This window comes from Balaenoptera borealis (assembly GCF_965194805.1).
Source record: "Balaenoptera borealis genome assembly, chromosome: 19".
NCBI lineage: Eukaryota > Metazoa > Chordata > Mammalia > Artiodactyla > Balaenopteridae > Balaenoptera > Balaenoptera borealis.
In genome coordinates, this window is record NC_138878.1 from 57,420,072 (window position 1) to 57,530,379 (window position 110,308).

Sequence of the window (110,308 nt, forward strand, 5' to 3'; positions counted from 1 at the left end):
CACAGGCTGTCGCAGTCCCCGCAGGCTCCATCTGTGGTAGTCAGGGAGTCCTTCACAGAGGAGGTGATCCAAGGATGAGCAAAAGTTTGCTAAGAAGAAGAAACACGCAACGTTGTGGGAGCCCACAGGCAGTGGTCAAGGCTTCTGCCTGGCCAGAAGTTCAGGTGCAAAGTGGGGAGTGGTCAGCAGCAGATCGTGAAGGGCCTGGAGTGCAATTTGGACTATAAATGAAGGGCAGTGGGAGCCACAGAAGGGCTTTGAGCAGGGGAGGGACAGGATCAGCTCAGGCACTGAAAGAGCCTAGTGGGAAACTGGGGAACGGACTGAAAAGGGCAAGACTAGAGCCCTGGAAGCAAAAGAGGAGGCTGGGGACAGGGAAGACAAGCCCTGAGCTGGGGCAGAGGCCATGAAGGTAAGGAGTAGAAGTAGGGGCGGAGCAGATCCCAGAGCCATAACTGAGGCTGGATAAATGGGACTTATTGAGGGTGGAGCAGAGGTTACAGGAAGGCAGGGGGATGAAGGGGACACTCAGGTCTGGACGGGGGAGCAGGTGGACAGTGAGACTCTTTACTGGGAGGAGACTCAGGCATGTGAGAGGTGGGTGAGGTACTGAGGGTTGTTTTGCACACAGATCAAAAGGTCTTTATGAACACAAACAGGCTCAGGGACATAGAGAACAGACTTACGGTTGCCAAGGGGGAAGAGATTGGGGTGGGATGGAGTGGGAGGTTGGGGTTAGCAGATGTAAGCTATTCTATATGGAATGGATAAACAAGGTCCGACTATATAGCACAGAGAACTATATTCAGTATCCTATGATAAACCGTAATGGAAAAGAATACTAAAAAGAACATATATATATATATATATATATATATATATATATATATATATATATATATATACTGAATCACTTTGCTGTACAGCAGAAATTAACACATTGTAAATCAACTATACTTCAATTAAAAAAAAAAGTCTTCATGAGACAATCCAGGGGTACATCAAGGAGGCAGGAGGAGTCAGAAGAGGGAGGTTCCCTCCTCTGAAACCTTTCCTGACCCACTAAACCCAAAAAAGACTCTCTTGGACTCCCCTGCCTCTGCCCACCCCTGCATATCAATATGTGGGTCTGTCCTCCCATCTGACCTGGCCTCCTTGAGGACACAGCCCAGGCCTGATTCATCTTGGTTACCACCATCGCCCAGCACGAGGCTTAGCACATTGGAAGCCTCAGGAAATGTTTAAGTAATGGGTGGCTGAGTGTGTGAATGAGCGGGTGCCAGTGAGTGGCTATATGAGGAAATCAGTGAGTGAGGTACTTAATGAGGGCAGGAAGGACTGAACGCATGGGTGAGCAGGACGGGTAGGGGCAGACGAGAATCAAGTTTAGGGTGGGAGGAAGGGAATGGATGGATGAATCTCTTAGATTGTGCACCCAGCTCCCCGCTCCGCCTCAAGCCTCACCAAGGCTCACCGTTTCCCGTCCGAGCTATGTCCAGAACCCCAATACTGGGTGTGCTGTGAAGGGCTTACCAGGACAGCCTCGCAGAACCTGTCCACTTAAGAGCCGCTCCAGCGTCTAAGAAGCAGACCCCAACACCAACCGGCAAAGGCCCGGCCTCCTGACACCCTGGCAGGACAGGCGGGGAGACTGGGTCTATCGCTGTCAGACTCGAGCTGTGGGCCCCGCCTACCAGGGAACTCGCCCTGCTCTGAGTGGCCCAGGGAGTTAGGAGGCGGAGTATCTATTGGCTGGAAGATAGTGACTGACGTCGTGGGTAGCTTATCACAGCTCGGCTGCCGCGGAGTGCTCGCGTGTCAGACACGCCTCTAGAAAGACAGAAATGGGAGATAGCTGAGGGCGTGGTCGACTGCAGAAGGACCAGGAACGAGGTTTCCGGCTGCACGAAGCTGGAAAGTTCGACGGACTGATCCTGTCCTGAGGGAGGATGAGAGTCCGGATTCCTTGGTCCTGAGGGGGGAGGGACTGAGGAGCCTAGACTTCTGAGTCTGATTGAGGAAGAGGCTGAGCGTCCGGATTCCTGGATCTTGAGGGAGGGAGGAGCTGGGAACCTGAAGGGTCACGCTCTAGGGACAGGGATTCCTGGATCCCAAGAGTCACTGGCCTGACCAAGGAAGACAGATTTGGGGTTCGGGGCTTTATGTGGCTCTGTATTGTACTGGAGCCAGGCCTTGTCCCCAGGCCAGAGTTCTGGGTCCTGAGGTGGGGCTTGGAGTAGAGATGAAGAGGAAAAGGCTTAGGGGAAGCTCTGGCCTCGATAATGCCCTTTCCTCATCCCTGAAAGGGAACCCAGGGGCGGGTGCTGTGTGCAAAAGGAACCCAGAGCAGGAGGAGACTTGAGACTCATGTGGAAACAAAGAGAAAAACATACCAACTGAGAGATTAAAATACTGAAAACAATAAAAATAATAGGGGCTTCCCCAGTGGCACAGTGGTTAAGAATCCGCCTGCCAATGCAGGGGACATGGGTTCGAGCCCTGGTCTGGGAAGATCCCACATGCCTCGGAGCAACTAAGCCCGTGCGCCACAACTACTGAGCCCGCGTGCCTAGAGCCCGTGCTCTGCAACAAGAGAAGCCATCGCAATGAGAAGCCCGGGCACCGCAACAAAGAGTAGCCCCTGCTCACCACAACTAGAGAAAGTCCACATGCAGCAATGAAGACCCAACGCAGCCAAAAGTAAATAAATAAAATAAATTAATTAAAATATATATATATAAAAAATAATAACACTCACTTGTATGGGATTTACTGTGGCCCAGGTTCTGTGCTAAGCATTTTACTTAACTATCTCATGTCTTCCTCCTACCAGCTCTAAGAGATTGGATTATTATTATTATTAATACCATTTTACAAGTGAGAAAATTGAGGCCCAGTGAGAGAGAATCAAGATACAGATGTAAAGAGACAGGAGAGACACAACACACAGATGGAGATAAACAGATAAAGACAGACAGGCCCAGAGAGAGAAGAGAAGGTACACAGCAAAAAAAGAAGGACTGAGAGCTGGGACTCCCAGGGGGTGGGGGTGGGGGCTTGAGGTCTGGGACTCCTGGGGCCTGGGGGAGGAAGGACCAGGGATGGGGACTCCCAGGTATGTCCTCCTCGACCGCAAGATACCAGGCTTGTTCAACCCTTCTCACTGTGGGTGCTGGGCCTGACTGAGGTCGAAAATAGTGATTAGGAGGGTACAGGTGGGTCATTATCCTATTAGGAGATGATAAGAAAATGATTCACAGGGGTGCCCCTGGCCTGGGAGGATCCTTTCCCCCATGGCCTATGTTCTTTGATCTGGACAGATCAGCCTCAGGGAGGCTGGTCCCTCTCTGTCCCTCCCCATTGCTGCATCCCCATCACTCAGAACTGTCACTGAGGCCCACTGTGGACGCAGGTGGGCCACCCTGGGGCAGCAAAAGCTTTCTTGGTGGGTCTTCATCCCTCTAGGTCTCTCTACCTTGAACCAATGCCTGCCAGAGGTCCTGGCACATTGCAGGGGCTCAGCAAATGCTTATGGAATGGACGGACGAACATCCACATCTCTCTGTGTGGCTCTTCCTCTGTCCCCATCCGCCATCTCTCTCTGTTTTCCCATCATGTTCTTTCTCATCCTCGCCCAGGCCTGACCTGTCTCCTCCCACCTTCCCTTTCACCCTGGTGTCTCTCCTGAAGCCACTGGGCCCACCATCCCCATTAGGGAGAAACAGCAGCTCATTTTGAAATGAGCTTGTCCTACGGGGCATGTAAAGGAGTGGCTGAGAGATGAGTTCTCAAGACCCCAAATACAGGCACATCCCTGGCACCTCAGAGTCAGAAGTGTAAGATCACAGCAAACATGTGTCCTCACAACACCCGCTTGGTGTGATCTTGCATTTACACCCACACAAGCAGAGAATCCACACACGGCATGTGCAATTACCTACAAACACACACATAGGCACACAATCGTGGAATCGCTCGCACTGACAACACAAAGAAATATCCCATTCCTCATGCAAAACAGACACCCCAGTTATGCAGTTATATGCCCAGCCATAGACAGGCCATTCATCTAATCCCTACTAGGTCCATGAGCAAAGACCTAGTTTTATTCACTATTGTATCTCCAGCAACTAGAGCACCGTCGTCATCCCCATAAACACAAAAATGTTTCCCATGGGCCAGGTGCAATTCTTTACATGGATTAACTCGTTTAATCCTCTCAGCAACTCTATTCCCAGCAACCCATCTTGTAGATGGAAAAATTGAGGTCCACGGAAGTTTAGTGGTTTGCCCAGGGTTTCACAGCCATTCAGAGGCCATCAAGATTTGAACTAAGGTTTTCTGGCTCTGGAGTCCAGCATACAAAGCTACCACTCAAAAAATAATTCCTGCCTTAATCTAGTCAGAATTAGGGAACTTTCACAACTGAGACCGCACCCAAACACAGATGCACAGTAAGGAGAATCACAGGAGGGCAATACAGACACGCAAATAGAAAAGACCTCCTCACATGTCATACCCCAGAATGCGGGAACACGCAAAGAGAGACACATTGTGACAAACCCCACACAGATGCACAGCACCCGGAGAAGCACACACCACACAAAAGAGATACAACACACCCAAACCCAGACACGGTGACGCATCCAGAGCTCCGAGTCCCTCCTGTTCCGCTCCCAGCCCCGCTGGGCTGGCCCTGGAGGATGCAGCAGGCTTACAATGGGAAGGGGGCCACCTCACTTGCCTGCTCAGCCAGACCGGTTCCGCCAGTGCCATAGATGGCACCACCCGCCTTGTGAAACCCACGTTGGGCAACTGTACCCTGAACTGGCCTGGACACCTGAATTCTGGGGAGAAAGAGGCTGGGAGCCTGGACTCCTGGGTTCTGAGGGAGTAGGGGCTGGGTACCTCATTCATGGATTCTAGGGGAGGAGAGGAGTGGGAGTGGGACCTGGAGTCTGAGGAGGGATTCCTGGGTTCTGGGAAAAGACCCAGGGACGTGGATTCCCCTCTTTGAAGGTAAGTTTCCAGATTTAGCAAATAAAAATACTGGACACCAAGTTAAATTGGAATTTCAGATAAACAGCAAATACTTTTTAAGTATAAGTATGCTCCATCCAATACTTGGGACATACTTATACTAAAAAAGTATTTGTTGTTTATCTGAAATTCTAATTGAACTGGACATCCTGCATTTTATCTGGCAACCCTATTTGAGGGGAATGCAGGCCAGAAGCCTGGAGACGCTGCCATGCTCACTCCTCAGCCCCCAGCTCTCCTCTTCCTGCCACTGCCCTCCTCCTCACCCCCAAGCAGGCCACCTCACAGCTTTCCCAGTCCTGATTTCCTCACGTACATGAGTTTCTGTATCTATCTAATTGGGGCCCTCAGGCTGTGTCAGAGTTGGGAGAGGAAACTTGAGGACAACTCAGGTTGTCATCTTGGGAGCCCTAGGGTCTGACCCTGAGTCACCTGCAGCCCATGGTCTGGACAGCTGGGGGATGGGGCTCTGTGGCTGCCTCCATAGGGCAAGCCTCAGGATGGGGAGAGATGCTGAGATAGGACGCAGAGACTTCAGGATAAGGACACTGAGACACAGAGCTTGGGAAGAGAGACTCAGAGATGAGGAGACAGAGAACCAGGAGAAATTTGGAAACAGATCTGCAGAGATGAGGAAAGAAGGAAAGGAGAGATTCAGAGCCAGAGAGACAAAGATGCGGAGACGGGGGAGGGGGAGGGGTGGGGGACAGGGACCCTAGAACAGAAGGGGGCAGAAGATGTTTCCCAGACATGCAGGCTCCCGGACCAAGTGATGGACACTGACAGACAAGACGCTGAGTGCTGCCCTTACGTCTGGGGACAAGGACAGCAAGCCATCTGGGTGGTGTCAGGAAATCAAGGATTGCGGGGGGAAAGCTGGGATCCCAGACCAGCAGGGTGATCCACCTCATCATCCCATACTCATACCCAGTGTGGTGACAGCACCACCTTCTCTGCAGCCGACACCCCAATTTTCTGGTGCCTCCTACATTTTTGGAATGACACCCGTGGTGGGAACCCCACCCAGCTCTAATTCTGCTTCATTCACTGAGTCACCTCCAACCCCGCCAGACCTGTTGAGGGGAGACTTTGGTGACTCAGGCCTCCAGGCCCCCAGCTCTTTCATCTCCCAGGAAGCCAGCAGTCTGGGTATTCCAAGACCCCTACCCCACGCAGGGATGAAGCCTAGCTTAACCCCAAGAGTCTGGACGCCCAGCCCCCTCCTCCCTCAGACCCAGGCGTCCGGGGCCCCAGTCCTCTGCTCTGTTAGGACTGAAGTGTCCTAGACCACATCCACCTCCCTCAGGAACCAGAAGTTTCTCAGTCCCCAGCCTCCTCCCTTCCCAATTTGGAGTTGGATGAGGTGGGTTTATTTACTTTGGTTCCAGCTTGGGTCACCCCCAAAACACACTGCCCCCCATGTGCCCGGTGGCCCTGAATGGGGGCACAAAGCCCCTTCTCCCCGGGAAGTCGGGGCCTCACTAAGGATGGTGGGAGGGGGCCCAATGGGATCCCACTCTGCACTCTCCTGCACCACCGGCCTTTCTCCTCTCCCTGTTTCCCTTCCCTCTAAGCCTTGGTGTGGCCAGTGGCTGGCGCCTCCAGTCACCTGACCCTCCACCTTTCTATCTTTGTGTCTTTTTTCTGAACCTCTTCTCCCCCTTGTTATTTCTCCCCAGATCTTTGTGCCTCTCTGTCTCGGCATCTCTTTCTCTCTCTCTCCATGTCTTCTCATCTCATCTCTCTCCATCTCTCTGAATCTCCTTGTCTCTCTCTCCCCTCTGGGCCTCTCCTTCTGTCTCTGTCTCCCATTCCCTCCCTATCTCTCTTGTCTCTCCCTCTCTTTTGGTGTCTGTACAGCTGTGCCCCTTGCACCTCCCCTCAGCCTTCTCTCTCCATCTCTCGGTCTCTCTGCCCACTTCCCTTTAGACCTCTACTCCCAGCTCCTCATCCTTGGACCCCTTCCCCCACGATTTCCTTGGTCCTCTGAGGCCAGGCAGGAGGCAGGAGAGGGGGATGAGGGATGGAGAAGGAGGAAGGGGAAGTCCCAGTGTGGGGAAGAGGGTCAGACAGACCGGCTTGGCTCCCTGGGCATCTCTGTCAGAGCCCCACCCAGGGCCACGTGGCCCGCCCAGATATAAGCAACTCAGTTCCCAGTTGTCACCCACACCTCTGTCTCCATCATCGCCGTAGCAGTCCTGCAGGTAGGAGCATCTGCCCACAGCCTTCTGCACAAAGGTTGGTGCCTCTGCTCTGTTCTCCCCCCACCCAACTCCACTCACATCTCTCTGTCCCCTTACAAGTCTCTGTTTACCTCTCTGGACATCCCTGTCTTTCTCAATACCCCCTGTGAGTTGAAGTTGGAAGTTCTGGGGGCCAGTACCCCCTCTACTAACCCTCTTGGCTGGGCCATCAGATGTGAGGCATTTCTCTTCAGCTCTCTGAGCCTCAGTGTGCTGTCTGTGAAATGGGCTTGCAGAAAAAGAGTACTGGGCAGGTGTGACTGTTACTGGTGGCATCTCTATAGGCACCTACCTCTGATCTCTTTCTCCCCTTGTCTCTGACTCTGCCTGTCTCTGTCTCTTGGTCTTTCTCTCCAGCTCTGCCTCTGGTATGAGGAGGCTTCTCTGGGGTCTGTGGGCAGCTGCACAGAGATGGGCGAGTTTCTCGCCCCCAACCCCATACAACCCTATCCCACGTCTCTCCTAGCCGGCAAGCTGATTTGGCCTCTTTCTCCCCAGCTTCCTTACCCCTGAGAACCCAGCCCCCAGTGCCCCTGCCCCTTGCCCTGACCTCCCCCAGTATCCAGCATCCCTTGGACAGATTCTGACGCTGTCACCACTGCCACCTCTACTGTCCCCAACGGCCACCTCCTCAGGGCCAGCAAGATGCAATTTGAGATGCACGACAACGTGAAAGGCAAAGGTGGGATTGCTGGATGGAACCACAAACCTTCCAGCCCCCGGAACATGGCCACTTCCTTCCCCTGGGCGCCCTGGCTTCGAAGACAGACAGCGCCTACTTGCACCCCAGAAGCCCCGACATGCAGGGACCCAGCTCCCCAGGCCCAGGCGTGGAGGAAGCGGCGGCACGTCTCCGCCACGCCCACATGTGGCACCAACCTTCCCTAGACTTGCAGGCTCCCCGCCCACCCCACCCCCAGCTGAACCAGTTGTGCAGGAGGCACCAACAACAGGGACAGACTGGGGTGTCGATGCCCAGATGTGGCATAAAGAACGGGGGAGGCACAGTGGTGTCCCCTCAGTGGGCGGCCTGGTGGCCTCGCCCGGACTGCATAGGTGCAAGGGCCCAGGAGGTGCTGCGAAGCTGCCCGCTGACCCCCGTCTCCCCCCTCCGCAGCCATGTCCTACCCAGTGACCAGCCAGCCCCAGGGTGCCAGCAGCTGCTACCAGACCCAGCCCTGTGACTGGAACACCACTCTCATGGACTGCTGCAATGACATGCCCATCTGTGAGTGCCCGCCGCTCCCTCCCCAGGCCCGGGGAAAGAGCGGGAGGGGAGCGAAGGTCACCCCCAGCCCCTTCCTCGCCCTACTAACCCCACTCCCCGTTTCCTTCCTTGGGCCCTGAATTCCCAGTCTCTAACCCTCATGCCTTCCTGGGACGCCCGACACTCCCTAGGATCCCGGCCTCACACCTTCCAACTTCCACTGGGACCCTCAACGTCCCCCTTGCACCCTCACTTGTCTTCCTTAGGGCCCCAACTCCCCCTTCAAACCCTATTTCCCCATCTTGAAACCCCACTCTTCGGACCCCTAATTCCCTCTGGGACCCTCACTTCCACCAACACTCAGCTGCCTCTGGGCCCCTCAACCGCGCGCCGCGGACCCCGCCTCGCCCCTCCCCGAGGCGGAGCCGGCCGGTGGCACCCTGTGGGCCCCGCCCTTAGAGCCCCGCGTCCCCTCCAGGTCTGTGCGGCACTTTCGTCCCTCTGTGCCTCGCCTGCCGCATCGCCGACGACTTCGGCGAGTGCTGCGGCACTCCCTGCCTTCCCGGAAGCCTGAACTCCCTGCGCACCGGCATGCGCGAGCGCTACCACATCCAGGTGCGCGCCGGCCCCGGGACCCGCAGGAGCCGAGGGCTGGGGACGGGCCTCCTGGGATGCAAGTTAGGGCTGCTAACCTCTTTCTCCCACCCTCCAGGGCTCTATCGGGAAAGACTGGGCGGCCCTCACCTTTTGTTTGCCCTGCGCCCTCTGTCAGATGGCGCGGGAACTGAAGATCCGAGAGTGAAGACGTTCCCCTCACCCTTCTCCTTTTCCACCCGTCACGCCTGCCCTCCTCCGCCTTCTCTTGGGAGGTCCTAACCCTCCGCCCTATCCCGCCACCAGAAATGCACCCACAATAAAAAAAAAACCTAAAAACCAATTCCGCCTACATCCTTTTTGTCCTAGGGAAGGAATCTGGGTGGAGAAGGAGGTTTGGTGAGGGAGGCGGGGACACAGGGAACATGCCTAGGTGTGGAAGGAGTTCCAGAGTCGAGTCAGATGCTTGACCCGGATCTGCTCCGTACGACATTGGCAAGTCTCTTCCCTCACTAAGCCGGGGAGTCCTCACTAACAAAGTAAAACCACCAACTCCCTAGCTGCCTACCTGAAGCTCCGCGCAGAGCCTGAAAATAAGCAAAACCAGAAAGGCTGTCTGGGGACTGTCCAGGTAATAACCATTCAAAGAAAAAATTAGGAGAGTCCCCCTGATCATTCAATACCTATGGACTCTTGGCCTGCACACAATCCTAACAGATGTGGAGGCTCTCTGTCTTCAAAGCACACAACTGTCAGGTTTAAAACTCTCTAGAGCTGAAAGGCAGACTCAAAGATCATACAATGCAATCCACCCCCTTTACTGAAAAGCAACTAGCAGATTAGAAAATGTTTGGGTCTCAAAGTTGGACAGACCTGGGATTCAATCTTGACTCTTGCCACTTACCAGCTGTGTTCTCTTAGTAAATTAATAAACCTTTCTGAGTCTGTTTCTCCCTCTGAGGATAATCCCTAATATGTCATATGGCTACAGTGAGAGCAAGAGATGGAACAGATGGAAAGGCCAGAGTCAATTTAACAAACTGTTGTTAATATTATTAGATTATGTAATAATTTATAACTATTCTAATATTAATATATTATTTGTATTATTTGCTATTCTTCTGTGTGTATTCAACCATCGAGTGACATTCTTCACTTGGAATGTCTAATAAGCATCTTAAGTTTAACGTGTCTAAGACCTGACCCCTGATTCCCCACCGCCCCCAAGTCTGCTCTTCCCACAGTCTTCCTCATCTCAGGAAATGGCAATCCCCATCTCTTCTGTTGCCCACTTTCTCTCTCACCCAGTGTCCAAACTGTCAACAAATTCTGTTGGTTCTACTTTCAGAACAGATCCAGAATCTCCCTCCACCCCATTCTACTGAGCCTCCTTGTTCCAACCACTCTCCTCTTTGGCCTAAACAAATGCAGTGCCTCCTCACTGGGCTTCCTGCCCTAACTCCACCCTTTTAGTCTCTTCCACACGGAGAAGCCCTGTGGCCATCTGAAATAGATCACATGCCTCCTGTGCTCAGAACCCTCTGACGGCTCCTCCTGCACGTCGTAAAAGCCAGAGTCCTCACGGTGGCTCAAGGACCTGCAAAATCTGCCTCTTATTCCCTCTGTGACCTTACCTCCTCTTTATTCTCTCTACTCCACGAGTCTCTTTGTTGTTTCCCTTAAGATGTTAGGCACACTCCCACGTCAGGATCCTTGCACTGGCTGTTCCCTCAACTCGGAATTCTCTTTCCTCAGATGTCCCTATGGCTCACTCTTTCACTTCTGCTCACATGTCATCTTAAGAGTGAGGCCCGCCCAGGACTTCCCTGGTGGCACAGTGGTTAAGAATCTGCCTGCCAATACAGGGGACATGGGTTCGATCCCTGGTCCTGGAAGATCCCACATGCTGCGGAGCAACTAAGCCTGTGCTCCACAACTACTGAGCCTGCACTCTAGAGCCCGCGAGCCACAACTACTGAGCCGATGTGCTGCAACTACTGAAAACCATGCTCCTAGAGCCAGGGCTCCGCAACAAGAGAAGCCACTGCAATGAGAAGCCCCTGCACCGCAACGAAGAGTACCCCCAGCTTGCTGCAACTAGAGAAAGCCTGCACGCACTGACAAAGACCCAACGCAGCCAAAAATAAATTTTGAAAAAAAGAGTGAGGCCCCCGCTTCCACCTTACATTAAATAGCAAGTACCTACCTCCCCATCCCCCTCCTTCACCGCCTTGTTTTTCCAGTCATTTTTCAACATACCGAATCTTTTATTATTTGGCTCCCCACTGGCTTGTCAGCTCCATGAGAGCAGGGACCTTGTTGACGGCTATATGTCCAGAACAGTGTGGAGCCCAATAGAGGTGGAGACAATGTGTGATCACAGGTGGGAGACGTTGGCTTAGAAAAGGCAAGAGATTTTAGAGGTAATACATGGGGGCAATGGAAAGTCAGACAGGCTTGTGTCGGAATCTGGACTCGTCTACTAATCTGCCCTGAGCTTTAGGCAAGGGACTTAACTTCCGAATCTGCAGAATGGGGGAACATGCCCATACCTCCCAGCTGTGATGTTGGGAAGATTAAAAGACTCATGCCAAGCACCCAGCACAGTGCTGGAGTTCTGTAGGCCCTTGGTAAAATTTCTCCCCTTTTCCTGAAGTCCCTAGGGCATCAGTGGCCACACATGGGCTAGAATCCAGGTCCCTAGCATCCCGTGTCCAGGCTTTCTCTCACTTCACCACAAGCCCCTTGCATTTGGGTGTGCGGGTACCAGGGAGAGGCAACCGCTGAGGGGCTGACATGGAAAAGGAGGAACACGTGCTGTGGGGCACTGGTACAGGGGCATCTGCATAGCAGTGACAGGAGCTGGAGTGAAGGTGGCTCTGTGCCCCAGAGCAAAAGTCCAGTCATTGCAAACGCTCTGCTCAGCAAGGCAAAGCCACAGGGTGACTGCTAATAAGAGACCTTACCAAAGGGTCCAAACACAACATGGAGGAGTCTTTTTTTTTTTTCCTAAGCATTTAGCAGGACCTGGTAGAGGGCCAGCACTTTTGTTTATTTTATTTATTTTTGGCTGTGTTGGGTCTTCGTTGCTGTGTGCGGGCTTTCTCTAGTTGCAGCGAGCGGGGGCTACTCCTCGTTGCGGTGAGCGGGCTTCTCATTGCGGTGGCTTCTCTTGTCGTGGAACACGGGCTCTAGGCACGCAGGCTTCAGTAGTTGTGGCTCACGGGCTCTAGAGCACAGGCTCAGTAGTTGTGGCGCCCGGGCTTAGTTGCTCCGTGGCATGTGGGATCCTCCCGGACCGGGGCTCGAACCCGTGTCCCCTGCATTGGCAGGTGGGTTCTTAACCACTGCGCCACCAGAGAAGCCCCCATGGAGGAGTCTTGAAGAACCACCTTAACTCTTTTCTGGTTATGCGGGATGACCCCACTGGCCTCAGGACTCCCTGAGGCAGCATGTCCCACTGCTAGTTAGCTCCCCAGTTGGGAAATTCTGCCTTGTCCGGAGCAGAAATTGGTCATTTGGAACACCTACTCCTAGTGTCCACTCTGTGCTGAGACAGCTAGGTCAACTTATGCTAAATAAAGCAGTCCTTCCTTGGGAGGTGGAAGAGCCTGGTGGTCAGGAACGTGGATGTGAGAGTCAGGTCTGGGTTCAAATGGCAGCTGTCACTCAACAGCTAAATAATGTCTATCAACTTCTGTCTTCTCATCTGCAAGATGGGGATTACATGGTACCTACCTCATAGAGTTGATTGTTGGAAAGATCATGAAAACATCAAGCGAGCCATCTGGCATTAGTATTCAGTAAAATGTAAGCTCACAGTCACGTCTTGGAGGTTAGGTACGACTATCAGCTCATAAAGGCAAAACGTGTGTGGGCAGAGTAATCCCTGAAAATTCCTTAAATTGCTCATAAAGTCTGAAAATACTATGATATTCACAGGCCACACTGGAGACCCACGGGCCCCCTAAATCCAACACATCATCATGGCCTTGGCTCAGTATCAGATGAAGCAGCCGGTCTGTACCTAGGGGCTGGGTTGTAAGTACACTGTGGAATGCTCCCAGCAAGACTCCCACACTGAGCGAGGCCCACTGACGGGATGGAGATCTCCCACTCCCACCTTCCCTCACAACAGGCCTCTTGCTTGGCCGGGGGACTGGCGGATAAAGGTTCCCAGGATGCTTTTGGTTTGGGCTGAGAATCTACTTGAATTAGAGAAGAATCACCATGCTAGGGCCTCATCTCAGTCTTTGCGCTGCCTGAATTCTCTTACGTCAGGGGCCAGAATAAAACCCAAACCTGGGACCAAGGCAGTCTGTTTTCCTTCCTGAGACGAGCAGGGGTCTCCTTGTGACAGGGATCTGGGCAAGGGTCAAAGGCCTCACTGTCCTCATGTCCCCTCAGTTCATCCCTCCTGGGGAACAGGAGCTTCTGTAGTGGCACCACCCCCGCCAGGAGAGACAGTGAAGAGCCAGGCTCAGGCCACGTGGCTTGGAGGGGGCACCAAGATAAGGACATTTATCTGATTTAACCAGCTCTCAGGTGCTGGGTCAGAGAGCCAAGACGGCCCACCTGCTGCATACAGACAGCACTTGGACACTGGATCTTCCCCACACTATTTGTTGCTTTAATTGCTCCCCCTCTTTCAGACGGCCTCTGATGGCACACATGGTCTCAGACGGAGAGGAAGACACAGGGCCCAGCTCCCCAGGGTCCAAAAAAACAGCTGAGGGATGGAGTCTTGGGAAAGGAGGAGTCCCAAGTTCAAGATGGTTAGGATGGGGTGGGGGGCAGAGGCGGTCCTCAAGGGGCAGAAGGGCTCAGAAGTCCAAGGTGGTGGCTGGGGTGAGGGTAGGCCCTGGGGAAAGGCCAGATGCTGCTTCAAGGCAGCGTTGTCTGGGAAGAGAGCTGTATGTCGAAAACTCTGCCATTTCTATTCCCAACCCTGGTGTCCCCCACCCAACCCTGCCTTTCCTGGGGCGGCATCTCAGGCAGGGGCTTTGTCTCCTTATGCCCCCTCTGAGCACAGTGACCCTGGTCCTGGGGTCAGGTAACACCGCCTGAGCCTCGTCCCCCCAGCCTAGTGGTGGCGGCAGCAGCACCCTGCTCTGGCTCGCCCCTGGGCTGCCTCACTGTCCCATCTCTTCTCGGCAGCGTCCCTCACCAGTACGGCCAATCCCCGCACTCAGCTCCCTTTGCTGAAATACTCCGGGTGACTCTGTTTCCCTGGTTGGACCTACCCGAAGAGATGTCTCTAAAGGGGATCTTAGGTCTAAAGCTGGACTCCTGGTCTCCCCCCCAACAGCTCCAGTCTGCCCGGTCTTTATAAACCCACCTTCCACCCACAGTTTGGGCCACAAAGTTGGGGTCAGCCTGGATTCCTTCCCTCCCTCGCTCCGACGTCCACACCATCGTCACATCCTTCCACCCACAGCCTGCACCTGTTCCCGACTCCTCTTCTCACGGCCACTTCCCTGATCTGGCCCATCTCTTGTCCCCCCGCAGCCGCTCTCTCACCGTCTCCAGTCCACTCTCCACACAGCTGCGTGACCTCTTAAATACATCGGGTCCTGTCATTCTCCCTCCTAAAACTGTCTGATGGCCGCCCAATGCCCTGAGAATAAAACCCCAAACCCTATGTGTGGCCCACAGGCCCTGGGTGATCCGCCCCCTGCCTGACCCTGACCTCATCTCCTCTTCACACTTGGTCTGGGTCACACTGGCCAGCTTTCCTATCCTTCCAATAACAGAAGGTGGTTCCCGCCTCAGGGCCTTTGTCCTTGCAGTTCCCTCTGCCTGGATCCCACTTCCCACAGCTCTCCCCACAGCCAGTTTCCTTCTTAAAGTCTAGCTTCGCACAATGACCAACTGACTACCCCGAGGTTCCTCACAGCCACGTCCCGTTGCCACCTCACGGCACTCGTCCCATTCGCAGTGGCCTGACTCATCTGTGTGTGCGCGCGTGTGTGCGTGCATGCCGACGGTCTCCCTTCGCTAGAACCTAAATCCCACGAGATCAGGGAACCTTGGCTGTCTTGGTTCCCGCTCTGCCCAGTGCCTTCAACAGTGCCTGGCACATAGTAGGTATTCAATAAATAATTGTTGAATGCAGAACAAAGAATGCCCTGTCTGGGGACCCCACCCCACACCCCCACACCCCCACCCCCGCCCAGGGGAAGGAAACCAGAGGTCTCTGAGGACACAGTGTCCCAGGTGGAGGGGCCCCAAGTCCAGGGCGGCCCCCTCAGGGGACTCCACTGCTGTGGCTGAGGGTCCCACCACGGGTCAGAGGGACATGCTGGTGAGGTTGTCCTGGCTCAGCAGTCCCTTCCGGCCTGCACCAGCCCCGTGCCCACCGCCCCCAGCACCCCCGCTCCCCCCACAGTACTCATGCAGCCTGTGCCGCAGAGTGACAAGGGCTGACCCCAGGCAGGCGCCGTTGGGTGCGTGGGGCCCGCCAGGCAGCTGGAGCAACAGGGTGGCCACGCCGGCCATGCCATCTTCAGTGGGCTCGAGGGTGATAGGCCCGGCTCGCAGGCCGGCAGTGGTGGCGGGGATGGCTGGTGGGCAGCAGCTCCCTCCCACGGGTCCCCAGGGCCCACCGGCCCCCGTCAGCAGCAAGGGTGCCAAGAAGGGCTCAGAGCGGCGGAAGGCGGGTGGTGGGAGCCCGGCCGGCTTCCAGGCGGGGGCCGGGGCAGCAGGGTCGGGCGGGAAGCAGACGGTGACCTTGGCGAAGGGGCGGCTGGCCATCTTGGTCATTTCTTGCAGGTGCCGGCGCTGTTCCTGCCGCTGATCCAGGGCCTGCTTGGCCTTCCAGAGCAGCACGCAGAGTGAGAGGAAGAGGAAGAAGCAGGAGAAGAAGACGGAGAAGAAGACAAACAGGTCGATGTGGGCCTGGTCCTGCCGGAAGAAGAGCAGGCCCTGCGAGTCGGCCGAGCCATTGGCACTGGGTCCACTTGGGTCTCCCACGCCCAGCAGGAGCAGGTAGAAACGGCTGGACTTGAGAGTGTGGTGCTCGTGCGGGTAAGTGATGACCAGCCGGTCCCGCACGCCACGGACCACCAGCACCACGGATGGCTCCGTCACCGTCACGTAGGTGATCAGGCCCCGTGGCCACACCTCCCGCACTCGTGGCTCCGTTGGGGTGGCCGGCCCACCTCCGGCCCCGGGTCCCCCCAGATCCCCAGCCCCCCGGGGCCCACCGTCAGCAGGGGGTGGGGGGGCTGGGGGAGGCGGTGGTGGCTGGATGTGTACGGTGTGGACGCCAGTGTCGGGGGCCACACGGACCACGAAGGTGTCATAGGAGGTGGAGACGTAGAGGTCCACGGCGCCAAAGGTCACGTCCAGAGTCAGGCGGATGTCCACATTGGTGAACTTGGGCTGCACGCCGAAGAGGACCGTGCGGCCGGGGCCCAGAGCGCGGCGCTTTGGCTCGTGGAAGCAGTTGGTCTGGGACGTGGGGTCCAGGCAGTACTCCTGCTCCACGGAGATGAGGCGGTAGCACTGCTGGCCACCCAGCGGGCTCCCGTGGAATGACTCCCGGCACTTGGCACACTGCGGGCAGGGTAGGGAGTGGAAGTGGCCATCAGAGCTGAACTCAGTGTCCAGCTCTCCTCCAAGGAGGACTGATATTTTGTACCTACTGCTAAGTAGCCCGTGCCCTGGGTTTCCACAGTGTCCCAGCAGCTTCCTTGTGACCCCCCTGACACAGTGTGGACACTAACAGCATCCTACACTCCAGCACTGCTGTTCCTGGTGTCACCCCAGTGACCACAGCACCCTAATGGCAAGGCCCCTGGAACTCTGAGGCACAGCAATGAAGAGCTCTGTTGAATCCTGGCTCTACCTCCTCACTAGCTGTGTGGCCTTGGAACAGTGACTTAACCTTGCTGAACTGGAGATTCTTCCTCTGTACACAGATAGTAAACACTACTGAAATCACAGGCCCAGCACAGGTGAGCCAGCCTTGCCTGCTAGCCTTGCTGTTTCTGGACTATATTGGGTAGGTCCTGCCTCAGGGCCTTTGCACTGGTTGAGTCTCTGCGTGGATCGCTCTCCTGCCTTCCCCGCCCCCCGCCCCCCGCCCCCCATGTTTGAATGTCTTTACTCAAGTGTCATATTCTCACTGAGGCCTTCCTTGGCCACTGTATCTACCATTTCCATTCCCAACATTTCCTAGCCCTCCTTTCTGCTTAATTTTCCTCCTTACTGCTCATCACTCACACACTGCATGTCTGACATATTCATTTGTTGGTTGCTGGACTCCTCCATGAATCCCCTGAGGACACAACATTTCGCCTGTTTTGTTCCCTACTGTGTCCCAGTGCCTTGCACAGTGCCTGGAATATATTAGGTGCTCAGTAAACAGGTGTTGAGTGAATGAGTTGGCTGGATAATAGCTATTTTGATTCCTGTAGTCCAGTGGAAACCACTCAATCTCTGGGATTGACCAGGGTCAGTCCAAGCTCCAAACCCAGCCAGCTGTCTGACCTGGGACAAGTCTCTGAGCCTCCTTTTGCTCTTATGCCCACAGCTCACCGAGGCCCTAGCACGGCCTTCATGAGCCTTCCATGTCTGTGCTGTCTCCACTGTATCTATGGCAGGCACTCCTTACATACTAACTACTACTGCTATCATTAGAAGCTAAAGAAACTGCTGTTTCAGAGCTACCAACAGAGCTGCTGGAGGAGGAGGTCTGAATGAAGCTCTGAAGTTGTCTGTTTTGACAAAGACCAATGGGCCTTTTGATTATGCATCAAGCAAGCAAAAATTCTGGGGACTTCCCTGGTGGTCCAGTGGTTAAGACCCCGAGCTCCCAATGCAGGGGGCACGGGTTCGATCCCTGGTTGGGGAACTAAGATCACGCATGCCGCACGGCAAGGCTGAAAAAAAAAAAAAAAGAAAGAAAGCAAAAATTCTGGTCTTGGATGGAAATGTTAGGGGTCAGTAAGGCTTGTGAAGCTCTGTCGTCATTTTGGGTGTAGTCGCATCTTTGCCAATAGATGGGTAGGGAGACTGAGGCAAGCAAGGGATTCTCTCTTCCTTCTGGAACTAGAGAGAAGGTAGGTGGGTGGGGTGGTAGGAGCTGTATTCCAAGGAAGGAACATGGAATATCCCCTCTGTGGGAGGTGAGCCTGCAACACAGTAACCAACCAGGCAGTCAGTACGGGGGCTCCAGGAGCCCCCCAGCTGAAGAAAAGGGATATGGACTCAAGGGGAATTTGCATATGGGTATTAGTAATAATATGAGATCCCCTACTGGCCCCAAGTGATCAGGTGAGGGCCACCACTTGAGCAAAAACTTGCCTGAGAATGAAGCCAACCCAGAGGAAAGCAGAGTCAAGATCCAGGGAAAGAAGGACTCCTGACTGCATTGTGTGAGCACCCCGATCTGGCCATTCCTGAAGTGGACTCCAGACCTCAGTTTTGAGAGCCAACACATTTTCTTTTTTGCTTAAGCCACTATGAGATGAGTTTTCTGGCATCTGCAATCTTTAAGTTGTGACTATCCGTAATGGAGTCCGTCTCCTCACCCCCACCGCCCACAAGAGGCTCATTTCTGGGTTCCCAGCATCACCGCCCGGGTCCTGAAACTGACTAGGGCTCAGGAACAGTCTATCAAGTTGACCTTGATCCCCATGACCACAGATATCGGAACCACGCTGTCAGTCCTGCCCAGGCCAGGCTACCTCATCCCAGCTCTGACCTCCTCTGGGCATGGGGCCCTTGGCCCATAACTTGCTTCTCCAGCCGCACCTGGTACTTGTAGCAGTCTCGGCGGTCATTGGGGGAGCTGCCCTGGCACGTGCCCGTCTCTGTGTTGTTCTGACACGGGCAGCCTGTCCCGTCCTGCTCGTTACATGTGTCCGCATGGCCATTACACTGACATCTGAAGAGAGGGAAGAAGACAGGGGTTATAGAGCTCCCATGACCTACAGGGCCCCAGGCTGGATGCTGCAAACATGAGCTCCAATCCATGAGGCCAGAAGAGGAAACTGAGGCTCACAGAGGTCAAGCCGTTGACCCCAAGGCCACAGTGTTGTTCAGTGGCAGAGTCAGGATTAGAACCCAGGATGGACGGACTCCAGGGCTTACTGACCATTCAGAAGGAAGGGGGTGGAATGGGGAGCCTGTCTTGAGGCCTCTCCCTCAGGGCCCTCTCTCTTTGCCCAAGAGTCTCCACCAGGGCTGCTCGGTAGCCTGCGTTTCAGCACTGGCCTGAGGGAGAGGGTCTCCCACCTCAGTCTAGTTCATCGCCCCCAACCCCCGCCTCAGGGGATCTCATCCTTTCCCGACTGAGGGCAGAGGACCGGGGAGAGGAGCCTGGCTCCCAGAGCTATTCCTACTGAGCGGGGCTAAGGGTTCCTGGCCCCGCTTCCACTTACTTGGTGCACTTCCCATCGAGGAGGAAGTAGCCATGGAGGCAGCTCTCACATTTGTCCCCATAGCTATTATTCTGGCAGTTCACACACACGGCCTCGTCTTCACTAGGACCCTCTGTCACCCAGTTTTCGATCTGGCCAAGGAAGGACAGGGTGATCACAAAAAGGCATGGACCAGTCCCTCCTCCCTCAGAGCCAGGAGTCCAGACCCCAGCAGCCTCCTCCTCCCTCAGACTAGGAGTCCAAGCCCCCGGCCCCCTCCTCCTTCAGACCCAGGAGTTCAGGACCCCAGCCTCTTTCACCTCATCTGGATCCAGCGAGTACTTCTCCGGCTCCCTCCTGGCCATTTCAAGCTCCTTCCTGGAGACGCAGACCTGGCTGTTGCCCCGACAAAAGGCGTGGCAGGGCCGGCAGGTCCCGCCCCCCACGGCTGAACCCACGAACAGGGGGAGGCACTGCTCACAGTGGCTGCCCTGGAAACCAGGGACAGGGCGGTCAGAGGGGGTGAAGAGTCACAGCGGGTGTGAGAGTGGGGGAAGGTTCTGAGAGCACCAGGGGAGGGCAGCAACGGCGCAGGCATTTGGCTTGGGCAGTCCCAGCCCAGCTGCCATTTAGCCCTCCGCCTTCACTTGCACATCTCCAGTGATGGGGCTTCACTCCCTTCAGCCCCAAGTGTTGAGCTCAGAAAGCCCTTCCCCACAGGATCCCAGATGCTCCTCCACGTGACCCCCCCCTCCCTGGTCCAGTACTAATTCTGTCCTGCTATCCAGGGCCCTGGATAGCGGCTCCTCTGTGATACAGACCCAGACGGTGTCCCCAGGGTCCTCTCGTACTCCCCTGGGATAGGGCCAGGCCCCCTCCTCCCTGTGCCTAGCTCACTGGGGCTTGGAAGGAGGCTCAAGATGCCTGAGTGTCGGCTGAAGGCACAGAGGCCCGGGGCGAGGGCCTGAGGTCCCGGACGGACACCTTGGTGTGATTGTGGCAGAGCAGGCAGTGGTCGCGGGCCCCCACACCGGCGCACTCGCTGTGGCGGTTGCAGCGACACTCCGTGGAGCAGTTGTGGCCGACAAAGCCGAAGTGGCAGCGGCAGTGGTCGGGCTCCACACACGAGCCGTTCACGCAGCCCTGGGCGCACACGGGGCGGCACAGCCCCGTCACGCTGCAGGGGTGGGGCAGGAGTCAGCGCAGGGCAGCGGGCCGCTCCCTCCCAAAGGCACACCCAGCCGTCCGCACGGTCCTCACCTCGCCTCTGAGGCCACCACCGGCCAGCCCACCCTCTTCACAACTAGTCCACCGCCCGGTCTGCTGCATCACTCCCCTGCCCCAGGTCCAGCCCAGCGCCTCCTCCAGGGGCGACGACCCCCTCCCCAGGGTACCCTGTTAAACTAACTGACCAACCTTGCCCTCCACGACCCAGCCCCCGCCCTCACACCCTCCTCCACACCTTGGACTATGTTTTCTTGCGTCCCACTTTGATCCATGCCCCGTCCTTTACCGCTCCCCACAGACTCTCCCACCCCACGGTCTGCCTGGCCCCGCTCCCCTCAACCCCACCCAAGCCCCCCCGTCTGGCCTGTAGCCTCACTTGTCCATGGTGTAGCCCGTCTTGCAGCTGCACTCATAACCGTGGGGCCGGTCATGGCAGTTCTGTGTTTCGTTGCAGTCGTGGTGCCCGTTTGCACACTCGTCCTCAGGGGGGCAGGACAGGAAGGCCCAGGAGGCCCCAGGTCGCCCACATGTCAGCCCTGGCACGAGGATACAGGGTTTCACTGTGGAGGCCTCCGAACCACCCGCCTAGCCACCCGGGCCCCTGCTCCCCCTTCCCCTGAGCGCCACCTGTGAGGGCCCCCAGCGCCCCTCCACGTTCCCTGCACCAAGCCCCACGTCAGAACGCAGACAGGGGCCAGCCCCACTCACCCCATCCGCAAACCCATCTCACCATCGCGGGGGCCGCTGAGTCCACCCTCCAGGCAGCGGCCGCCCCCATCCTGGCCCCCCCAGGCACACCAGCCGCAGTGGGGCCGCCGCAGGCACAGGGCGCACTGGGTTGCCTGAGCACAGCCCAGGGAGCAGCTCTCGGGTCCTCGGAGCAGCCGCCCGCAGCCTCCGGCCATACATCGCAGGGGCAGGTAGGAGGGGCTCAGACACTACAGGGGAGGGGAAATGGCAGAGAAAGAAGATCAAACAAACACCTCCTGGGTATCTTCCTGGATTGCACCCTCTTCTCAGAGATCTCACCCCTGCTGGCCACAACCGGGTGGACCAAAATGGACATCAGCTGGGGTCATCACATTCTCCCTCCTCGGCATTTGTAACTGCAAGTTCAGACCAGAAGTCAGGCTAGGGACATCCTTGAAACTAGATTGTGTAGACTAGGGCTGGCTGGGCCATTTGAATGAACAAATGACAGCAAATGAAGAGAGCAGAGAGAGGCAAGAAAAGAGCAGAGACAGAAGGAAGCAGAGATGAGAATCACACACCCCAAAGACAGGCGGACAGGCAGCTTTCCGGGCTCCATCTCCAGCCCCTGGTACGGCCTGGCTGCACTCTCCACCTGGGTTACAAGAGGCACCACTGTGTCGGTATGATGAGCCCCTTTACCCACCTGGCTTGGGATGCAGCTGTTTCTTACAATCAAAGAAAGGCAATGATCCCAGGTGGAAAAGGAAACAAGCCATCAGGAGCGGGGGTGCCAGCCACAGCCTCTTAGAAAGAACATGGACCCAGCTGCTGGGGCAACAGGATCCTCCCGCCCTGGGCTGGGAAGCTGAGGAGTCCGTGGTCAGGGGCTGCAGAGCAGCTCACACACACCATCACTTATCGTGTCCTGGGACCCAGACACGGTGCTCAACGAGGTCCACACTCCTAACTTACCTCAGTGTATGAGGGCATTTCATTTACGGCTTGGGCCTTAAGTAAAGTATAAGAGGAAAGAGATTAGTCTAGGCTGGCTGTCTGGAAGCACTCAGGAAGAAACAAAGCTACCATGCAGTCCTGAAATAGAAAACCCCGACAGCTGTGGCCGGAGCTCTGAGTCCCTACGGGTTACGCCGGTGATGAGCCGAGCCTGGCTGAACTGCCAGAGCCAAATTCTCCTCCAGGTTAGGCTTCCAGATCTGAATTTAGTGCACCCCTTGGCAAACAGCGGGGCAATCTGGAAGGGGGCCAAGAGAAGCCCGAGGCTCCAGTCTGCTCAGCACTTTCTGCTGGGACCACCCCCTAGTGGCCAAATGTGATTCTGCCCAATACCATAAACTGCATTTCCTGTGTTCCTGGAAGAGATGCAGGATCCTAGCTCGTCTGCTGACATATGCCCACAGCCTAGCAAAGTGCCCGGCACAAGGAAGGTGCTCAATGAAGAATTTGGGAAAAGGACAAAGGGAAGGAGGGAAGCCGCCAGCCAGCGAGCCAGCCGGCCAGCCGGCCAGCCAGCCAGGCGGGGAAGAGAGCACCTTGCTGTCTGTCCCAGGCTCTGAGGCCAAAGGCATTCAGAAGAACAATGCCTGACTTAAAATAAGGCTGCCCTTGAGCCGAATCACAACAGGTCTGGTCTGCGCACCTGATCTGTGTTTTTAACACACCTGAGCCAACAGTTTTAACTGATTTTCCCAGAAATCAGAAGATCTGGCAGCAGCCCTCTGACACTCCCATGCAGCATCAGCTCCGCGCTCCCCACTCGGCCGCCCCACCACTCCCTCCCGCCTCACGCCTCCTGAGCTGCCTGCAGGCTCTCTGGTGTCTGGTCCCAGTCCCTGGGATCCCGATAAAGACAAACAATGGAAATCTCAATAATATTTAGGGAGGACGTGTATCACCGGAAGGACCCCAGGCTTGAGGACGAGAGGCTTCTGCTTGTTAGAGGTGCCACCGCAGGGGGCCTCTGCCCTTGCAGCCACCCTGAGAGCCCCACGGGGAGCACCCCCCACTCCCAGCCGCTGCACTGACCCTCTTGGTGTGTCCCAGACAGCGGAGGCTGGGAATCCTCCCAGTGGGCCGAACGTGGGGATGTTACTGAGTTTTTACTGAATAGCAGGTCGGGCTCCACGCTCTACATACATTCTCCCATCTAATTTGGACGACCTTCCTATGGGACGGTGTGGTATGATACAAAAATGTATCTGGCCTTTGTCCCCGGTTCCTGGTACTGAGCTACTAAAACACAAAGGGGTTCCTGAGCAGTGGGGATGTCTTTTGCTGTTTCATAAGGAACCCCTTTTACACCTGAGTTTATGCTAACGGGGTGACTTAGGGGAGTCAGAAGAAAAACCAAGTGATTAGAGCCCCACCCACTCACCCGGGGTCAGGGGAAAGATTGAGCTCTATAAAAACACTTGAACAATGAGATTCAGGGGACTTCCCTGGCGGTCCGGTGGTTAGGACTCTGCTTTCACTGCTGTGGGCTGGGGTTCAATCCCTGGTCGGGGAAATAAGATCCCGTAAGCCGCGCGGCATGGCCAAAAAAAAAAAAGAACAACAACAACAGTGAGATTCAGAGAGCTTCCAGGCTGATGAATGCATCTTCTGGGAGGGTGGCATGTCCAGAGAAGACATGGAAACTCTGCATGCCTTGCCCTATTCATCTCTTCTATTTGGCTCTTCCTGAGTTGTATCCTTTATAATAAACCAGTATTAGTAAGTAAATGTTTCTCTGAGTTCTGTGAGCCATTCTAGCAAATTATCAAACCTGCAGAGGGGGTGGTAGGAACCCCCAATTTACAGCCAGTTAGCCTGGATTTGTGACTGGTATCTGAAGTGGGAGCAGTCTGGTGGAACTGAACACTTTAACCTGTGGGATCTGACTCTGATCTCAGGTAGATAGTGTCAGAAATTAACTGAATTGTTGAACACATAGTTGGCGTCCAGAGAACTGGAGAACTGGTTGTTGGTGTTGGAAAACACCCCAGACAGGGTCTGTTGATAGCGCTCCTATTTTACCAAAGACTCATGTAGGCTCTTGGGTTGTGAGCTGGTGACTAATCACACCTCAGTTGGGTCTTGCACAGTCTTGCACAATAAAGATGAATGAGGAGTAGACAGACTCACAACTCTGGCCCAGTGACACTGTTTCTGGATATGAGAGCAGTAGCTGAAGCTTTCTTATCTCCTGCTGGGGATAAGGGGTGGGGCTGGGGTTGACTGCCTGTGTCTGCCACCGGGACAGCTAAATCATGCCAGGCAGAGGCATCTTTGTTTTTTTTGTTTTGTTTTGTTTTTCGGCCGTGCCGCACAGCTTGTGGGATCTTAGTTCCCCGACCAGGGATTGAACCCGGGTCCTCAGCAGTGAAAGTGCGGAGTCCTAACCACTGGACCACCAGGGAATTCCTCCCAGAGGCATCTCTGGATGGACTTTATGAGACAGCATGCACTGGGCAGCCAAGGGGTGGACTGTACCTCCCCAGACCATGCCCATGTTCAAGAATCATCTCTAGACCACAGCCATGGATGAGGGGTGGGTCTGAATGGCCGTGTCAGAAGCAGTGCTCCTTCCCTTCCCTGGCCACATCTCACTGGACCACGGCTGGACATCTAACTCGTGAGCTGAGCTGAAGTCTTCCCCGAGAATGTGAACTAACAGAAGAACACAGAGATGACTGTGGTCTCTGGAATCAGAAAGTCACATAGAGACTCCCCTGGTGGCACAGTGGTTAAGAATCTGCCATCCAATGCAGGGGACGTGGGTTCGACCCTTGGTCGGGGAACTAAGATCCCACATGCCGTGGGGCAACTAAGCCTGCGTGCCGCAATTACTGAGCCCATGTGCCACAACTACAGAGAAGCCTGCGTGCCGCAACAAAGAGCCCGCAGGCCGCAACTAAGACCCAACGCAGCCAAGTAAATAAATAAATAAATAAATATTTTTTTTTAAAAAGAAATTCACATAGACTGAGGGTCAAGGTTTGCCAGTTGAGGCGGTGTGTGTTGATGATCAAGCCAAGAGAAACCAGAGGATGGAGATGTGCAGAAAACAGCTTAGATCAGACACCAGGCGGCCCGAGAAGGATGAAGCAACAGTACTTCCTACCTTCAGACAACATCAAATACCCGCAGTTCCTTATAATAACACCAGCGCGAGTGGGTTTCTGTTTCTTACAACCAAAACTTCTAAAAGTAGAGAGAGAAAGAGATGGAGGAGGAAAGTGGAAAGGTGTGGGAGGGAGAAGGGAGATGGTATTGAGCCATGGGAAGGATGGGGCGAGGAGAGCTTAATTGAGAGTTGGAGAGACACCAGGGCTGAGGAGTCAGGAAGGGGGCGCTGGGACATGACGGGGAGACTCACAAGGCAAGGAGAGGGACTTCCCTGGTGATCCAGTGGTTAAGACTTCACGCTTCCACTGGGGGCGCGGGTTCGATCTCTGGTCAGGGAACTAAGATCCCCCAAGCCGTGAGACGTGGCCAAAAAAAAAAACAACAACAAGAACAAGGCGAAGAGGGAAGAAAGAGATGTTGGAAGGGGAGAGAGAAGAGAAAGTGGGAAGAAAGAGAAAGTGTGATGGTGGGACCAGCCCTAAGGAAATGGAGGCGGAGGTAGGACAGCGGCGGCGGGGCTGGAGAAAGGTCAGTGCGCAGCAGGGAGGAGGGCCACCGCACACCCCGCTGGGGGCAGTCAGTACCTGTTGGAGGCTGCTGCTCCAGACACAGTGCTGCCAGCCCCCGTCTGCACCCTTGGAATCCAGGCAGGAGGTGCAGTTGGGCAGGAGGTGACAGGGCGTGGGGCAGGGCAGCGGGGGCGATGATTCCACCGGCATCGGGGACACGTTCAGCAGAGAGTGGCTGAAGCACGTCCAGTCATAGGTGGGCTGCACCGAGAGGATGCGGCGGGTCTCCCCTGGGGTTGGGGGCACACGGATTAGAAGCAGGTCCGGGCCCCCAGCCCAGCTCCTCCCTCAAACCAGGCCCCTGAGCCCCCTGCGTCCTTGGAGCAGGAATCCAGGCCCCCAGACTCTCCTCTCGGGGAGCAGGCCTCAGTGCTCACCAGTCCTCTTGAACTGCCGCGTCCACATGCACTTGCCCTCCCTCGTGCACTGCTCACAGTCGGCCGCCCCACACACGGCCTCCGAGCAGTTCCCAGCCCAGAAGACCTCGCGCTGGTTGATGCGACAGTCATTCTCCGAGGTGCAGGACCCATTGCGCCCGATGCAGGCACCCTCAGGGCAGTTGGTACACCACTTACAGCGGGGGACAGATGCCTGGCGGGGGGATACGGGCTCAGCGGGGTTGTCAGGGCCCCCAGCATCCCTCCAGCCTCAGCTCTTGCCACCCAATCCCAGCTGAAGAGCTCAGTGGTGCCTGAGCCATGCCCCCTTCCCCACCCCCACCCCCACCAGTCACCTCTCCATCTCCAGGCTGCAGGGTCCGGGGATGGCGGGCCAGGCACTCACTACAGGTCCGCAGGCGTCGACATTCCTCGGGGGAGTGGGGCATTGGAGAGCAGGCGGGACCACCACAGCCCAGCCTGGGGGGACATGAGGTCTGGCTCATCACATTCAGCCAGGCCCCACCCTTCCTCCTCACCCTCGCCTCTTCCTGGTGCCTCGTGGACACCGTCCTGCAGGCCCCACATATGCATCCCAAACTGCTCTCAGCACAGGCCTCCCAAAGCTGCTCCTCCCCACCTCACTTGGTGAGGGTCCCACGTCCACCTATCACCCAGGCCAGAGACACGGGATGATACCCCATGTCCTCCTGGCCCTCCAGCCATCGAGGCCTCTGCCTCCTGAATTCTTCTCCGACCATCCCCTCCTCCTCCACCCCTGCAGCCCCCCGCCCAGTTCAAGCCTCCCCCTTCCAGGCCTCCACCTGCAGCCTCCCCTCACCACCCCCTCCTTCACAAGCCTGCCCCTGCCCTCTCCTGCTTAAACCTTCTGGGGCTCCCCATCACCCACAGTGGAGGGCCATAATCCCTTACTCAAAATCCTTGAAGGCACACCTGTTCCAGAACTTTCCAGGTTTTAGAAAAGCAGTGGGTGCACCCGCTGTGACATAATACCCCTAGCAGAGTCTGGGGGAGCACCTTAAAAATCACTCCCTTTAATATTCTCTAGTAAACATGGTGACACATACAATGGGACAAAACAAAGCCCGTTAGTAGCCTCATACCAGTGCAGGATAACTGCGCAGTCAAGTTAGTTTGTGCTAAACCTAGGACAGCGCCTTCAGCCTCCTGATGTGTTTGGATTCCCAGACTCCAGACGAGGAGTCTCTGGAGCTGGACGGAGCCCAGTTCAGCCACAGGCACTGGAAGCCCTGTCTGAGCCGAGCCACCCACCTCTCCAATCTCGTTCTTCCCCAACTCACATGGTTTCTAAAATACACCAGATACAGCCCCACCTCTGAACCCTCATGGTCTAAACTTGACTGGGTCATTTAGGGCCCAGGTCTGACTCAGCTAACCCCAGCCCACAAACAGGGCTCCCCACTCGGTGAGGTCCCCGAGCCTGCCCCTGCCTGTGATAAGCTGCCCATTTTCCCATGTGAGCCGGTCTCCTAACCAGACCATACCCTGCTGAGGCCTCCCCCACAGGCCTGGCCTGGCACAGAACCCACTTTGGAGGGCACCAGTACCACCCCCCCACCCACGTGCTGTCAGTCTCCATGGTTACCTATGGGCCTGGTCCCCGGACAGGCAGGCCCCATGGCACCAGGTACAGGCCCCAGACTGGTTACAAGCTTCGGGCGAGGGCAGCAGGTGGCAGGGGTCAAGGGGCAGGGTCAGGGCCAGCAGGCGGCCCAGGGCCACTCCCCCAAAGCCTCCTGAGATATACAGGCGACCCCCTACCGCCGCCACAGCGTGGGCCACAGACTCCTCCATTGGCGGTCCCACAGAGGCTGGGCCTGGGGAGAGACAGAAAGTTCAGAGAGAGAGAGCAGGAGACTCGAGGAAGAGATTCACACAAAGGTACCAGTCAGACAGGGATGCTGAGAGGAGAGACAGTCTAAGGAGAGCAGAGACAGACAACGAAAGACAGAGAGAAGGTAGATAAGGCCAAATAGGACAAGAGCATCAGACACAGACAGCAAGACAAAAGAGAGGGAGAGAGACACACAAACAGAAAAGAGTGGAATAAGAACAGAGACAAATGTTGTGGAACCCGGGGACTTCCCTGGCGGACCAGTGGTTAAGACTCCGCGCTTCCGGGCTTCCCTGGTGGCGCAGTGGTTGAGAGTCTGCCTGCCAGTGCAGGGGACACGGGTTCGAGCCCTGGTCTGGGAAGGTCCCACATGCCGCGGAGCAACTGGGCCCGTGAGCCACAGCTGCTGAGCCTGCGCGTCTGGAGCCTGTGCTCCGCAACAAGAGAGGTCACGATGGTGGGAGGCCCGCGCACCGCGTTGAAGAGTGGCCCCCACTTGCCGCAACTAGAGAAAGCCCTCGCACAGAAACGAAGACCCAACACATACAAAAATAAATAAATAAATTTTTAAAAATAATAAAATAAAAGACACTATGGACTTCTGCTATACTTGGACTCTTTAAAAAAAAAAAAAAAAAAAAAAGACTCCGCGCTTCCACTGCCGGGGGCGTGGGTTCCATCCCTGGTCGGGGAACTAAGATCCTACATGCCGCGTGGCACGGCCAAAAAAAAAAAATGCTTTGGAACAAGACCAAGGTGGTGGTTGAACCACACTGTGAAGGTACTAAATGTCGCTGAATTGTTCATTTTACGATGACTAATTTTGTTATGTGAATTTCACCTAAATTTTTTTAAATCCTCAAAAAAAAAAAAAAGAGCCACAGAATAGTGGAAAAAATAGATTAAGAGCAAAAGAGAGTAGGAGACAGAGGGTCAGAGAGAGAAACAAAAAGCAAAGGAGACAGGCCCAGACACACACACACACACACACACACACACACACACACACACACACAGAGTCAGTCACTTACAATGACTGTCAAATGAAATAAAACTGCAAGATACAATCCCTTTCCAGCCTATGAACTGGAAGGAAGCACCCTCACATATGACAGTCGTTGTCTCCAGAGAATGGGATTATGGGGGATTTTTTCCTTCCTAGTTTACAAATTATCTACAATGACTATCATTACTTCATAAACAGAATTTAAAATTTTCTAAGGAAAAAGAAGGAGGGTGTCTCCGTGGGTGCTTAGATAACGTGGAGAGGACAGGAGCTTCGCTTGTGGGCCTGAAGGGGCCCAAATGACCCCTAATGAGTGAGAGTTGCAGGACAGGGCCAGGGCTCCCCCTGGTTGTCCCGGGACCTCCCAGGGAGAGTGGCGGACTTACGGATGAGGTCGGGCAGGAGCCAGGTGTTGCAGTTGACCTGGTAGAGCAGAACATCGCTGCTGAACTCGTCAGGGTCCGAGCGCCCCCCGAGGACCACCATGGTGTCCCCTAGCAAGGCTGAGGCGTGGAAAAGTCGGGGGCGGGGCTGATGGGGAGACACACGGCAGGACGGGCTGTCAGAGCCCACAGTCGTCCGCTCTTCGTGCTCCCTCTCAGCTCACCCGCCACTCCGAACCTCCCCACGCCCCAGCCCCTTCCAGCCCACCCAATCCTAACCTTCCTCAAATCTCACCTCCTTCCTTCCGGGAAACCTCCCTCACTCCTCAGAGCCGTCTCCACAGCCATCTCCTTTCCCTGAACTCCCAGAACCCCCAAACCCCATGCAGTTCCTCAGGAACCCAGCCTCCGATGCTTGAGATGAGCCCCACATTTCCTGTGTGACCTCGCCAGCTGGGCCGGGGCGTATCCTGCTGGGGCTCTTACTTCCATCTCCCTTGCGGTCCAGCCCCAAGAAGGGCTTGGGAATATGTTTGTGGATGGCAAATGCAATTGTCTCTAATCAGCATACCCGGGGTTTCATGCTCTCCCACACACTGTCTCCTTTGGCCTTGAAGGCAGAAGCACAAGGAGCCTCAGTGTCCCGTTTCACAGCTGGAGAGGCCAGGAAGGGGAGGGACCTGTCACGGCCACGCCCAGAGTGTGGCAGAGCTGGGGCAGAACCCAGGCCTCTGACCTCCTGGTCTAGGATTCTTACCTCCAAGTCACAGAGGGAAGAAGGGGAGACTTGGGGTACTGGAAAGGAGGCAGAGTAGGAATCCAAGGTTCAGCCAGTCCCTGGGGCACTGGGAAAGGGGGGCCCCTCCCTCCTGCCCCCTACACTCATCTGTCTGGACCTTCTTTCCTGACCTTTGCCCCCTGAGAAGGGGCCAGCAGGCTCCAGGTGCGGTCAGGACAGTGCAGGGAGTAGAGCTCAGGGGATGGGGCCGCCAGCTCCACGTGGAAGCGGAAGCCCCCAAACACGTAGAGGGAGTCAGTGGCCTCGTGATACACAGCGGAATGACCATAGAGACCTGGGGGCGGAGGATGAGTGAGCACAGAGGCTGGGGGAAGGGCTGGTGATCAGGAACGCTCCCCATCTTCCTGGGCTCCCCCTCTCAAGACCACACCACCACCCTACCAGGCCCTGAGGCCAGAGACCGGGAAGCCTTTCTCAACCCCTCCCTCTCCCTTCGGTTCTAAAGGACAACCATTAAAGAGACTCTGGGAAAGGGAAGAGAGGGAGATGGTGACCAGAATGACCTTGCAGACGGTGATCAAAGAATGTAGAAGGAGAGAGAGAGAAAGGAAAATACTTGAAGGGCACTGATCTAAGACCTGGAAGAGGGAAAATGTGACCCACTGCTACTGGGCAGGAGGTGGGCAGCTTCTCATGAAGTCTGGGAGGGGTATATAGAGAAACTGAACTTCTCAAAAGGCGGTATCCTGAGAATGTGGGTGGGTGATGGGGGTAGACAGGGAGACAACAGGTAGTGGGGGCAGTGACTGCAGACTACAGGAGTGGACAGAGAGGACGGCTGGGAGTCAAAAGCGCAGCGCCCCCTCCCCGCCACGCCCCGTCCCCAGGCCCACCTGTGGGAGGTGTCCCGCTCTGGGCTCCGGACACCCAGGTGCCGGTCGCCAGCTGGTACTCAAGCAGCTGCTGGTTGAAGCCATTTTCAGGGGAGTAACCACCCACCAGGAGCAGAGACAGGCCTCGGCGGGCAGTAAGGGTGTGACCAGCAACTGCTGGCAGCTCCACGGTCTGCGGGGCCTCGGGGATGAAGGGTGGAGGTCACGGGGGTGGGGGGGCAGAGGTCAGGGGTCATTTTGTGGGTAGAAGCAAGGCTCAGAGTTCCCCGAACTCCCCTTGAACCACTAAGGAGGTAGTGAGCTGCCTGGGGCTGGTCAGACCCCAGGCCTTCCCGCCAGCCATGGTCCCGGCAGGTGAGCAGCAGACCTCTTGCTGTTTCTGCCTGCTCAGCGTCACTTCTTCAGGTAGGAGTAGCCTGGGAGCCTTTGGGAAGCCCTTGCCCCTCGGCTCTCACTCTGGCTGCATGGGGCTGACCGCACCCGTTCCACAGCGGGCTGCGCCCCAGCCTGGAGACCAGAGCCTCGCGTCCCCTCGGCCAGGGGTTGACTCAGGAATTAAATGTGACCCAGAGCGGCCAATGAAATTCAATGCTGGGACTTGTGCTGGAGCCCCGGGAGGAAGCCTCTTCCTCCGGGGGCAAAGCTGGCAGGAGCTGCTTTGGTCATCTTTGCTAGAGCCTGGTTGTGGGGACTAGGGGAGGGGAGAGATGCTCACCTTCTCCTGCCGCCACTGCAGGGTGGTGAGGTTGAGGACCCAGAAATCCCGGGCGACGCCCCCAGCCGTGAGCCCCCCCAACAGGTACATGGCACCACGGCCAGCAGGCACATAGGCAGCTGCATGGAAGGAGCGGGGTGAGGGGCCTGGGCCCCCATCCTCAGCTCCTGCCAACATCTGTGTCCACCGCCGTTCGCTCACTGAGTACCTGGGGCCAAGATGCAAAAAAGCAGCCTCACTATACAGTCATACCAGCATCCTCTTGGGTGACCCCCCCTACACACTGGTATCCCAGCATCCCCTGGGATCACCCCCACACTTGGCAGGTATCCCAAAACCCCTAAGGTGACCCTCCTATGACAATCACCTTACCATCCCCTGGGGTAGCACCACCCAAATAAGTATCCCAGTCCCTGAGGTCAGCCTCCTGCGACAAGTGTCCCAGCATCCTTTGGGGTATCCTTCACCTGTAGAGGTTTTTCTGCACCCCCCCCCCCCGAGGGGACTCTTATGTGAGAGACATCTCAGTGTCCCCTGAGGTAACCTTTTCTCATTCAGGTATCCCACCTCCCCAGGGCAGTCCTCACCTGTACAGGTTTCCCAGCAGCCCCTGGGGCAGACCCAGGCCCCCAAACATCCACAAGGTGGCCTCAGGTCCCTCCACCATAGTGTGCCCCAGGCGGTGCAGGAAGCGGCTAGCGGTGTCCTGTGGGTGGAGTGCGGATATGAGGGCTCAGGTAAGGTCATTACAGAGCGTCAGGCTGGGTCTAGGGTCTACGGGGTAGTCTCAGGAGTGGAATGGGGCTGCACGGCACCTCCCCGGAGAGTGGCGTCCACAACTCACGGCTGAGAGGCGGCTGTCCATGAGGGTCTCCCAGACCAGCTGCCCACCGTCCAGCTTTGTGGCACAGTCAGGGCCCCCGAAGCCCTCAGCACAGATGCACACGCCCAGGCTCTGGGGAACAGCAGAAGGAAGCTGGGGAGGAGCCCTGACTACCCCCACCCGGCTCCCTGTCCCGCCCAGCTTGCCCTCTTTCACCTGTACCTGGTTACAGGTCCCTGCCCCGTTGTGGGCATTACAGTTCTCAGGACACAGAGCCATGCGGCAGTGTGGGCCAGCCCAGCCCTGGGGACATCGGCAGAGTCCAGCATCTGCAGCCCCGTCCTGGGGCACACACTCCTGGGGGACAGGGCAACTCCCGGGGCCCCCTGACCCACAGCGGGCAGAGCCCACGGAGGCATTGAAGCCCCAGGACGAGGAGCCGTTGGCCTCCCAGTGCAGCACCAGCAGCCCTGTTGGAGAGAGTCCAGAGGCTTGTCACAAGGCCTCAGTAAAGTGATATTTAAAAAGGGGGGGGGGGGCTTCCCTGGTGGCACAGTGGTTAAGGACCCACCTGCCAATGCAGGGGACACGGGTTCGAGCCCTGGTCCGGGAAGATCCCACATGCCGTGGAGCAAATAAGCCCGTGTGCCACAACTACTGAGCCTGTGCTCTAGAGCCACGAGCCACAACTACGGAGCCCGCGTGCCACAACTACTGAAGCCCACGCGCCTAGAGCCCAGGCTCCACAACAAGAGAAGCCACCGCAATGGCAAGCCCACGCACCGCAACGAAGAGTAGCCCCCGCTCGCCGCAACTAGGGAAAGCCCGCGTGCAGCAACAAAGACCCAACGCAGCCAAAAATAAATAAAAATAAAAATAAAAATAAATAAATTTATTAAAAAAAAGACAGAGGGGTGGCCTGCAGGCCCTCTGACCTCATCACCTCCCACTCTCCCGGCCCTCTTGGCTCCAGCACCACCGACCCGCTTCCTGTTCTCAGAGCCTGGGCATCTGCTATTCCTCCACCTGAACTAGTTGCCCCTTGCCCACACCGTGAAATCCCCCTTCTGCAAAGACTCCCTCCCCCGCTCCCCAGAAAAGCCAGGCTCCCCACTCCTTTCCATTTCCTCCTGTCCCTTACCAAAAGTGTCACTATTCTGACTACAACTTGTTCCCTGGTCTTCGTCACTCCCCACCTCTGCTGTGAGTCCGTGAAGGCAGCGCCTGTGTCCCTTGTTCACTGCTACACGCACAGAATTTAGCTCAGGCCCAGCTTACTGCAGGTAAACATTTGCTGAGTGAAATGAAATCGAGGGCCCCTCAGCTCTAGTTGCTCACTGTGAAGGGTCTGGGCTTGTGTGCAATCGCCGTCAGGCCAACTACAACTCTGCCCTCTCTCTCACAGCCTTGGAGCCACTCTGATTTACAATATGAAGAGAAGCATTTCCAAGCCTAGGCCCTTTAACTGCCATGGGTAACAAATTATTTCTAGTGCATCTCCATCAACTAAGCGCAGCTGAGGTAACGGGGCCTGGTAATTCTTGGTTGTGGGGGCTATAGCCTGTGCACTGCAGGATGCAGAGTAGCATCTCTCACCTCCACCCACGGGATGCCAGTAGCAGCCCCAGTCATGACAATCAGAATGTCTCCAGACATAGCCAAATGACCCAAGGGGCAAAGTCACTCCTGGTTGAGAACCAGCGGGCTGAGGAGATAGATGCTCAGGGGCCCTCGCACCAGCTACATTCTGTGTGTCCCTAAAACATGTCCCACGTGGACCTTCTTCCCAGAGACACAACCCAGCCAGTACAATCCTCTCTATTTGCCTCTCAGCTGAAGAAACTGAGACCCAGTGGTGGCAAGGGACTGCCAGCAAGTCTCCCAGCAGTTCAGCTGGCAGAGTCAGGCTGGGTTTTGAGCCCACCTCAGGTAGCAAGGTACAGGGACAAAGGACAGCCCAGGACAGAGGTCCCACTTCCCCCAGTCCCCATACCAGACAGGGCCTGCACAGTGAGGGGCCTGTCCCGCCGCTGGCCGCAGAAGGCAGCAATGAGGCTACGGTCCGACTGGACGACACCAGTGTCCAGGAAGCGTGGGAATCCATCAAAGGCCAGGACATAGCTCAGCTGGAGAGGTGTAGAGTAGGATCAGGGGATGATGAGGATGAGAAAGAGGAATGCTTGGGGTCTGGGAGGAGGTGCAGCTCAAGAAGAGAGGGCAATCTGAGACTGGGGAAAAGGCTGCTTGAACCACCTGGGCAGACTGTCAAACTGTGGCATGGAGGCCACCATTCCCACTCCTGTGTTCATAACAGACATGGTTAATCAATCAGGCACTCTTGTAGGGAGCCTCTTTCTCAATACACAGATCCTGGCAGCCACTACCAATCGATCAGAGTTGGCACACAAGGTACCAATATTTACCATACCTGGACTGGGGAATGGGAAACTGGAGTCCAGGAAACAGGAGGCAATCTGGGAAATGGGAGGGTCTGTGGGCTTAGGAACAAATGGATAGGGGTCTGAGGAATAGAGTTGGGAGTTTGATGGATGAAAAAAAAGGGACATGGGGGCCAGGGTCCATCTGAAGATTCAGACTGGGTGGGGGAGACGTGGGCCTGTAATCAGTGCCCTTGGTGCTCACCGTGCAGGGGGTGCTGCTGTCGGGGGAGAAGGTGAGGGTAAGTGGGGGACAGAGGGTCCCAGGGGCACAGGGCTGTAGCACCTCGGTGGCTGAGACAACCCACACACAATAGGACAGGCCTGGCCCAGCTCTCGCTGCCCCACCACCTGGAGGCAGTAGCCCCCCAACCCGGCGTGAGCCCAGTGCCACGGAGGACACGTTGGTGAGGAGGGCACGACCCCCACACTCCCGGAAGCAGGAGCCACCAGCCCTGGGGAGATGGAGGAGAGCCAGCGTCAGACCAGTCCTGCCCTATCCCACCACGTCCCTAACCCCACCCTGCCCCGCCTGGCTGGCCCCTGGCTCACCGGGGGTCCCCATAGTAGCCAGGGGAGCAGAGCTGGCAGTGGGCGCCCTCAGTGTGGTCCTGGCAGAAGCAGAGCCCGCTGAGGTTGTCGCAGTGGCCTCGGCGTGGGTCCCCATGCCCGTTGCACTGGCAGGGCCGGCAGCCTCCCGAGCCTGTGGCGTTACCAAAGCTGCCCGGCCGGCACCGTTCGCAGTGTTCCCCCCAGGTCCAGTCTGTGGAGGCCCCAGCAGCCAGGATGCAGAGTCAGGGCAAGGGTGAGAAGGAGCCCGACCCTCCCCAACCCCACCTGGCTCAAAGGAGGATAACTGGAACCCCGACTGGGGAGCAACTGCAAATCCCAAGAGGGAGTGCTGAGGCCCGCCAGAGAGGTGGGTGGCACCGAAACCTGTCTGGGGGTAAGGAGCAGGCGATGGGACAGAGGGACTCAGAGCTGGGTGAGGGGACGCCGAACCCCACACAGACAAAAGAAAACAGAAGCCCCAAGGAGGCTCCCTTGAGGCCAGTCCCGAGGAGCTCAGGATGAGGGCTGCTCACCCTGGCACTCATCGCAGAAGCCAGGCCCCCGCTTGTGGCAGTGGCTGTGGAAGTTGCAGCCACAGTCCCGGGAACAGCGGGGGGCGGGGGGTCCTGGGGCAGGCGTGGGAGGGGGCAGGTCCGATGTCCAGCCCAGGTCACACACGCAGGTGAAGTCTGGGGGGCCACTGCACACGCCATGGCCACAGTCCTCCAGGCACCTGAGGGGGTGTGGCGGGGGTGGCGGAAGGACTGGGCAGGCTTGGAGCCCCCAAGGCATCCACCCCTCACCCGACTCCACCCCCATTATCTCCATGGCAACACCATCATAAGCTACTGCCTGTTCCACAGATCCTGGACTACATGGGTGGCCGTGTCTCCAAGGCAACCCCATCACATGTAGTAACTCCTGTCTCTATAGTAACCAAATATCACCACTGGTGATCTGTTCCCTGTGAAAACCCCTTTCAACTTGGTCCTCCTCTATCTCTATGGCAACGCTGAAGCCTGTGGCCTGCAGTCCATGGGTGACCTGTCTCCACAGTAACTAGTGTTACGTTGAGGACCCTATCACTCTAATAAGGGCCTGCTCTGCAAGGCAAAAACCCAAGGCTCACTGGGGAGGCAGCCCAGCACCATGATCACTTCCTCCCAACATCTCCGCATGCACCAGCCCTGGGGCGACATCTCCATGGAAACTCATGCCCCACTCACGTGCGGTTGCAGTATGTGATGCCATCACCCTGGTAGCCCCTCTGGCAGTGACACTCATAGCTGAGGGGTGTGTTCAGGCAGGTCGCCCGCAGGTGGCACCGCGCCAGGCCCAAGCGACACTCATCCACGTCTGGACAGCGGGCATATGCCCAGCGGGCAGGGAGGGCCACAGACAGCCCCAGGCCCTCCCCGACCCACAGGGAGCAGTTACCCCCACCCAGAGGCCCGGAGAAGTCCCCCTGGAGGCAACTGGGGAGGGGGGGGGAGGTTGAAGAAGGTGGTTCGGTCAGGGCCGGGGTGCGGGGATGATAAAGAAACAAGAGACAGAGACAGCAAAACAGTAACAGGGAGAGGGGCGATCAATCAGAGAGAGAGAAAGAAATATGAATACGGAGAAAGACAGAAAGCGAAATGGAAGAGAGGCAGAGAAAAACCCAGAGAAGCCAGACAAAAAAAGATTTTAAAAGACAGGAGAGAGAGAGGGATACAGTGAAAGGGAGCCAGAAGAGAAACAGAAACAGACAAGAAAGAAAACAGAAGGAAAGATGAGAGAAAACAAGTCACAGAGACAGGGAAAGAGATGGCAGAGAGAAAAGAGAGAGAGAAACAGAGAGAAGGAGAAGAGGGGGGAGAAAAACAGAGATGACGGTAAGAAAAAGGCAAAGGGGCAGAGAAACAAAGAGGCCGTTAGAATTAGGGTGGGCGGAGAGCCCCCACCCGGCCCCGCCCCCCAGGCCCCTGCCCTGCCTCACCGTCCCAGCGTGGGGTTGTCCTCATTGCCACACCAGCCACACTCGTGGCTCTGCAGACACTCGTGGCAGGTCAGGAAGCGGTCACAGCTCCGGCACCGCGGCTCTGAGTGCACGCTGCAGGGTGATGGGCGTGGGGCTGTCAGAGCCACCCCGCTACCCTGGTCCCCGCCCTCCCCTCCTGGAACCCTGCCCCCCGGACTGCACCTGTCGTCCCAGCCGCGGCAGCCCCCGTGCGGGTACCGGGCCAGGTAGGCGGCAAACATGAAGCAGGCGTGGGTGGACTGGCACCAGGCGCACTGGCTGGAGTTGGCCAGGCAGTCGTCGCAGGTCAGGCGCCTGGCGCGGGGAGCGGCGGCACGGTCACCCCACGGCCTGGCCCCCACACACCATCACGCACCCCCTCCCTGGGCCCAGCTGCGCTCACTGGCTGCAGAGCGGGGGACACTCTTGCAGGCTCTTCAGGGCACCCCGACCCCGGCCCCGCCGGCTGCACGCTGCGTCCCCCTTGCGGCTGGTGCTCTGATGCCACTCGCAGAAGGGGTCCTGGGAGGTCGGAGGAAGAAGAGCCCGGCTTAGCCTTCTCCCTGGGGCTCCCAGCGCCAGTCTCCCAGCACCAGTTCAACAGGCAGCTGCCTCCCTTGCCTGCCAGGGCCCACAGACCCCTGTTCCAAGCCCAGCTCCTTGCTACAGCCACTGACATCCATGGATTCTGCCTGACCAGCACCCACTCCCTTTTTGGGCAGTAGCACCACTTTATGTGGTCCAGGTGGGGCTGATTCAATCCCTGGGGTCCAGAGGTCGGCAGGGGGACACTCTCCTTCCTCCCAGCCTCATTGATTGGTCCAGGAGCTGGCACAAGCCCCAACTAGAGCAAATGAAGGCACTTTTGAGACTTCTGTTGAACTGAGGGGTGAGAGTGAGGTGGGGACAGAAAGGTGCTCTCCTTCCCCTTGGGGCTCCAGTGGCTGGGTGGGGGGATAAAAGTCTGGAGCCCCTGAGGCTCCCTTGCCACTCCCAAGGAATGAACCTCCAGGGAAAACGAGAACGTGGAATGGAGGGAGGTGAACAGCTGACTACACGGTTTGAACCTCTGGAGCTAGCAGGCCTAAAGCCCTACTCTTGGACTCTGGTGTCTAAGGGGATAAATGCCCCTCTGGTGCAGAGGTGCTGAGTTGGGTTTTCTGACCCCTGCAATATGCAGAGTCATGACTGCCAGGAGCTGACTCTCCAGCCCCTCTCCGCAGCTCACAAACGACAAGGGCCCCAACTGTCTACCCCACCACCGCCCACAGGGCCCCTCGGCTGCCCATGCCAGCTCTGGGGGGCCCACCCCCTTGCTCAGTCGCCTGCTTTGGCTGACTCCGTGCCGAGACCTCCCCACTGTGGCCTGGTGGGCACCTGGGTGCAGGCGTGGCAGTCTCGATGCTCCTCACAGAGTGGGCAGAGGGCAGGCACCAGCACCAGCAGGGACCCGCCGGCCCCGCGGTCCCCGCAGTGGGCCCCGCTCTGGCGCAGGTGGCAGGTCGCGCTGGCCAGGCACCAGCCACAGCCCTGGTCTGCCAAGCAGCCCAGGCAGGAGGAGTAGGAGGTGCAGGCCGACGAGCGATAGGGCTCCAGGAAGAAGAAGGAGATCTCCTGGGGGAGGGGGTCATATGAGGGTCAGGGGCCCATGCTCCAAGTCAAGGTTTGGGATAGGGATTAGAGTTTAGAGCTAAAGACTTAAGTGTTTGGAGACAAGGTTGAGAACTCGGGCCTGTAGAAAGTCAGGATTTAGGACATCACCAGACAAAAGGGGATCAGGGTTTGAGAAAATCCAGAGATTAGAGGTCAAAGTATGGAGGGCAGAAGTCAGGGTCAGCAAGATCAGGGCAGGAGGAGTCAGAGACGTGGGCAGGGGTCAGAATATGAGATCAGGTCAGACTCTGGGGGTCGGATGTTGGGGTCTAGGGGGGGTTCAAGGTGAGGCCCAGAGTTCAAGAGCCAAGGAGTAAGAGGTCAGGGTCAAGGGAGTTAGTTTGTGGCCCAGGGCATCTGAGGCCAGGGGCTGGGGTAGGGTCAGAGGCGGGGACCTTGGTACTCACGCTGCCACCTGGCACGCCAGTCCGGTCCCACAGCAGGGTGAGCTCGCTGTGTCCAGGGCCCGCTGAGCCGTTGAGCTGGCCCCGGATCTCTACCGCGTACTTGTGGCCCCGGCCAGGCAGTGGGAAGAGGCGAGCAGACCCTGGACGCTGCAGGCGCCTCGTCTCCTTCTCCTGCTGAGCCACCCAGCGCCCTACCTCCTCCTGAAGTAGGGGTGAGGGGCAGACAGGGGCCTCAGAACTTTCCACCCACACTGACCCCCTGAAACCCCCAAGAGCCCCAAACCCACCTAGCACCCACCCCCTCCTCTTCCCAGGAGGGCCTCAGAGTTTCTTAGACCCCCAAAACCTCCAAGCGCCCCTAAACCTCCCAGCAACCCACCTCCTCCTCAGGGGAGTCTGACTTGGTAACTCAGACCTTCCCCTTTCTTCAAACCCCCCCCCCACCCAGTTCTGTTCACAACTGAAAACCCCAGGGCCCTCCCGCCACTAAGGATAGATCCCATGCCTCTGATTTCTCCCCATTCCTCCTCCCCACCACACATCCAAGCCCCCATATTTACCATAAGCAGCCCCCTGCATGTCCCAGGCACCCTCACCATGTTTTCCGTGTCAGGGCCACGGGCCATCCGGGCCAGTACGTGCAGGCGCTGGGCCCGGGCCCACACGGCCACGTCCTCAGCCCCTGGCCCTCCAGGCCCTCCTGGCAGCAGTGGGTGGATGAAGCCACGGTAGACCAAGGACACGTCGGTCTCTGAGCTAGGTGTCAGGGTGATGGTCGTACTGCGGACAATCAAGACCTGTGCCAGCCAAGGAGGGAGGCATGCATGAGGACCTCTCTGCATCGCCCCACGGTCCTCACACCTCTCCAGCCACATCAGAGCTAGAAAAGACCGGGCAACCCAATCTCCTTCCCTAGTTTACTAAATGGGAGACTGAGGCCAGAAGCAGGGGGGATAGCTCGCCCACGGTTACTCTGGGAGAAGAGTTGGGACTCCGACTCAGACAGCAGACAACAGGGTCCCAGTCCCTGCTCATCTCCACCTCTCATTAAACTCCAAGACCCTGGACCTTTCAGCATCTTCTTCCTCAACACCCCATCTTTCCACCTAAGCCCTTAAGAGTCCAGATCCCTTAACTAGTGGGTTTGGAGAACTTCCAGGTTAGTAAACACATTCATGTGCCAGGAGGGTGTCACACCCCAACTCCCCAGGGACAGAAGCTCAGGCCCCTTCTGGACCTCATCCTATGTATCACATTCTTTGTTATATAATGAACCAGTATATATGTTTAAAAAAAAAAAGGAGTCCAGATCCAATGCCAACGTTTGAAGCGACGCACATACTATGTGATTTACTGCTAGTATGTGTTCTTGTAATTGTAAAAGAGTGAACAACCCAAGTGTTCATCATGGGAGACTGTTTAAATAAACTGTAACACTACAGCATCAGAATGTAAATAGAGTATTATGAAGCTGTTAAAAAAGAAAAAAAAAAGAGGGTGTTTCCTAAGTTCTGTTAATGGGAAGCTTGCCGGGATACATTAAGAAAAAAAAAGAGAATGAAAAAACAACAACAACAAAAAAAAGACAAAAAAAAAAGAAAAAAAGGGAAGTGGTAGTATAGTGTAGATAATATATTACTTTTGGTGCAAGAAAGAAAAATAATTAAATGTCACATTTACTTGTATTTGAATAGTTGTAAACAGCGGGATATATAAGAAATCCAAATAGATCTCCTGGGGAGAGTTAGGGTGGTCTTGAGTTAGGGGGATGCTGAGGCCAGCTTCCCACACTGAGGGGTGAGGACTGGGGTAGATGGAAGAGACTTTTCACTTAACAAATTTTTACATTGTTGTGGGGTTTTATTGTGTTGTTGTTTTTGTTCTTAACTATCTAGGATTCATTTACTCTATTTTACTTTTTTTAGCCACACTGTGCACGGCATGTGGGATCTTAGCTCCCCGACCAGGGGTCGAACCCTTGTCCCCTGCATTGGAAGCTCAGAGTCTTAACCACTGGATGCCAGGGAAGTCCCCATTGTTATGGTTTTTGAACCATGTGACTATAATACCTATTTTTAAAATTAATAAGGAACCACTGTGGAAAACACTTTGATGATTCCTCAATAAGTTAAACATAGGATTACCCCGGCAATTCCGCTCATGCTGAAAATAGGTTTTCATTGCAATATTTGCAAATATCAATTCATTATGCTGTACACTTAAAACTAATATAAGGTTGTTTGTCAATTGTACCTCAATTAAAAAAAAAAAAAAAAAAGAGGGACTTCCCTGGTGGTCCAGTGGTTAAGAATCCACCTTGCAATGCAGGGGACACCGGTTCAATCCCTGGCTGGGGAACTAAGATCCCACATGCCGCAGGGCAACTAATCCCGTGCACCACAACTAGAGAGCCCTCATGCCACAACTATAGAGCCCACGTGCTATGGAGCCTGTATGCCACAACTAGAGAGAAGCCTGCACACCGCAACAAAGAGCCCCCACGCCACTACGAACGATTCTGCGTGCCACAACTAAGACCCGACAGAGCCAATAAATAAATAAATAAATAAATAAAATATTTTTTTAAAAAGGAAAAACTTGCCAACAGGTGTAAACAACCCAAATGTTATCAGTTGATGCATGGACATAGCACGGCCATACAATGGAATGTTATTCAGCCATAAAAAGGAACGAAGTTCTGGGACTTCCCTGGTGGTCCAGTAGCTAAGACTCTGTGCTCCCAATGGAGGGGGCCTGGGTTCGACTCCTGGTCAGGGAACTAGATCCCACAGGTCGCCACTAAGAGTTTGCATGCTGCAACTAAAGATCCCTCATGCTGCAACTAAAGATCCCATGTGCCACAACTAAGACATGACACAGCTAAATAAATACATAAATAAAATTTTTAAAAAAAATGAACACAGTTCTGACACATGCCACAACACGGATGAGCCTTGAAAACATTATGCTGAGTGAATGGAGCCACACACAAAAAGCCACGTACTATATGATTCCATTTATATGACCTATCCAGAGTTAACAAATCCAGGTACAGAAAAACAAAAAGGTTAGTGGTTGCCAGGGGCCAAGGGGAGAGGGGAATGGAGAGTGATTACTTAATGGATCTGGGGTTTCCTTTTGGGGTTATAAAAATGTTCTGGGGGTGCACATCCCCAGTGGTCTGGTGAGTAAGACTCCATGGTCCGAGTGCAGGGGGCCTGGATTCAATCCCTGGTCGGGGAACTAGATCCCACATGCATGCCGCAACTAAGAGTTCACATCCCGCAACTAAAAACAAAAAAACAAAGAAACAAAAAAACAGGGCTGGGGCTTCCCTGGTGGCGCAGTGGTTGAGAGTCTGCCTGCCAGTGCGGGGGACACAGGTTCGAGCCCTGGTCTGGGAGGGACCCACATGCCGCGGAGCGACTAGGCCCGTGAGTCACAATTACTGAGCCTGCGCGTCTGGAGCCTGTGCTCTGCAACAAGAGAGGCCTCGATAATGAGAGGCCCGCGCACCGTGATGAAGAGTGGCCCTCACTTGCCCAACTGGAGAAGCCCTCGCACAGAAACGAAGACCCAACACAGCCATAAATAAATAAATAAATAAATAAATAAATAAATAAATAATTAATTAAAAAAAAAAAAAAAACAGGGCTTCCCTGGTGGCGCAGTGGTTAAGAATCCGCCTGCCAATGCAGGGGACATGGGTTCAAGCCCTGGTCCTGGAAGGTCCCACATGCCGCGGAGCAAATGAGCCCGTGTGCCACAACTACTGAGCCTGTGCTCTAGAGCCTGCAAGCCACAACTACTGAGCCCACGTGCCAAAACTACTGAGCCTGTGTGCCACAACTACTGAAGCCTGCGCGCCTAGAGCCCGTGCTCCGCAACAACAGAAGCCACTGCAGTGAGAAGCCCGAGCACTGCAACAAAGAGTAGCCCCCGCTCGCCGCAACCAGAGAAAGCCCACGCACAGCAACATAGACCCAACGCAGCCAAAAAAATTTTTTTAAATAAAAATAAAATAAATAAATTTAAAACAAAACAAACAAAAAAAAACACGCCTCAACGAAGATCCCGCGGGCCGCAATTAAGACCCGGCGCAGCTTAAGAAAAAAAAAAAAAAGTTCTGGGGACTTCCCTGGTGGTCCAGCGGTTAGGGCTCCGCGCTTCCACCACAGGGGCGCGGGTTTGATCCCTGGTTGGGGAACTAGGATCCTGGAGGCCGCGCGGTGCGGCCAAAAAAAAAAAAAAAATGTTCTTGAACTAGAGAGTGGTGATAGTTGCACAGTATTGTGAAGGTGATAAATGTCACTAATGTTAAGTTTTATGTTATGTGCATTCCACCAGTTAAAACTTCTCTTAAGTCAATAAGGAAAATCAGACCCTTGCACGTAAAGACTTAAGGGGTGAACGCAAGAGTGATAAAGATCCATTTGAAAAATGAAAACTCTAAGACCAAGCCCTTCAACACTCCACACTGGGCCCCATCCCCTGGCTCCCCACCTTGTCAGGCTGGGAGGCGTTGGGCGGCTGCTGGAAGGTGAGCAGGTGCAGGCCAGGCAGGAAGCTCTGGGTGACACAGGCCTCCAGGGAGGTAACGAAGACAGGTACGGGCCCCCACCAGCCCACGGTGCCTGAGATCTGCTCCCCTCGGCAGCGGGCCTGCTCTGTGAGGACAGGAGGGTCGGGAGATGGGGGTTGGCGTGGGGTGCTATGCTGCCCCCTCCCACACTGCCACTGGACACTCACCAGGCCGAGGGAGGCAGCTCTCGTTGTGCACGCACCAGCCCAGGGCGCCGGGCCCCCGGGGAGGAGCGGCGGTGCTGCTGAACGCCAGGCAGGCCTGGCAGTCACCCAGGAGGCGGCCCAGGCCCAGGCAGCTGGCAGCCGGACACTGCAGAGAAGGGAAAGACAGGGGTCACTACCCACTGGGGCTTAAGGGACCTGGGAAAAGCTGTGGATTCCGGAGGCTTGGGGCGGAAAGGTCAGGGGATTGGAGAAGGGAATTGAAAGCTGGGTTGGAACGAGAAAGATCAAGAGGACAGGGGTGGGGGATCCAGGGACAGAGACGTAAGTTCAAAAGGATCGGGAAGAGGGTCATAGGTTCAAGGGTCAGTAGTCAGGAATGCTGATCTTAGGTGTGAAAACGAGTCTCCCAAGCGCAGGTCTGGGCAGAAGAAGACACTGCGGACCAGGTCTCCGTGCTAAGGGGCAGAGTACTAGGACAGTCACTCACAGCCCCCGAGGGAGTCCCAGGAGGCGGTGCAGCCTGGCAGGCTCCCTGACACCAGCTGCATTCCGGGTCTCGGGAGCAGACGCTGTGGTCCGTGTACATGGAGCAATAGTCCAGGTGGTACTGTAGAGAGATGGGCAGGGAGGAGGGGGCGCCTCAGACCTGGGGCCTGCTCCCACGTCCTCACTCGCTTTGATGAGCCCAGGGAACCCCAACTGCTCAGAACCTCGAGGACCCCTATCCACTTCTCCCCCAGCCCCAGGGACCACTGCCCCTCTGCCCTCAGCTCCAGGGACCACCCACCATTCCTCCTCCCTTGGACCTGGGGACTGACCTCCCTCCTCTCATGGCCCTACGGACCTCCTCTCCTTCTGCCAGGGACCCCCCCCCCCAACTTCCTCCCTTAACCATGGGAAACATGCTACCTCCTCCCCAGCCACCCTCTCCCTATCACCCCAGTGCTCACATCTGGAGCAGGCGCCTGGAACACAAAAGGAGGCACCTTGTAGGCCATCAAGTCCCCACGGGGCCGGCCACTGTACCCCCCTGCCACCAACAGGACACTGCCACCAAGCACAGCCGCCACATGTGAGTACCGACCACTGGGAGGTGCTGCTCGGCCTAGGAGAATACAGACCCCCAGAGGACATGTGACCCCCCTCATCCCCCCTTCATGGCTCCCACCTTGAGGACCACCCCTGACTCTCCTGTGCCTCAACCCCACTTGCCCAAGGAAACCCTCCCAGCCTGCCTGGCCCTGCTCTAGTCTTAGTTCTCTCACCTCCTGGAGCTCCCACACTGCTGCCCAAGTCACCTTCCAGACAGACCATGATCTTTGGGGTCAAATCCTGGATCTACCATTTCCTTGGTTTCAAATCATGGATCAACTACTGACTAGCTGTGTGTGGCCTTGGGCAGGAGACCCAATTTCTCTGAGTCTTGGTCTCCTCCTCCGTGCATGGAACCTTGCCCTGGGGGAGCGGTGGGGCAGGCTGCCTGGCTCTCACCCGTTGTTGTCTGACAACAGCCTCCCTTCTGGTGACAGCCGCTGACTTTCCTCTGGAAAACCACCCCTCCCACCCACAGTCCACAAGGCTCAAGTCGAGCTGTCCCTGCCTCTAGCAGCAGCCGGGCTTGAGCCCAGGCCTATAAGACAGAGTCAGTGACTAGTTCAGGGAGGGGACCCAATTGCTACAGTTCTTGGGAAAAAGGCACTGTCTTCCCTCTGGGCATTTTCAAGGGGTAGGATATAATCCCAGGGCTGCTGGTGACCATCTACAAAAGGCAAACCTGCTACAGACTGAAGGAAATCTAGCTGAGAACTGGGGAGAAAAATGGCTCATGCCATTATGTGAGCACCTGGACCCAGGCCGCCTGCAGCCAGTTTTCACTCAAGTGAGTCAAGAAATTCTTCTTTCTGCTTAAGCTGGCTGGGTGGGGTTTCTGTCACTCACAACCAAGAGTCCTGACTGACGGGTAAGCGGTCAGTGATTGGTGACTCCCTCACACTCTTACTGACCTGTATGCTCTGTAAGTGTATGGGACTTGGCCCAGGGGATCAAAATCTACAAAGAAGGAAGAGGCCTCCAGAAACCTCACACTCCGGCCTACCCAGTGAAGGGGCCTGAAGGAGGGACAGGAGAAGCACTGGAGCCCTGGATTGGAGGCCTCCAAAGCTAGGCTAAGGCTTTATTCCTTTTTTTTTTTTTTTAATATTTATTTCTTTATTTATTTGGTTGCACTGGGTCTCAGTTGCAGCAGGCGGGCTCCTTAGCTGCGGCTCGCTGGCTCCTTAATTGTGGCATGCAAACTCCTAGTTGCAGCATGCACGTGGGATCTGGTTCTCTGACCAGGGATCAAACCCGGGCCCCCAGCATTGGGAGCACGGAGTCTTAACCACTGCACCACCAGGGAAGTCCCATTCCTGATGGTCAAACAGGACTCCTTGGGGACCCTTCCTCTTGCCCAACCCTTTAATGTTACTGTCCCTTCTTTTATGCTTGTCCTTTGTCCTCACTCTTCTGTTCAGAAGGCTGGGAGAACAGATGGGCCTCTGGGAAGTCCACAGTCCCCTGAAAGGATATGCCCAGTTTGTGCACACAAGTGTCTTTCTGAGGAGAGGGCCTGTGACTTTCTTCCCATTCACAAAGCAGTCTCTGATCTAATGAGCTTGAAAGGCTTCTCCACACCCCCTCCAGGTGAGCCCTCTGGCCTTGCGCTATCAGGACAATGTGTTGGGCCCTCCACTGGACTGTCTTCTTTCTTCACTTCATTTTACTCAATTTATTCTCACAACAGCCCAGTGGTTTAAGTGTTATTACATTTTACAGAGGGGGAAGCTGAGGTGCAGAGAGATTAAATGATGGTTTTTGTACAAAAGGTTGTCTAGGAATGGCCATCCTGGTTCTGCCACTTGCCCACTGTGTGACCTTGAAGAAGTTGCTTCTTTGTAGGCAGTCCCCTGGGACAGCTGATAATTGGCAAAACCTGGATTGGAACCTAGATCTGATGCTTCTGAAAATGTCTCCCATCTCCATAGCAACAATGCCCTGGTCCTAGCTCTAGTGCAGGTGTGCCTCCTGAGGCCAGCTCCGATAGGATATTGGGCTCACCCCAACAAGGACCGGGGTGGCTCCTGCCCAAAGCCCAGTATCACTGTGGGAGCAAGCGTGACCCTCAGGAGCCCCTCATGGAAAGAGAGGGGCCACTCACCCTCAGGAGTTCCTGGAGGGGCAAGCTCGGCCCCCGACACCCACTGATGGCAGCCAAGGTGGTAGAAGAAGATGCCATCTTCATAGCACTTTTCCTCCTGGTAATGGGTGTGCACGTTGCCCCCTGGGAAAGGAGGAAAGGAGCACAGCTGTCAAGCCTGGGGGAGGTGAGGACACCCCTGCAGGGAGCCTCAGCTCAGCCTTGGGCCCCTGGCAGGCAGGCAGGTAGGTGGGATCGGGGCGCCTCCTCACCATAGACCACCATGTAGTTGCCCAGGACACTGGCTGTGTGAAAGGCCCGCTCCCGTGGGCCCTGAAGCCCATCCCGGCCCTTCAGGGTGGTCCACACGCGCCGATCCACGTGGAAGAGCTCGGTGGAGTTCACCCGCACAGAGAACCTGTAGGGGAGGGGTAGAGGAGGAGCTTGAGGCAGGAAGGGCCTCTCTCCCTCCTCTGGGCTCTTACGAGTTGTGTGATCACCCATAGTTGAGACTGGCTTTACTGGATTTATATCCCCTCAGAACTAGAAGCTCCTCATGGGCAGGACCCAGGTTTGATTGATCTCTGGGTTCCCCGCATAATCTAGCCAGGGCTAGACACCAAGCAGGGGTTGGTTAAATGACTGGATGAGTGGGAGTGCGTGGGGAAGCAAGTGACCAAGAGATTGAATGACAGACTAGAGAATGTGTGAGTCGGGGAGTAAATGACTGAATAAACAAATGAGTGAATGAATGACAGACGGGGTGACTGAATGACTGCAGGGGTCTATCAGTGGGCAAAGACCGTTAAAGCATAAAGGCCCAGGGTGCTAGACCGGGCCTGGCCCTGCAAGGCATGGGCTGTGGGGCAGGTCACTCACCGGGCAGTGGAGGGCCGGTGTCCACCGTGAACCAGCAGGGCACGCGACGGGGTATGGAACACCATGGAATGGCCAGTGGCGGCAGGGGGCCGCCCACCTGCCGGAATCACCTGCTCCCAATAGCCCCCACTGGTGCTGTCGAGGCGGAAACGGAAGAGGCCAGAGGAGAAGAGGTCGTGCTGGGTGCGGCCACCAGACACATAGAGCCAGATGCTGTCCACTAGGGCTGCTGCGTGACCTGCCAGGCCTGGCGGCCCTGAGGAACTGGAAGCAGCTGGTGCCAGAAGCTCCCAGTGGCCACCGCCCAGCGGACTAAAGGCCCAAACGTCACTGGTGAGGGAGCCGTCAGCCAACTCACCACCCATCAGCACCAGGGAGCCGGCCCAAGCCACAGCCACGTGGGAGTGACGGGCAGCCTGTGAGGAAGAGACCAGGAGACAGAGATGGAGAGGGAAACAGATGGTGACACAGAGGAAGAGAAAGACAGAGAGAGATGCAGAGACAGGGCAAGATGGAGAGACAGAGATACAGAGAAAGAGAAGGTGAGAGAGGGGCAGAGATAAAGACAGATAGAGACATGCAAAGAGAGAAAAGAAGAGAGACGGACCCAGAAAGACAGACACATGCGAATAAAAACAGAGGTGTGGGCTTCCCTGGTGGCGCAGTGGTTGAGAATCTGCCTGCCAATGCAGGGGACACGGGTTCGAGCCCTGGTCTGGGAAGATCCCATATGCCACGGAGCGACTAGCCCCGTGAGCCACAATTGCTGAGCCTGCGCGTCTGGAGCCTGTGCTCCGCAGCAAGAGAGGCCGCGACAGTGAGAGGCCCGCGCACCGCGATGAAGAGTGGCCCCCATTTGCCGCAATTAGAGAAAGCCCTCGCACAGAAACGAAGACCCAACACAGCCATAAATAAAAATAAATAAATAAAAACAGAGGTGTGACAGAGAAACACAATAAGAGAAGGCGGAGTCAGGGAGAAATGACAGAGACCAGTAGAGAGAGTAAGAGGTATAACCCACAGAGAAGGAGACACAGAGACCGAGAGAGAGCAGACGACCAAGAGTCAGAAACAAAAACCGAAAGATGGACCAAGAGAGACAGGAGACACACAGAAAGGTAAGATGCAGAAAGGAAGATAAACGAAGAAGAAAGAAAATCAAAGACACAAAAGCAGAAGCGGGAGGTGTAGGTGGTCATGTATCACGCTGCGGGAGCTGGGGGTGTGCAGGGTGATGGGGTCGCTCTGGGGCGCCCTGGCTGGGTCTGACAGAGTAGACAGGCACCTCCAGGCAGGGCAGAGGTGGGGTCCATACCGGGGCAGGACTCAGGTCCCAGCGCTCCCAGGTGTTGGCAGAGAAGTTGTACAGGACGAGGTCACCCAGGGCGCTGTTGAGGTCCTGGCCTGTGGAGAGGTGGACAGTCTCAGGCCCTGGCCACAGGCTGCCAGGCCTCTAGACCCCAGACTCATATCCCATCTGCTCACCTCCGAAAACAGCCAGCAGCCCCGGTGGGGACAGGAAGGCACCAGCCGCCCCGATACGGGCGGAGAAGGCGGGGTCCCCGGCACTCACGTTGTGCCACCAGCCAGCCCCCTGGTTCTCCCATAGGTGCAGGTCACAGGCGCGTCCCAGGAAACCAGGCTCACAGCGGCACGGTCCCAGGGACTGGGGGGAAGGGGGCACAAAGGCAGGGACAGAGAGAGAGAGAAAGAAACAGACAGGGAGCAGAGAGAGAGCCAGAGTGAGACAGATGGAGCAAAACGGAGGAGAGAGATGAACAGGAAAGGAGAGGATGGAAAAATAAAGATAGAGAGGCAAAGAAAGAGACAGGAAGGAGACAGGCCAACAGACAGGAAGACATGGACACAGAGACACAATCAGAGGGAGGCAGAGGAGAGGAGAAAAGAAGACAGACCAACAGAAAAAGGGAAAGAACAAAGAAAAAGACCCAGAAAGGAAAATGAGGACAGATAGAAAGACAGGTTGGAGAAAAAAAAACTGATGAAGTCAATGTCGGCCTGGGCTGGAAGAGCTCAGATCCGCGGAGGTCAAGGCAGGGAGGGCTCAAGGCGTGATCCAGTCCCGAAGCTGGATATGCATGGCTTAGGCCCAAGGTCAGTGGTCAAAAGTCAGAAGTCGTGGCTGGGGGCCCAGGGCCAGACAGAGTGGCTGGGTGGGAGGGTGGAGTCAGGCCTGGCACGAGGAAGGCAGGCAGGTTCACAGGTGAGAAGCGGGCTACAGGTGAGGCTGGGAGTGAGCTCAGGCAGAGGAGGGGCCCCCAGGGAAGGTGGAGTGGAAGTGGAGTAACGGGTGGGGGGAGTGGGATCTGGAAGGAGAGGGAGGAGAACGTAGGAGGGAGCAGGGCCCCTGGCAGGGTCAGCGTCATGGGAGAGGATGGGACGGCAGGGGTTGTTTCAGGCAGGGGCAGAGTCAGGTCTAGGACACGGGAGCGGTAGCGGTGATCACAGGGCAGGGCCCCAGGGGGACACAGCTGGGGGCAGGCTCACCGAGGCGCAGGTGCCATGGCTGCCACAGTAGGCTGGGCACTCCTGCAGGCCGCAGTCAGGGCCCCCCCAGCCCGGCTCACAGACACACACCCCCGGGGGCTGGCACTGCCCATGGCTGTAGCAGCCCCCCGGGCACAGGGAGAAGCGGAACGAGGCGTTGAAGCCCAGCAGGTTGTAGTTGGCATCGCTGAAGAGGTGCAGCAGCATCTGCAGGCACAAGGTGGGTAGGGCTCTGGGGCTGGACTGGGAGGGGGTCCACTCCTGCCCCCACCCCACCCTGGGGTCCCCATCTCCTTTCTTTGTCTCTCTCCACCTTTCTTTGTCCCTGTATCCTTCTGACTGATGTCAAGCCCCCCGCCTTCTGCTTCCCTCTGTGTATCCACCCGCCTGCCCTGCACACTCCACTCGGATCCTCCAGCCACAGCCCCGCAGCCTGGCCCCACCAACCTTGCCTGAGGAAGCCTCAATGGGCGGAGGCCGGGTGCTCCCACTCAGACTGGCAAGCAGGGGCCCGCGGGGGGAGTCACCATCATACACGAACAGGTAGTCATACGTGCATTCTGTGTCCAGGAAAAGGAAGTCCAGCAGGATCCGGTACTGGGAGCTCGGGGCTGAGCAGTGAGAACAGGTGGGCCAGGCTCAGATGTGGACCCTCTCCCCATGCCTCCATGCAGCCCCCCCCCGACAAACACCGAGCCCTGCTCCTCGTAACGCTGGGATGCGGGCCCAAAGATGAGTCAGACCTGGGCCTTGCCTTCAAGGGGCTCCCAGGCTCACAGCCCAGGGAGGTCAGAGCTGGGACAGCAAGAGGGACAGAAGCTCAAAGAAGAAATTACAGTATCATCCCTGGAAAGGACCCCTGAGATCAGGCTGAACACCGCCTCCTATTCAGATGCGGAAACTGAAGTGCAGAGAGAGGAACCCCATCCCAGTGGTCACACAGAACTTCCCATTTATTCTTGAGCCTCAGACATGCCCAAGCCTGAGGGTCGGTCCAGGCGTGAGCAGAGAGGCATACTCCCAGCTGGAAAAGGGCCTCTGTGAGGGTCCTCTGTTCTGGGCTCAAAAGAGCTCTCAGGGAAGAGGTCCCTTGCTTCCCCCTGGCCAAAGACTGAAGCTTGGAGCACCACAGCTCCCCTCTGTCCCCACCCAGGGTCTCTTCTCTCTGTTTATTGTATTGAATAGTAGCTACGGGCACAGACTCCGGAGCCAGACTGCCTGGGCTCCAATCTTGGCTCTGCCACTTACTAGCCACTAGCTGTGTGACCTTGGGCAAGTCAGCTAACCTCTCTGGATCTGTTTCTTCATCCCTAAAACGGGGATATAATCACTCTGGTCGATTCAAACTTCTTGGCCACTAATCCCATCAAGAGATGATGGCTGACTCCTGGCCCCTTGTATCTGGGAAGAGCCTCAGAGACTAGCTTGGCCAATACAAACCAGAAGAAGTGATGCTCTGGGACTTCCAAGGCTAGATCAGAGGAAGCCTGCAATTTTTACCTGGGCCTCGTAGAATACTCCTTCGCAGAACCCAGCTGTCATGCTATGAAAAGCCAAAGTCACGTGGAGGGGCCGTGTGCAGGCGTCCCAGCTGTCACCCCAGCTGAGCTTCCAGCTGACAGCCGGCATCAACTGCCAGCCCCGTGACGGAGCCTTCTCGGAAGCCCGGCCCAGGTGAGCGTTCAGATGACTGCAGTCCCCGCTGGTCTCACTGCGACCACATGGGAGGCCAGAACGGATAATGCACCTAAAGCCCTTATGATACGGCCTAGCACTTCAGAATGCTACTACTCCTAGCACTGTCGCGCTTCTTGCTCTCTGCCAGGTCCTGGTTGCAGAAGGTTCTCTCAGCCCACATCTCCCACTAGGGGCTCAGGGAAGGCTTGTGGGCTGAGGAGACTAGGAGACCTGGGTTCCAGCTCTGCTCCTGACCCTAGGCCAGCCCCTTTACCCATGCTCCTCAGTACACCCATCTGCATACTGGAGATGCTCGTCCACTATTCACGAGCTGTGTGATCTTGGGCCAGTTCCATGGGCTCTCTGGGCCTCAGTTTCCTTGATGTAAAATGGGGATAATTCTCCTCAGCCACCAAGGCTGGTATGAAGACCCTAGATGGTGACTCTAACATGCCAGCCCAGGCCTTGTCCTCCCTCACCAGGACCAGTGATCCAGCCTCCTTCCTGGCCTCCTGGCCTGCACTGACATGGGTCCCTGAGGGATCTCCCCAGCTCGACATCTGGCCCTTACCCTCCCCCGCTCAAAAGCCCTCCATGGCTCCCCACCATCTCCAGGAGAAAGTCCAGCTCCCTAACCTGGTGTTTGGAGTCTCAACTTGTCTCACATCACCCCACGGCTTACAGCTCTATCAGGAGCTGGGCCTGTGCAGAAGTTCCTCTCTCTGTCTAGAGCACATTCTCCCTTCCTGCCAGCAAACTTCTCCACCTTCTCCAAGAAGCCTTCCCTGATGCCCCCTGGCTGGGTTAGGTGCCCCTCTAGGTTCTCACTTTCCAATACGACCTTCATTCCTCTGGGCCAGGACCATCTGTGTCCAGGTGTGTCTCTCCTGCAGCCTAGGAGGCCCACAGGACAGGGCCTGGGCCTACTCATCTTGGGGATCCCTCCCCGACATTGCCCAGAACAGGGCTTGGTATTGAGAAAGGGCTCTGGATACTGGATGAAGGAAGGAAGAGATGCACAAGACAGAATACTGAAGTTGGCAGCTCTCCCTCAGGCTCTGGCCAGAGCCCCCAAGAACATCACACATAGACCCCGAGCTGTGGTCTGGAGAACGCAGAAGAACAATTCAGTCAGGCCAGGCAGCCAGACCTCCCAGAATCTTACCAGCCACAACCAAACTATAAAGCTCTGATCCTAGAATCACAAGCACATCTTTGCCAAGTGCCCACCAGGGGCCGGCTCACCATCTGCCTTCCTCACGTTCCACCTTAAGTTCAAGTCCTCCTGTTTCTGCCCAACATGGGCCTAACCCCCAGACCATCCTGGACAGAGATCTGACCCTAAATGCCCCTGCTTTTCAAAAGCATATGCCTCTTATCCACGAGGATGTTATGAGGACTGGCCACAATGAAGTGTGAACACGGTACAAAAGTAAGTGGGTCAGTTGCTTATTTTTTAATAGATGGGGGAGCATGTTGGTTCTTAGAGGTGACGGACATTGGGAAGGATGGGAGCTCAAGGGGGGTCCAGAAGTCTCCTGGACTCCTTCTTACCCCAACATCCAGCCAATCGGTCCCCCAAGTCTCACTGGTGAAACTTCACAAATCTCTCAGTGTTCTCTGTGCCTCTCCACCCCCTTAGTTCCTGCCCCAGTTCAGAACTCATCCTCTCCCACAAGACGAGCACACCAAGTCTCCAGTCCACCCCCGACCCAGCCTGAGAGCCATGCCCCACTCCTGCTCAAAATCCCCCTTTGGCTCCCCATCAATCCCAAGAGAAAAGTCAAGCTGCTCAGCATGGCATTCAAGGCCCCTCTTCCCCTCCTTCTGGTGCCCTCCGCTCCTCCCAGCCAACAGTTTAGCCAGACCAGACAAGCCTAGACATGGCTCCTGAGACCCACCAGGCCCTCTTTTGTCTTCCTAGAGGCTGTTCCCTTTTCTCACCAGGTAAACCCCTTTGTATGTTTCAGAACCCTGCTCTGGTGGCTCCTCCTCTGTGACTCCCAGCAGAGTCTTCTCACTCCCCTAGGCCCGTCTACCCAACCCTGCACCTCCGTCGGTCTCAGCCCTGAGCACACCGGGGGCTAAATGTCTGTGTCCATCCCCAACCAGGCTGGAGCTCTTCAAAGCCAGAGAATGATTTATACCCCTAACACATACACACACTTCCCATTCTCTTCTCATCCCCTAGACAGGAATGGCCCCCAAGCTGGGGACAACACACTTCGCCCCAAAAAACATGCTTCATCCATACCCCACACAACAGCCATAGAGATCTTCTAAAACGTAAATTAAATCATGTCTTTCCCCTGCTCAAAACCTTCCATAGATGCCCAGTGTCCCCAGACAAAGACCAAGCTCCAAAGGCTGCAAAAGGAGGCCCTGCACGATCCAGACCCTGTCACACCTCTGGCCTTTGCCCAGGACCTCCTCTGGGGGACTCCCACCTCTCCCTGGAGGCCAGCTCCTCATCCACTGCCAAGGGAGCCTTCCTGGACCTCTCCAGCCACTGTCTTGGATTTCTCTTCCACCTCCCTACTGCCATCAGGACACAGCTCAAAAATCACAACGTCCTACACCGCCTGCTTCCTCCCAACCCTTCAACCTCTGGCTCATTGTTTGTCTTCTTGGATTCTGTGTCCCAGCACACAGATTTCTAGTTCCTCAAAAGCATCATATCCTCCTGTTTCCAGGCCTTTGCACAGGCTATTCTTCTTACCTGGAATGCCCTTTTGCTCTCTCCTGCACATGCCTCTGGTCTCAGGTATAGCCCAGGCTAAGTCAGATGTCATCTCTGGGATTCCCACTCCCTGGGGGTGGGTTTGTTTCCCCCACTAGACTGGGAGCCCAGGAGGGTAGAGATGGCGCCTTTGCACAGGCTGTTCCCGCTTCCTGGAATGACTTTCTCCTCCTCCTGGCTAATTCCTATTGGTTCTTCAGGTCTCAGCTCAGACATCTCCTCCAGGAAGCCTTCTCTGCTCTCTCCCGCCCAACAGGTCAGGCACCTCCTCTGGGCTCCCCAGACCCGTGGGGTTCCTCCATCACAGCCCCTACCACTCTGGACTGGACTGTCTGTTAACATGTTTGCCTCCCCCACTGGATTCCAAGCCCCAAGTCATCGGGGATTGCTGGGGCTGTGGAGGTCTCTGCTATGTCCCAGAGGCAAAGACAATGCCTGGCACATGAATGACTGAAAGAAATGCTTTTATTGAAGTACTTTAAAAAGAACAACACTAATAATCCTAAGACCATTTACTGGGCATTTATTATGTGCCAGGCACAGTAAATACCAGTTCTCATTTAAGTCCAACAGCCCTATGAGGGGAGTACTATTACTATCCACACTTGCAGGAAGGGAAAGCTGAACCTCAAAGGAAGGAAGCCACCTGCCCAAATTCACAAAGCTGGTAAGAAGTGGAACCCAAATTTGAAGCCAGGTGGTTGGGCTCAGAGCCTGAGTTTCTAACAGTTACTCAGAATACCCCTCACTGATGCTTCTGGCTTGTAATTGTCCATCTGGGTCTGGGTGCAACTCCCCCATCAGACTTCAAGGCCTTCCAAGGCAAGGCCTAGGCTGGCTGCATTTTAGAGCAAAGGGCCTGCACCAGAACCGGTTCCGGGAACATGGTGAGTGGATGCAAGATTGCACAAATGGATGAATTAGCACACCAGCCAGTGTGTGACCCACACGGCCCCACTCACCCTCGATGAGCCACTCGCAATTGCCATTGACGCTGTAGTTGCCCGCACCATCTGTCACGAAGCCTGGCGCCTCCCGCAGCACTTGCCGCTGTCCCTTGCAGTCCCCTGCCCGGGCCCCAGGGGACAGTGGCCCCAGCACGGCCAAAGATAGAGCCAGCGCCGCAGCCAGAGCCCGGCCCAGGGCCATCGCTGTCTCCAGCACTGACCCTTACAGAGGGACGGGTCCTAAAGACCCGGAGAAGCCCCTCCACCCGGTTTGAAGACCTGCAAATGCGACCTCTATAGATGGGACATGGCCTTGAAGACCAGGGAGGTCCAGGAGTCGCTGTCCCCGCGACGGAAACCTCCGCTGTTGATGGGCTCTGGAAACCGAGGGGTGGGCCCTATAGACCCACGGAAAACCCCGTAAATGGGGTCGTTACGTACGGGGCAGACCCCTAGGGGCCATGGGAGTCCCTTATAGACATGGGCCCCCATACGCTGGCTGACCTCATAAACGGGCCGCTGCAGGCCGAAATGGACCTTGTAGACCACTGGGTCCCCAGTGGGCGAAGGGCTCTACAGCTCGGCGGGGGCCTACATAGAGTGCGGGCCGGGCCTGGCCCGGATGGTCCTCCGGGAGAGACCCCCCTCCAGCCAGGGGCGGGGCGCGAGCGGGTGCCCAGGGCAGAGTCAGTCTTCAGGGGCTCAGGCCTGGACACCACAGACGAACTCCCTTGCTCACCCACCCGCGCCTCCCTTCCGAGCCGGATGAGCCAGATCAGAAAGATGAAGGGACGCTCGGGCCAGAGCGGCCCCGGGAAGACCCGCTTGGAGGGCGAGAGGGCGGGGGCCGAGTGGCCGCGATGGGAGGGAGGACGGAGAGGAGGCGAGAGTCGCGGAGACGCAGGTCAGAGCGGCCCTGGGAGGACTGCGGAGCATCCAATCCCACCCCTCCACAAAGGGAGACTTCCGGAAACTTCCCCGCCCATTTGTTCCTAAACGCATGCGCAGCAGTGACCTCCTTGGCTGGCGAAGTAAGAATCACACATGCGCAATGCTAAAATCGTAACCCGAACTCCCGGCGCAGGTGGCTGAGCGAAGCTTCGGCCACTGGAGGGCGCGTCTGCCTCTAACTGGGGAAGAGAAGGTAAAAATAAAGAAGCCGTACAATAAGAGGACTCTGCTAGATGATGATTCATATTTTCAGGGCTCCCAGATTCTGGGTCAACAAAAGGTCAGGTTATGCAGGCCCCTCCCAAGATACCATTTCACAGTTGGGCGCACTGAGGTCCCGAGCCTGGAACGGTTCTTGCTCAGCCCCGTCTCTGAGCACTGTCAAGATGTAAAAGAGCCCATCTTAAACATAAAAACTCAACGAATCCTCTTTATTTTGGCAAGAAGGGGAAAAAAGTCTTTCTGCCAAGGACCTGAGGGAGGGCCTCCGGGATGGAGATAGGGTGGACAGAGTACGGGTCCTAGGTCACAGAGATCCCAAGGGAAGGTATGAGTCGAGACTAGCTTCACAACATCCGTCCCGGGAGCGGTGGCTCGGGGTCGCGGAGTCCTGGAGAGTCACAGGCAGGGTCCCGGCGATCGTCACTGGTGTTCCGGGGTCCGGCGGGGTCAGAGGTCTCGGAGAGGGCCAGGGGGCCGGAGGTCACGGAACAGCGGGAGCCCAGAATCCGGTGCCGCTCGGGGCAGGGGCTGAGGGAGGGGACGGGGAGAGCGGCTCCCGCGGGACTGTTTGGCACAAGAGTCGGGGGAAGGGGCGGGAGCGGGACACTACGCACCCCTACCTGGGCGCGCGGGGTGGGGAGGTTTGGGAAGGCCGGGGTTGGCAGAGCCCTGGGGCCGGGATAGAGCGGGGATCCGGAGCCCGGCCGGAGTCCGGCCGGGGCCCGGCGCGCGGCCCATGGGGCAGGGGCGGGCAGGGGTGCTCAGACCGGGGGTGCGGTTCCCCCGGCCGTGTGCATGCTGAAGTATTCGGTGAAGCCGGTGTGCGGCGCCGCTGTCTGGGGCACGAGCGGCTGGTAGGGCGGCGTCGGGCCATCCCAGCTCGGGTCGGCCGCCTTGGGGAACCGAGAGGAAGGGGACGGGGAGGCCGCGCCCGGCTCGGCCATGGTCACCACGCGGCCCCTCGGGGCCACCGCCGCCGCCACCGCTGTCTCCTCCACCTGCTTCCCGGCCTGGGAGGGGGGTCAGGGTCAGAGGCCGTCCAGGACCCACAGGGGGCAGATGCGGCCCCGAAGGCCCGTCCCTCTTCCCCCGATGATCCCCCCTCCCGAGGTGTGGGCGCAGGTGTCAGTCAGGGGCGCCTGGACAGTGGGGCCAGGTACTCAAGGGGCGGCGTCGGGGTGCGCCGGGCGAACTCCGGCGGCGGCCGGGGAGGTGGGGGAGAACCGCGGAAGGCCGGCGGCGGCGGCGGGGGCACCGCGCGGGGTGTCTGAGGGGGCGTACGCAACAGCGCCAGGACCCAGTCCGGCAAGGTGGGCGCGGGCGCCGGGGGACGGTCGCGGCGCGGCGTTGGGGCGCTGGGGGTGCGAAAGGCAGGGGGTGGGCTCAGGCGCCTGGACGTGGAGGGCGGTGGAGGGGCCGGGAGCGGGGTCAAGTACTCCAGGGGCGGCGCCAGCAGCTCCTCCGGCGCCGGGGCCGCGGGGCTTACGCAGGAGGTGGGCGGGGGGATGGAGAAGAGCTCCGTGAAGTTGGGCACCGAGTCGCTGATGAACGTCACGTTCCCGTAGACGTGTTGCGGGAAGGCCTTGTCTGCGGATTGGCTTCCTCCGGGGCCTGGGGCTCCCGCCGAGGCGATCTGCGATGTGCGCACGTGGTACGGGAAGTTCTTGTTGGCCGCCGAAGGGCGTGTCATGATCTGGGGCGAAGGGCAGGCGCAGGTTGGAGAAGGACTGTCCAGGTCTCAAGCTGCCTCCATAAACATGAGGCCCTGAGGATTCCCCTTCACTTGACATCCCCCGCTTCCCTGAAACCCTTCAACTGGATTAGGCGCCTCCCCTGAGCTCTCGCAGTGCCCTGGCCTCTAACCTTTCCCGTCCATCACAACTCTTACTACTCTGCCGATGCTTCCTCCATCAGAGCCCTGATCAGCCAGTTATCACTGAATGGTTAAGCTTCAGCGTCCTACTCTGTCTAGTATGATAGCTACTAGCTATATGTGGCTATTTAAATTTAAATTAATCAAAATTAAACTAAAACTTTCATTTCTCAGTCACACTAGCCACATTTAAGTGCTCAATAGCCGCATGTGGTTAGTAGCTATTGTATGGGACAGCACAGATTGTAGAATATTTTCATAAACACAGAAAGTTCAATTGGACAGCAACTGACAGACTCTAGAATGTTAGCTCCATGAGGGCAGGTACTTGACTGTTCTCTTCCCTGCTGAATCCCCAATACCTTTAGAACAGTGCCTGACACGTACAAGCTCTCAATAAATATTGGTTGAATGCAGAGATGTCTCCTGAATTAGCAGGCAGGCCATGAGGGCAGGGACCGGGTGTGACCCTAGCACTGCAACAAGGGAGCCCAGCACAGTCCCTCTAAGGTAGTTGCTGAATAAGTGAACAAGGAGCTGAAACCGAAGAACTGTAGAGTGCCAGAGGTGGAGCTGTGCTGAGCTAACATGAGCATTTTTAGGAAGGAAACTGGTTGAAGGTGAAGTATAACAGAAAGGGCACCCCACCTCCCGGCCCCACAGCTCACTGAGTGTGGGATCTGGGGCACATTGATTAAACTCCTAGAGCCTCACTGCAGAAAAGGGGTTACAGTGCCTACTTGGAAAGATGAAGAGAGGGTGGAAATGAAAACCACTGGTGCAGAGCCTGGCACGTGGTGGGTTCTCAGCATTTCTCCTCTCTCTGTCCCTTTCTGACTTCCTGGAACAGAGCCTCAAGAGGGACTGTCCCGGGAAAATGAGTCTGTACGTAAGGTTCTAGGGTAGAACATGTGGGACCTGGCCCCCTCCCTCAGTGGCTCAGTATATTCCCTGCAAAGAATACATGGTGGACCCCTTGAGTCAGGAGCCGGGGTCTTCAGCAATGCCTATTTCCCTGTGTGATTCCTTCTTATGCCAGATCTTGTGGTCTGCTGGAGAAGGATGGGGTTCAAAGTCCCCCTGCCCCCCGCCACCAAAGGCCATGGAGCCTGGCAGGTCACCTCCCTTCTCTGGGCTTTAGCTTCCCCTCTCTGTATAGTGGGTTCAGTGATGGTTATCCATCCTGGCTGGGGTTGCTCTGCCAATTAAACAAGAGAACGAAATAAATGCACGTGAGTGTTCCCAGCATGAAACAGAGGCTGGTTCGAGACAGGTGTCCGTTGAATGGTGGATGGATGGATGGATGGATGGATGGATGGATAGAAGAACTGTCAGCCAGAAGGCCAGATAGGATGTAAACCAAGGCAAAGAAGAGGTTTGGTGCTCGAACCCTCTGCTGCCATTCAGACTTAGGCCCCCTGAAGCCCCAGCCTGACCCACCCCAGTTGCTTCTTCCTGTGATAGAGCAGCAGAGATGGAAGAGTGTGGGGGGGAGGGGGGAGGAGAGACCAAGGGGCTTAGGGAAGGCAGTGGGGATAAGAAGGGAAGAGTGAGAGTCTAGGGACACAGGGTCAGGATGGAAATGGGGAGGGGGGCAAAGAAAGAGGGTGGGGTTGGGGGAAGAGGCCAGGACACAAAAGTGGGAGAGAGGAATAGAAGAGGGTGGACTCTGGGGGATACAGTGGAATAGCCTGCCAGAACCCAGCAGGCTCTCAATAAGTGTCTATTGAATGCCTAAAGGGATGAAGTGAAGGAAATGGATCAAGAGCTCAGAACAGAAGGTTCAGGCAGCTCAGGCGTGGAGAGCCTCATGTATCCTCCACCCATTGGTTTCCCATCCCCAACTGGATGCCCAGCCTCACCAGGAACACGCCGTGGGCATACAAATGGATCCCCAGCTGGATGCCATTGACAATCTTCTCCCGGGCCCACTTGGGGATCCCAAAGTTGGCGATCAGGGCCATGACCGGAACTGCAAAGAACCTGAAGGGGAGGTATTGGGTCTGTAGAGACACTGTCCCTGCCTTCCACCCCACCCCATGGCCCCAAATACCCTGCTATGCACACACATAGGTCCCAGGTGGGTCCCAAACTGGAGGGAAGCCAGTGTGACCTTCAAAAGCCAGAGGTTAAAAGGAGACAGGAATCCCACTGGCATGGGAAATTTGGGGGGGGGGGCAAGGAGTAGGTTGAATTTAACTCAGTTCTATCCCACCCCAATCCTGGCACCTGATAGGAAATCAATAGATGTTTGATGAATGAATTAACATATGATAAAAACAATTAAGGACTTACTTCATGCCAGACCTGTTTCTAAGCATTTCACATATATACGGTCATCTAACTCTCACAGTGACTCTATGAGGCAGGTACAACTTCCATCCCCATTAAACAGGTGAGGAAACCGAGGCAGAGAGAATTTAATTGACTTGTATAGGGTCACACAGTTTACAAGCTTTAGAACTGGGTCTAAACCCAGGCAATCTGGCTTAGAATCCATCTACTTTACTGCTGTGTTATGTTGAATAAAAAATATCACAACTAGCTTTTATTGGACATTTACTATGTGCCAGACTCGAAGCCCTCATCTGTTGCCCTATGCATGCTCAAGATAACCCTTTGCAGGAGATACCCCTGACAGCCTTTCTTTATGGGTAAGTAACCTGAGGCACTCTTTTTTTCACTTAGGGAAAGTAATTCTTTCCAGGTTACAAAGTGAGTAAGTGGCAGACTCTGGTGACAGCTGCCTAACTTGAAAGCCCATCTGCCTCCAAGAGGAGGGTTTGAGTTGGGAACAGCCATTTCTGAGAAGCCGGGGAAGGCAGGGGCAGGTTGGGGGCCCAGCACGTCTCACCAGAGGGTGTAGGCAGCAAAGAAGGGCACATAAAAGGGCTGCTTCTCTGGGAAGTGGCGCAAGGAGATGAGCACGGCATAGCAGAACCACACGTAAGCTGCCACCTGTAGCCCGATGAGCCCGTAGCCCGCTGGCGACTCATACGTGTACAGTACCTGGCCCGGGTCAAAGAACTGGACCCAAGGGAGAAGGCTGGTCATAGCCCTGGCCTCCAGCCCTCCACACAGGGACCCCAGACCCCACCCTCAGGTACCCAGGGGGCAGAGGTACTTGGTCAGGACAGAAGCAGCAGGAGAATGAGAGATAGAGATGAAAGCATATAGAAGTAGACAGAGAGGGCGAAAAGATAGAGAATATATCTGCTACCATGGGCCCAACACTGGGGGCTAAACAGCACCATGTGTAAGCTTTTCCATTGGCATCAACTTGATGAAGTAGTTCTTATTTTCACCCCACTTCACAGAAGGGGAAACTGAGGCTAAGCAGGAAGACTTTCGGCCAAAGTCAAGGTGATATAAAGCCTTAGAGAAGTCCCCTGGGGTAGGTAAGATCCTCCTAATTTTACAGAAGAGGAAACAGGCCCAGAGAGGGGGGCCATCAGCCAAGGTTAGCCAGCTGGGAAGTGGGAGAACCAGAGCGGAATCCAGGTCTGTGTGACTCCTGAACTTAATCACGACACTGAGCATTAAATGTGACAGACAGTGAGAGACAGAGGGAGGAGGAAGAGAGCTACTCAGAGATGGTGAAGAGGGGAGGAATGCACTTAGACAGATGGGAAGGCGGAAAACCACAGAGTGGGAGAGAGGGAGCCAGGAAGAGCGCGATGTGGGGAAGGGCTAGCAGACAGGTGGAAGAGGCCACCAAAAGCTTTGAAGGGCGAGGAGGACGGGGCAGAGCCTGAGCAGTGGCAGGCAGGACTCACCTCGGCCTCATAGATGAGCAGCGCCACGTGGGTGAGGGTGTACAGGGTCATGTAGACAGACAGCTTCACCGAGCCCGAGTGGCTGATGCGGCCCCTGGCGGCATGCCGTGAGGGGGGACAGCAGGGGTGGGGGCCGTCAAGAGAGGAGGGGGCAGCCACCCCCCCAGCCCAATCTCTGCCCTGCTCCCTAGCCCAGCCACCACCCCCCCACAGTGGTCCCTCCCGCCCCAGCCCGGGCACCGTGTCACCGTGAATCCCTTCCCCAGAAGGATGAGCATCAGCAGGAAGATGAGGAAGCTGGAGGAGAAGAGCAGCTTGGCTGGTAGGAGGGAGGAGAGGGCAGCTCAGACACAGGCTCAAATTGGAGAGGAGCCCCAGCACCCTCCCGGACCCACTTCATTCTCACCCAAGATCTTCAGACTCTCATTGCCAATGCCATCAGTGGCATATTGGCCCCAGTAGATGCAGAAGAACAGGAGGCTCAGGACTGAGGGGAGGATGGGCAGAGAGAGGAAAGGACAGAAAGCAGATTTAGGGCATCACTGTTCCCTAACACTATGATCCAGATGACCAAAACCCTTTCTTCAGCCCCGTCAGGATTCTAGACCCTTTATTCCCACTGACCTCCTAGGAAACTCTGGAGTCCAGGCCCCAGACCCCTCCTCCCTCTGACCCAGGAGTCCAGGCCCCCAGCCCCTCCTCTCCCAGGACCCAGGAGTCCAGGCCCCCAGCCCCTCCTTGCTTAGGCCCAGGTACATGAGCCCTAAGGCCCTCCTCTCACAGAACTCAAAAGTTGGAATACTCTACACCTCACCCTCCACTCCTGCTGCAGCCATGAACATTTTATAAGTCGTGTGGAGCAACTGACGACCCTTCAGCAAATCTGGAAGGAGGGTGGGGAAGGCTGTACACAGACAGGAGGGGAGAGCAGCTCATCTCCTCCAACCTTGTTTCCCCTCTCCCATCTCTCCCCCCCACCCCATGTGCTGGACTCACATCCAAAGTAACAGGAGAGGAAGAAGATGAGGATGAAGACGAGAAGAAAAGTCACATCCGTCTCCAGGATCCCTGCCAATTTGGTGGAAGGAGGAAACCGTGCAGTCAGGATGGGTGTCCCTCAACAGGCTCCCAGCTCCAGGCTCCCACAAAAGATCTGGGGTCCCCGTATGCTCACCAAACTCATCAGCAGAGAAATGCCGTGTCCAGAAGGACTTGCCATTGGTGAGGACCATCTCATACTCCAGCTGCAGCCCATCTCCCTGTGGGGAGTGTGGAGGCCTAAGGGGGGCCCTGGGCAGGGAGGGGGTCGGCAGGAAGGCAAGGAGGAGAAGGCAGGCCCTGGTGGCCGGCCCAGCCCCTTACCCCACACTTGCTGAGTGCAATGTACCACCACCTTTCACGCACTGAGCGGAAGCTGCGGCCGCTCGAGCAGCTCAGGTAGCGCATTCCCTCCTCTGACACCACCTGGGGAGGAGCAAGAAGGCTGAAGCCTGCCTGTGCCTCCCCCTGGCCCTTGACCTCCAGCACCTGCCCATTCCCCACAAGCTGGGCCCATACCTGACAGCCTGACCAGGCATACTGGGTGGTGAGGTTGATGACCTGGTTGTTTTCTGGCCTGATCACCGACTCCTTGGCCAGGCAGTCCTAGGGGAGGCAGGGCCATGGTCACTCCTTGGCTAGCCTCAACCTTATCGCCCCTCCCCTACACCCTCCTCACAGACTTCACCTTGTCCCCTGTCTTGTACACGGCTGGCCACTGGGATGGGTCGTCGAAATAGAGGAGGATGTTCTGACAGCACTTGGCCTGCAGACCCAAAGATTTGGGGGGTTGGGGGAGCATAGGGAGCTGGGGTAACCCTTGCCTTGGGAAGCCAAGGGAGCATCCAGCCTTAGCATGGTGAGTGCTTGGGGAAGGCTCACCTCAGGGTATCGGAAACGGAAGTCCAGTCGGCCGTAATCCGAGAGGAAGCAAAATCTCGTCAGGAACACCCAGTCCTGGAAAAGGGGCCCACTCAGACCCTCTTCTGAGTCCCTTGAGAACTCTCCTCGACTCCACAGACAACCCCCCAACTTTTCTTCCCTACCCTGGAATACCTGCTTTCCCAAGAAGCGTAAGGGGACCAAGTCACCTCCAAAATTCTTCTGCGATCCTTTCACCTTGGTTCCAGGATTCCTCCTTCAGATGCCCCACCCCGCCCCAAGTTTCTTCCCCTCCTTTCAAACACTTCTCCCATTTGCCAGGCGCCTGAGAAAGACCCTGGAGGGCCAGATCCCCATCCTGGACACCTTTTATCAGGGATACCATCCCACCGGCTTTGCCCTAATTATCCACACATGCCCTCACGGTGGTCCCAGAGACCATTAGGTGCTGGGGAGTATTCCAAACGGCCCTCTCCTGGTCCTGAACAGGAGTGTGGACTCAGGCTCAATGCGCAGTGAAAAGTGCTGTCCCTTCAGCACCACCTCGGCGTCCCCCACCCCCACCCCAAACTCCGACTCTCCCAACCCGGTCCCCCTCCTCGCCCAACTCTGACCTCAATGTCCCTCCTACAATCCCCGAGTCTCCTCTCGACCCAATGGCCCCCCTCAGCCTCAACCCAGACCCAGTCCCGCACTGTGCCTGCCCACCCCCCACCCCAGCCCCCACGCAGCACTCAGGGACCGCCCGGGGGAGGCGGCAGGGGGCGGGGCGGCACCTGCCCACTCCCCTCCCTCTCTTCCCTCGAGGGCCTGGCGGGTGGCAGGGGAGGGCCCGGCGCGCTCACCTCCTTGGAACTGAGGTTGCCCCTCACATACTTGGCGCGGGCGCGGGGGTGCAGTGGCAGCAGCAGGAGTAGCAGCGGCGGCAGCAGCAGGCGGCGCAGAGCGGGCGCGCGCGGGGGCTCCATTCCACCCGCTCCGGCCCCAGCTCGGGCTCCGCTCCGGCTCCCACTCCGGCCCGGTGACGGCGGCGAGAGCGCGCGGGCCGGCTGGCGCGCGCCCCCGATTAAAGGGGCCGCCGGGCGCCGCGTTCCCTGCCCCCTCCTCCACAGGATGACCCGGCCTGGACCCTTCCCAATCCCCGTGGGAGGGGACGCCCCTTTCCCATCCTCTCCACGCCTCCGCAGCCTCAGTCCTCCCCTCTGGGAATCTCCTTGGTACCTCCAGCTCCCTGTGTCCTAAAGTGAACTCACATTCCCCCAAGCCGAGTATCCTCCTCCAGATTGCCATCTCAGGATGGCCCACAACCCCCAGGCCCGCCCCAGCTCTGTCCTGACCTCCCCCCAGTTTAGTCCCCAAACTGCTCTTTGACTGCCCATCCCCGCCCCCATAACAGCCATCACCAGCTGTGAACACCACAAATCCCATGCACTCTGTGAAGTTCCTACAGAGACACAGAGGCACAGAGTAGGCAAACCACTTGTTCTGGGTCACACAGCTCCCAGGTGGCAGAGAGCCCTCAGCCACAACCACTACACCCTGCTGCCTGACCCTGCCCTGTCACTGCTTACCAGGGTCTGAAACCAGCTGCTGTGAGGCAGAAGAGGTGGTATTGCGAGAAACCCACAAGCAGACCCTGAAATCAATTGCTTGGGCTCAGATCCCAGCATCGCCACTTCCTTCCCATAAAACCTCAGCCAAGTCACAGCTGTGTGACCTCCCAGTTCAGTCTCCTACACCCTGGTACTTACTTTATGGTTTCCCTGTGGGCAATGGGGAGGCCTGGAAAAGCTTTACAGAGTACAGTCCAAGCCCCTCAGCTTCATTTTCCTGATCAGATTCCAACACATTTCCAGCTTCATCCCTCCCCCTCCACTGCAGAAAATCTGCTGCTCCTCAAAATATCATTTTAAAAAACTTTCTAAGTCAGGAGGCCAAGCAGGAAACGTAAGTGTGTGAAATGCTTTCAAAGGAGAGTGTGGACCCCACAAAAAAGGAGCCTCTGCTACTTGGCTTCAGCCAGTTGTTGACAGGAGGGATAGTAGGTCTGCTGCCAGGTTTTCCTTCCTCCCTCCCTCCTTCCTTCTCTCCTTCTTTTCTTTCTTTCTTTTTTTCTTTTGAGAGAGAAGCCAGAATTTCTTTTTTTTTCAAATCAAGCACACTGGTTTGTAACAGTAGATAACTGATTCTAAAATGTTAAATATACTGTAGCCCAAAGAAAAAAGTCTATCGCCATAGCCAGGCTTCATGTGCCATTCCTGCCCGGATCCTGCACACACACTGTTCCTGTGCCCACCAGACCAGAAGCCTCTCACAGGTAGAACCCAGACGTGACTCACTCTAGATCCCAACATGGCCTAGGGATATAGGCTGAATGAAAATGGTCCCACATCCCCTATTTGCCCTCCTCCAGGCCTTACACGTGTTGTTCCACAGAAGAGCATTTCTAGATTGCCTGAAATATTCTTTTCCTACTGTACTAGCAAGTTTCTACCAAACTTAAAAAATACAAGGGTCTTATGTCAACTCCCTCATCAGCAGGGCAGAGTCATGACTCCCTCCTTGGACTCTCAGCCCCTGCACCTCTCTCTCTCCCAGATGCAACCACTAGGGCTGAAACTGTCTGTGTTCACCACTGTACTGGGAGTCCCCTGGGGACACAGCCTCAGTCTCACTCACTCTGGAGCCCCAGCATTATCAGAGCTCAGAGTCGAGCACATAGTTGCAGTGGGTGGATGTGTTAGACTGACTGAAGGCCCCTGGGCCCTAGGAAGGCAACAAGTGACAGTACCTTCCCCTCCACCCTGGACCCAGAACTCAGAGCTAGGAAAAGCTGCTCTCCTGGGCCAGCCACTCACTAAAAACCAAGAGGATCATGAGGAAGGTACTTTATTGAAGTGATCAGAGTATGGGATTCCTTCCCCCAACCCAGCCTCAGCCTGCTCAGTACAGTCTCATGGGTGGAAAGCACCAGGCCCCTGGGCTGCTCTGGGCCACCACCCAGGAGAGGCTGGGCAGTGGGGCAGGGGGGCTGGGGCTCCAGTCCAGGGCAGAGGTTCGGGACAACAAGGGTGATGGTGGCTGAGGCAGGGGTTGTGGTGGGCCAATCCCCCAGGGCCGGGGAGGGGGAGGTGTGTCTACCAGCCAGATGCTTTTCAGCAGATCAAAGGCTGTTGGGGGGCCGCAGGCCGCCCCAGATGGCGAAGGCAATGGGGACAATGGGGGTGGCCAGGGACCTTTAGGTGGTGCCAGGTTCACCCGGTACACAGTAGAAGTGCTGGCGGTGTGAGACATGGCGAAGGTGAGCTCCTTTGTCCCCTCTCGCCTCCTCTGCCTCCCCTCCCCTGGGGCCTCCTCAGGGCTGTTGATCCAGGAGGGTGTCATCCTTTGTCTCTCAGGGCCCCTAGGCTTGGTCCCTGGCACAGAGGAAAGAAGCATGGGGCACAGCTGAGCTAGAGCAGACAAAAGAAAAGGAAGCTCAGGGGGCAGGAGGTGAGCTCACCTGGCAAGTGTGGCTGGCAGCCCCGGAGCACCAGAGTAAGGTCAGGCACGCAGCCATGGCAGGCCTGTAAGGTGCCCACGATGGCATCCCTGGCCTCTTGTACTAGGTTCCTCCTGGGAAAGGCCTGTGGCAGAATCAGCTGGCATTGCAGCTCCCCCAGCAGCTGCCCCAAGCCAGGGAGCTGGGGGGGACTAGGTGGGCCTGGGCCCGAGGCTCCAGGCACCTGGTTTTCCTTGCCCCTTGACGGTGGGGCTGGTTCTTGGGCCCTGCCTGGGCTTGGGGAGGACTTGGTGGGGAGCGCAGGGGTGCCTGACTCCAGGGACCCACTGCTAAGCAGCCGTGCCACGTCCAGAGATTTCACCTCGTGGCTGAAGAGACCCCGGTGCTCCCGGCTCAGGCGCCCCTGGGTTATGACCACGAGCTTGGGGGCAGCAGGCACCACAGAATTCCAGAGGACCACATGAGGATCCCGACTGGCCACGGGAGGATCCTGATGGGCCAATGGCCGGCGACTGCCCGCCAGGGCCTCGTTAAGCTCCCGCCTGGTCTTCCGACGGCGGACACGACCAGGTTTCTCAGGCCGCTGGAAAGGCTTGGGGGCTGGCCCCCTGGGGTCCATGGTGCCCTGGAAGATAAAGACAGGGTGGTCATCAGCATGCAGAAAAGTCAAAGACCTAGAAGTGAGTAGTGAGAAGAGATGGTTTGGGATGAGCTGGGAGTATTATTTAGAGACACAAGATGGACAAAGGGATTGGTAGAGAGCAACTGGAAAAGGCTTGGTCAGGGTAAGGTCAGAAAAAAAGGCAGGGTCATAGGAGTAGGATGAGGTCAAGGGAGTCATGCTGAATGGGAAGATTTATCAGGGGATAGAGAAAGGGTTAGAGAGAACAGGGATATGAAGAAATAGCTAAAAAATGGGGGATGGGAAAGGGATCATTATATTGGAGGGATCTGGTGAACCAGAAAGGGACTTTGGACAGAGGAGAAATCCAGGGGTAGAGGAGGTACTGGAGATTGCAGAAAGTGGAGAGAGATGGTAGAGAGAAAAAGGCAGGAAAGAGAATGGAAGTTGGAGAAACAGAGAATAACTCGGGAGGACACAAAGGGCAACAGAGGAGCTATCAGGGACTGGGGCCTGGTCATGGAAGGGGGTAGGAAACAAGGCTGCGTGAGGCAGATGAGGTAGGGAAGGGGGTACAGTTGGTGGGGACGGGTCAGGGCAGGGAAAGGGCACCTCACCTTCTCCTGACTCCAACGAACCCCCCCCTCCCCGCCCACTCCACGTGGCTGTGTGGTACAATGGCTTCTTTTCCGCGGTGACCCTAGCTCCGGAAGCGCCTGATGCTCTTCCGGGCCTCACACAGGGCCTCGTGCAAGCACGCATGCGCGTGCCCCTCCCACGCCCTTTGGCTCCCCACCCCCACGCCAAGAGGCACAGGCCCAGGGGCACGTGCCAGCTGCCCTGAGTGCAGGTTATAGCCCCGCCCCTCCTGACTTCACATTCGGAAACCTCTTTCATTTGTCCTTAGGCACCTCCTATCCACCAATTGGCTGTGAGGTCAACTAGGCCCGCCCCCTTCCTCAATGCTGATTGGTTTAGACATCTACCGCGGACTTTCTCTCTGGAGCGCGGAGATGTAGGCGAAGCCAAGGGGGAGAAGGGCTATGGTAGCCTCTACACACAGCCAGTCTCCAAGCAGTCACAGGCTTTATCCCTAGAGAGTCAGTATAGTGTCGTCATTCAGAGCTAGGCTCTAGAGCTACACTACCTAGGTTCAAATGCCCAGGCACATTTGAGCTCTGTGACCTCGGAAAAGCATGTAACTGCTCAGAGATTCAGTTTCCTAATCTGTAAAATGGAGTTGGTATCTTCTCCTTCTTATAACTGCTGTTAAGTATGAAATGAGCCAACATACAATTTGAAAACAGCGCTTGGTGAATGGATGCCTGTAAATTTTGTTTCTCACTACACTTGTCCCCTCAGACTTTTTTTTTTTTTTTTTGGCCGCGTGGCTTGAGGGATCTCAGTTTCCTGACCAGGGATTGGACACCGGCCACAGCAGTGAAAGCCCGGAATCCTAACCACTAGGCCACCAGTGAGCTCCCCCCTCAGAGTTTCAAATCAAGCTATGCCAGGGTATTCCCCATACCCTAATAAGCTATATTCTATATTACCTGGTAATATTGCTTGCCCAACCTTCACTATCTTTCAAAGCCTAACTCCTTAGATACTACTCCTTCTAGGAAATCCCTCACCCTGAGTCCTTCTCTTTCTCCTCCCACAGAGAGGTCCTCTGTGCATTCCTTAATCACAACCTTGATCCCTCCCTCAGCTTTGTGTCTGGATCTGCCTCCCCCAACACACTGGGACAAGGCCAGGATCTGACCCATTCCTTTAATACTCATTCAGCAAGTACTTGTGAACAGCCATAGATAGTACTTGGTATTAATACTGGGAGTCAGGCCCTGTTCCAGGCAAATGGATTGAGGCAAAACACAAACACAATAAATAAGATTCATCTCTATATCTCAGTATCAACCTACCTAGAAGGAATGAATAGATAGGAAGATCCTATCTGGGAGTGGAGCTACAGGAATATGACCAGGACTTTGAGGGTGGTGTGGGACCCCCACCTGGTCCCCCAGAACAGGGAGATCTGGGAAGACTTGAGGTCTGAGATTAATTTGGGGCAGGAGGTGGGGGGCAGCGACCTTAGATGGCCTTGGCTGTGGATGTAAGTTTTGGAGCTCAGACACACCCAGCTGAAATTGTTGGTCAGCCATAGGTTTAGGGAGGGGAGCAGAGGCCACAGATCTGTAAGACGAGCTGCGCGGGAGGGGCTCCAGGCTGGATTTGGGCCTTGCAGCATCTCTAATTTCCTTTATCTTTCTGCGTCTTCCACTACCCTCTTGGCAGGGTAATGTCTGTAATGCAAAGACATATAGTTTAGAAATCATGCCACAAAAACTGGCATAATTTGAGCAGGGGAGGCCCATGAGCAGATAGGCTCACTAAAGTCCTGGCACTGCCTTAGCGTGAGTGTCTCCTTACAGCTGAGCCTCTAATTTTCACATTTCCATCCTCCTTTTCTCTCCCCCACGTCAGAAGAAAATGGGAGCGTCCCTTCCTTGCCAGGTGCATTTGAGCCACCCCCTCAAGGATCCAGCATGGACTCGTCCACTCACTCCCCTACCACCACGTGAATGAGACACACAGACACAGACACACACCCCCACACACAGTAGGTGGTTCCTTCCCCACATTTCTCGCCCTACAGCAAATGGTTTCTTCCCCCGAGGAAGGGCGCTAGATTTTCCCCACTCTGCTTTCACGGTAGGGTGGTTTCTCTCTCCTCCCCTCCACGGGTGCTGGATGGTCTCGCCTCCCCCCACGCCCCGTGCCGCCGCCGCTGCCGGAGAGTGAGCGGCCCGGGCAGGAAGCGCCGGACGAGCCCACTGCGCGGCCGCCGTGGGGGAAGCAATTCCTCTAAGTGAAGGTTTCCGCCCCGGAGAGGAGGTGGCGCCCGGGATCGGCCGCGCCCTCCGCTGGAGTGCGGGCTTCGGGACAGTCCATTGTTGCCTGAGGGGTAGGGGTGGGCGTGGCGGCGCCGCCTCCTCCGGGAACACTCCCCGGCTGACCGCGCTCGCTCATCCTGCTGGAGACGCGGCGCCAAGATGAGTGGAGAAGAGAACCCAGCCAGCAAGCCCACGCCGGTGCAGGACGTGCAGGGCGACGGGCGCTGGATGTCCCTGGTGAGCGACCCCGCCCGCGATACTTTGGAGTCCGGGGCTGGGGGCTGGGGACTGGGGGCTGGGGGCGGGGGAGGGGGGAAGGCTCTGAGAGAGTAGCTGGTATGCGCCGCTCTCATTACGAGATTGGGAAACTGAGGGCACTTGGCGTGGTGCCGCCTAAGGAAGCGGGGCGGGGCGGGCCCAGCAGCGCGCGTGCCATTGACTCCCCCTTTACGTCCCCAAAGCACCATCGGTTCGTAGCCGACAGCAAAGATAAAGAACCCGAAGTCGTCTTCATCGGGGACTCCTTAGTCCAGCTAATGCACCAGTGCGAGGTGAGGCCCGTCCCTCTCCTCCTGCCCCACCCCCGCCTGTGCCCTCACAGACAGACCTGGACCAGAGCCCAGGCCAGGCGGTGTATGGGGTACCCGAAATAGCCTCAGGTAGCGCCGGGCACCCAGAATCTCAGTATAATGTGCCACATTCTACTGAGAAGGAAGTGTGTGTCCTGGCTTTGTCATACTGGGTTTGTGTATAGTGAGACTTAAAATGAGGCTTCGTGCAAGATTGCCTAGGATGAGGCTCTTTGTTTGCTTAAACTAGTGCCCAGCCCTAATGGATTTCCACAAAGCTATAGTTATTTCCACAAAGTGAAGGTCAACGGTAATAGGTCTCTACTAAGGGGGCTCAATTCTATCTTTCCATTAAGCGATGTTAAACCATGGCTTTCCTCAAAGTGAGGTTCAACTGGAATGCTGCTGGTTCGATGCCTGGCTCAAGTAGAATGGGTTTCCATGCCTGGCTCAAGTAGAATGGGTTTCCGTGAAGGGAGTCCTGCTTCCATGGGGTTTTGTGAAAGTGAGACTATAATGGGTTTGCATAAAATGAGGTTTGACCATATTGGGGTTTGCTCAAGGTGAGATTTAACCAGACTGCTTCCGTAAAGCAAGGCTCTTCCATGATGACATTTGGTTAACCTTTGGATAGGGAGCGGTGGTCCATGCTGACAGTGCCCCTGTGCCCACACCACTTCTTGCCCACAGATCTGGCGGGAGCTCTTTTCCCCTCTTCATGCACTTAACTTTGGCATTGGCGGCGACAACACGCAGCACGTGCTGTGGCGTCTGGAGAACGGGGAGCTGGAACACATCCGGCCCAAGGTGAGCAGGGCTTGGGTGGGCAGCTCGAGCACCCTTAGCCTGCCCCCTCACCACTGCTTCATGCCTCTCTTTCCACAGATTGTGGTGGTCTGGGTGGGTACCAATAACCACGGGCACACCGCAGAGCAGGTGGCTGGAGGCATCAAGGCCATCGTGCAACTGGTGAACCAGCGGCAGCCCCAGGCCCGGGTCGTGGTGCTGGTGAGAGAGTGGGAGGATGGGAAGGGAAGAACGGCAGTGTTCTGGGACCCCTGGGCAGCTTAGCACAGAGCAGTGGTTGAAGGCAAAATCTCATGTTGAAGCTTGCTACACCCATCAGAGGGGCTGTGGTTAAGGACATGTTCAGGGACCAATTAGCCCCTTTTGCCCAAGGGACTGCTAGAGATTCCTGGGGTGTTGAGAAATTCAAGACACTTAAAGAACCAAAAGTTGTCAGGCATTCCCAGGGTTAATCTTGCTTCCATTACTTCCAGAAGGTCTCACTTCTAGAATAAGGTCTCAGACCATCATCTTCCCATCCCTAGTGTATTCTGCAGCTGGGGACTTACTGGTGGGGGGTGGAGCACAGCTTGGCACAGGGAACAGGATACCCAGAGGCTAGTAGGATGCCTCCTCACAACTTTTCTTGCCTTCCTCAGGGCCTGCTTCCTCGGGGCCAGCACCCCAACCCACTTCGCGAGAAAAACCGACAGGTGAATGAGCTGGTACGGGCAGCACTGGCTGGCCACCCACGGGCGCACTTCCTGGACGCAGACCCTGGCTTTGTGCACTCGGATGGTACCATAAGCCACCATGACATGTATGACTACCTGCATCTCAGCCGGCTGGGGTACACCCCTGTTTGCCGGACCCTGCACTCCCTGCTTCTGCGTCTGCTGGCCCAAGACCAGGGACAGGGTGGTGCTCCCCCGCCAGAACCCACACCCTAAGCATCTGCCTTCCTGCAACATTAAATTTTCATTCTTCAGTCTCCCATTCTCTGCTTTATGGCCAAGCCCTTCTGGGTACCTGAATCTCAACTCCAATGTCTGTGACCCTGCAGCTCTACCCAAGGCAGGCCACACCAATCCATCAAGATACTCTGGCTCTTGTAGAGTCAGGCAGATTTCTGTCATCACCGTGGTGCTCCAGGCAGGCATGACCAATCAGTAAGACACGAAGGGAAACTGGTGTGCTAACATGACCCTATAGGATTATGGTCAAGCAAGAATTCTGGGTGACCCAACAGTCAAAGCCCACCCAAAGCTGCCCTCCAATCTGCACATGCTCTTCCCCCTGACTGGAACTTCTGGTGCTCTGGTCCTAGCTTAAGTGTGGCTTCCTGTGGAAGCTTCCTGACCTTCCCACCCCTAGCAGTCATCCCTCCACACAGCGTATGGGTATTTTTCTCTCCAGAGAAGCACTGTCCACAGGCTGTGACAGAAGCGTAAACCAGGAGAGGTTCCTTCTGGCCTGGCTGCAGTGCTGGCTCAGGCCCACAAGGGCAGCAGGGGTCACTGGAGACAGCATGGTACTCAGGCTGACTGGCCTCCCCACCCAGTGCCACCCCTGGCTCAGACCTCTCTCGTTCAACTGGAACGTCAGAGGTGAACTGCCCTTCCTGCAGTACCACATCACAGGCCTCCCCCAACTCGTGCGTGTTGGACGGGTGAACAGGCATCTTGACTCTGCCCACCACGTCCCCCTGATGTAGGGAAGGGACGGTCCTGGAATCGCACCCCCCACCTCACGGTGGTTAGGGGGAGAAGTCCAGCTCCACGGCCAGCTGGGGGTTGGACTGGTACGACCAACATCCCTTCTCCCTTCCGAGCAGGCAGCCACACAGGTGTGTTAAACAGCTTTAATCTCGGTCATTGCGGCTTCTCAGCACAGTAAGAAATATTGCACATGATCAACATGTTTTGTTCTGGGGATGGGGACAGGGTCGGGGAATCACCTTCTTAGAAAGTACAACCCAAGCTGGGAGGGCAGAGGGGGTGGGGAGAGAACCCTCCCCGTGCCTGTGGCAAAGTGCAGGAGCCCCCACCCCCAAACTAACCTGAGTCCAGCCCCTCTGGGGAAAAAAGGGGTACATGAACTCCCCCTACTCCACAGGCGCCTCCCTGTGGCCCGAGGCCCACACTACCCTCCAGCTTGCAGCCCTCACACGAGCCATTTTGCATAAAGTACAAGTGAAAAGGTCTGAAGGTAACACACTCCAGGTTATGTACAGGGGCTCGGTGGAGGGAGACTGTGCCCCCTGCTTCCCCTCAGCTGCCCCCCATCACAGGGAGGGAGCTGTGGGGGGAGGGGGATAGACAAGAGGAGCAGGCCTCATTCCGTCCCAAACTGGAAAGGACGCAATGGCTTCGCTGGGGAGGAGGTAACCATCCTGCCCCCCCATTCCTGCCACCTACATACTGTCCGTGTCCTGAGGGGAGTACTGTGGGTCTGGGGTCTTCTCAGGAGCCCCTCACCTGCCTGTGGCAGCTGTGGAGGGACCAGAGGGGGGTGGTGAGGGTTGGGGGGGCCCCTCCCAGCCAGGCTGTCCGGGCCCCGGCTCTGGGGGCGGAGGCAATGGCGGGGCAGCCGGGGCTGTGCCAGAGTCCGAGCCAGGTGAGGTGGGGTCAGGGCCCCCAGCAGGGCTGGGAGTGGGGACAGGGGCAGCAGCAGTGACAGTGGGGGGCGGTCCAGGGAGGGGGGCCTCGGCTCCCGGGGGCTGCTCCGTGGGAGTGGCCGCCTGCATGATCTTCTGGCGCACCTCACGGATCTTCAGCTGCAGACAGACCTTAGAGGGGAAGATGTCTGCGTAGCGGGCCTGGAAGGCTGCCGTGGCCTGGGCTGTGGACAGAAGGGTGGTGGGGAGGGCAGGGTGAGATGAGTGGGTAGGCCCCCTCCAAGTGCCCCCCAAGACTCCGACACCTGCTCACCTGATGGGAAGAAGCCATGGTCCTGGAAGAGCTGCATGACGAGGGCCCGGCGCTGGTCCAGGGTGCGCCGCAGCGACGAGTATGGCACCTTCTCATATTCCAGCTCCCCGAGCACATCCTCAGCTTCTGTACCTGGGAGCAGCGCAGGGAGCACAGTCGAGCCTCCGCAGCAGCCTGGCCCTCCACCACTGTCCGGGGGGCCACTCCGCCCTCACTGAATTCTATTTCACAGCGGGGTTTAGAGACGGAACCCACCCAAGGTCACGTACCAACTTAGGGGCCTGTTGACTATCAGAACCCACCCTTGACCTGCTGTCCCTCCTCTCAGCAACACCCACCCCACCTCTCCCATCTTTAACCCCGTTCCTGAGACCCCCACCCCTCTTGGAGGCCCAAGGACCCCCGTAGCTCTGCCTGCCACCACACCGGCACCTGTACGGTCAAAAGTGAAGATGTCCCCCTCGCACTTGGCACTCTTGGGGGTGTTGGGCTCCGAGCTGCAACTGGAGCGTCTCCTCATCTTACGCTTGGGCGAGGTGGGGTCCTCGGGGGCTGAATCCAGGTCTGGTCAAATGGAAGCAGGCTCAGTGGAGATGGCCCCGGTCTGTCCCCCACCTACCCTGGGTGCTTTACGCTCGCCTACCAGTGGAGTTCTTCCTCTTCTTGCGGTAGGAGCCCAGGATGGCCCGGGGTGAGGTGGCCAGAGACTGCAGGGTGGGCGAGGGCAAGACCTCCTCAGGCCGAAACTCGGGCAGCTCAGCAAAGCGCTCTTCGAAGTCCACCTCTGACAGGACCCTGCTGGAGAGCGGGCAGGGTCACCTCCTCTGCCCCAGCCTGCAGCTGCCCCCTCTGCCACCAACCCACACACTCCAAGTCCCCCAGCCCATGCTCACTTGTCCACAGAGTCAAAGGTCTTCTTCAGGGGCGGGGGCCGCACCTTGACCTTCTTGCCAGCACTAGCCGCCTCCTTGCGCTCGGGGGTGTCCCCAGCTGCCCTCCCACTGCTGCCCTCACTGCTGCTGCCGCTGCTACCAGGGGCTGGGGCCGGAGCTGGGGCCGGGCTGGGAGGGGTGGGAGGCTCCCCTCGGCTCTCCAGGCCCAGCCCGGGGACACGCCAGTCTGAAGATGAGCTGGGGAATTTGCTGGCCTGGGGTGAGGATGGCAGGGAGATGGAGGACACTGGGTTCAGACTCACCTGGGCAAGACCCAGAAATACAAAAGATGAACGCTGACGGCCAAGACACAGAGCCACGGGGAAGACCCAGTCATGCAGACAGACAGGCAGGAGGACAGAGGAGGAGCCACAAGGGTTCAGACAGAGACAGAAGAGGGGTGGAACAGAAGGGCAGGCAGGGGACTGAGGGGCCGAGCCCAGCAGCAGGGAACCCCCAGGCCTGCTGGGCACTCACCATGGTCTCAGGGCCCTTGGCACTGGTCCGCTCCTCAGCAGGTGGGGGCGGCGGGGGACTGCTCCGGGCCGGGGGAGCCCAGGTCTCTGGGGGCAGTGGAGGGGCTGGTGTGGTTGGCCGTCCCTCAAGCTCTGACTCGGATGCAGGGGGCTCACGAGCTGGGCCAGGCTCCAACGGCTGCCGGGGCGCAGGGCCTGGCCGCCCAGGGGCACCTGCCTCAAAGGAGCCCACGGGAATGCTGGCGATGGCCGCCTTCACTTTCTGGGGGGCCTTGGGGGTGGGCCGCTGGGCCTTGGGGGCCACTAAACTGTAGGTCATGGAGCCTGCTGGTAAAGAGAGTATTCGCTGAGCCAGGCCTGACTGGAGCCCATCCCCTGGGTCTCCCCACTCACCCCACCCTCGGTTGGCCCGACACCCACCTGTGGCACTAGGGAAAGGGCTGGTAGGGGCCGGGGTGGCAGTGGCGGGGGCCGGTGGGCCCTTGGGCAGGATGGTGGCAGCAGGTGGGGTGGTGTTGGTGGCCACGGTGTAGACCAGGCCGGGGGGGGCCTGGGATGGCTGGGCCAGGGGTGCTGAGGAGGTGGGTACGGGGCTGCCAGGGTAAAACGCTGTGATGACGGGACCACTGGGGGCTGCGCAGGTGGGAGGCAGCTGGGGGCTGGGCACGGGTGACACGCCCACCTGGCCAGGAGCCAGCAATGGGGCTTGGCCTGCAGAGAGAGAGAGACAGAGGAGAGGCAGGGGGCCGAGTTAGGGCCGGAGCTGCCTCAGCCCCACCCTTGGTCCCCAGCTGCCTGCCAGGCCACCCCTCACCTGAAAGCAGGGGCTGCACGAAGGCGGGGCCGCTGGGCCCCAGCGAGGTGAAGCCTAGAGCTACTGAGCTCGTGGGTCCGTACGAGGTGACTGTTCCAGCCTGACTGGACGCAGGACCGGTGCCCAGGGGCAGCGCATGCCCGCCTGCTGACTGCACGTAGGTGATTCTGCCGCAGGGAGAGGAAAGAGGAAGGTGTAGGTGAGCTGGCCCCACCTAACCCCTTCCCTGCACTCACCTCCAGATGAGGGCTCAACTGCCATTACCTGGTGGAGGAGGGCAGCAGAACCTTCTGAGGCTGAGAGGCGGGTCCGGGGAGCGTAGCCGGGCTGAGGGGCGGCACCAGGCCGCTGGGTGTGCTCACAGGCACTGGAGTCAGCTGGATGATCTGTGGGCAAGGACACCACAGGCTGAGGTGAGCTGGGGACCCAGAATGGGGCAGGGGAGGACCAAGACCTCGGAGGCTGGACCTCAGCAGAGACACAGGACAGAGAAATCGGGATGGGGACGGGAAGGGAGAAACAAAGACAAAGAAGACAGCGAGAGATAGGAAACACAGAGAAGGGACAAGGTACAAACACGGAGAGCAGAATCAAGATAGCGAACAGATGTCGAGCAAGACAGGGGCCAAAAGACAAAAAGGGAGAAAAGGAAAAGACTGAACAAAAGGCAAACACAGAAACCGTGGGACACAGAGGCTAACACCCAGGAAGAGAAGAATAAGAAACAGGCGGGGCCACCACCAAGGTACCCTTACCTTGCTGGGTGGCTGAGCACCATTCTGCACAGGTACTGAGAAGGGTGGGCTCACCAGGGGCAGCGGCTGGCCGGCCCCTCCTCCCCGCACTGACATGCTAGGGGTGGCCAAGGGCACTAGTACCTTCCCAGGTAGCAGCTGGGCTGAGCCACCCGGGGGTGGGGCCTGCACAGGAGAAACTGACTGGGCTGCAAGTGGAGAGACGAGGGAGCAGGTGGTTACAAAGGAGTTGAATAAGCCTGTGGTCCCTCTCCGTGTGCTGCGCAGCCCAGGCCTCACCTTTGGGGGGCGGGGCGGAGGGTACGGACTGCAGGATGGGGATGCCAGGAGTGGGTGCGGTGGCAGCCAGGACTTTGCCGTTGGTGGAGGTGCCCGGCGGGAGGGTGAAACGGATGCTGGTGGTGGGTGCAGGGCCGCTGGGAGCCGCTGCCTTGGTCCCAGGGGCTGGTGCTGGGGCAGGCGCCACTTGAAGTTGCTGGGGCAGCGTGGGCAGAATGTACTGCACCTGGGTGATTCCCCCAGCCTTGCCCAGGGGACCTGGCTGCAGGATGCCCAGGGGCATTGGCCCATTGGGCCCACTCCCAGCACCTGCTCCTGAGCCCGCAGCCGTCCCACTGCCAGGGCCCCCCTGGGCAATGAACTGGACAGCGGGGGGCGCTGGGGCCCCATAGCCCGGGGCGCCCACCAGCAGGTTGGTGACAGTGGCAGGCGCCTTCCCCACAGTGCCCAGTAGGGGTCCAGCCACCAGATGTGGGGCTGTTGAGGTGGCTGCTCCGACTTCTTGTCCGAATACACTAAGCTGACGCCCAGTGGGGAGCCCCCAGGTGCCCGGGACCCAGCGACTGTCTCAGTCCTGGCACCGGCTGTGTCATTTGGAGACGCTTCTGCCCGGCCAGAAGTGGGGAAAGGCTTAGAGGCGATGGGCACAGGAGTGCTGCTGACAGGCCGCACCACATTGGTGACCATGGTGGCGGCCGGGCGGGACAGGGGGGCTGCTGGGGCCCCATAGGCCAGCGATGGGGCTGGGGCCGAGGGCATGCGAGCTCCACTGCCCTCCCGTTCCTCCTTGTTTGAGGGCAGGACCAGTGTCTGCAGAACACTTCCTCCCCCGCTGGGAGGTGCCGCAATGACTGAGGGGCCTGGTGGCTCCAGGCCCCCCACGCTTTCAGGTCTCTTGCGCCGGAAGGTGGCAGGATCCGTGGGGAGAAACCGGGTGGCCTTAGGTGTTGCTGGGCCCCCAGTTCCAGGGGGTGGGGGCCGTAGGGGACCTGTTGTGCTGCCCTGACCTGACTCCTGGGCCTTGAAGGTCCCTGAGCCCAGCGGGAAGGAGGTGGCTGCTGAGGCTGAGGAGGAGGCAGGCGAGGATGAGGAGGATGGGGTGGGCCCGTAGCCTTTGCCGAAGCCTGCAGGTGGATCTGGGGGCCCTGGGGGCTCAGGGTCCAGCGATGGACGGCAGTGAGTAAAGGAGGAACGGATCACAGGCGAGAACACCTTCCGACCAAAGCCCTGAGTGGCAGGAGAAGGGAGACACGAGCATGTCAGGGGAGCCTGGATACCCACACCCTGCCCATCCCGCCCATCCCAACCTCCCCGTCCCGCCTGGCAACCAGGCCAGCCGAAGGCCTCCACTCATCCAGACTGAGACCCAGTTCCCCATGGAGCAAGTAGCTCACCTTCTCTGCGCCTTAATCTCCCCCTCTGTCAAGGTACAGAGAAGTAACATTCCCCCCCATTCCCAGGATGCATGAGACCAGACAGCAGCAAGTCCCAAGCCCTCACCTTGCTGCCCTCTGGGTCCTCCCCAGAGCTGTCTCCGCTCTCGCTGTCGGTCACCCGCTCCTTGCACTTGAGGTCAATGTCAGTGGTGCTGAAGCCATCGTCAGCTGAGAGAGCAGAGGGAACAGAGCTGGTAAAGGGCTGGGTGCAGGGCTGCCAGGAGGGACAGTGTGGAGCCTGGCTCTGGCCTCGGCTCTGCTCCGAGTTAGCAGTTAAGTGCTGTCCAGGAATGCTGTTCCTCACCAGGAACAAGTGTTGTTCCAAGTGTTGTCCAAGAATGCTCTGCCCACCTGCCCGCCAGCAGACCCTAAGAGCACACTGGTAATAGCATCTAATACTGTGTCCATTGGCCCGGCCATGCCCGTGTCCTCCCGGCTTCCTGTCAGGCTTGGGGTTTCTTGAGGGTAGGGCTGGGCTTACTCAGTAGGGCCTGAACTGAACATGCCCGCAATCACAAACGCAATCACAAACGAACGTGGAAGGGAAGAAAAAGAAGGGGCCTAAGGGCCTGGACCAAATCTTCACCCACCCTCCAAACCTTAGCCAGCTGCTCCCTGGACAGGATTCTGGGCCCTGCAACTGCTTACCAATGACATCATCATCCCCTTCCTCCTCACAGATGACCATGCGTTCCTCGTCACTGGTCATGTCCTCACTGGCTGCACGCTGGGAACGGGAGGCCCGGGTGGGCAGCAGTGGGGGCCGCCCACTGGCTGCCAGAGTGCCTCCCTCACCGGGGGCCGCAAAGGGGCCTGGAGCCCCATATTGGGTGGAAGGCTTTGGGCCAGAGTAGGATGCAGGGCCAGACACCATCTGCAGGGGAAGTGCAGGGAGAGTTCAGCCAGTGCTGTCACCGTGGGCAGCCCTCCCTGCACATCGCCCCTACCCCCATGGCCTGCACTCCAGACCTGAGTCAGTTCCTGTAGTGCCTGGCTGTCTACTTCCCCACCATCCAGGCTGTGGACCCCGCTGTGGGAGAAGGCTCGGGGCCGGGCTGAGGCAGGTCCGCCGACTGCGTGCAGACGTTCTGCCCCACAAGAGCTGCTCCCCGGAGCCTTGGTGTCCGAGCTCAAGAGCGTCTGGGCTGTGACGGACAGGAGCTCCGAGGACACTGTAGGGTGGAAAGAAAAAAGTGTCGCAGTCAGGAAGCCTCCTCCCAGTACCCAGGCTGGCCAAGCCATCCACAGATATTTCTAGATACCAGGCAGAGGCAGGTTGGACTTCCTGGGCCACCTGGCAGAAAAGAGATACCACCTACCAGGCCAGCATTTCCCCTGGTTCCTGCCCTCTTGGGCTGCGAGGAGCAAGCCCACTGCTCCCTGGGAGGCAGCCTTTCTGAGAGCATGAAAGCCTGGAGACAGGTACGTGTGGCGTTGCCTAGCTAATAACCAGTGGACTGTCTGAGCCTCTACTCCCTCATCTCGGAGAAAAAGGAACGTCTCCCCCCTCACAGAGTCATGGGCCCAAACCCACAGGATCACTCCAGAGAAGCGCCTCAGAATGGTGCCGGGCACACTAAACACCCTCAGTCAGTAGAAGCAGCCAACGAGGGGCTTCCAACTGTGGTCTTGAGAGCCAGATGAGCTGGGGTTTAAATTCAAGCTTTGCTACTTACTAGTTTTTTAGTGACTTCAAGCAAGTGCTTTTGTCTCTCTAAGCCGTTTCTTCATCTGGAATATTAGGTTTGCTTTTGAATACTAGAGATTATGCCCTTGATGCCTGTCACATAGTAAATGCTCAGCAAATGGCACTTCACAATAAGATTTCTGTTCAGAAATCTAATCTATTTGGATCTCTCTGACCCCCTCACAAGAGATAAATACCAGTTCTTTTGTGAATAAGGGTCCTCAGATAAAAGAGATAAAGCTGAGAGGAGCTTCTGGGGAAGGGGGTGAGCAAGCAAAGGGGAGGTCGGTGTCAGGGCAGAAAAGCCAAAGGGCTCACTAACCTCCAGGGGCAGCGGCGGTGCCTGTCTCCGACATGCTCCGCTCCCTTGGTTCCTTGTGCCCTCCTGCCAGCCCCAGGCTTGTAGGCTTGGCCTCTGAGCTGGACTTCTTCCGGTCCTTGTTGCACCACTTCCAGTCTGGGTGGGCCTTAAAGTGGGCCTCTTTCACCTGGCAGGAGAGGGCAGGGAGACCCTTCACTCACCCACCCTGCCAGAGGAAGCGGAGGAGCCAAAAGGAGGCGGAGTTACCTGGAAGGCCAGGTCGTGGTACTTCTGCTTCTCCTTGGGCCCCAGAGCGTACCACCACTCGCCCAGGATCTTACTGACGGTCCGGTTGTCCTGGTTGGGGTGACGCTGGTGGACCAGGGCCCGGTGCCGCTTGCTGAAGATCATGAAGGCATTCATGGGCCGCCGGATATGGTCCTTCTCCCTCTGCAGCAGACACAGGCCCGAGCAGGAAGGTTAGGACTGGGGAGACGGGCTTGGGCGGCCACAGGGTGAGCTGGGGACAGGTGGAGATGAGGCACCTTGTTGGGGCTGCGTCCATCCTTCTCTGAAGATGAGTCTCGTTCCTTGGGCAGGGCGCTGAGAGACTGCGTCCGGCGTTTCCCAGGCGGCAGAGGCAACTGGATCTCAGGAGACATGATGGAGAGGAAGCTGTGGCGGGAGCGGCAGGGCAGTGAGAGCCACGTCTCTGGCCACTCCACCCTCCTCCCCAGTCCCAAGCCTCAGGGCACTCACGCATCGTCGTGGTCACTCTCTGTCTCACTGTCCAGCCTGGGCTCTCCTGGAGGACCAGGGGCCTCCTCCTCCGTGGTGGGAAGGGGGCCCTTTCCAGGTTCCACCACCCCCAGAGTGTGGGGGGGTCCGGGCCCTGGGCTCTCAGGGCATGTAGCTCCAGGGGGCCGCCCGGGGTCAGCATTCCCCGTCCCGCCTGGTGGCTGCTCGTGAGCAACAGCCGCCGACTCAGCAGGTTCTGGGGACAGAGCGGCAGGCAGATCAGAGAGCTCCTGGGCCATCTCGACCCCATCCCCATGCCTTCCCACAGCCTCCCAACCCTCACCTTTGCTCTGGTTGGAGGCCACTAGGTGGCTAGCAGGTTGCTGGGCCTCACTTGGCTGCACGGAGGGGTCAGGCTGGCTGGGGGCCAGGAAGGGGACTAAGGAATGCCAGGGGAACACGGCCACAGAGCGAGGTTCCACGTTCGTCCACACTGTGGGAAGGACTCAGCTGAGCTTGTGCGGCAGGAGAGCTTGGCCTTGACCCCCAACTCAAACTCTTCTCCACCATGGACAAGGTGGCTCCACCCCTTCTTTACACCCCCTTCCTCAATCCCAGAGCCCCCTGGGCTCGTGCATGCGACATCACTCAGGAAAAACTCCTCCCTGAAAGATTTCTATATTTTTAAGAAAGAAAACAGAAGCAGGGAAACGGTCCTCACACCCCACTCCCTCCCCCACTTCCACCCCCACCTCCACCTCCACCAGCCTTGCCACCAGGGACCAGGCCAGAGAAACGACTGGCTTCTGTCGCCAACCAGGCCATGTTCGCTTGCCAACTCACTCTCTCAAGGCCCCTAGACCTTAGCAAGGCTGCAGACCCTCCCTCAGTCAATTCCTATCACCGTGTTGCCGTCTGACACAGCCCCTCACCTTGGCCTCATACTCCCTTTTTCCTTTCCTGAGGCAGATGGCCCAGTCTCCCCACCCTCCCCTCTCCTCCCCACCTTCCCCTCCCCTCCCCACTACTCACAGGACATGGGGTCTCAGGCCTTTCTCCTTGCCTCCCTCCCCCCTACCACAGACCCCAGGGAGCCAGACCTGCCTTTCCCAGGCTGGGCACAGGTGACTCCAGCATCTCCTTCCTCCTCAAAGAGAATCTACTGCCCATGAAGAGACCTCCCAGCCTCCCTCACTCTATACCCCTGAGCTTATCTCTAGTGTAGTGTCCAGCCCCCTTACCCCAAAAGATGGGAGGGTGTGGTAAACTCTTCAGACAAAAAGGCACAGACAATGGGACAGACGAGAGAATTATTACGAGACTCTGCCCAGGCAAGGCAAAGGGGCCAGGTGTTTCCTTAAGGCTACGCACAGGAAGGTACTTCCCTCACCAGGGCGCTGCTCCTAGAGGTCCAACCTTCTGCTCCAGGAGCTGGGTGGTAGAGGAGCCAGCCCACCCCTTATGGCTGAGTCCCACCCCTGGCTGGACTTCTGGGGCTGGCCCAGGCTGGGAGTGGGCTTCCTACTCACTGCCAGCTCCCTGGGGGAAGTGGAAGCAGCAGAGGAGGCCCCTGCTAGGGGAAGACCAAGAAGAGAAGAGGGAAACGCCCTAGCCCTGGTCCCCATCATTCCAGGCTCCCCCTGATCTAGATCAATCTGACCTAGGCTGATCCCCCCCCCCCCGCCAATGCCTTCAGAAGGCTGGCCTAGGGGAGCCCCTATGTGAGGCACTGACCTCAAGACCTGATTCTGTGAGGTGCTGACAAAACAAAAAAGTAGACATCAAGGCAACAGGAGACGAACAAAGAAGCCCACACTAGAAAAGGACTCAAAACACTGTGAAGATTCCATCCACTAGCACGGGGGCACTGGAGCCCCAAAAGCCTGCTGGGCCCTCCAAACCCATGACAGCCTTCAGAGACCTGGACCTGTCCCTCTCTTCACAAGGATCTTTCCCATCAGGCCCCCTCATCTTCTGCTGGGTGGGAAAGAAAGGGCCCAGTATACAATGGTAGAACAGTCCTTTGGTCCTGTCCCTCCTGAACTCCTCCCTAGTGCACTACCCTCCAGGTTCCTGGGTCTCTTCCTCTCTCTGAAAAGCAAACCACCAACACGTCACTCTGTTCTGAGCAAACAGTGCCTCACTCCCTTCCCAAGACCTGTCCTTAGCCCCACTACTCAATCACAGCCCCTAGTCCCTTCTCCCTCTATTCCACACTTGGCACCAGCAGGTCTCACGCTGCTCCTATTCTAATCCATGCTCTGAAGCCAGGTACTCTGCACCCCTCCTCACCTCCCATGACAACATACCTTTTCCACCCTACACCTAAACACCACAGCTGTCCTCAGCTACTCCCCACTCTGCACTCCCATCCCTCCACTACACTCCCACCTGCCGTCACTAACCACTCAGCCCAGCCGAGCTCTGTAACTTTCCCCTCTACTCTGCCTCCACCGTTCTCTTACTATAACCCCATCACCATTACTCCGCACTCAGCACCCCGACACCTTGACCCCTGGAGTCCCAGGGCCCAGGCGCTACTGACCGAACATGCCGAGGCCACGGGAGGCCGCGCCGGACGCGGGCACCAGGGGCCTGTGGGCTGAGTACATGGTCCGGCACGGGGTGGCCCGGCCGGGGCTCGCGCCTCCTCAGCGGCCGCCGCCGTTCCGCCCGCCGCCGGCTCCTCGGCCGCCACCGCTCGGGCCCGGGGGGAGCTGGAGGCCGTCGCCGCATGCCCCCCCCACCACCCCCCCTCCGGCCGCCCCACGCGGGGGGTCTCAGCCGGGCGCGCCTGCGCACAACGCCACCTGCCTCCCGCCGCCCGGGGGGCGGGGGGAGGTCAGAGCGCGCCGGCCCCGCCCCGCCCCCCGGCGCGCGCGGGGGCCGTCACGGGGCGCGCGGCACCCAGGCCATCGGCGCCGCCCCCTCCTTCTCCCTCCTCCCGCGCGGAGCCGGGCGGGCGGGGCAGGTGGGGCGGGGCGCGGCGCGCGTGCGCGGGGGCGGCCCCCTCCCTTCCCCGTTCGCTGGCTCCCTCCCTCCCTCCCTCGCAGCTCTGGCGGGTAACGGCTCTGGCCCCGAGCGCCCCGGTTGCCGGCGCCGCGCCCCGCCTTTCCGGGCCTGGGGCCCGCGGCTCAGCGCCGGGTCGGCCTCCGGCCCCGGGCGGGCAGACGGACGAGCGTGCGTGCGTCCGTGCGCTCCGAGCGAGCCCCGCGCCGAACCGCCGCCGCCTCCCCGCCCCGCCACTACTACGCGCTCCCCTCCCCCCGCGCACCTCCCCCCGCCCCTTCCCCGCTTCCCCCGCGGCCTTCCGCGCAAGCCCGGCCCACCGCGCGCGAGCCCATTGGCTGCCGCCGCCGCGCGCGGGTCAGGCCCCGCCGCGCCTGCCCCCATTGGCCGCCCCAGGGGAACGTCAGTCATATGCAAATAAGGGCAGGGCGGGGCGGGCTCCGGTTGGACCCAAGCCGGCCCGGGGCGGGACCGTGGGAGGAGGGCGGCAGGGAGGGCGCACTGCAGTAAAGGCACTGAGCCAGGGGGGCGGTTCGGGGCGCCGCGCTGCAGAGGCCCGGGGCTGTGGGTGGTGCTTGTGTGTCCAGTCCGCGCGAGGAACACGCTCACGCGCGGCTCGGCCCACCTCCCTCACGCCCACCTGGGCACGCGCGGCCCCGCAGGGCAGACAAACTGCGTGTAGGATTGGGCGAGCCACCCCTGAGCCCTCACCAACTCTCACAACAGCAGTCACAAACACACACACACACTCCTCATAGACAGACTTTCCTACCACACCCATTATCTCATACACAGTCCAGGGTCACATGTACCCTCGGTCTTACACACGAAGTCACACACCCGGAACACCTCACATAAATGTACTACCTCCCACACTAAACGTCCATCACTCCCCACCCAACATCACACACACTTGTTCTCACCCATCTTCTTCACATCACCCATTTCATACATGCCCTGTCATATGTGCTTCATCAAAGCATATCCTCATACACATCCACCAGCCCATGTGACTCATACAAACACACAACATATCAAACAGGCAGAATTATCTCATACACCTCATCACAGCCACTGCTTGTCCACAGCACACATCCTACATCCCTCCAACACAACCACACACTCATATGGCCTTCCTGGCACCCCCCAACCCCAACACAGGTAACTCTCACAAATGCCATCATACTGACCCCAAACACTATGTAAACTTACCCTGGTGAGCACTAACTACTTCAGTACCCTGGCTCATCAGGTATACAAAGTGCCATGGCCATTCCCATTGATTCAGCTACCCTGCCTGACACTTAGCAGCCACCTGGGACCCTCTACCTCACAGTGGAAGGCAGGGGGCCACCACTCTGGCCTGGGAGCCACCCTTTCCAAAAGACGGCCAAGAGGAAGAAAGGAAACTAACACTGGGGCTGCTACATGCTGGGAGCTTGTATGTATAACCCTGTGCATTGAATCCTCACAGCCACTAGGGAAGTACACTTTATTATGCCTATTGTTCAGATGAGAAAATGAGGCTCAGAGAAATTGAATAAATTGTGCAAGATCATGCAGCCAGGACGTAACAGCCCAGCACTCCAACTCAAGTGCTCTTTCCACTACTGAAAATTTCACCTCAGGGTGGACACAGGCAGAGACTCCCAACAGAGGCCTGGGAATATGTTCAGACAATGGTATCGGAGAGACTGGTGAACTATAGAAAGGTCAGAGGGTACACACCGAGACACAGGCAAGGTCTGGGGCCCACCAGGCAGAGAGGCAGAGGCCTTGGATCACCCAAGAAGGGCCCTGAGGCCACATCCAGTAAAGGCAGAGGCGTGGGGTCATACCTGGGCAGGTAAAGATTGCACAGGCTCAGATGCACCAAGACTGGGCTCCCACACATGTGGGATCAGTGATGGGCACAGACAAACCCTTTTCCCAGCCTTCTGCAGCTACAGACAGAGATGAAGGCATGGAGAGGGGGCAAAAACCGGGTAACCTGGGCCCAGAGGGGAAGGGGAGGTCTGTAGCCCTCTGACCTCCAGGTCAGACTACAGGGCCAGACACTTGGCTGTGGGCCTGGAGAGACCAACAGAGGGACTATTAGGTGACTGCCCCCTCCTCCCTATGCAGCCCCAGACTCAGACCCTCCATTACCTCACTGCCCCAGGGACTGCAAAGTGAAGCAGAAATCAAGGCTGAAATCAATGTGGCCTGCTCTATCTCCCTACCGCTGCCCCCTCCTCTCCCCACCGGTGAGTCACCTACTGGCAAGTTAACCCCTTCCCAACTGCAATGAAGCCCAGGGACTGAGCTCAGAGGAACCCTACTGCCAGCTCCCCCAGTTCTGTTGGGTGAGAAAAAGAGCTAAGCCTGGCACAGTAGGGAAAGAGGGCCCCATACATCTGGGAGGGTTGCACATCTGGTAGAAGACAGTGCCCACATAGGAGGGATGGGAAGAGGCCCCTTACAGGGTAGGGTACAGCCAAGTGGGGGCCCAGCCTAGCAGGGAGGGGCCGGAATCCGGGCGGGAAGGGCCCCCCTGCCCTGGGCGCTGGGCCAGCCCTATACTTAGCTTCCATTGTTTGGAATGGAGGAACCCTGAGTGGGGGTGATTAGGAGTGGAGAAGAGGGAGCAGGTCCTGTCCCCAGACAGCTCCATCTCTCTAGCCATCCCCAACCCTAACTGGGGCCTCCCTAGTTGGAAAAGTCTGAGGGAGTTCCCCCAAACCAGGGCCCCAGCCCCATCAGAGAGGGGGGTGCATCGCCATCCTTCACTCAAAGCAGGTACTAGGCAGAACTACGGTGCAACCACCCCCTGCACTACCCCATAGCCAACTCCACAAAAGGTTTGGCCCCAAACAGCCCGCACAGCCCCACCCCACCCCAGCCTGGGGACAGGGAGCCCAGATGGAGAAAGCAAGTGCCACCCAGGGTGGCACAGGCTGAGGCCTGCCCAAAGGCCTGGGGCGCACAGCCAGGGATGCTGACAGGCTGAGGGACAGGCAGACATGCTCTCAACTCACGGGCCCCCGTTTACTGAGCCCGAGAGGCACCGCGCCCTGCCGCCTGCGGCTCCCCACCCTGCTCTCCAGGCCCGGGTCCCCGCCTCGGCTCACCACCCCAGTGTCCCCAGCTCCCCTCACCCGCTCCCCACATACACACCCACCCACCCACCCCCCCACCCCGGGCGGCGTCGGAGACGGCCAGGGTTGCCTGGGGAACGAGCCCAGGATTGGACTGGTGCTGCTCGGGAGGGATGGGGGCCTAAAAATAGCGCCAGGGTGAGTCAGTGAGTGGGGCTGGGGTAGGCAGGGGGACCAGAAGGGAAAGAGAGGCAAGCGAGGTGCGGGGGAGGCTCCCCAGGGATTGGAAGATGGGCGGGATGTGGATTTGGGGGTAGAAGAGGGGGTTGAGCGGGAGTGTACAGGCGCCGGGGCTGCGAGGGCTGGTCCGCGCGGGCTGAGGGAGGGGCCACTGCCTGGGCGGAGGAGGGGGCGCCGCCCTGCGCTCTCCTCCCCAGCCCCGAGCTCACGAGATTTTCCACTCGCCGCCTGGCCCCCAGCCAGCCCCCGGCGGGCCCCACAAAGCCGCTTTGTGCTGGGAGGGCGGGCGGGCACCCGGCCGGGCTGACACCCACGCGGGCAGCGGCGGTGCGCGGGTCAGCTGGCACCCGAACTGTCTGCTGCGGGGGGGTGGGGTCCCCCCACCCAGCCCGAGGACGCGGCCGCGCAAGGGTTAATGACGCAGGGGCCAGGGTAGCAAGTCTCGGCCAATCGGCGTCGGCGGGCGCGACAGCGGCCAATGGGAAGGCCGGAGGCCCGACGCCCCGGGCCTACCCCCTGGGGCGCGGGAATGGGCGCGGCCCTGACTGGGTGCCCGTCTGGATCCACAAAGCCCCCGATGCACCGTTTCCCGGGCTGCTTCGCAAAAAACAGGCTCAGAAGGGCGTAGGATCTCGCAGTCAGGAGGTGGCACGGTCAAGATTCGAGCCCAGGTCTGCCTGGCTTCACAAATCAGCTTTTCCACCGAAATGGGGAGACGGGGGTTCCCAGTCCCAGGCCCCCAAGCGGAGCGGGAACAGGCAGGGGACGGTGTGCGGGCGGAGGCGGCGGCGCGGCAGGCTAGGGTCCAGCCGCCTGCGGTGCAGCCGCTGCCGCCGGTGGTAATGGGAGCCAGACGCCGTCGTCGCCGCTAATGCGCCTCCCTCTCGGCCACTAATGGAGCCATTAATGCCCGGGCGCCGGGGGCTGCGGGCCACACACACCACCCCGCCGCTGCGCATGCGCGCGCCAGCAGCCCCGCCACCCGCCGCCAGCAGGAGGCAGCCTGACCCCTTGCAGTGCCTGGCGCCGGGGGCTCTTCCAAGACTCACTCCTGCTACCTCAAAAAAGCCTCTTCTCTCTCCCGCAAATCATCCTCTTCTTCCCAGTCTAGGTCTCCTTCCTTTCCAGGGATCTTTGACACCCTGATCCAACCCTTTCCCTCTGCTCTAAACCCTTTCTCGGCTCTTCACAGGCTGACATTCAAGCATGGCCTGGCTGGACCTGTCCTTGGCACCCTTCTGCCAAGACTAGGCTCGTGTCAGCTCCAGCCTCAACTGGCCACTCAGAGGTCATGCACTTTCACCCCTCCTGGCCTTTGCTCCTGTGGCTGCCTAAGCCTGGATGGCCCTTCCCTTTCTTTCACTACCCTGAAATCCTCATTCCTGCTTCAGCTCCAATGTCACCTCCAGCGAGAAGCCTACCTGAACCTTCCTCATCGCCTCGCATTAAGCCAGAGTTTTCTCTCTCCTCTGGCCTCCCCAGGCTCTGTATCTCCCTCTGCTCATCCTTGCCGGTGCCTGCATCCACATCTGCCTCCCCCACCCACTTATCCCAGGGCTGCTCAGCCTGGACCTGGTAGAGGGATGAGGAGTGACTTCCGGTGAGAGAGAAGGGGTTCACTATTTGAGACAAAACAAATTCTGGTGAGCAGAATCTGGATCTGGATATGGGGAGTCAGGACACTCTTGGCTCCTCTTTGGGCCTCATTTTCCCGACACACCCAAGCATAGTTGGTGGATGTTGCCTGGTCTCTGAGGTCCTACTGGTTGGGGTGGACTACACGTGGGACTCAATTAAATGGAGCTGGCACCAAAGTGTCTCCTGAAAGGCGATGGGGGTGGTGGTGGTAAGGGTGATCTGGGTCATGCCCTCGAGCAGGTGGGTGGGCACAGGAGCTGCTTTCCTGCTTCTCCCCCACAGCCGGATCTCCTAGCTTGGCCCAAAAAGCCCCCGCCTTCCTGCCTGTCTTGGGAACAGGTGCTTGGGTGTGATGGGTCTGCAGGATGGCTCCCAACACCTCTCAGCAGGTTTCAGGGACATTAGTGGGCATATAATTTGTCAAGGGACAAGCGGGGGCTCCCAGGCCTAGACATTCTCCCAACACTCCCCATTCTCCCACCTGTTCCCCAAGGAGCAGGAGATCTGGTGCTTAGCAACTACCCACTGACTTAAAGGAACAGAGTACCTGATGTGCACAGAGTGTGGGTGGGGGCTAGGATGGGGGAAACATGTCTGTCTAAAGAATGGGAGAAGGAGGGCCAGAGGAGAGGCCAAGGCTGGACCAGAGACAGGATTCCAAGATGGGGGAATCAAAACAGAAAGAAGGTGGAATGAAGCCTCAGACCAGAACTGATGTCTAAGGAGGTACAAACCTGGAAAGGCATAGCGAGCCAGACTCAGAGAAAGTCAGACAGAAGTCCAGAGAGAGAGAGACTCGGGGCCAGAAACAGAGACCTAGACAAGAGACAGACATAGGAACCCGAGAGAGACAGACATACAGTGGCTCAAACAGGCAGATGGGCAGACAGGCCCAGGAGAAGGGGCACTGCCTGTGAATATGGGGAAACCAGGCGGGAGCTGGGAGCTGGAAGGCAGGCCATGCCAGAAACAGGGCTGAGACATCTGGCCTCCTGGGTCAGGGCTGCAGGCCCTGGGGCGGCTTCCTCTCCTGGGGAGCAGGCGGGAAGAGTCAGAGGGAGGTGGCAATGGCAGCTGGCTGGCCCGGCCATGCATAGAATGTAGAGAATGCAGGCCCGCCTGCTCCGGCAAGTCCCCCAGCGGAAGCAAATGCCTGGCGGGGGGCAGAAGCAGGCAGGCTGCCCCGGGCCACCCCCTCACACCTGCTGTCCTGACTGAGGGTCAGGCCCTGGCATGGGCGGGCAGAAGGGGCCAGGACTACAGCCTCACTCTTCCACTGGGCACAGTCTGCCCTATCTGGGCCTCAGAGGGAGAAGGCCCCAAGGTGCCTACCTCCCAAGGGTTTAGGGAGGCCTCTGAGAGAAGAACAAAAGGGCCTGCTGGCTGGGAACCTGAGGGCAGCCTGGATACCTCAGCATGGGTGTAGTCAGGGAGGCGCTGCTCAGAACCGCCAGGACAGGCACTGGACAAGTTCTGACGACCAGGTGGCTTCCAGCAAGGGGCCTCCCCTCCCTGAACCGCAGTTCCCCCCCTCCCCCTGACAACAGGGCTGGTAATCCCTGTTTCATAGTATCAGGAGGTTTCGATGAGATGGCCCCACGCTTGAGGCTGGGCACATGGTAAATGCTCGGTAAAGTGGGCTACTATTATTGTTTTCATTATTCTAATTGAGAGTGCTTAAGAGCCTGGGCTCTGGAGCCAGACAGCCTGGATTCACACTCTGGCTCTCCCTCTTCCTAGCTGGGTGACCTTGGGCAAGTCACTTTGCCTCTCGGGCTACAGTTTCCTCCTCTGTCTACTGGAACTAATAATCGTGCTGATCTCCTGGGTTGTTGTGAGGATTCAGTGAGTAAAGGCTCAGTCAGCGCTTACTGAGCAGTGTGCCAAGCACATGCATGGGTGGTACTCAATAAATTATTATTACTGTTACTTCTACTAGGAAGACTCCTGTGATCTAGAGATCAAGAGACCTGGTTCAAGGCCCAGTCCTGCCCCTCCCTGGCTGGGTGACCTTAATCAGGACTCTTTTTCTGTCAGGGCCTCATTTTCCGCATCTGGAAAATGGTGGCAGGAACCCCCACCCCCACCCCCGCCGGACCACCCTGGTAGGTCTCAGGTCACCTGCATCGTGCCATCCCTCCCCACACAGCAGCAGTGAGGGTCATGACTGACCGATGCTATGTATGAGGGCAATGTCGGGGGCTGTAGGCATGCGGGGGTGGGGGCTGAGGGGGATGGTAGGAGTCCTTCTGCTTCAGTTTCTTCATCTGCCTAAGGATAGGAATCCCCGCTGTGCCCACTTTGTGGAATTTTGCTCATATCAACTACGATAACAAATGTAAAAAATGTTGGGGGTGGGGCAAAAAACACAGCTCACAACCTCAGTATATGAGCATGAGGGGCAAGCGTAGCCTTTGTGTCCCTCTGCCCGGGTCTGGGCTGGAGCTCAGTGAGGGCAGGGTCTGGGCCCCTTCCTATATTGGTCTTTGCACCAGACCAAGACACAGCGGCTCCTACCCAGATCCACAGCCCAGACTCCTTCCTCCCTGGTCTCCCTGCCTCTGGTCTCAGGGGCTGGAACTCACCCTTCATGGTACAGCCGTGGTTGGGTTGGCTCAAAACCTTGCATGGCTCCCTAGTGCCCTCAGGATAAAGTGCCCAAGTCTTAGAAGGACCCTCTAGGATCTGCCCCTTGTTGTACTGCTCACCAACACAGCCACACATCCCAACACTCACCCACTGTCTAGAGCCCCTGACTTTGCAGATTCAACTTCCTTCAAATTCTTGCTTTTGCCTCAAGGCCTTTGCACACTCTTCCCTCTGCCTGAAGGTCCTCCTGCCGGCCGTGCCAGGCTCCCTTCTGCACACCCTTCAGGTCTCACTTTAGACTCTGCAGGTCTCACTTTAGACCCTGCAGGTCTCACTTTAGACCCTGCAGGTCTCACTGGCCCCTTCTCCAAGAAGTCCTCCCTGACTTCACATGGCCTCCTGGGCTTCCTCCATCCCAGCCCTGACCACTCTGGACAGCTACTATCTGGGGACAGGTCTGTCTGCTCCAGGGACCATGAGCCCTGTGAGGACAGGGCTGTGTCCTTAGCATCAGCCAGCATAGGGCCAAACACAGAGAGGGGGCCTCAGTCAACAGTGAATTCGTAAGTAAATAAGAAAAAAATGCTAGGGAAGGGGCTGGTGATGGGTCTGTCACCCTCCATGAAAGTTGCTCTGACAAGGCCCAGGCCAGCTGGCTCTCCAGCACCATCTCAGAAATGCCTCTCCCCCCACCGCTGGCCTTAGCCCTCTAGCCACTCTGGCTGTCCTCAGCTGTGCTCCTTCTGGCCTCGGAGCCTTCCCAACGGCCTCCTAGGAGGTTCTCCTGTCCCACAGCTGCTGGTTCCAACTCATCCTTCAACTCTCGGCTTACACGCCCTTTCCTGAGGGCAGCCAGACTAGGTTCACATCTGGAAGCGCATGCCCAGCACACGCCCAGCTCCCCGCCATGGCACTGACCACACCTGTGCTATTTCCCAGGTGCAGCGGTGACGATGAGGGCTCCAGTCCTGGTCCTGCCACTACCTGGCCGAAGGACCTGTTGGAGCCTCAGTCTTCCCATCAGTAACCCAGGCAGGTTGGTCACGAGCCAACCTGCCTGGGTTTGAAGGCTGGCTCTAGGATTTACTAGCCATGTGACCCTGGGCAAGTTACTAACCTGGCCTCAGTTTCCTCTAATTTTTTTTTTTTTTTTTGGCTGCACTGCGCGGCTTGTGGGATCTTAGTTCCCCGACTGGGGATCGAACCCGGATCCCTGCAGTGGAAGTACGGAGTCCCAACCACCGGACCACCAGGAAATTCCCAGTTTCCTCTAAATGAGCATAATCATAGCAGAGTTCAGAATGTTGTGAGTGCTACGTTAAGGGGTGGGTGTGAGGATTAGGTGCGATAACCCACTTGCAGTGCTTGTCACGGTGATACCCCTGCCAGTCCTCCAGACGTGCGAGCTGTCATCATGATTATCATCTCTGTTACCCCATCAGCTCTGTGGGGGTCTGGCTTTGAGCCTGCACTCAGGAAAGGTTTGCTGACTGATGGACCCCTTCAGAGTACATTCCCAACAGGAGGCTTCTGGAAACACTGCACTGAGCCTTCAAAGTCCACGCCTGGGGACTTCCCTGGCGGTCCAGTGGTTAAGAATCCGCGCTTCCACTGTAGAGGACACGGGTTCGATCCCTGGTCGGGGAACTAAGATCCTGCTTGCCACACAGTGCAGCCGGAAAAAAAAAAAAAGAAAAACTCCACGCCCTTGCCTGACAGGTGAACTCCCACCGGAACATCTGTGCAGAAAGGAGGCCAGCCTCCACTTGAATCCCACCCAAGGTGGGGAGCTCACCTCTCTTGAGAGCCAGTTAGCAAGGGGCCCTGTGCAAAATGAGCCCTCGCCCAGCCCATCCACCCGAACCTCTTACCTGTCCCAGGCCGGCCCATGATGACTTCCTTTTTGGGGGCAGGATGGCTGGTGTAGCTGCTGGGCACCAGGACGGGCAACAGGGCAGCAGGTGAGGGGTGGAAGGCCACCGGCTGGAAGGGCGAGGAAGCCAGGCCAAAGGTGGGCATCGGCTGGGCCACAGCCGTCGGCGCAGCTGGAGGCACAGTGATGGGCACAGGGGCCGGCAGAGGTGGGGGCAGGCCAGGCTTCCCACTGGCCATCCCGGGCGGCACCGGAGTCTCTCGGCAGCCCCGCCCAGGCCCCCCGGCCCGTGCCTCACTGCCAGCGCCCACCTCCCCAGGGAATTTGGAGGGCAGCGGCACGTCGGGGTTGCGGACGATGACAGGTGAGTCCCGCTGCACGGCAGGCACCCTGCGCACGGAAGGCCCAGGATCCGAGGTGAGGCCGGCAGGTGGAGGCAACAGCAGCAACGGCGAGGGCTGGCGGGAGCGGGAGAAGGGCACGGCGGGCGACACGGCACGGAAGCCAGCCGGTGTGGAGGGGGTAGGTGTGTGGGACACCGAATCCACACCAGAGTCTAAGCTGTCGCTCTTGGGGAAGTCTGGGGCGGCTCCTCCGCCCGCGGCACCAGGGGCCCCCAACGCCCCTGGGTGGGGCAGCAGCTCTGTCTTCCGTCGCCCAGGGCTGATGGGCACAGTAAAGGTCAGGTTGGTCTGGAAGGTGGGTAGGATGCCAGAGGAATGGCGCTCTCGGGGGGCAGGCGGGGGTGGGTGAGGGCCCAGGTCTGGTGGCGTCAGCACGCCTGCCTTAGGGGTGCTGGCGCTGAGGTGGCGACTGCGAACAGCAGTGCGTTGGATGACTGGCGAAGCGTTGATGGGGCTGAAGTTGGCAGGGCGGAAGCCGAAGAGTGGTGAGGGTGAGGGTGACGGGGCTGGCGAGAAAGGTGACTGCGTAGAGACGGGGGAGAAGGAGGGTGTGCCCGAGCGAGAGCTGCCCAGTGACACCAGCATCACAGCCGCTTCACACTCATCGAACTCAAAGCGTGACAGGTCCGCGGGGGCCACCAGGCGTGGGCGTGAGTCTCCCCGGGCTGCCACGCTGCTGGCCTCACTGTCCCGAGACGTCTCGTCACCCCAGTCGAACTCGGTGCTGCCCTCACGGGCCGCCACCCCAGCTGGCCGCCCAGCCCCACCTGGGCCACTGTCCGCCAGGCCCTCCATCTCCTTGGTTCGCATGGACAGGTGGCGGGAGCAGTAGCCCCGCCGCTGGGACTCCTTCATGCAGCCATCTCTCGAGCACAGCCGTCGCCACTGCTTGCCGTTGAATTTCTTTCGAATTCCATTGGGTGTGCAGACCACGTCGCCCTTCTTGTATTTCTGCTGGGCTGCTGTCAGTGGCGTGCGGGCCCGGGCAGCCGGTGCAGCCCCCTTCTCCAGGGAGGCCACGCTGCTGCTGCGGCTGCCACCCTGGCTCCCCTCCTGGCAGGGCGACGGCTGCTCACCAGGGCGGCCTGGGCCGGCGAAGGCTGGGGACTTGGGTGGCGGTGACAGGAGCTGGGGCGGGGGCAGTGGGAGCAAGGCCGGGGTGCCCAGGGCTGGCGGGTGCTTCTCCTCACCCTCCTCGCAAGCCCCCAGGTGGCCACCAAAGCTGATCTTGGAGACCTCGGCATCCTCGGGCTGCTTGAGGTCCAGGGCAGCAGGGCAGGGGGGAAGGGCGGCCCCCGGCTCGGCCTGCTCCTCCTCAGGACCCGCCGGGGGCTTCCTCGGCAGGGCTTCGGGCTCCCAGGGGGGCCGCAGCAGGCGCAGGCTGGAGCGGGCCACCCACACCGCGTCCTCGAGCTCACGCTGTGGCGGCTGCGGCGGGGTGGCCGCCGGGCCCGGCTGGGAGCTGGGGCCAGGGCTGAAGCGGACCTTGTAGGCAGCCGGCTTGGCGGCCACCTCCACCACCACCCCCGCACGGTAGGCAGCCACACCGGGCTCCACACAGGTACAGACCGCTGTGCCCACCACCAGCGCAGCCGGCGGTGGCGTGGCATCCAAAACCACATCCACACCACTGCCAGGTGCCCCCTCGTAGAAAGTCAGGGCCCGGTCCCCAGGGAACTGCACACCCAGGTCCTGGCTTCGGCGCACCTGGCGCACCACAGCTGGCAGGAAGAGACCGTCCCCACGCCGAGCCAGCACCCGCTGGGAGCGCAGCTGCCGCAGGTCATAGCCACCGCTGGTGCTGCCAGGGGGCCAGGGGCCTAAACCACCAGCTTCGGCCGGCTCATCTTCCAGGTCAGCCGAGTGCTCGCTGGCTGTGTCGGTGGAGGAGGAGCGGGCAGAGGTGGGTGGCTGCGGAGGCACCCCCGGGGTGCCCGCCTCCTCGGGGGTCCGTGCCCGCTCTTCAGGGGCACCAGCCGCCCCACTGCTGCCACTGCCAGCCCCATGCTCCTCCACATACTTCTTCTTGGGCGCTCGTGACTTGAACGTGGCCGTCTTTCGGCTGAGTGAGGGCTCCCAGCGGCCTGCCTCGCCCTCCCCCTTGGGTTCCTCGGCTGGGCCTGGGGCCGGGTGGTCAGGGTGCAGCTCTGGGGGTAGCCCTTCCGCCCCAGTGCCCCGCTCGGCCTCCTCCTCCTCACCCTCCTCAGCCTCTTCTGGCCCCGGCTGCTGCTGCTGCGCCTCGTCATCTTCCTCCTCTGGCTTGTCACCCTCCCCAGCCCCTCGCCGCCTCAGGGCCTTGGCCCTGGTGGCTGGTGGGGACTTGCCACCGCTGCCAGAACCTGGGAGGCCGGCGCACGCCTTCTTCATTGGTTTCATCTTTCGTCCACCTGCAGGGTGAGAGGACAGACGAGGCTCACTGGGAGCGACTCAGGAACACCTCTACACCCACTGTCCCCCAAGACTTCCTACTTGCTGAGGTCACTGCCCCAACTCCATGGTCCCCAAGGTCTCCTTCCTGGCTGTCTTCAACTCATGTAGGCCCCTGGCCAGCACCCAGACACAGACTGGCACTCATGTCCCCTGAGCTATACACTCTGGTTCCTTGGGGACCCTCACATAATCTGCTTCCTCTGCAGAGGACAGTAGGTGCATGCACACACCCTGACTGCCCCAAGGGGACGTGAGAAGCACTAACGGTTCACGTCTATGGAGCACTCACTTTGAGCCGAGCCCTGGGCTAAACTTGCCTTTATTAACCCATGTCATCCTCACAACAGCCCTAAGAGGCAGATGCTACTATCAGTCCCATTTACACTCGAGGAAACTGGGGCACAGAGAGATCAAGCAACTTGTCCAAATTCATCCAGCTAGGAAATGGCAGAGCTAAGATCTGAACCCAGGCAATCTGGCTCCAGAGTCTGTGCTCCTAACGGTTTCAGCGTGCCGCCTGTCACATGATCCTCGCACTGTCACTGTCCAGAGAGCACACACACTCACACACACACACGCGCACAGGCACACAGTCACAGAAAGGGAGGCGACTGGGCTGTGATGTGAGCCTCTCTCCACCACCCCCCACCCCTGCCCGGGCAGCCTGGCATGGCCAGGCATTGTGGGAAGGAGTGGGCAGCTAAGAGTCCCAAGGGACAGCTGCCCACTCTGCTCTGCACCCCAGGCCTGCCAGGTATAGCCATCTCCCCAGATCCTGGCAGGGAACAGGCAGGGGCACGTCTGGGGCAATAGCTCATACCTAGTGCTACCACAGGGCCGTGCATAAGCGCACACGCGCGCGCGCGCACACACACACACGGCACACACACACACGGCACACACACACGTCATCACACAGTGGGACACAGCGCTACACCGCAGGGTTTCGCTGTCCCACTGGATGGGAGCCTGCCCCTCCCCCCACAGCACCCAGCATGATACCCAAAAGCCCAGCCACCCCCCTTCTGGTCTGCTTGCATCCCCGCCCTGACTGGGCTGGCTCTGACAGGGTGGCTGAGCCGACTGGGCCCCCCTGGCCCCCAAATATGCCCTCGGACTCCAGGTGGGGGTAAGTGGGAGAAGGTCAAAGAAAGCAGGACAAGCCCAGCGGGCCAACCTCACCCACTTCCTGAACAGTCATTACTGCCCGCCCCCTTTCAAGCTGCCCTGAGAAAAGAGAAGGGAAAAAACTTTACTCTGAAGTGACTAAGAGAACCTGAGAGGACAAAAAAGGGGCCTCTGGGAGGGTTGGGGGATCCAGGACCATAAGCCAAACACAATCAGAGGCACCCTGACTCAGTCTTCAGGCTCCCATGGTACCCCTGACCTCATGGGAGAGTGACCTATCCCACTTGGGGCCTGCTGCTCCTTAGGATCCTGCAGTCCCAGGATGCCCCTTCTCTGAGCCAATCCTGGGGTCCTCATAGGCAGAGGCTGGAGGGCCCGGGGCTTCTCACACTGGGGCAGGCACCCAAGTACCCGGGAGTTGGGCAGCCACCACCATCTTCTCCCCACTGACCTGCTGGGCCACCATCCTGGGCATACCCCACCCAGGGCCTATAACCACACTGCTTGGCACCCCTGGACCCTGCTGCCTGGCCCAGCCTCTTCACACCAGAAGCCAAGCCTCTTTCTTTCCCCTGGGGCCTACTCTCTTCCTGTCCACACCTCTTTGGATAACTCCCACCCAAGGCCCTGTGGGCCCTCACCTCCCTCAGAATCTGAGCAGTAACTCCTGAAGCCCAGGCTGGCCCAGGCTTTTCAGGGTCTCATGTCCTCTGCTCCCAACAGGCCTCCTGGCACCAGCTTCTCTGCCACTCTCTCTCCCATCCTGTCACCATCTCTATCTCTAGCTCTCTCTTCACAGGCCCTAGGCCCCCTCCTCAGTCACCCCCTCCTTGTCACCCTCATCTATCTCTATCACCTCCTCCTCCCAGTCACTCTCATGTCAGCCATCTCTGGACCTGTCACCTTCTCTCCCCATCACCTCTCCTTGTCACCCCCTCCAACTCTGTCCCCTCCCTCTCCCTGTCACCCTGATCTAGTCCTGTCACCCCTCCATTCCTGTTACCCATTCTCTGCCCACCACCCCCTCCTTGTCACCCTTTTTCTGTCACTCCTCCTCCCCACCACTTCCTCCACTCTGTCCCCGCTTCCCACCACCCCACTCACCCCTTTTCCCCTGTACCCCCTCCCCGTCCCTGCCACCTGTCCCCTCTCGGCCCCCAGCACCCCAAATCCCCCCTTCCCGTGTCAACCCTGGCCCCGCCCCTCACCTCGGACTCAGCGGGGTTACGGGGCGGGGGGCCGTGGCCCCGGCTCGGTCCGGTCCGGTCCCTCCCCGCCCCCCTCCGGCTCTCCCTCTCGTTTCTCCCTTTTTTTTTACTCCAACACACAAAATGGTGAATGGACCTGCAACAGCTGGAGCAGCCAGCCAATCAGCGGCCACAACCCCGCTGACCGGCGCCGTCCTAGACCAATAGATATTCGGAGCCTCGTCGGCTCCGCCTCTCAACGACGAGCGACGCTTGCCACAACCAATCGCGCCCACCCGGCAGCGCTGGTGGGCGGGGCCAAAGTCCAAGATCGGCCTCCCTCTGGGACCGACACCAACCTGAGCCTACGACCGCCTGATCAGCCTAGGGTCCTGCCCTGCAATAAGTAATGGACACCAGCATTGACCAATCGCAGTCCGCTTTAGTGCAGAATGACGAATACAGTACCCAGTCGTCTTGCACTCTAGGCCGGAACCCAGCCTCTGCGAGGGACAGTAGCCAATGAAATGCAAGAAGGAGGGGCTAAGGGACAGGCTCTCCAATGAGCAAGCTCAGAAGGCGTGGCCTCAGCGTTTGTTGACCGGCTAGTCGCAATTCCTGCTGGGAATGGTAGTCTTCTTACGTCTCCGGCCCATAGTCGACAGGACATGGCAGACTACAACTCCCATGTGACAGAGTGCCTGGAGCTCCGAAGAACCCGTGCTAGGAGAAAAAGTCGAAAGGGCAGTTCCTCGTGAGTCTCACTGGGCGCCAGGAGCATCTTAGACCCAGGGCCCCGACTCACCCGGATTCCCGGCTCTGGCGTCGCTGCTGGCTCCTCTCGCTGGCGGCGGTAGCGGCACAAGGGGGAGGTGCGAGGAGCAGCCAACCGCCACCCGCGAGGCCCGCAGCCAATCAGCAGCGGTCGGGGCGGCGCAATGACCTCACCGGGTTCTACTCTCTTACCCCTCCCCCACGTGGTTGTTGCTGCCGGTAGCCGGGAGTAGGGAAGTTGGGGGGGGAGGGGAGGAGAATAAGTGATGTCACCTTTCCCCCGCTTGATTGGCTGCCGGGTGGCCGGGACTACAACCAATCAACAGTCTCGGAAAGTCTGGCGCGGCCCCGCGGAAAGCCCTGTTGCCACCGGGAGGGGAGAGAACGAGCACTTGCGGTGTGGCGCGCGCTGCAGAGTAGTCTCCGCGCGTGGCCTGGGGCTTGGTGGCCTTGAGGACAGGCCACTTCTTCCAAGACTTTGACATTTAGGGCGGCGCAGTTTTCTGACAGCCCCCCTAGACATGGGGTGGGGGGAGGCACGAGATGGGGAAGTACAGCTCTTCATGGGGCGTCACACTGCATTCCGTGAAGAGCTACGCTTTGTAGGTGTTCACACCTGGCGGGAGCAAGATTTTTTTTTTTTTTTTTTAAGGTGGGGTGATCACACTGGGGGTTGGGAGGAGAGGAATATGCCCTGTCAGTAGTAGATTACTCCTGCCCAGATACGGGATTCACACCAGCTGTGAACCTGTTGGCAGTGCATCCGTACTCTGCACATGGCATTTGCCCTGGCTAGCCGGTAATGGGCCGTCGTCTCCTGCTGCGTCTAATGGGTTGGCAGTATCCACAAGGGATTCACACCAGGTGTGAGGAAAATGCCGCCTCCTATTGCAGGTTCTTAATGTCTGTAACATTCGCACTACCGGTGACAGAGTATACTGTGACATGGCCAGTTCACTCTGGGCTAGAGGGAAATATCACTTGTCCAATGGGATTCACTGAGTATGAAGGAGATTCACGTTATCCATGAGATTCACATTATGCACTGTCCACAGAAGGTTTGCCTTGAGAGGGGGGGAAATTTCACTGTCTTGTACAAGTTCACACTGGAGAGGAATCTTACACTGTTACTTATGCTATTATGTTATGACATACTATCTTATACTGTCATAACTACTATTTTAATATCCTTCTAAAAGAGAGTTTGCACGTCCATGTTGAGTGGGCCCTGAGTTGAGGGAAATTTTACAGGGCTGTTTATACTGTGCCCATTAGGTAAGGGTTGGGTGTGAGCAAAGTTTATGTTCGTCAGAGAGTTCCCACAGCCCACTTAGGTAGACCCTTGGAGAATGGTTCGTGCTGTCCCACAAGGGGTTCACAGCAGCCACAGAAAGTTCCCCACGCGTGGAGATATTCACTGTCCATGTTAACTCTGTCACAGATATGAAAGAGATTAATTACACCGGCCATGGGGAGCCTCATACTGCGTGAAAGTTCACATTGCCCGTGACAGCTTACATTGTGTTGGTGGCGGGGTGGGGAGGGGAGGATTTCCATTGATTGGGATGGTGTTTCATGTTCCACAGTCAGTTCACATCAGGTGTGAGGGAGAATTAGACTCAATGGGGAGATCTGGACTCTCCATGAAGGAATTCACCCTGCCTAGGAAGCACAGGGGGTAAAAGGGGGTCTCTATTGTCTGTTCAGGATTGTCTCTGGCCGTGGTGTGTTTTTAATGTCCACAGAGGAACCCCCACTGCTTATTCGAGTTACACCATGCATAAAGGAGACCCATCTGTGGGAGTCCACACTGTCCAAGGCCTATTTCACCTGTCCCTGGAAGAATTACATAAAACACAGTTAACTTACACAGTTCATTGAAATTACACTTTCATGTGGAGCGGGGGTGATGTTGCAGGAAGAAGAATAACACAGGCTTAGCCAGGTTGCTCAGGGTCAAACTGAGCTGGGCTTCTTCCCAGTTGTGTGACCTTGGGCAAATCACTTAATCCCTCTATGCCTCCATTTCTACATCTGTAATGGGATAATTTTTTTTTTAATCCTATGGCATAGGGTTGTTATGAAGATGTAATGAGTTAAGATGTGCAAAGCAATTAGGTCTGTGTCTCTAGCAGGGTAAATCCTCAAAAATGTTAACTATTGCTGTGATTATTATTATTCAGAAGGAGCTTATCACTACCCGAAGAGTCTATGCTGTCACAACCTTACTGGTAACCTGTCCATAGTTTGTATGTGTTGTAGTCGTGCTGGTGGTGGTGCTTTTTGAAAGGATTCCAGGGTTCAGCATATCTGTGGGGCATTTATCAATCCATCAGGAGGCATTATGGTCTACTGCTTGATGTCCCAGCTGTAACAGTTTTTAGCTGTGTAGCCTTGGGCCTGTACCCTCTCTCAGTCTCACTCTCCTCATCTGAAAAATGGGGATCATTAGAATATCTATCTCATAAAGTTGAGGTGAGGATGAAATGAGATGCTGAATCTAGGGCCTTGCACATAGTAAGTGCTCAATAAATGGGAGCGGTGATTTTTGTATGCCTTATCCTGCATTGGACTCTGGGAAATCCCTGCCATTCAAGAAGTCACCATTTCTTGGCCTTTATTTGGGGCCTATTGTTGATGATGGGTTACACCACCCTTCAGGGAGTCATACTATCCTAATACGTGTGTGTGTTGAAGGGGAGTTGGGTAACTTTTTATTGGAAAGTGAAGACTTTCCAGGTTGGGGGGATTAGTATAATTGTATGAAAATTACAAAAGCCCAGAGGGTTGTTGTTTTTTTAATGTTAACAGTCTTTCAACTTTAGTGAATTTTTTTATAACCATTATCAGTTAGATTTCACTTCAGACACAAGTAATAGAAATCCAAACAACAGTGGCTTAAATAAAATAGAGATGTATTTTTCTCTTACCTCTGAAGAGATTGAATCACCTTCTGGTCTTTTCAGTCATACTTAGCTCCTCTGCCTCAGTGGCTGCTGGAGCTCTTGCCATCCGCTCCAAGTTCCAAGCAGGGATATGGGATGTAAGGGTTTGACACTTTGAATCTTTTACCTTTTAGAAGCCTTGTGGAAGCCCCACTCGGTCCGTACTTCTTACATCTTATTTGCCAGGTGTGTTATTTGGCCACCTCTATTTGAGCCCAGAGGGTTTAACTGGGACAGGGAGTTTCTTCCTGTCTACGGGAAAGGGCTACATTATCCATGACTTAATAAAACTGACAGTGACATTGGGGCTTATTACACCCTTTGGTTGAGTCTACACTATTCACAGAGTGGTCCACCCAGGCAGGTGGCACTGTCCACGCGGGGACACAGTGTCCTGCATGAGGCCATGCTGACTATGGGGCTACATTATTCCCATGAAGGCTCACACTGCTTATTGAGGTAATCCTGTTTATATGCTTATCTACACTATGCATGTGAGGTTTACCCAGTTGTGGGAATTGACCCTACTGCTAGAGGAATTCACACAACGTTAAACAAGTTATGCCGCCTCTGTGGTCGCGCACACTAAGGAGAGGACAAGGGCTTCCCTGGTGGCGCAGTGGTTGAGAACCTGCCTGCCAATGTAGGGGACACGGGTTCGAGCCCTGGTCTGGGAAGATCCCACATGTCGCGGAGCAACTAAGCCCATGCACCACAACTACTGAGCCTGCACTCTAGAGCCCGTGAGCCACAACTACTGAGCCCGCGAGCCACAACTACTGAAGCCTGCGCGCCTAGAGCCCGTGCTCCGCAACAAGAGAAGCCACCGCAATGAGAAACCCATGCACGGCAACGAAGAGTAGCCCCTGCTCGCCACGACTAGAGAAAGACCGCGTGCAGCAACGAAGACCCAACGCAGCCAAAAATAAAAAAATTTATTTTAAAAAAAGGAGGGGACAAGCCATTTGTATGGGGGGGTGCACGTTGTTCATTTGCTTTCTCACCATCTATATGAGGCTCACACTGTTTATGAGGGTTACACTGCCTATGTGGGGTTTACACCGTTTATGTGGGTTGCCCTGTTATATGGGTCCACACGGTTTATGAAGTACTTTTGGATGAGGCTCAGATCATTTATGAGAGCTAGCCTATCTGGACAAGGTTTATGAGGGTCATGCTGCCTATATTGGGGTTCACACTGTTTTTGAGCATTACACTGTCTATTGGGGGTTTACACTGTCCATGTGAGAGTCACACTGTATATGGGGTTTACATCAGTTACGGACACTGTCTGTATGGGATCTGGTTGTGGGGTTATACCAGCTGTATGCAGACTCAGTTCACTTCAGCAAATACATATTACCAGCCTACTCTTATGACAGACCCTGGTCTAGGCACTGGTGATAAAGCAATGAAGAATGTGAAGAATACGGATCAAGTCCCTGTCTTTGTGGAACTGACATTGAGTAGGACAAGTTCACCTTTTATGGAGGTTTCCCTGTTTATGAGATTCACATCGGGATTCATACTCTTTAGGGGGTTGCACTGGCATCAACTGTCCAGGAGGGTTTCTCTGTGTGTATGGAGCTACATGTTATTGGCATTACATTGGGCATAAGGGAGTTCACTGTCCAAAGATGAGCTTATCCATTCATTATTGATTGCCATGCTCTTGGGGATGCTATAGGCAACAAAACAGACAAAAATCCGTGCCCTCTTAGAGCTGATATTATGGAGGAGGGATTCAAATGACAAGCAAATACATTATGAAAATATATATGTCAAATGATGCTAAGTGCTATGCAGAAAAATAGTGCATAGAAGGGACACAGGGATCTAGGAAGGGGGCTCCAATTTAAAATATAGTGGTCAGGGACTTCCATGGTGGTCCAGTGGTTGAGACTCCACGTTTCCACTGCAGGGGGCAGGGGTCTGATCCCTTGTCAGGGAACTGAGAGTCCTACATGCCACGTGGTGTGCCAAAAAAAAAAAAAAAAAAAAAAAATATATATATATATATATATGTATATGTATATATAGTGGTCAGACATAGTCATATTGGGAAGGTGGTTTGTTTATTTTATTTTTTAATTTTTGGCCACACACTGAGTGGCTTGCAGGATCACAGTTCCCCAACGTGCCCTCAGCAGTGAAAGCATGGAGTCCTAACCACTGGACCACCAGGGAATTCCTGGGAAGGTGATTTTTAAGTAAAAACCTGGAAGGGATGAGGGACAGAGCTATGTAGACCTCTGGGGGAAAAGTCTTCAAGGCAGATGGAATAGCATGGGCAAAATCCCTGAGGGAGGAATGTGCCTGGCATATTCAAGAAACAGCAAAGAGGCTGGAGCGTAGTTGGAAAAGAAATGAAGGGGAAAGGTGGGAAGTGAGGTCAGGAAGGAAGGGCCTTGCAGGCAAGGAGCTGTAAAAGCAAGGGGTTGGCTTTTACTCCCAGTGAGCAGAGGGGCTATTGGAGGGTTTGGGGCAGCAAAGGGATGTCATGTGGTTGACTAAAACCGTTCTGGCTGCTCGTAGAGCACAAACTATAGGGACCAGTGGCAGCAGGGAGACCAGTGAGGAGACCCTAGACCAGGATGGTGGTGGCAGGGGAGGGTGGCTGATTCTGAAACAGCTGAAGGAAGAGCTAGCTGATGGGAGTTCCCTTCAGATTGGATGTAGGATGAGAGAAAGGAATTAAGGATGATTCCAAGGTATTCAGCTTGAGCAACCAGCAAAATGGAGTTGCAGTTTCCTGAGATGGGGAAGACTGGAGGTGGAGGGATAGTTTGGGGGAGCTCCGGAAGACCATTATGACTTGGCAAACTCGAGAAATCCAAATGGAAACACTGATGAGGCAGTTCAACATGTGAGATTGGAGTTCAGGGTAGAGTCCTGAGATGGAGATAGAAATTCGGGTGTAATCAGCATAGAGATGGTATATGAAACCGTGGTCCTGGTGGAGATTGTCAAAGGAATGGGTGTAGATGGAGAAAAGAAGAGGACCTGGGACTGAGCTCTGGGGCCCTTCAGCATTTCAAGTCAGGGAGATGAGGAAGGGTGATACTATAAAGGGGTTACATTTTCCGTTTGACAATGGTTACACTGTTTAGGTGGCTCTGCTCTCTAAACAGTGTGGGTGGGTCCTACTATTTCTAAGGGAATGACAATAGAGTAGTAGTGGTTCATTATTGCTTATATGGGTAATGGGTGGGTTGCAATTATGATTTTTATCGTCCACACAGTTTCCTTTCTAAGTGTGAAGTCTGTGAAGAGTTGTGACTTCTGTGGGGATAGGTTCTGTCCATGCCTTTGCCTGACAACAATAGGATAAATGTTATCTGTGTCAGGACAGTAAACTGGAACAAGAACTACTAGGTCCATGGGAGTCGGGGTGTCCTCACTGTCCAGAGTTGTTTTCTCCATGGAGTGTTACACTATTCATCCCAGGCACATCCTAGGTCTGTGAGAGGCTGTGCTTTTTACCAGCCCCAGGGGCATTTGTGGAGGCTTTCCATAGTGAACTGAGGAAAGGGGGGGTGGTCCTTGCTCATTGGAGTTCACATGGCCTTGGTTGGATGGTATATCTTCAAGGAATGACCAGTGGTGATGGACAGTTTCCATCACAAGCTCACAACATCTAGGTGTTTCACATAGGAATGGTGGGGTTCACCATCCATGGGGGTGGTTTTCAGTGTTCACAAGACAACTGAAGTATCCGAGACAGTCCACACTTCTATGGTGGAGTCACACAGACCCCTGAGGGGTTATAATATCTGTGGACACGCCATTTTCACCAGGCACTCCCATTCTCTGTGGATGGCTGAGAGTCTCCCGTGAGGCATAGCCACCATCTATGATTGTGTTTCACAGAAACTGTGGAATTGAGTTATCCAGCTGGGTCAGGGTAGGATTATGCCATTAACAGGAAATTTCACTGTCAATGCTGTGTGTTTATTGCCAACAGTTGGAGTCTATAGGGTGAGGGGTGCTTACCTCATTCACAGGGTATATCGTTCACTCTGCTAATAATTATTACCAGTATTTATTGCGTACTTACCTCAAATCTCTGATTTCTCACAACAACCTAATCATGTAGGGCCTATTATTTCCATTTTACAGATGAAGAAGCTGAGGCTCAAAGAGATAACTTGCTCTATGTCGCGTACAGGAAATAGCAGAGTTTGGGTTGCCACCCCAGTCTCTGTCTTGCTGGTGGGAGTATGGAGGTCACTGAGGCTGTTATAGACCTATTATCTTTTAAACTTTGCATCATCTTTTTCTGAGGGGGGGGGCAGTAAAAGAGGTAGTAAAATATAGTGGTTAAGGGTGGTGATTTTGAATTGGGTAGGTTGGGTTTGAATCCTGGCTCCAACACTTCCTGAGCCTCATTTTCTTAATCTGTAAATGGGGCTAACAATAGTAATTCCCTTCTTTGGGGTTTTGTGAGGATTGAATGAGAAGATGTCCCGACAATGCTTGGCCCAGTGCCTGGCACATCATGAGCGTTAGCAATTGGGGAGGGAGCTGTTATAATAACAATGATGATGATTATCATGGCTGGACCACACTGCTCCCAGAGGGTTACAATATCCGTGGGGGAGCTGCACTGTCCGTAGGCAAGGTTACATAATTCCCCAGGAGGGTGATGCTTCCCGGGAGGCCTTGGTCTCCCTGAGGAAGAGGCCTGAGACTTCTGAGGCACTGGTGAGGTTCTGCTCTAACGCCGCTAGGAACCCAGCAACAGAGGCTGGGCTTGAAGCCCTAAGCACCCAGAGCCGGACCCTTCAGGCCTTCCCTCTCTGTGGCCTGTTCGTCTCTCCCTGTCTTCTTGATTTCACTCTCTCTGAGCATCTCCCCCCACCCTCCCCACTTCGTTTCCTTTGGTACCTCAGAGTCTTTTCTGAGACTCTGTTTCCAGGATCAGCCTGTGAATATAGCTTCTATTTGCCC

At 57.1% G+C, this 110,308-nt stretch overlaps 6 protein-coding genes across 26 annotated transcripts; 2 read left to right on the forward strand and 4 right to left on the reverse strand.

Annotated features, from left to right (window-relative positions):
- Positions 1 to 7,137: 7,137 nt before the first annotated feature.
- On the forward strand, positions 7,138 to 9,427 carry CNFN (cornifelin). 3 transcript variants are annotated; one of them, XM_082367569.1, is made up of 5 exons: positions 7,202 to 7,278; positions 7,919 to 7,965; positions 8,401 to 8,511; positions 8,969 to 9,105; positions 9,203 to 9,427. In XM_082367569.1, exons 2-5 carry the CDS (start codon positions 7,929 to 7,931, stop codon positions 9,290 to 9,292), a joined length of 375 nt encoding a protein of 124 aa, XP_082223695.1. In that variant the 5' UTR covers positions 7,202 to 7,278; positions 7,919 to 7,928; the 3' UTR covers positions 9,293 to 9,427. The 3 variants fall into 3 exon arrangements, with proteins under 3 accessions (XP_082223696.1, XP_082223697.1, XP_082223695.1); XM_082367570.1 differs by lacking the exon at positions 7,919 to 7,965 and having other exon boundaries at positions 7,138 to 7,244; XM_082367571.1 differs by lacking the exon at positions 7,919 to 7,965 and having other exon boundaries at positions 7,171 to 7,278.
- Positions 9,428 to 12,163: 2,736 nt separating this feature from the next.
- Positions 12,164 to 57,566, reverse strand: MEGF8 (multiple EGF like domains 8). Of its 3 annotated transcripts, none has more exons than XM_082367504.1 (41): positions 56,617 to 57,566; positions 51,685 to 51,848; positions 51,238 to 51,444; positions 50,215 to 50,395; positions 50,045 to 50,133; positions 48,730 to 49,145; positions 48,123 to 48,268; positions 47,872 to 47,994; positions 45,626 to 45,780; positions 45,163 to 45,282; positions 44,676 to 44,820; positions 44,430 to 44,593; positions 40,523 to 40,723; positions 39,927 to 40,127; positions 39,244 to 39,480; positions 38,270 to 38,388; positions 38,050 to 38,181; positions 37,846 to 37,959; positions 37,094 to 37,342; positions 36,401 to 36,600; positions 35,868 to 36,078; positions 35,521 to 35,770; positions 34,871 to 35,003; positions 33,100 to 33,347; positions 32,899 to 33,009; positions 32,642 to 32,760; positions 32,055 to 32,262; positions 31,340 to 31,511; positions 30,617 to 30,780; positions 29,711 to 29,855; positions 28,070 to 28,301; positions 26,799 to 26,922; positions 26,443 to 26,656; positions 26,081 to 26,295; positions 21,409 to 21,616; positions 21,055 to 21,214; positions 20,436 to 20,628; positions 19,772 to 19,942; positions 19,473 to 19,603; positions 18,844 to 18,976; positions 12,164 to 16,641 (listed from the first exon to the last, which is right to left on the reverse strand). In XM_082367504.1, the coding sequence occupies exons 1-41, from the start codon at positions 56,801 to 56,803 to the stop codon at positions 15,373 to 15,375; spliced, it is 8,361 nt and encodes a 2,786-aa protein (XP_082223630.1). In that variant the 5' UTR covers positions 56,804 to 57,566; the 3' UTR covers positions 12,164 to 15,372. The 3 variants fall into 3 exon arrangements, with proteins under 3 accessions (XP_082223630.1, XP_082223629.1, XP_082223631.1); XM_082367503.1 differs by having other exon boundaries at positions 31,340 to 31,520; positions 56,617 to 57,565; XM_082367505.1 differs by lacking the exons at positions 45,626 to 45,780; positions 50,045 to 50,133; positions 50,215 to 50,395; ... (1 more) ...; positions 51,685 to 51,848; positions 56,617 to 57,566 and having other exon boundaries at positions 31,340 to 31,520; positions 48,730 to 48,868.
- A 389-nt stretch (positions 57,567 to 57,955) lies between these two features.
- On the reverse strand, positions 57,956 to 66,407 carry TMEM145 (transmembrane protein 145). 9 transcript variants are annotated; one of them, XM_082367535.1, is made up of 15 exons: positions 66,189 to 66,399; positions 65,344 to 65,418; positions 65,150 to 65,227; positions 64,981 to 65,067; positions 64,786 to 64,887; positions 64,598 to 64,682; positions 64,420 to 64,491; positions 64,238 to 64,327; positions 63,830 to 63,910; positions 63,664 to 63,742; positions 63,424 to 63,517; positions 62,502 to 62,674; positions 61,510 to 61,630; positions 59,261 to 59,467; positions 57,956 to 58,302 (listed from the first exon to the last, which is right to left on the reverse strand). In XM_082367535.1, the coding sequence occupies exons 1-15, from the start codon at positions 66,309 to 66,311 to the stop codon at positions 58,222 to 58,224; spliced, it is 1,548 nt and encodes a 515-aa protein (XP_082223661.1). In that variant the 5' UTR covers positions 66,312 to 66,399; the 3' UTR covers positions 57,956 to 58,221. The 9 variants fall into 9 exon arrangements, with proteins under 9 accessions (XP_082223661.1, XP_082223662.1, XP_082223656.1 ...); XM_082367536.1 differs by having other exon boundaries at positions 64,238 to 64,306; positions 66,189 to 66,398; XM_082367530.1 differs by lacking the exon at positions 62,502 to 62,674 and adding an exon at positions 58,395 to 58,784 and having other exon boundaries at positions 66,189 to 66,398.
- A 1,037-nt stretch (positions 66,408 to 67,444) lies between these two features.
- On the reverse strand, positions 67,445 to 72,275 carry PRR19 (proline rich 19). Of its 8 annotated transcripts, none has more exons than XM_082367819.1 (4): positions 72,168 to 72,275; positions 71,605 to 71,770; positions 68,846 to 69,470; positions 67,445 to 68,759 (listed from the first exon to the last, which is right to left on the reverse strand). In XM_082367819.1, the coding sequence occupies exons 2-4, from the start codon at positions 71,713 to 71,715 to the stop codon at positions 68,287 to 68,289; spliced, it is 1,209 nt and encodes a 402-aa protein (XP_082223945.1). In that variant the 5' UTR covers positions 71,716 to 71,770; positions 72,168 to 72,275; the 3' UTR covers positions 67,445 to 68,286. The 8 variants fall into 8 exon arrangements, with proteins under 8 accessions (XP_082223945.1, XP_082223944.1, XP_082223943.1 ...); XM_082367818.1 differs by having other exon boundaries at positions 72,122 to 72,229; XM_082367817.1 differs by having other exon boundaries at positions 72,077 to 72,175.
- An 81-nt stretch (positions 72,276 to 72,356) lies between these two features.
- Positions 72,357 to 74,707, forward strand: PAFAH1B3 (platelet activating factor acetylhydrolase 1b catalytic subunit 3). Of its 2 annotated transcripts, XM_082367824.1 has the most exons (5): positions 72,357 to 72,598; positions 72,823 to 72,912; positions 73,621 to 73,737; positions 73,816 to 73,938; positions 74,376 to 74,707. In XM_082367824.1, the coding sequence occupies exons 1-5, from the start codon at positions 72,521 to 72,523 to the stop codon at positions 74,664 to 74,666; spliced, it is 699 nt and encodes a 232-aa protein (XP_082223950.1). In that variant the 5' UTR covers positions 72,357 to 72,520; the 3' UTR covers positions 74,667 to 74,707. The 2 variants fall into 2 exon arrangements, with proteins under 2 accessions (XP_082223950.1, XP_082223951.1); XM_082367825.1 differs by lacking the exon at positions 73,816 to 73,938 and having other exon boundaries at positions 72,387 to 72,598.
- Positions 74,708 to 75,563: 856 nt separating this feature from the next.
- CIC (capicua transcriptional repressor) lies at positions 75,564 to 101,810 on the reverse strand. The gene is given in 22 exon segments (XM_082370095.1): positions 75,564 to 76,557; positions 76,647 to 76,778; positions 77,079 to 77,210; positions 77,290 to 77,441; positions 77,540 to 77,841; positions 78,056 to 78,378; positions 78,475 to 78,765; positions 78,869 to 79,035; positions 79,133 to 79,254; positions 79,624 to 79,811; positions 79,903 to 80,395; positions 80,401 to 81,129; positions 81,403 to 81,506; positions 81,987 to 82,212; positions 82,308 to 82,510; positions 83,348 to 83,513; positions 83,594 to 83,776; positions 83,872 to 84,001; positions 84,086 to 84,320; positions 84,408 to 84,557; positions 96,489 to 99,281; positions 101,661 to 101,810. Coding segments are annotated over 21 exon segments (7,578 nt in total). The 5' UTR covers positions 99,271 to 99,281; positions 101,661 to 101,810; the 3' UTR covers positions 75,564 to 76,189.
- Between the last annotated feature and the right edge of the window lie 8,498 nt (positions 101,811 to 110,308).

Coding starts and splice junctions, on each gene's coding strand:
- CNFN (XM_082367569.1), top strand. CDS start 7,929: ATGCAATTTGAGATGCACGACAACGTGAAAGGCAAAG. Junction 8,512..8,968: donor CTGCAATGACATGCCCATCT/GTGAGTGCCCGC, acceptor CGTCCCCTCCAG/GTCTGTGCGGCACTTTCGTC. Junction 9,106..9,202: donor GCGAGCGCTACCACATCCAG/GTGCGCGCCGGC, acceptor CCCACCCTCCAG/GGCTCTATCGGGAAAGACTG.
- MEGF8 (XM_082367503.1), bottom strand. CDS start 56,803: ATGGCCCTGGGCCGGGCTCTGGCTGCGGCGCTGGCTCTATCTTTGGCC. Junction 29,856..30,616: donor CCCCTTCTCAGGGGGCAAAG/GTCAGGAAAGAA, acceptor TCTCCCCATCAG/CCCCGCCCCCGACTTTTCCA. Junction 19,604..19,771: donor ACTCGCTGGATCCAGATGAG/GTGAAAGAGGCT, acceptor TTCCTTGGCCAG/ATCGAAAACTGGGTGACAGA.
- TMEM145 (XM_082367529.1), bottom strand. CDS start 66,311: ATGGAGCCCCCGCGCGCGCCCGCTCTGCGCCGCCTGCTGCTGCCGCCG. Junction 64,683..64,785: donor TTGCACTCAGCAAGTGTGGG/GTAAGGGGCTGG, acceptor CACTCCCCACAG/GGAGATGGGCTGCAGCTGGA. Junction 59,468..61,509: donor ATGCCCACGGCGTGTTCCTG/GTGAGGCTGGGC, acceptor CCTTCGCCCCAG/ATCATGACACGCCCTTCGGC.
- PRR19 (XM_082367819.1), bottom strand. CDS start 71,715: ATGCTGCAAGGCCCAAATCCAGCCTGGAGCCCCTCCCGCGCAGCTCGT. Junction 69,471..71,604: donor TGACCAACAATTTCAGCTGG/GTGTGTCTGAGC, acceptor TTTATCTTCCAG/GGCACCATGGACCCCAGGGG. Junction 68,760..68,845: donor CTGCCAGCCACACTTGCCAG/GTGAGCTCACCT, acceptor CCTCTGTGCCAG/GGACCAAGCCTAGGGGCCCT.
- PAFAH1B3 (XM_082367824.1), top strand. CDS start 72,521: ATGAGTGGAGAAGAGAACCCAGCCAGCAAGCCCACGCCGGTGCAGGAC. Junction 73,738..73,815: donor TGGAACACATCCGGCCCAAG/GTGAGCAGGGCT, acceptor CTCTTTCCACAG/ATTGTGGTGGTCTGGGTGGG. Junction 73,939..74,375: donor AGGCCCGGGTCGTGGTGCTG/GTGAGAGAGTGG, acceptor TGCCTTCCTCAG/GGCCTGCTTCCTCGGGGCCA.